This window comes from Xiphias gladius, chromosome 22, assembly GCF_016859285.1.
Source record: "Xiphias gladius isolate SHS-SW01 ecotype Sanya breed wild chromosome 22, ASM1685928v1, whole genome shotgun sequence".
Classification (NCBI taxonomy): Eukaryota; Metazoa; Chordata; class Actinopteri; order Istiophoriformes; family Xiphiidae; genus Xiphias; species Xiphias gladius.
In genome coordinates this window covers 30,316,546-30,458,066 of record NC_053421.1, presented here as the reverse complement: position 1 = coordinate 30,458,066, position 141,521 = coordinate 30,316,546, and the positions used below count along the sequence as shown (strand labels likewise).

Here is a 141,521-nt window from a genome sequence, read left to right as displayed (position 1 = left end):
GGAATGTGGACTCCTTGTGTTCACATGTGATTCAGTGATCTGGTTTCTGTATCTCAGCAGTAAACAAGTCTGAACCTGGTTCACATGACCCCCCCATAAACCTTGTCTTTGAACTCCAGTGGTATACCCTCTCACCTGGCTGGAAAGTGATGTATAAGCGTACGGCAGTACACTGTGACCTCACTGCTGGGTGTGGTCAAAGGTGTTAGTTGTCACAGTTTTTTTCATGTTCAAAGAACTTGAACAGACATCACTTAAGCGTTTGAACTGGTGGCATAAATACCCAGGATGCATTTCAGTGTTACAGTGGGTGAGCGCCGAGGCTGATCACATGGCCTGAATGAACCAATCACGTTCCTGTTTTCAGATTTTCACAGAGACTGAGCCGATGTTTAATATCAGGCGGCTACATACACTCGAACTACTGACAGGACGTTTAACTCAGTACCGATTTAAATAACTGAGTCCAGTACGAGCAACATGTTACTGACCTGCTACCTATCTCTCTCTGTCTCTACCTGTCTGTCTGCCTCCACATATCTGTCTTTCTCTTTCTGTCTCTGTCGCTGCCTGTCTGTCTCTCAGGCTGCAATGTCACCATCCATAACCGCTGCAGAGACAGCCTGGCCAGCTGTGCCAAGATGAAACAGAGGGTAAGACCTGTCTGTTTACCTGACTGTCTTTCTGTACTGTCTGTCTTCACTGATGATCTGTCTTTCCTGACTACCTATCCAACCGCCTGTCTGTCTCTTTTTAACAGCAACAGAAGCTGGCGATGGTCAGAAACAGTTCAGCTCTGCAGAACGTTGCCCTGCGGACCAAAAGTGAGTCTACCTGTCTGTCTGCCTGGATGAAACACACTGTTCAGTTGCATTATGGGAAATGTAGGACCCAGTGTTATATCTGTTAAAAGGTGATGGATATGAAATTTTCTCTTCAGTAGTTTATTAACGGTGACTGTTTTATGTCTTCTTTTCTCCTTTTTTGTCTTCAGCTCCAATGATGAAGGAGCGCCCAAGTTCGGCCATCTATCCCTCTGACAGTCTTCGTCAGTCCCTCCTCGGGTCCAGACGAGTTCGCTCCGGCCTCTCACTCGCTAAGAGTGTCTCCACCAATAACATTTCCGGGTCAGACTGAGCAAAGACTTGATTGGCTTATGAATGAAGAAGTGGTTGTTGTTGTTATGCCTCCACGCTGGTGACAGCTGTGGCCAGAGGCATTATGTTTTTGGGTTGTCCGTCTGTCCATCCATCCATTCTTGTGAACGAGACATATTAGGAATACCTTGAGGGAATTTCTTAATATTTTGGCACAAACGTTCACTTGGACTCAGGGATGAACTGATTAGTATTTAAAGGTCAATGGTCAAGGTCACTGTGACCTCACAAAACATGTTTATCATACACTAATTATGTGAAATTTTCACATAGATGTCTAATGGGATAAAATGATGAAGTGATTACATTTTATATCCAAAAGGTCAAAGATGAACTTCACTGTGACATCATAATGTTCTGTAAAAACACTTTTCTGGCGATTATTCAAAGCCATAACTTAGAAACACATTGGCACCCATGGCAGATTTCACATTTGGTCAGAGACTGAATTGGTGACACTAGTTTTGGGTGCCCACCTTGAAACTGTGGTGATTGTATAGATATTCTGTGCTGCCGGGTTGAGGATGTGTGTGAAGCAGCCATGTTTTAGAATTTGTAGCTTCTTTGCAGCAACATCAATATTTGAAGCATTGTCTGCTGTCATGGCTTCAGCTTTGTGTTCCATCAGAATCAGCCTTATTGGTCAAGCATGTGAACGTAGGAGTCCACCTGCTTCACTTCCTCTCCCTGGATGACAACCAGGACAGGGTTGTTATCCAGCTATATAACATGAACATTTCTGTCTAATTAACATCCGTAAGGTTGAAATTACAGGAGACACTGAAAATATTGTCATGTTATTATGTACGACAATGAAAAACAATTACAGTAAGTTACAGCTCAGCAGAAGGCGTTTCTATTGTTTCTATTTTGTTTCTATTGTAACCGAGCCATGTTTACTGTTTCTGACTTCATCATTTTACAGCAAACTGCTCCTTTAAATGATCAGGTCTGTTCTGCTGACGAGCATTAGAACGAGTATGTTATTTAATCTATCCACCTGTTTCTCCCTCTCTCCTGTTTGTCTCTCAGTGGGACTGAGGACTCTGCAGGTCTCAGGAGAATTCTGTCTCAGTCCACCGAGTCTTTAAACTTCAGGAGCAGAACTTTGTCCATGGAGTCTCTCACTGATGACGGTCTGTAAAACAGTTTTATTGATGACAGTATTAACTGTATCTGATGTATCCATAATCCCTCCCCTGCCCTTTAATCACATTATTGTCATTAGAGAATACATTTTAAGAATCCTGCAGCTCCTCAGTGGTTCTGGCTCATTCAGTTGTATCAGTGATCAGATGTATGATTCCCTCATATTCTGTTTGAGTTTGTACTTTGATGTTGTCACAGTTTATTAAAATAAACTCTTGTGACTAGCAGGAGAGACTGCAGGGTGATGACATCTGAAACCAGCTGACAGGATTAATTTCGAGCCAGGGTGAAGATGTTATATTAGAAACCAATGGACAGTAAAAAGGAGAAAGAGATATGTCTTTGTGTGTCTGTGTGATATATTTTGTGCATTGTGTATTTTATGTAGGTGAGTGGTGGTGGAGCCCCCTGTTGGAGGAGCTGCAGGTAGAGAGCAGCTGTGTTCAGGCTGACAGCTGGAGTCTGGCCGTGGAACCAAACTTCCTGCAGACACTTCACAAGGACCTGATCAAACAACAGGATGTCATATATGGTATGTAATATATATACACACAATAAACTTATATTCAGAAGGTATTAATATTTATACAGTATGTATATATACATACTGTATAAATATTAATACATGTTATGAATATATGTTTATTGTGTGTTTATATATATATATATATATATACACACACACACACACACACACAAACGGGTGACAAATTAAAAGAAAAACCAACATAAAGTGTCTTATTAAGGTGTTCGGCCACCACCAGCCTCCAGAACAGCTTCAGAGCTCCTTGGCATTGATTCTCCAAGTCTTTGGACTCTTGGATGGATGAACACCATTCTTCTAAAAGATACTGCCTCATTTGGTGTTTTGTTGATGGTGTTGGAGAGCGCTGTCTGACACATGGGTCCAGAGTCTCCCATACGTGTTCAGTTGGGCTTAGATCTGTGGACTGTGAAGGCCATAGCATATGATTCACATCATTTTAATACTCATCAAACCATTCAGTGACCCCTTGTGCACTATGGATGGGGGCATTGTCATCCTGTAAGAGACCCCTCCCATCAGGATAGAAATGTGTCATCATAGGATAAAGGTGATCACTCAGAAAAACTTTGTATTGACTTGCAGTGACCCTTCCCTCTAAGGGGTAAAGTCGACACAAACCATGTCAGCAAAATACCCCTTGGAGCATAACCGAGCCACCTGATCCACTGGCACCAGAACAGGAGGGACAACGAGGCTTTTTGTGCGCCCACTTTTAGGTTTTATGATAATAAAAGGGTAAAGGAATTACATCTCTGCCTCACTGTGTGGATGTAAAATGCCACAGCTGAGCATTGTTTCTCAAGTCTCCGTCATTTGAAGACCTGCATCCAATCTACAGTGACCGAAATGGCTTAACAACCTGCTTTTCCTGCACATGCACAAAGACCTGACTGATGAACTGGACATGACCAAAGTGTTAAATAGCTTTTGCTTTGGGAGTGAAAGGCGCAGTCAGTACTTTGGAAAATAAGCCTAGTGGACTAAATCGCGCTCTGCTGCAGTGCTGTGTATTTGTATGTTAGTAGAAATACTGGGTGTAAAGATTTAATTGGCCATGAATTTTGATTCTGTTTCAAACCCTATTAAAAAAACATATTTACTGGTTGGTTGTTTATAGTGTAACAGTTCTCAGAGTGAAAAAACATAAGGGTCTGTATCAAAAGGAGCCAGGACGCTCCTTCTGAGTTGGCAGCCACTTGTCTTTAATTTCTAATGTTAAAACGCACATGAAGTGTTTCTCAGACGAGCATCGCACACCGTAGAAGGCCTTGCGCGCTCACTGCTTGTTTAGGGACCACTGCAATAAAAAATAAATAAAAAACTTCCTTTTTGATCTGGAAGTGGAAATGGTGAGGAAATGCATTGCTTACCTTATTTTAGTTGTACAAAAATGGTAGGCTAGGCAAAGATTGAAGGGAAGTTGACGTGAAAAAGTTCAATGGCTTGTTACGTCATCCAAAGCCGGATGTCCCCCCAGTTCAAAACTCATTCCAGCACAACTAACTGGATCCCCTCACTTTAGGGGTCCAGCACTTAGGCCTGTACTCTTCTCTTGATGTACGCCAAATATGCACTCGCCCACTTGTGGATAAATATGGTGAAGGATGACTCATCTGACCATATCACTTTTTACCATCTTTGGTTGCCTTTGGTTTTTGCACCACTGAGCTCTCAAATGTGTATTCATCTTTGTAATGAGGGCTTTATGCACTGCAATCCTACTATAATATCCCTCTCTATGTAACTGTCATCTGACTTTTCTTCTTCCTGTCTGATCATGTCCTGCATCAACATTCTCAGTCACCTGAGGAAGAGTTGCTCTTCTATTTTTCCTTACTTATCACACTAATGCTCGAGCATCACAGTCATCAAATGTGCGCTGTCGACCACAGTTTATGACCCTATTTACTTATGTCTTTCCCATAGATCTAAATGCAGATGTCACTTTTTTCACTCGTCCTGTTGAAACAGCCAGTCTTTGTGACTGCAGCTCCTGCCATCCATGTCCCAACACTGAACCCCATTCCAAAGTCACTTAGATCTTTTCTTTTTGCCATCTTGATACAAAATCAGAATCAACTGGGTCTGCTCAGCATTTTTATAGATGCCGCAGAGCATGATTGGATGCTTATTGCTTAATCACAGAACAGAAGTTGATTGCTTGTTCATCACATTATAACAGGTGAAATCAGGTATTAACAGAAGGTTCAGGATGAAAATCTATTTAAAATAGTTTTGGCTCGAAGCAAGAAAGTCATCACACAGAAATGTCTGCAGACAAACCCTCCAACAAAGAACAACTGGACTGTGATGAATAAAGAAATAATGTAAACCTGTACATTTAACTTAAAAATATTAATAAAAATAAAGTTTATATATACATGTTCTATGTGACTTAAAGAACCAGCTAGACGCCATCTACACTCACACAGATATACACACATACATGTAAACAACATCCTAAACACTGAAACACTGAAATTGGTGTTTTATTGCCTCCATGTGGTCGGGACTTAGTCTCCTCCAAGTCTCTGACTTCTCTGACTGTTTCTGTTGCCACAGTCGCTGTGTGTCTGTTGCCGTGACAACTACATCAGGCTAAACCAGTTTCTTGTCTGTCTCTCAGAGCTGATCCAGACGGAGTTCCACCACGTTCGGACTTTGCGGATCATGGAGGGGGTGTACCGGCGGGGGATGCTGGAGGAGGTGATGCTGGAGGCGGGTGTGGTTCACACCATCTTCCCCTGTCTGGACCAGCTGCTAGAGCTCCACTCCAGCTTCCTGTCAGAGCTGCTGAACAGGAGGAAGGAGGGACTGATGGAGGGCAGCTCGAACAACTTCACCGTCCGCAGCATTGGAGACCTGCTACTCAGACAGGTACGGCAGCTCAGGTGATCTCTGTGAGGACTGACTCACTGACTGAGGGTCACAGAGGTTGTTACTGTTCAGGACCAGGTGTCCACATACGGGATCATGGTGTCATTCAAGTCAAGGAGTTATATGGCCAATAAATAAAATCTTGAATTTTCAAGATTTTTGGAATAATTTATAATTGATTTATTTTTTCTGTAAAATATTGAAAACAAAATTCATTAAAACAACATGAAACATCACAATGTTTAGACCTGTTGCAGATGAATTTGTGAGGGCATGATGTTGGTTTTGATTTGTTAAACGTTTCAAAATGGCCGAGAATAAATGATCTCATGTTGCAAATCACAGGTTGCACGTTGTAAGTTTTGTGAAACTGGTCCCAGAGCTGTAGTAGTTTAAACTGTTAGTTAATATCATGAGGTTGAGGTGATGGCGAGAAACAGGACATGAGATGTGTGGTAGGGAGGATGTAGATTTACCTTAAACAACTTAGTTCAGCACTGTTAACTGCTACAGCTGCTACTAGATGATCTCTTTTAAAATTATGATAATAATCATCTTTTTTTCTCAAAATCCAGGACAACAAATTGAAATCTACAAATGCAAAAATCAAATATAATTTCTAATGAAATGGTGATTTTTTTAAGGGAAGAAGCAACAAAATCACAGGAAAACAGGTAGAACCAATTCTAGTAATAGAAGATAAAAGAAATAAATTCAATTCAAGTATCAAAAAAACTTAGGTAAAGTTAGGAGAGGCTCTCTGATGAAAGTGACTCGGTCTGATTTCGTCTGGCAAGTCTGACTTGAAAGACAAAGTTAGACAATCAACACTACAGACTGGGGCCAGAATCTACAGATGTAATGTAGTGCCTGTACTAATAATTTATTTAATCAAAAAATGGATTTAGTCTTCAGTTACCTCTTAAGTTCCGGATATGATGAGTCTTTTTTGGTAACCTGCTCCTGGTATCATTGTTAATGTAGAATGTTTTTAAATGAGACTTCCACTGTATTTATAAACCGCTGAAAATTATTTCTATACGAGTGAAAACACTGTTCAAGTCCGAAGCATTTCAGAGAGATTTTGCCCCACAGTGAGAGAGCATGAAAACAGTTAAACTCTGTTTATCAGCTAAATTCAGAAGAAAATGAATTATAATAAATGTGCTGGAGAGAACTGAATATCTCGTCCTCCCGCTTGTTTTGAAGCATCTGGATGAATTTCACAGGATGAGTTCAGCTTTAAATGTTATGGACCGCTCCACCTGCTGTACACTTTACAACAAAACTGAGACAGTGGTCAACGATCAAGAATAAAACTCATTTTTGCTGAATCAGGTGGCTTTATTTGACTGTTTGCAATGTGTATTAAATCAGTTTGTATATTTATTGATTAGCCAAGAGGCTGGTTTTCAGCTGTAGTTCTTGAACAGATGTTATACAGTCACCCTAAAACAGAGGAATTCATGTCAGAATATGTCTGTTCCAACAAACCTTTTTAATGGCAATAAGTTGTTCATTTCAACATGAAGAATGTCACACATTTAATTCATTACTAAAATAAGATTTGAAAAATTGGTGAATATATATACTTGTATATAAGTTATGAATATGTTTTACTAAAGAACAAGTGGGTTTCATCTTTAACTTTATGCCTTTTGGAAATCAGTTCATCTTCTACTCACTTAACTATTCAAGGGTAATAGAAATTTTGACCAGGGGTGCCAGAACTATTTCATGCCTCTGTGTATATATAATGTATATTGAAGTGTGTGTGCAGTTTTCAGGTCAGTGTGCAGACGACATGAAGAAACTTTACTCTGAGTTCTGCAGTCGACTCCCGAAAGCTGTGAAACTCTACAAAGAAGTTTTAACTCGAGACCGAAGACTGCAGCAGTTCATCAGGGTGAGAAGCAAAACCAGGACCAGGGCCTGGACTTGAGCCTGGACCTGGACCTGTACTTATATTTAAAGGATCAGGATCTGACTAGACTGCTTTAGTCCGCTTTAGAAATCAATCTGTGGTTTTTAGACCAGGCTTAGCCCACCCTGGTCCTGCTGAGTTTGGTCTGGTGGTTTTGCAGGTTTTAATTGGAATTCATCTTTGCATCTGGCTTAGACTGTTTCTTTCTGCTTAGACTGAACCAGATCTTGTTGAAACTGATATAGGTTTGAAATGGTTTAGGTTTGTTATTTCTGTGTTGATATTCACTATCTGTGTCTCTGTTCGTCCCATAATACTTAGCGTGTTTGTCGTGGTCCTCTGCTGCGTCGTCATGGTGTCCAGGAGTGCATCCTGCTCGTGACACAAAGAATCACAAAGTACCCCGTCCTCATCCAACGAATCCTCGATAACACCAAAGGTAACCCCTGACCTCTGATAACCTCTGAGCTCTAATGACCGTGAATAACCTCTGACCTGGGACCTCTAATAATCTCTGACTTTGAATAACCTCTGACCTCTAAAAACCTCTGACCTTTGATGGCCTCTAACATCTAAGGACCTGTAAACTCTGATGTCTGACGTGACCATGTCCCTGTGACCTGCAGGAAGCGAGGAGGAGGCGCAGGCTCTGAGCCAGGCACTGCAGCTCCTGAAGGAGCTGATCAGTTCGGTGGACAAGGAGGTGCTGGAGCTGGACCGTACTAGGAGGCTGCAGGAGATCCAGGCCCGTCTGGACCCCCGGGCCCAGGCGGAGGTCCGGGGAGGAGGAGTGTTCAGAGGAGGAGAGCTGCTGAGGAGGAGACTTCTCCACGAGGGGATGCTCCTCTGGAAGGTCCAGGGGTCCAGGATGAAAGGTAGAGGAGGCTGATGCTGTATCACCTGTTTACCTGTTCACCTGTATCACCTGTTCACCTGGTGTGATGTCACACTTAACTATGTGGGTGGAGCTTACACCTGTTCACCAGCCTCTGTTTGTGGCCAGATGTGCAGGTCCTGCTGATGTCAGACATCCTGGTTTTCCTTCAGGAGAAAGATCAGAAGTTCACCTTCGCATCACTGGTGAGTCACACCTGGTCACACCTGCATCTCCTAATTTCCCCCCTCCTCTTCTCTCTATCCGTCAACTTTTCATCCATCTTTGACCAATTATTGGGTCTGGGTCTTGCTGGCAGCAGCCTTAGCCTGAGGTGTCCCAGGTCTGATGTACCCCAGGTCTGAGGGGACACATAATCTCTCCATCATCCAGGATCCACAAGGATCCTGATCAGACATTGAATCATCTAAGATGGCTCTTTCTAACATTAAGGAGCAGTGGTTCTCCTCTGAGCTCCTCACCCTGTCTCTAACGGTAAGTCCGGACCCCCTGCCAAGGAAAGTCCTTTCAGCTGCTTAGATCCGCCATCGCATTCTTTCAGTCACTACCCAGAGACCAGGACCACAGCTGAGGACTGGTACAGGGATCCACTGGTGAATCCAGATCTTCACCTTCAGGATCAGATCCCTCTGAACTACATTACAGTCTGGTGAGACCAGCAGAAACACATCATCTGCAAAATCAGAGATATAATCCTGAGGTCACCCTACTGAACACCCCTCTGACCCTGAGCTCTCACTCTGATTGGACAAGAACCGAGTGGCAAATTCAAATGGCTCTGGTACCCCCACAAGATACCCCAGGGAATATGATCATAAACCTTCTCCAGGTCCACAATACACACGTAGACTGGATGGACAAACTCCCATGACCCCTCCAGGGTCCCGGCAAGAGTCAAAACCTGGTCCACTGATCCAGGACAGAGTCCACATCAGTTCTCCCGAATCTGAGGTTCAGCACTCATCCAGAGTGTCTTCTCAGCAGCCTGACAGAAACTTTTCCTGAACCGAACAGTCAACCAAGATAACCAAACCATGTCCAGAGATTTCAGCATCTCAGAGTGAATCTCATCCACACCTGGTGTCACTGCAGAGCTTTTTAACCCCTCAGACATTTCTGACAAGAAATGGACAAGTCTTACCCAGTAAGAAGCTCTGCTTCCTCTACGGAGGATGAGTCAGTTGGGCTCAGGACTCTTTAAAGGTTTCCTTCCATGGTCCAACTATATCCTCGGTCTATGTCAGCAGGTCTCTTCTTGACCTTTGACCTCAGGTTGTCTGGTAACAGGTACACTCATGAACCACCTTATGATCCAACATGGTGTTTGTTTTGGACGATTCAAAGATGGAGTCAAATAACAAAACCCAGCTCAGTTTCAGATCAGGTTGTTCCTCCCGGTCACCCCCTGACATGACACAACAGAACTATGGATTCTCTGGGTGTTGTCATCTCAGGACTCAACCCAGAGACTCTAACAAGGCAGATACTCGGAACCCCCCCAAGCCTCCCCCGCAAAACCAGTTCCTCTCCATTCATCTTGTTGAAGTTCTTCCTGCCTGTCTGCCCCCCTATCTGTCTGTCTCAACTGTCTGCCCCCCTATCTGTCTGTCTCACTTGTCTGTCTGTTTCAGGACAAGTCTCCGGTGGTCTCTCTGACCAACCTGATTGTCAGAGATATAGCCAATCAGGAGCGAGGGATGTACCTGATCAGTGACTCCAGCCCTCCAGAGATGTACGAGCTGCACACTTCGTCTAAAGACGACCGCCGGACCTGGATGAATCGGATCCAGCAGGCTGCTCTCAGGTCAGTGCTGTAGTACTGCCCTCTGGTGAGTACTGTAATACTGCACAGTACTCTGTCGTACAGTATGCATTACAGTATGTAATCCAGTTTGTAGTACTGATTACTTCACAGTATCATGTGTTTTGTGTGCAGCTGTCCTTCCAGAGATGAGTTTCCTCTCATTGAGACTGAAGACAAAGCTTCACTGCGAAGACTCAGAGGTACTGCATCTCTTCCTACTGCACCTTCTCTTACTGCACCTCCTACTGCAGATCTACTGCACGTGCTACTGAGCCTCTTACTACTTCACCTCCTACTGCACCTATTACTGCACGTACTACTGCACCTCTTCCTACTGAACCTACTCTTACTGTGGCTCCTACTGAACCTCCCCCTTACCACACCTTCTACTTCACTTCTTCCTACTGCATGTCCTACTGAGCCTCCTACTGCACCTACTACTGTACCTACTGCTGTACCTCTTCCTACGGAACCATCTCGTACTGCGCCTCCTGCTGAATCTCCTCCTACTGCACTTCCTCCTACTGCAGCTCTACTGCACCTACTACTGTACCTCTTCCTACTGAACCTCTTCTTACTACCTCTACATAAATATCACATGGTTACATACTTCTGAGCTCACTTTGCCACCTTTACAGCAATTGACCTTTTAGCCTCTGTTCAAGTTCATTTCAACCAGGTAATGTTGTTAAACTTTTTTGTGAGCCAGTGAGGTGTAGTTTTTCCTATATATCTAATTTTTCAACTGTAACTGGTGTTACTAAATTAACGTAAATCATATTTTCTACATTTACAGAAAATATCGAAAATTGCACGGGAGGCTTGCTTATGCAGCTCAACTGTAATCTTACATGAGCTATTATTATTCATGACGACACCGAGGTGTTTAAAACACTGAACAATCTCTAGACCTTCACCATTGCATACAAATTTTAGTCTGCTGATATCAGCTTCCCTTCAACCAAAAACCTGTGACCTCCTACTGCACTTTCTACTGCGTCTTCTACTGCACCTCCTCCTACTGCACTATGTCCCATAAAAACTGGCAGGTGTTTCAGATCTAATTCAAAGTTTTTCTCCGCCTCTCCTCCTCTCTCCCCCTCTCCTCCTCTCTCCTCCCAGCTGATATCCAGCAGAAGGACAGGGAGGTGCTGGAGCTCCTGCAAGAGCGCGTGACCCTGTTTTCTGATCTGGTGGAGGCAACAGGAAGAGGAGGAACAGAAGAAGAAGGACGTGTGGAGATGAGCACCACCTCAACCAGGACCTCCTCCGGCTCATCCCGCAGGAACCTGTTCAGGGCTGACACTCCTCACGCTCCTCAGGCCGAGCCGCTCCTCAACAGTGCCATCACTGAAGGTGGAGTTCTTTGACTGGAGGACTTTAATTAAAATGATGATGTAATTGATTGTAACTGAACTAATCCATCTGTAATGTTTCAGTGGACAAACTGACGGAACTGCTGTTAGACTCCAACATCCAGAGATCCACTGTAACCAATGGCAACCAGGAGCTGAGCAGTGAGTCACTTGTCACCTGTCTTCTGTCCTGACACCTTTCCCCTGTCTCCTGTGACCTGTAACCTGTGTCCTTTCTCCTGTCTCCGGTGACCTGTCTCCTATCACCTGTTAACTGTCTCCTGTCACCACCTGTCACCTGTCTCCTGTGTCCTATCACCTGAAGACTGTGATCTAGGCTGGAACTAACAACAATTTTCCTTATCAATTAATCTTCCAATAATCATGTCAATTGATCAATGAATCGTTTTCTTTATAAAATATCAGTGAACAGTTAAATTATATTCAATTTACTGTGATAGAAAAGAGGGGAACAGAAAATCTGAGACATTTGAGACACTGGAAACAGGTCCTTTATTGTATTATTGTTTAAAAAATGACATTATTGATTAACTGATAAACAAAATATTTGCTGATTAATTTTCTGTAGATGAACTAATTGATTAATTAATTGCAGTTTCACTGTGTTCAGACCGAAAGTGAAGGGAATTTTTTTCATGACGTTGATCACTGGGCAGTTTGTGTTTATTCGACCCAAACAGTGAGATAAAGACAGATTTTTACCTCAGGTTTAAAAATTTTCAGCTGGGTGGACATGTCTTTGCATGAATTTGTGATGACACTGTGAATTCAGGGTTAGAGAACTCTGTCTAATGTCCTGTTCCTTGTGTGCAGCCACAAAAACAATTTTCTGTCGCCTTGCAATGGACAATAAAGTTTTTCTGAGTCTGATCCACACCACCACTAAAATTCACTTTGTGCTCTGTCTGAGAACAGCAGATGTCCTGTATTTCATATTCACGGCAGTTATAACCACTGTCTACAGTTAATCGCTATATACAAATATTCATTTGTAGGCTGAAAGTCATGCTGAAAAAAATACCACAACATTCACATACGCATCTTCTTCTCCTCTTTTTAATCAGTTTGTTCAGACTCTCTGAGTCCAGTCAGCTCTAAGTTTTTTTTTTTTCACCAAAATCAGCAGCAACACAACGTTGTGAGTAACACATAGGTGTCACAGGTTTGATTGTGGTTTTATTATGTCTGTGAAAGAACAACAGAAATTATGATACTGCCATCTAGCATTTGACTGAGGAACAGACACTGACAGCCACATATTACCTGCATTTACCTGTCTTATCTTTGTCTTTACCTCTCTCTCTCTCTCTCTCTTTCAGATGGCGAAACTGGTTCTCTGAACGGTTCTTTTGAGTTGAATGGCAGCTCCTCAAAGGTAAAAAAAACCCTCATCACCTTTAACGTCTGATCACAGGTTTTTCATGTTGGCTCAGATTAAAGCTACAAATTGCATCTCAGTGGGATGTGTAACAACCACCAATACAGGCAGTGTAAAAATTGACAGATAATGTATGAAGTCTGGTCTGATGAGCTGCTGAAAGTCTCTGTGTCCTGACTATGATTGTGATCTTTGAATCTAAAAGGAAACAGAAACATGTAAAAGTAGAAGCAACTTTACAACCACAGAGAATCAACAACACAAGAGATCAGACAGATCTGAAATAGAAACAGGGTAAAGATCTGATATGGAATAGAAAAACAGCAGAGGAAACACTGCGGAGATTTCATGTTGAAATCATCTGTGGACTGAAATATTTTAACGCTTTATTTTACTAATCCCAGGTCTCTCAATAATCCAGAAGGTACAGATATTACTTATTATTCAGAGAGCTGAATTGGGAGAAAAACGCCTTTTACCATTTTTGTGCAAAGCAGGTCAAAATTAGTATTTTTAAATAGTTGTAAATTGCAGGCAAATAGAAAATTCAGCAAATATGAATTTGTAACAAATCAATAAAACTGTACATGTTCGAAAATGAAACTGGAGATTTTTCTGGTCATTCAGATTTTATCAGTTTTTTTCAAGGAAATACTTGTCAAAAATAAACAATGCTTATAGACTCCAACTTTATATTATATTCTATATATTCTGGTATAAATTCATCTGATATAAAAGTAATGTGGTCATTTGTGTGAGCTGTAGTGACACTGTTTTGTTTATGTTGTTTCTGTGGTAACAGAGGCAAGTTTCACAGAAACAGTTCAACTGTTCAGTCAGCTCTTGAATTGTGTTTAATGTGACTGAACAGTATTTGTTATTCTCATGTCTGAATTTCATCCTGAGTCCATGTTAGGGGTAAAATATCAAAATAAGAGCCCGTTTGTAAAAACTCTGCATGTTTGAACAGTATCGACAGGAGTAGGAGACTGTCTCTGAGTTTAAAATACTTTCTGTTTTTGTCTCTCAGGACAGAAACGGTAACCAGCTGCAGGAACGAACTTTAAACAAGGTAACAAACTCTTAATAATCACTCCTGGATCATCATATGAACCTGAAATCACTTGTTGTCACGTAGAAGTCTTTATTTTAAGGGGCAACAGGAGACTATTAAACATTCATTTAGACCACCAGAAATTAATCGCAATAAATAACCAATAAAAAACAGTTAATCTCATTATCTACACAAATTATCACAAATACTAATTCAAAGGTATCAACAGATTCTACAGAGTACATAACTGACAGCTGAACAGGTTGTGATCTGGCTGTGGTGGATGTGAGAAAAGATGTGGGGGAAACAATGATGCAATTAAATGAACTGAGATGGACCCAGTTTTTGACTAATCACAGCAGTTTTTAACAGCGGATACTTGCCCTCTCCACAGGAAGTCCGCCAACGACTGGTCAATCTGAGCATCCAGCTTCACGCCCTGCAGGTCTGATAACAACATTGAATTATTTACTATGTTTGTTGTTTACTTACCACAATAATTGATCATTTAAATTTTCGTTATTCATATAATGAAGACTAAGGTAAAAGCCTTGTGACTCACTTCGTCCCCAGGCTGCTGTGATTCGTCAGGACTCGATCCTTGAGCTCTCAGTTAGTACAGGTCCTGCCCCTGGTCCCACCCCTGGCCCCCACCTCAGTCGGTCGATGTCGCGGGACACGGGGCTGGATGCTGGCGGGGAGGTGGTGCTGCTGCGGCGGCAGGTGGAGCTCCTGCAGGAGGAAATAACCCGGCTGCATCTGAGAGGCGAGGAGTCTGACAGGAAGGGGGCAGAGCCAGGTGGCAGGAGGAGGGCCAACGGAGAGATCAGCGATGTTATCAAGGAGGAACAGGTAGGTCAGGTGTTTTACTGAAACTAAAACTGAACTCATATAAACTAAGGTAAATTTAGTTAATATCAGGTGTATCTACCAGAAGATGAGCAAGAGGCGTGGCAGCAGGGAACTGGAGCCCCACCCCCTTGCCCCATTGGCTAGTCAGGATCCAGTCGACCAATTAGATGGCGTCCAGGAAGGAAACGAGGAGGAAGAGGAGGAAGTGATGAAGATCTCTCCTCGCTCTGACAGCCCCAGAGGTCAGTATCAGATCAACTAATCAATAACTATTATAGATTATTATTATTAAGCATTAAGTGTTCTGTTCATAGTACTAACAACACTAAAGCATGTTGTGTATGCTAACATATATATTAGCTATTGTTTGTTACTGATGGGTGCAGTGAATGATCGGTGATGATTACCATGGTAACCTGTGAACTCTGACCTCTCAGACCTGCAGGACATTCCCGAGGAGAGCGAATGTGGAGCTGATCCCAGTTAACGTCATCACACCTCCACCTGATGACCTCAGGGACTCTGCTGATGTCACTGTGATGTCACTGGCTGATCAGTCACTGTCAGCTGGAGATGATGTCATTCCCTGTTTTACAAATGCTTTTGATCTCAGCTGTTGTACTTTTCTGAATGTTGCTTAGGTTAGAAACAGTTAGTATCAACATGTGACCTGTTGACATCATCAGATCAGCTGGAGCCCCGCCCACATGCGCTATGATGGGTGGGGCTCATGAAATGGGGTGGGGTTACTGAGTTTCACAGGGTCTGTTGGGATGGGGGTTTCCAGCTCCTACAGTAAATCAGTCTCAGTCTGCTTCAGACAAGCAGTTCACACAGCGTGTTTCTGTTAGTCCTGAATGTCCACTCTGTGTCTGAGGGTTAAATCCTGCTGCTGACCTCTACAGCGTCCCTGACTCTCTGTGTCTCTGACTCTGAGTCTGATTCTCTGAGTCTGTGTCTTTGAGTCTCTAAGTCTGAGTCTCTCAGTCTCTGATTCTGTCTCTAAGTCGGAGTCTCTGAGTCTGAGTCTCGGAGTCACTGTGATGTGGTGTAAATATGAAGATAAGTTGGTTTTCCTGCATTCTGACATTAAAATTCATTGTTCAGTCCCGTTTAACCCAGGTTAAGTTTGAGTTAAATGTGGACAAATTCAAAAAGATCAAGTATATAGATTTTATTTAGATTTATTATTTTATTATTGATCAGAATTTGTGGTTAAAAATCACACATCAAACTTTGTGTCAAAGCCGAAGTTAAATTCAGTTTCCTCTTAAGGAAAAAAATCTGTTTCTCTTTCTTACATTTGTAATATTTTACTTTTCGTCACTTTCTCACCTCTACACATCTGACCAATCACAGAGTGTCAGGACTTTTACAGTTGCTTTGTTTGAAGCAGGCTGATTGAAACTCAAACATGAGACACACACTACATTACCTGGAATTCCTTTGGATATCTACAGCTGCAGTCGTAACATGCTGTGTTCACTTTAGTTGCTGTATGAGGGACAGTCCTGGTTCATTTAGACTCTGTATGGCAGGGGGAGGGGGGTTAATCTGATATAGCATCACTTGTCTGTTGAAACTCGGGGGGGGGTTATAATCTGTTTTAATCTGTGTAGTAAACACAGTGTTCTACCGATGATAAGGACAGACGGCCTCAGTATAAACTGTATTTATATGGTAATTTAAGACTAAAACTAGTTCAACAGTAGAAACATTAGATTGTGTTGGACTTTCTTATCAGAGTAGTGAGTAATAAACAAATCTGCGTTTGTGTTTCTGTAAAATGTGAAACCAAAAATCTTGTTTTGAAATTTGGGAACAAAGTATAACCTTACAAGTTTCCATAAATCTGATAGATGTTTTTAAATGTACGACTTCATGTTTCACAGCATCAAAACTAAATAGGATCAGTGCAAAGAGCTGTGAGGACAGAGAATTTAAAGTTCGTTCACACTGAACATGAAGTGGATTTTTACTTCACACAGTTTACTGTGTCTATATGTGTTGGTGACGCCCCAGGTAAACTCTCAGGTGAATATTCATGTGCATCTAAACTTCACCTTTAGACTCATTATTATCCTCCACCAGTCTGAACTGGAGGAGGGGAATTTACTACAGATGGGGCGGGGGGGGGTCAAGGTTTTAGGGCTTTGTTGGGGGGTGGGGTGGGGGGTTTATATAGTGTTAGTAGATAGTAGATGAGCAGTGTTTTTAAAAAGAGAAGCTGTTTATTGTCTGACTGAAGCCTGAGATCACTGCTGAAGAACTCCTGTCTGTTAGCATGGTTACATGTTAGCGTGGCTGTTTCTGTTATACTTATATAGAACCTGGACGTATTCTGTCTTGCTGATTGGCTGGTCTGACGAACCAATCAGCTTGTTTGATGCTGTTTTTATTGATCACATCTTTTTTTAGTTTTTCACGACTGCTGATTCAATGTAGAAACGTTAGAATATAAAGAGAAGAGCTCAGAGTCAGAACCAGGTGAGTGTGGACTGAATCTCAGCTCACTGAATCTGTTCCACCCCAGAAAAAAACGGAAAAAAAAGGAGAAATCACTACAAGCTTCAACATCTGCTGCAAAATGTCCAAATGTTTTATAATAAAGTCAGAAACTTTATGGCTGAAGGAGACTGAGACACAGCAGGATGCAGGCGATGTGGAGGAACCATCAGATTCTGTTGCCATGGACGCTGTCTTCATGGACACCGTCCTCTCTCTCTGTGAATTTAGTTGATGTGGGAGGATTTGATGATTCAGCTGAAGTGATCTTAAACCTAAAGCTACTGCAGCAGTGATTATGATGATGATGATGGTTTCAGTGCCTCAGTGTTGTACCAGGATTTATAGTAAAGAACATTATGAATTGGAATCAGCTTAGTTCACCTGCAGCACTGAAACAACATGCAGACGAAACAGACTGAATATTATGAGCTCTAAAATATTTAATCATTTAATCAACATCAAGCCACAAACAGCTGCAGCTAGATCATCTGTAGCTGTGATCTACCTGTGGGTGAAGCTGCTGTTTTTGATTTAACCTTTCCAACATTAATCATCCAGATTTCTTACAAATTACTCATTTGTGGGTTTAACAAAAGAGAAAAACTGAACTTTATCAGCATGAAGTTTGATGATTTTTCCAGATGTACCACAAGGAAAAGTGACTGTTTTCTTTTTTTCTTAAATCTATGAACCACCAGAGAACAAAGTTTGTCTTTATGTCATTTTATATTCTACAATAGTAACCTGAGGAGGTTTACAGGCTGATCCAGTGTCAGTGGTATTGAGACAGATGTTGGATAACAATGCTGTAATATTCTGATATGATGCTGTAATATTCAGGTATGTGATGTTGAAATGTTGGACAGCAGTTTAAATTTCAGACTGAGCTCATTGAACATAGACTGTATTGGATTCAATAACAACAGCAGCTTGATATTTTAACTCCTTAAACAGTAGAAACGTTGAAGTGAAGTTAGTGTTTGCTGTATAAAGATTTGATCAGAAAAGTGTAAATGATTTCTGCTGTAAGTTTATTGTTTTTATGCTCTGACTTTGTGTATGTGTGCTCTTTATAAATCTAATCAGCTGGACAACATGTTGGTGCTGTTTGACTTTAAAATCCTAAAAGTTTTCATCTTTAATCTGCAGCAGTTTTGGACTGAACATGGGGTTTTATAATGTTAAAGGTTTATTCTTTTAGAAAAACAATATGTAAATTCTGCTGAAACAAAATTAATTTAGCTTCTTCAGAAACATTGGATTAATCAGTTATAGAAGATATATCCTAATGATAAGTCTGTTAGTTAGATTTTGTATATAATAACATAATTTTATATTTCTATGTAGGTTTATTGACTCAATTCAAAACCAGGAATAACAACAAATATATTTATATATAAATATATATATGTATATATGTGTATGTATATATGTGTATATATATATATATATATATATATATATATATATATATATATATATATATATACGTGTGTGTGTGTGTGTGTGTGAGATAGGTACACGACTATTTGAACTGTGACAATTTTTGTAATTCCGCTTCTGTTTACCACCACAATGAATTTGAAACAAAGCCATCAAGATGTGATTGAAGTGTAGACTTTTAGCTTTAATTCAAGCGGATTAACAAAAATATCACATTAACATTAAAGAATTATAGCCATTTTTATACATTGTCCCTCATTTTCATGTCACTTTATATTTTTCACATGGAATGATTAATTATATATTTATTAACTATTCTCTTTGAGGTGGTATATTATACTTGTGCTTGTATCAAGTAATTATTCCATAAGAACCTCAACATTTTTCTACAGACCACCACGAACATTTACATAAAACTAAATTATTATAAATTCACATACATTAGTGTTTGAGCTGCAACTATCAATGCTCATTACCACAGTTCCACAGAAGAAGTGAGCAGAGGTGAACAGTAACTAATACATTTACTCAAGTACTGTATTAAAGTACTTGTACGTTACCTGAGTATTTCAGTTTTCTGCTCCACTGCATTTCAGTTTTACTGCACTGCATTTATCTGATAGTTATAGTTCGTTTACAGATTCAGATTTTACATAAAAATAAAGGGATATTGCATTTAACTATGATGTGCTTGTTACAGATTTAAGGTACCCTGCAGTATAAGAAGCAGTTGCAAAAATATTAATACATCAGTAATAATTATCTAATGATATGATGGTACTTTTTATACATTAGGTAAATATTGGTTCTGATACTAATATACTTGTAATGGTCTAAAAAAAAAATTGAAGTAGTTTTACTTGTAATAGAGTACTTGTATGTTGGAATTCTACTTTTACTGAAGTAAAACTCTTCCAACGCTTGGGATAAATGTATTAATGACTTTTCTTTATTAAGTAGTAAATATAACCGTTACATTACAAATTCTGGATTTTACTTTGAAAGTTTAACGCTTAAAACTACTATTATTTTTTGAAAGGTCCGTTTTTGCGTCACTTCCTTTGGAGGGAATTTAACCCGGAAGAAGGTGTTGCCCTGAGTTGGGAGTTGGCTGGATCAGGAAGCGGCGGGGACCAGAACACTCACTCAGAACACTCAGAACACTCAGAACACTCAGAACACTCAGAACACTCAGAACACTCAGAACACTCAGAACACTCAGAACCAGAGACAGAGACCAGAGTCTGTGAGCCGGTTCAGACAGTTTATAAAACTTTATTGAGTTTATAAAGTGAGACAGCAGCTCCGCTCCGTTAGCCGCTAACAGCTAACAGCTAGCCCGCTGCTAACCGGGAAGTGACTGGTTCAGGTGGAACTCGGGCTCGAACCACAGGTGTGTTTTCTTCAGAGGACTCGGACAGGTGAGAGGGATCACACAGGTACACCTCACGTAGTCTCCTGTACCTCTGAGCTTTGCTAACATGCTAACAGGCTAAAGGGCGGTGGTCCGCTGTTAGCACCATGAGCTAAAATGCTAACTACTGATCAACAACAGGTCAGAACTAATAACTGATCAATACTTGATAGATCCATTACTGATCAATTAGAGGAGTGGTGCTGGTGTAAATATATAAAATAAACTTTATTAAAATGATTTTACAATGCCGCTAAAGCTGAAGTTCAACGACAGTATTCCTTGTTTAATTAACTAAAAAAACATCTCAGCATACTGAGGTAATAAAATAATAATAATAATGGTGATAATTGATGATTATTATGAAAATTCCTCCAGGCCGTTAGTCAACTGCTTAATCAATGATTAATTAACCTGTACTCTCTCTCAATAAACAGAATCTGTTTACAGATCAAACACAGATGTTTCCATGACTGATGAATCTGTGATTATTCTCTCGGTTAATCAATAAAATGTTTGGTCTGTCAATCATCCTTAAACAGTGAAAATGTTGAACACGGTCTCTGAAAGACTGAGGCTTAGTTCCACTTTATTAAAGTGTAAGACAAAGAAAAGCTGCTCAGACATTTCACTTTTATTTGAAATGACTAAAACAATCCATTAATAACCAAAATAGTGCCAATTAATTTTTCTTTTTTTTTTTAGTTTCAATATCCGAACGACAGTGGTAAATTCATTTTAAATTAAAGTACATCTGAACTGGACTTAGAGTTTCAAAGAGGTAAAGAAACCCAGCAGCTCATTTTAACCGTGAGGCTTCAACAGGTTCACCAGGACCTCACTCAACAACTCTGTTTTACATTTTTTCCATCTTTCCTCTGTGCTGATATCACCTGTTATTATCATTTTTATTATTGATATTGTTATAACTCACAAATGTTTTCATTGGTTGATCTGTTGATGAGTTTTGTTTTTTTGTCTGAAAAACATCAAAAACAGTGACTGTTTCTGGTGTGACGTCTTCAAATGTCTCGTTTTGTCCAGAACTCAAAGATTCATTTTATTGAGACTATAGAAAATCTGAGGATCTGCCTTCCTGATTTAATTTAAACATTCAATTATTTAAATAGTTTCAGATTGTTTTTCTTTTGATCGACTAATTGTTTAAGGTCTAATAAACAACTGAAGTAAACCAGTTCTGAGCTAAAACATAGGAAACTCTAAACAGACATTTCACTTCACACTTTGATTGGACAGACGGTTTATTTTGACAACAGAATTATGTATTAGCCACTCTGTCTGAGACTCAGGAGGAAAGTGAATCAGCAGCTTTATTATACATCAGCTTTCAAGAACATGACAGAGTTTCACAAATTTAAACAAGGCAGGTCTGGAGAGTTGGGTCCAAGCTGCTTTTTAAAGGTGTCCACAGACCTGAAGGCCAAAGGGGGAGTTTTAGAGTTTGGGAGCTACTACCTCGAAGTCTCAGTCTCCTTTAGTCTTGATACTGGATCAGAGAACAACAAGCAGGCCTGATCAGACCTGCAGCACCTTTTTGGACCACCTGTTAAGGATCCAGGGAAGTCTTACTGAGGCAGGTCCAAAGGGAGTCATGTCTCAATATCAGTTGGGACACACTGGGTCTGAGTTTGTTAATGTTCCTCAGCTGGCAAAAACAGGAACCAACCCAGCAGTTTGCATACTGGTCCAGACTCCAGGCCTGGTCCAGAGATGACCAGATTACTAAGGGGGGGTTTAACAGCAGAGGAAACAGACCTGAGATTTACCATTACTTTAGGGATTAGGCTGGAGGGGTGGAAATAAGAACTTCTGTTTTTGTTTTTTTGTCAGCATAAAAATTGATCTTCATTCAACTGTACAGAGTTCAGGTATTTAAACCTGAGTTTTGTTACATTTTGAGGCTTAAACAAGATGTTTAATATCTGAAAAGTAGTGATAGAAACATATAGAAGGTAAACAGAACAGGATCCAGGATAGAACCCTAAAGGAACACCACAATACAGAGAGGACAAGAACCAGCCAATGCTCAGAGTTTCTGTTGTTAAACCTTCAATTTCTGTTTCTGTTTTTTTTTTTTTTTATTTAAGCATCGTGAAACTGTGGTGATTCTGCAGAGCCTCTATAATATTCTAGTATTCTGTAGTATTAGTAGTATTCTTCCATATTTTTACGCAAACCAACAGTGTGTAAGTCTGTCTCAACACTTTCTGACTTCCCTCCTCTGTCTGTCCGTTGGTTCCTCCTGAAGACAGAAATCATTAACACCTCAAAAATATAGTTTCATTTTAAAAAAGACTCAGTAATTTCCTAAAACACCTGCTCACTGTAGATTTTATCAAACAAACAGGAGGAAACAGTGCATTTGTCTGAGACCATTTTCAGTGGTGGATTAATCCACACATTAAAGTATATTATTACACCCAGTAGTTTTTAGTGGATAGTAGAGTATATTAATTGTTTGAACATATTGAACATAAAATAAAGTTAATAACCTGCTATGGTTTATTCTGCAGAAGAAGAAGAAAATGAGTGGAGGAGTGAACAGCATTGAGGCCGTGAAGAAGAAGATCAAAGTTCTGCAGGAGCAGGCGGAGGAGGCTGAGGAGAGAGCAGAGAGACTGCAGAAGGAGGTGGAGAAGGAGAAGAGGAGCAGAGAGGAGGTACACATACCTATACAGGTGGAGGAGGGTATGCTCTGTGGTTCTGTCAGGTTCTTTATGGTTCCTCTGTGGTTCTGTGTGTTTTTCCATCAGGTTGTGTAGGATGCCATGAATACCTGCATCTGTTGAACGAAGAATGTTTGGTATGTTGTAGGTGAGAGCAGAGAGTCTGACGTACAGTGTAGGAATGCAGTACTAATAAAGGTCCAGTTAATTTTATTTTTTATAACGCCCCCCCAGAAAAAAAGTAGATGATTAAATTCTGATTTTTTTTTTTTTTTAAAGTCACGGATGATGAACAGGTGAAACACTGATGTAGAGACTCATGTAGGCTGATGTATGAATGTAGAGTATGGAGGACCGGACTGTAGTCATACTGTTACTGGGAGGAGTGAATAATATATTTCTGAATATTGCAGATGAAGAGCATCTGCAGGTCTTAAGTCTTAAAGCTGTGAATTCAGTTCCCTAAAAAAAAGAAAGGGTTTTTAAAAAGTCTGGAATAAAAATCTATATTATTATATATAGATATTATTATAGATCTTATTATTGATTACTGTATGAATTAGATCTAGACCAGCGGTTCAGGCTGATATATTGATATATCAGATATATCAGTATCAGTGTATTAGCACATGTCATGTCTCCATCACAGTTTGTTTGTCAACAGCTCTGACAGGCTGATTTCCACACTGTAACATGTTAGACCCAGTTGTATCTGAGTCCATATAAAACCTCAAGGATCTGTATCCAGATTGTTAATGTTAAAAATGACCACCAGCTGATCAATTCTTATCAGAGTATCTAAACTCCCAAATATCGACACCAGTCTTGGCCCTTTAACATCCAGTATTAGTCAGGCTGTAGCAGTATTTCAGTGTAGCATCAGGAGGAGCTGGGAAACGAACCCTGTGACACAGTGGACACACAGCTGATCTGGGTCAGTTAATAACATACCTGGGCCATCGCAGACTTTCAGTTTGATACTGTACGGCAGTAAACTGTGGTGCTACAGTACTGTGCATAGTGTGGGCTGTACCACTGTTGTTTTTATGTCTATGTGGAACTTGCAATATGCTATGCGCCCCCCCCTTTCTCTCTCAGCCTAACCAGTCGAGGCAGAATGCTGGCCACCATGAGCCTGGTTCTGTTCAACGTTTCTACCTGTTAAAAGGGAGTTTTTCCTTGCCACGAAGTGCTTGCTCATCGGGGACTGTTGGGTCTCTGTAATATATAACTATAAAGAGTACAGTCTAGACCTGCTATATAGGAAAAGTGCCCTGAGATAACATCTTTTATGATTTGTTTTTTATATAAATAAAACTGACGTGACTTGACGATGTACTGCAGTAAACTGTAGTACTACTATAGTACTGTGCAGTTTGTGGGCTGTACGTCAGTGTACTGCAGTACTAAAGACGTGTGTATCAGTGTGTTGACATCATATGTGATAAGGAAACTTGCAGCCTGTGATAACGCACACACACCCACACACACATACTTCACTGAGTCTTGGTAACTCAGTGTGAGGAGTCGCTGGTTCCTCATCAATGTTTCCCCTGAATGTTACTGAGCTCAGAAGCTCTTTTCCAATTACTTTTTATCAGAGAAGCAGATGTTTCCTGACATAGCTGTTTAACTGTTGTTCTGAGGATTGAAGCAGGGGAGTTTACTGTCCATCAGCAGATTAATGGATAATGAAAATAATCGTTTTTTGCAGCCACAGTTTCGTCACAGTTTGTAACTTCACAGAGACAGCAACATGCATTCATCTGTACATGAAGAATCAGATTCATTTAATGTTTATAATAAAGGCCTGTCCACAAAATACACTGCTTCATTAAATCATTATAGTTTACTACAGACTTTGAATCTAATTTTATTTTCAGTGTATTTGGTTTGTTGTGTATAAATTGATTTTAATCATGTTTTCTCCCACAAAATGCAGAAAATTAAAAAAAAAAAATGTTTTTCTCAATGTGGAAAAACTGCAGCAGATTCACAGGTGGTGTAATTATTCACGTCAGTTTACAGGACTGTTATGATGCAGTTAACATCTATATTACTTTTTGTTCAAAAATAACAATTTTTTGCTCGTTGAAATAATTTCACCATGATTTTCACCATGTAGACACTTTACAAATCGTGCAAAAACAAAAATGAATTGTAATTGAACTGGTTCAATAAATCAACCAGCCATCGCTTTTGATCTTCTGGTTTTTAGCAAATGACTATTTACCTGATCGAGGTGAACCTGACCTGTGGGCTCTGTGTTCCCTGCTGTGTGTCTTGCAGGCAGAGGCAGAGGTGACATCTCTGGGTCGTCGTCTGCAGCTCAGTGAGGAGAATCTTGACAGAGCTCAGGAGAGGCTGGCCACTGCCCTCCATAAACTGGATGAGGTGGAGAAAGCTGCCGACGAGAGTGAGAGGTCAGGAATATTCTCCTGACACATTCCTGACACATTCCTGACACATTCCTGACACGTTCCTGACACGTTCCTGACACGTTCCTGACACATGAGTACTGAGGCCAGGTACTGATATGAGTATTACCTGTTGCACATGGTCACTGGTTTGTCTTCCCCGTGTCTTACCACCTCTCAGTGGAGCTGTGAGACAGAGGCATGATGATGAAGTGTACTATTTAAAGTTGATGTCCTCGTTCAGTTTCATTTTGAAAACATTAAAATGATACAAGACACTCAGCTCCAACACTGATTAGAGATCAGTACTAACAGTGCTGCCTGTCTCCCCCCCCCCCCCCCCCCAAAACCACCACCACCACACAAAAAAATCAGAGGTATGAAGGTGATAGAGAACAGAGCTCTGAAGGACGAGGAGAAGATGGAGCATCTGGAGGTTCAGCTGAGAGAGGCCAAACAGATTGCTGAAGAGGCTGATCGGAAATACGAGGAGGTCAGAATATACACCACATATATCCAACGAAAATATCTGTTGATTTAACAAACCTCTCCTGTGTTATTACCTTCATCATTAAGACAGCACAGACTTAATATGTTCAGCTTCATGTCAGATAATCTGATGGTTACACTAAAATCAGCTCCTGAAATCCTGCAACGTGTCTGACTCTGGGTGATTGTTACACATCTCTGAGCTCTCCTACATCTATAACATCCATCTGTTCTTACGGTATTTAATGTGTGTTTGATTGACAGGTGGCTCGTAAACTGGTGATGGTGGAAGGAGAACTGGAACGAGCTGAAGACAGAGCTGAGCAAGCTGAGAGGTTTATAACAGACACACACGCGTACATTTATAATACAACACAGAGTGCTGAGAGGTTTATAATATACATATAATACTCGAATTACACAACACACATTTATCCACTCAATGTCCACACCTGTGATACAGTGTGATACAGTTAAGTACACCAGCTCTGCATTAACATGTACTTTTTTTAAGTTCATAATATTGATTTTTTATTATTATTATTATTTATTTATTTTTCATAATATTAGGAACACATCAGAATATAATGCAATCCACTACAACACCACCACTGATTGCACTCTGTATTGTTTCCCATGTAGAATCACACACTGCATATCCTTGCATATACTGTACTTCTTGCTGTCTTATCGCTGCTTGCTACCTCACTGGTGATGGCCTTTTAGAAGATGTCAAGAGCCCTGAGGATGAGTGTGGTGAAGAGTAGGCCCTCAGACAAGGTGGTACAGTTGACCTTGTTCCAGTTATCCTCAGATTAGTTGTGGTTGTGGAGTAAGGCAGCGCTTTTTACAAAGTTTTACACAATTCTAATAAAAAGTGAAGTGACTGACTGTAAAACTCAGTGATAAAATAAAACTGAACTGTTCTGCTGGATTAGACTATACAAGTGTATCTAATGAAGTCACCACTGAGTGTATAGCGCACGCGCACGCACACACACACACACACACACACACACACACACACACACTGTGCATGTCTAACAGCTGTACACAGCATGAAGCTGCTGCTGCTCTGATACAGCTGACAGATAAGGAGGCTCTGACCAGATTTGGTTAGAAGTCAGATGATGTCGCAGTGATGATCAGGTTTCAGCAGCTCCTTATTACCCGTCTCTCAGTTTGTCAATAAATAAAAACAATCTGGTTTCAACCCAGATTCACTGGATCAGAAACATCTTCAGTTCATCATTAATAAACAACATTTTATCACAGTCTTAACAATCATTGAATTCAGTTTCCTGACAAAAAAGTTCTTACAAGGTCTTAAAATGTCTTAAATTTAATGAGCCAAAGTGTTAAATCTTGTCTAGCATCTGTTGTAGGCAAAATGTTGGTTATAAAATGATTCTGTTGTGATTTTAGGGTTGGGATTCTAATGAATTTTTCATTAGTTAATCCATCCATCCACTTGCTGCTGCTCTCCAGGTGCAGGTCACATTAATTTCTTTAATTAGACATGATTGATTAATGGTAAAGGTAAAGAACCTCTAAGTTACCAATAAATATTTCTAGTCCAGATCATCCCTACTGCAGTTAAAGCCACAAGTCACGTTTCTAAGATCGGTCCAGGGGTCAGGGAGGAACCTGATCACTGACCTGCTGCGTGTCACCTCTGGTTACCTGTGTAACCTTGTTACTACAGCACACGTGAAATGATGACCTCAGTGTAATGTCACTCTGCTTCACTAACAGCGCTCTAATCTTACTGCATCCATCTTTCTCTTCCTGTGTGTTTCCATGGAAACATGTTGGCGTCGCTGCATGTCCTGCTTCCTACATCCTGCTGCCTGTCTACCTGTCTGTCTCTCAACCCGTCTACCTATCGATCCACCTACCCATCTAACAGTAAGGTTCGGAGGTTGGAGGAGCAGTTGAGGAGTTTCGACCAATCACTGAAGAGCCTGCAGGCGTCTGAGGACAAGGTACTGAGGGTCACCTGACCTCCAACTTGCTGTAGATCAAACCAGAGGAACTCCTCCCCCTGACCTCCAGTGACCTCTGATCTTTGACCTTTAGCTGCTGCTTCAGCTCCTCCTCCTGCCGCTGCTCTCTGCATGCCCCTAATCTGCCGGGAACACATAACTACACGTGACAAACAACTACACGCTATACACGACAAACAAACTACACACACCTCGCACCAAACTCCACACACAGAAATAAAAACGACACCTGACATGTTCCCTCTGTCTGATGTGACCTTTGACCTGCAGTAAGTGTCGAGTGTTGGAGGAGGAGCTGAAAACTGTCTTCACTAGTTCAAAGTCCCTGGAGGCCCAGGCTGAGAAGGTAGGAGGGGGAGGAGGAGAGGTGGGGGTTTGGCGTACAGGTTTTAAGGTACAGGTGTGTAACAGACTCATGGGTTTAGGGGTTTGTCACACTGATTATGCTTCTAACATTTACAGGCAGGATTGAAGTTGTCATTGCAGCAACAGTTCTATTTTTAATCGTCAGGTAGACAAAAAGGCAGTGTTCATGTTACACAGTCATTACCTGGAATGTGGCCTTGAATGTATTTGACTGGCCAACGCAGCATCTTGCTGGAGGACTTCTTGTTGCTGTATAAGCTGATTCTGGTAGGAAGGACTGTGGACCTACTGGCGTGTTTCATTCACATCGTCTCTGACCCCGTCAGTCGTCTCTGTCCTCAACGCAGACAGATGAAATATGTGATGGAAGAGTGACATATTCAGAGGTGTCCTCACAACTGATTGGCTGTTGTCTGTGCACCTGGTTCACTGATTGGCTGTTGTTTCTCTCTCAGTATTCTCAGAAGGAGGACAGGTATGAAGAGGAAATCAAGAACTTGAGCAGCAAACTCAAAGAGGTGAGACAGAAATAATGTTACACAGATATTCATCAGATATTTAAACATCTCTGAAATATTTCTAACGTTCAGAAAGTTCCTGAAACACTTCCTGACTTCCTGTCTCTCACCTGTAACCTCACCTGTTCCTGTGTTCCAGGCTGAGACCAGAGCAGAGTTTGCCGAGCGTTCAGTGGGCAAACTGGAGAAAACTATCGACGACCTGGAAGGTGAGACTGTGCAAAGGTTTGGTTTCTCAGCAGAAAAATACTTATCATGAAATTAATTGTTAATTAATTGTTTGGAAGTAATAATGCACAGAATCGTATGTTTAACATGAGTAATTCAGCTTTCTGAATAGAGTGCGCAGTTCGACTCGAGGACAATTTGAGGGTGGGTATTAGCGATCGGAGAGCTGGAGGGCGGGCAGGCGGTTCGATGATAGGATATTCATATCTGATTCACATCTGACCAATTTGTTTGTCTGTTTCTGTTTTCAGATGCTCTGACTTCGGCCAGAAATGCTAACATGGAGCTTCAGGCGACTCTGAATCAGACCATGGAAGAACTCAATGCCTGCTGAACACCCCAAAAAAAAAAAAAAAAAAATCTGTGGCCAAATTATTCCTCCCACTGGTCGCTTCCCCCCGCTTCATCTCCTACTGCTGGCTGCTTGGTGGACATAAGGAAACTCAGTGGCCCAAATATTCCTCCTTCTCCTGCACCTCTTACCCTTCTTCAACTGCTCCTTCCTGCCTTTAGGATGTGAGGGAGGTGTTGGGCTGGTGTGGCGTAGCCTCCCCCATCTCCTCCTCTCTTAATGATTCCTGCTTTCACACATTCCTTCTCTGAACCTTTAAGTCACATTTGAAGTGTTGCTTTAATTTCTTCCTCCTGTCTGGCCCTTCTCCTCACCCATCTCCTCACCCACTGACGGTGCCAGCCCCTTCCTGCCTCCTCCCCGTACCTCCTCCTCCTCAGTATTATGTGAGGGAGGCCAGACGAAGAGTTGTTGGATGTTTTTTTTTTTTTTTTGTGTATAAGGGAGTTTAACAGTGACTTACAATTATTCCCTACTTAAGAACTAATTAACTAATTTACAACTAATTAAGTGTTAGTCTGAACGGTTTGTTGTTACTCTAATTAGTTTTCTTTGCCACAATAATTCATGATTTACTGATTGATTAGAGCCAATGATTTATTATTTTTGTTCCTGGAGAGTGTCATTTTAAGTAGCCAATCACAGCGAGGCATTCCACTGCCATATATGGTAAACCAGAGGCCAATCAGAGGTCAGAGACACAACAATTTTTTTTTTTTCTACAGGTGACCTTTGACCTGATGACATGAAAAAATAAAGTTTAGAAATGTTTTTACCTGGAAGCCGGTGATGATGTTATCACTGTGCTGATGTTAGAGCTCATTGTAATAAAACATGACAGGATTTTATAAAATAAAAGCACCGTCACTGGTATGTAGATCCAAACTGAGATTCACTGGTTTTTATTCATGCACAGATCATTTGAATGTTCAAAGTAAATACCGGCCACAACAGCATGACTCGTAATGACTTCACTTTGAGTCTGTGTCTGCATGTGTGTGTCATGGCAAAATGTGGTCTTGGAGACACTGTACCAGGAACTACCATTGAGGCGGTTTTTAGTACTTTGGCAGGTGTCTGCCTGTCTGTGGACAGATTTTGTCACCATCATAGCGTAACAACTGTGTAAGAAAGTGATGAAACTTTACAGGTGTGTCGAGATCAAAATGAAGGAATGTCAACATGTTGAGGGGCATCGCGGCTGCTGTGATCCCATCGCAAGATGGTATGTAGTTAAAAAATTGGGTTTGCAGTTTATTATGTTTGTGCTCAGTCTAATGTTCTGTCTTGCAGCTGTCATAAATGTAGTGCAGAAAAGTTAGTGTTATATGGAGGGTACAAGTATAAAGTAACAAAAAATTTAAAAAGTACTTCAAAATTATACTGACGTACTTGAGTAAATATGTCATTTTAAATTGAGTGGCTCACAGCTTAAAAATAAAACAAACTGCATATGTTGAAAAACCAGCTACAAGAAGATTTCAAAAAAAACTATCAAATCATTTTATCAAACATTTTATTTCCATGATTAAAAAAAAAAAATTATCTGATTTGTCTCTAATGCAGAAAACAAACCTCCACACTCTAATTTTCTGTTGTCTTTTATTTGACAGTAAAGTCACAGTATAATTGACATTTTCTGTTAGTACACAACATTAAAGAGCAGTTATTTCCTCTGTAAAACACTAACAGTCTGTAGTACTCTATAATTAATATGTAGACTGGAACTGAGACACACTTCAGTCCTGATGAACCAGCAGACGGTCTGCTGCTCAAAGGCACAAAGGCAGCAGCTCCATCAGCTTCTCATGAAGTTTAACTTCAAACAAAGGAAATCTGAAGGTTCAGACTGATGAGGAAACTAAACTCGATGATTGAACCCGCTCTGACATTACTGCTTCGTTGATTTGAACACCTGCAGGTGTTAGATCTGAATGGAAGGGTCAGATCTGAGAAACTGTTTACCTGCACTGCAGTTACCAGAGGCCTGTACTATGAAGCAAGTTCAACATACCCAGGGTATCTTTTCTTTATCTGGCTTCATTGAGCCTAGCAACTGTAATCACCGTAACCAGTTCTCAGAAATCCTCCAGAAACCAGGTTTCTTTAGTCCCCTACCCTGATCACGGAAACAAGCGTTCTGGTTTACAGGACATCAATAAACCAGCTGACAGGAGAAGGTTGTCTGTAACCTTAGTGAAGAGCAGGTACACAGATTCTAGGTTAGCTGACTGTTGTATTAATGTTTGGTTTTTTTTATTTTAAATAAGGGTTATTTTAAAAATGAATGAGGTCAAAGGTCAGCAGGACACAAACACCTGCTCAGGTGAGTTTTAACAGTGTAACAGTCCAGGTGAGCCAGCCTATGAGTGATGGAGCTTCAGACTCGTCTTCACTTCTGATCAATGAGTGTTGATTTATTGATCAAATGTACTGTTCTAATATATTTTTAACATCTGAAGTTGACAAAAAAAAAAAAAAAACTTTATTTATCGTCGAAGAGGAAACCGTGATCAGCTTCACAGACCTGCTGCTGACACTGAAGATCAACATTCATCAATTATAGATATATATTATAGATCAGTGATGATCAGCTGTGACTAATCAATGATGATGAAGCTGCGTCCTCTGCCAGCTTCAAGATCGGCTTCAGTTGTTCATCTAACGAGGGGGCGTTGGCCTCGTTTGTGATTATCCAATCAAATTCAACCCCACTGTCCAACCCGCACTCTGACTCCACATCATCCACACCTGAGAGACAGACAGTTGGAGACAGGTAAACTGACACTCTGACTCCATATCATCCACATTTGAGAGACAAACAGGTAACGGTACAGTTAGACCAAAATTCAACAGGTGAAACTGACTTGTGTTGTCATCACTGTGCAAATATTCAACAATATTAAACTTCATGGGTTAAAGTTCACTCAGACTGAACTCTCTGTGAAGGACGCGGGTCACATCGGGACCGGTCTGACTGCACCATAAGTATTACCTGCAGTGAAGCTCCACCCCCTGTGTTTCCTGGTTTCTTCTGAACTTTGCACTCTGACACTTCGAGTCTGTCGAGGAAACTCCAACCAGAACCACTGAAGGTCTGACAGCCTCCGCGCATCACTCACCACCTGACCAATCAGAGCAGAGCATCAGTCACCACCCGACCAATCAGAGCAGGGCATCACTCACCACCTGACCATCAGAGTAGGATGTGAAGACATTGCTAGCGTATCGCTAGGTGGTTGCTATGTGGGTACTAGTTAGTTGCTAGCGTGTCACTAGGTGGTTCCTATGAGGATACTAGGAACCACCCAGTTACAGATGGGTGAGAAATTAAAGGAAAAACTTTCAAAATGAGCAGAGACACAGCATGACAGTGCCTCCATCCATAGGGCACAAGGGGTCATTGAATGGTTTGATGAGTATGAAAATAATGTGGATCATGTGCTATAGCCTTCTCAGTCACCAGATCTCAACCCAGTTGAAAACCTATGGGAGATTTGGACCAACGTGTTAGACAGTGCTCTCCACCACTATCATCAAAACACCAAATGAGGGAATATCTTTTAGAAGAATGGTGTTCATCCATCCAGTAGAGTTCCAGAGACTTGGAGAATCAATGCCAAGGAGCACTGGAGCTGTTCTGGAGCCTCATGGTGGCCCAACACCTAACTAAGACAATTTATGTTGTTTTTTTTCTATAATTTGTCCCCCGGCTGTAGCTGCTAGTCCATCACTTGGTGGTTCCTTGGAGTACTTTGTGGTTTGTGTTCCCACAAAAACATTGTGAATCGAATATGAAAGTGGCAGCGGGACAAACAAAGGGTTCAGAGGAAGAAAGAGTAAAGAAAATGTGGAGAAGAAACAAGAAGAAAGAAGGTGGCGATGGGGATGAAGGGAAGAAGAAGACTCGGTGACTTCATCAGGAGATGGTGATGTACCCAGACAGGTTGCTGTGCTCCTCTAGTTGCTTGGCGACAGAAGAATCCGGGGTCCTGCCCTCGTCGCATTTCTCCCCAGCGAATCATGTCGGCCCGATACTGCTCCTTATAAAGACCAGGACCCAGCAGCTGGTCCAGATCCAAACCGTGTTCCTGCAGGACCAGCAGGACCAGTATGACTCAGCAGTAAATAGGTGTTGTAATCAGTGATGTTACATGATGGTGACGTGTTGTGTTTATGTCAGTAGGTGCAGGTCTCACCTGAGCGTACTGTTGTTTGAGAGGTCCGGACAGACGCAGGATGCAGCAAACATCAGACCCTAAACTGCAGAACAAGAAACAGGTGAAGGTTTTATCGTAATAACTCAAAAACAACATACATCTGGTCCTGCAGGTGCCAACAGCTGCACAGATTTTAGGAATGTGCACGACTGAAGTACAAGATCGACTAAAGCCAGTGCTGTGGTCCTGCTGCACACAGGGACTCTGGTTTTAGTTGATGTTGTGATCACATTGTGCTTGATACTACATAAAGAAATATGTATATCCAATGTTGATCAGTCGCATGTGTCTCATCTCTGAAGCACTTCATCAGAACTTAACCCAAGCCAGATGAGCCTGTCAAGGGGTCTCAGGACCAAATGTGCCTCTGGGCCCCTCGTAGTTTTCAATGTTTTAGAAATGAATTAATTTGTTGTGGTGTACTGAAATAAACACATGAGTAAAAACCTGTTAGTTATGAAATCATTAGACTGCGAGAAGAATTTGAAACAAAGCAGAACCAGATAAAAACATGAAGTTACGGGGCTTTCTGATAAGCTGAGCTTTAAGAAGTGGTTTAAAGCCTGGGGTGGGTGGACATGGACTAACAAACCAGGAGACTCTGCAGAGGACATCAGGCTGCACTATGGCTCACTAAGCGATCAACACCAGGTACACCCTTCAAGTTTATCAGCAACATGTTAACATCAGTCCTAAAACCAACAGTGAGCCACATGTGCAGGTCCAGCACTGATGTGCTGTGAGATCTGTTAAAACCCTGATGGCAGCTGTTTGACTCCTGAGCTGCAGCAGATTCAGGACAAAAAGGCAGAGATCACTTTCTGGGGTTGTTAGAAATGATATTGTTTTAGTTCCACAGCTGGAGGAGTCTGATGTTACCTGGTGTCAAACAGGTCGAAGACTGATACAACCTCTGATTATGACCCTGTCAAAGGTTTAACAGACAAGGCAACTGACTGATGAAGCAGGATGTTATTTCCTCTTCAGTGCTGTAGTTTAACAACATTAAACACAATATTTACCCTGAAATAGTATAATTTTTACATTTTACTGATATGGAAGATAACACTGAACCAGAATCTGTTCTGCACTTCAGTGATATTTGACATTCAGATATTCATTATTCATATTGTTTATTCCTGAGTTTAAGATGAACTGTCTGGCTCCAGGGGCAGCTGCCTTGTGATTACTGATTAATGATGAATTATTTATCTCTCTGTTTTCAGGTCTGATGCTGTTTGTTAGTTTAAACTGTCTGATCACAGATCGACTTTTAGTTCTTATTATCAGTAAAAACGACAGAGTTATTGTGGTTTTATTTCACTGGAGCTCCCTCAGTGTTAATATTTCCTCCTCAGAGACAGAAACTGTCAGATTCACAGAAATAATAAATCAGAGCCGTTTTAATTTGAAAAACTGATCAGAGATAGATGAAACCAACATTAACAAAGACTACTAGTCAGCATTAAATGTTAATAAAATTAGATCTGGTTTGCGGCTCTCTGAACTCTGCTGGATTCATTATATTTAGTCATTTTATAAAACAATAAAACATAGTTTGTGCTCTACATTACTGACGTCAGATTTTCCCTTTTTCAGCCTGTTGATCATCATCACATCATGTTCAAATCAAATTTCTTCTTTTAGTGACTTCTACTTAAAGTCAACTGATGGCACACCTGTAAACATGACAGACAGATCAGACACCTGACCAAGTGTTTTCAGGAAAGAGTCTTGGTTTCTTTCAGAGAACTGCAGGTAGCTGATCCAGGTCTGTCATTTTTACATGTGTTGGTGGACCTTTTTATTTTCTGTCTCTTCACTCGTCTTTTCAGTACATCTGATCATTTATATGCAGATGACACTCAGCTGTACATGTCGGTAAAACACGAATATCTCAGTAATTTAACCAACATAAGCCTGAAGCTGCCAGAGGTGGGAGTTCTCAGTATGTCCTCAGACTGAAAGAGGATTTGTTATCAGCCCCAACAGCACCAAAGAACTCCCGAACCACAAACATCAAACCGCAGTAAAAATCAGGTGTAACTTTGAATCGACCCTGAAGTTTTCCAGACCTGTCATATCTCTGAGATGAGGCTTATTCCGTGTTTTAATGTGCTGAAGAACTAATTCATGCTGTGTCTTCACTCCTTGATCAATGTAATCCTTCATTGTGTTTTATTTTAACTCTGTGAGGTTTATATTATAGAAATGAATCAGAGAAATGGCTCTTTACTTATATAATTAGTGGACATTAGTGCACATGTAAACACAGTCTAATGATCGATCATTCAGATCTGTGATCTATTAGCCGATCACCTCTCTCTTTAGGTCTCCAGCTGCTTGTTAAAGTTCAGTCACTTCTGCAGTAAAACTACCGCTATTTCACTGGAGCTGCCCTCAGATCAGTTCTTCTCCTCAGATTGAAACTTCAGATTTACAGATATAATTAATCAAACATTTTTTAATTTGAAAAACCGATCAGAGACAAAACATCAAAACTCAGTTATTAGACACTCATTAATCCATATTAAACTTTATTCATCAATATTGAACCTTAAATAAGACGAAGTGTGTATCTGGATAAATATTTACCGGTCCTGGATCATGTCCGCCACATAATCTTTTCCGGACTTCCGTTTCCCACTGAAGACCAAAACCAGTTCGGGTTCTACTCGGTCCCCCATCTGTCATCAATAATCACCTTTCAAAAACCTGCTGCTGCTTGAGAAGCTGCTACTTTATAAGCGGCTCCGTGTTCCGACTGTCGGACCACACTGGACCAGTACCGTAACTGTCATAAACAGGTAGCCCTTCAAAGTAAAACTCATGTCATTCTGATTGAAACACTCACTGGAGGCACAATCAGGTTAATAATCGAACAAAAACTGATCACCTATCGATCACGATACGTAGGAAGTTAGTTTGTGGGGAGAAATCAGAAAATAAAGCGGAGTGTTTTTTTCTGAAGTCACGGTATATTAGACACATTACGGTAACATGTGATCATCGTCACAATCTGGACTGAACCAGTGCGTCTCACGGGCAGGGTTGGCAGGGTCGGAGACAATAAACATTATTTATGATTGATCAGTTTATCATTTTATTTTCTAAAACATAAAAACATAAAACAATTGTCGCCTCAAAAAATAATATATATATATATATATATATATATATATATATAAAATGTGTAATAATTTTAATTTTACATCTGTTTAAATCTGTCACCACACTGTTTTTATTCTCCTGTTTAACCCATTTATTCTGTTTTATCTTATTTTTATCTTCTATTTGTTTGAGGTTGTCTTCATCTTTGTTTTCATCTGTTTCATACACACGCAATTACATACGTAGGTATACCTGTGTATGTGCGTGTGTGTGTGTGTGTGTACAGACAGCATTTAAAAACTACAGATGTGAACTACATTTACCATGAGTACTTGGATGACAAAAAATACGGGTGTTTTCTATGGGATGTCATTATAAACCGATTTTCTTTTGTTAAACATTTGTTCTAATGAAGATTAATCCACCACTTCAGCCCCACCACAACACAGACCTCCATATTGGTATGATCCGGATCAAGGGTCATCACGGCCTGAACAACATGGCGGTGTTTCGGAAAGGAGTCGTACTTTTTAGAGCCGTGAGGACTTCACTTCACAGGGTGAGACACGAAACCACAAATTAAACTCATAAATCTGTGCATTGTGACTTCACAGAGCAACACAGTCTGTCAATAATCAGTAATCAGTCGGTGTGTACGACAGTGAAGTTAAAACGTTGAGTTACTTTTCCAACGCGCTTTAAATCTCATGTAATAAAGCAGTTTGTAGTTTGACCTCTCAACCACTTTCAGCGCCTTCCGCGACATCTCTTGCACGCGCACGCGCACAGACCGCAGCTCAGAGTGCACGAGATTTAGTGATTATCAGGATCGAAGTTTCTGATCATTTATCAGATCTTTTTTTTTTTTTTTTTTACATTGTAGTATTGGTACTTTTCTTTTTTCCTGCTGTAAGAGAGACAAATAAGAGTAGTTGTAGAAGAGAGTTGTTTCAGCACAGAAATCTTACGGTTGTATTATTTCCACTGACACCTTTAAACGACAGGTGAATCCTGTTTGTCTTCAGGTGTCTATGGTTGGAGAGATTTTTCAAAACTTTTCTGTCATTTCAGACTCACAAATCGTCTTTGGATGTTTTGTGTCGTGTCGAGCACTGTTAATTTCAAATATAAATATAATCAGAGCTGAACCTATTCATCGACTAACAGAAAATGATTCAATGGCTATTTCGATAATTGATCATTCAAAGTCTTTATGTAAGTAAGTAATTCTCTTTCCAGCTTCTCAAATGTGAGAATTTGCAGCTTGTCTTTGTCTTCTGTGACGGAAAAGTGAAAATCTGAACAATAAAAAATCGTAATTTTAGTCACTGAACAATAAACTGATTAACTGTGAAAATGATGGTCAGATGAATCATCACTGATAATAACTGTTGGTTGAAGCTCTAAATCTGATCTGAAGTGTTTTGTAGATAAAGCAGATGAGCAGTGTCAGGTGTAATTTATTCCCCTGATCACCAGGTGGTGCTATAACACCAGGATCAGGTTATTATTTATTATTGTTTTTAATCAAACTTTAACTGTCGCTGTGACTCTCAAAACGTCTCTGATCCAAAAACTGAGTACTTTATTCGTTCAAAATAAAACAAATTTCAAGTTTTACAGTGAGCTGTAAAAGGTTGGGGGTACTTTAATAAACTTCCACCACTTGGGCAACAACAAACGATTGATTAGTCTGCTGATTGTTTTCACATTGAATCGGTTCATTGTTTTGTCTGTAAAATATCAGAAATCAGTAAAAACTGTCCATTCTGATTTACCACAGTTCAAAGTCACGTCTTCAGATGTTCAGCGTGTCCAAACAAATTCACTTTATTATCGTGTGGAAATTAAACTGATGTGTGTGTGACGGTCCTGATGAATCTTTCTGTCTGTTCCAGTCATGGTTCCACCGCTCGGCGGTTCTTCAGTCAAGTTCTACTCCTCAGTCAGGGTTCTTCACTCCAGTTGAAGGCGTCATGCTGCCAGCGGGAACTTTCAACAACAGAGTGGCCTTCATCACAGGAGGGGGGACAGGACTGGGCCGAGCCATGACCACCACCCTGTCACAGCTGGGAGCTCAGTGTGTCATCGCCAGCAGGTCAGAGTTCACCCACCCCCCAATCACGCAGGTGTTCAGATACAACAAAAACATTTCACTGTGTTTATTAAGGAGACCCTGAAGGGCCACTGTGGGATTTTTTCTTCTGGTACTGATCCTCAGGACCAGCTAGTGTACTGGTCCAGTTCTACCACACTGCTGGTTTATACCCTCCACAGAAACTAGAGAAAGGAGAGAGGGGACAGGAAACAGGATTCAGTTGCTGTGCTCCCTGAAGCTGTGGATGTAGCTTTGGTTAATGATCAGACTACGGCTGTGGTTCACTCTGTGGTTCAGGTTCAGTCTGTGGTTCAGTATGTGGCTCAGGTTCAGCCTGTGGTTCTGGTTCGGTCTGCGGCTCCGTCCGTGGTTCAGGTTCGGTCTGCGGATCAGGCTTCGGTTCAGGTTCGGTCTGTGGTTCAGTGGATGTGTCTGCAGATGCTGTACTTTGATGACTCTGAGAGAAAGCATCGTTAAGCCACACAGAGTTTGAACCTGCAGTGTTTTATCAGAGGACTTCAGGAAACAGCAGCTTCAATACACCATTTGAAGAGAGTCAGAAAGGTCAGAGACTGATCCAGAGACTTGGAAACTGTAAGAACATAAAGTTTCCAGTTTTGCTACAACTCTGCATCTTTGATTTTCTTTGACAAACAAACACATTTAAATTGTTTTTGTTTCGTTTATATTTGTTGTTCAGGAAGTTGGACGTCCTGCAGCAGACAGCCGAGGAGATCAGCAGCCAGACTGGAAACAAGGTGACACCTCAGTCAGAGCCGGAACCTGAACCTGAACTGGTTTGAACTGGTCTTACGTGATCTGAAGCCCCTCCCCCTTCCCTCTGTCCTCAGGTCCACGTGGTTCACTGTGATGTCAGAGATCCTCAGGCCGTCTCTCATTGTGTCGACCAGATGGAGAGTTTAACAGGACTTCCTAATGTAACAACACACACACACACACACACAAAACCCTCATCCTAGCCCTAACCTAAACCTGGTTCCAACCTGAACCTTAAAACCAAGTCTTAAAACCATCTGCATATAAACCTAAACACTGAAAGTTTCTGTGACAGAGCAAAGTGCTCTGACTTCACCTGTGTGTCCTGTTTGGTACAGGTGATCATCAACAACGCAGCAGGAAACTTTGTCTGCCCGTCAGAGAATCTGTCACCAAACGGCTGGAAGAGCATCACAGACACTGTCCTGAACGGGACAGCCTTTGTTACTCTGGAGTTGGGCAAGAGACTGATCCAGAATCAGAAAGGTCAGACTGACACAGAGTTAGAAAGGTCAGAGACTGGTCCAGAGTCAGACTGAGTCAAGGCCATAGTTTAGACTCTTCAGAAAGGCCACTGGTCAGTTAAAATTTAAAGGTGATTTAGAGGCTGATTGTTGCTTGGTGTTGTTTGTGTTGTTGGTTTATTGGTCTTATTAATGATTGTATATTGTATACATTTTCAGGGGAGGTATAGAATGGTGCACACGTCAGAAACTGGAAATGACACATGGCCACCCAAAGGTGGTGCTATAGTCAAGGCTAGGGTGTTCTGGCCAGTAACTCCCACATCGTACATTGCACATTCAAAAACGTTACATGCACACGTTCGCCGGATTTTGGCTAAATCTCTTTAATTAGGCCACGCCTAACATGCAAAATATGCCAAACCTACTTTTTCAAACTCGTCTCAGCCTGTGAGTTCAATCTACACAAAACTTTGCCGATTGAATCTATGGACTCTCATGATAAAAAGTTATTTAAAGAATTTTGATAACATAAAAATGCGCAAGTTTATAAAGGAACTACTTCCTATAGGTTGCAGTCAAAACAGTAAGTGTTGCGTATCTTGGCAACAGTTACTCCTATTAACACTTTAATTTGGTCCAGTAGTTTCTCATGTCTCACAGAGACTCTCTGCAAAATTTTTGCACCAATCGGCCACTAGGTGGTGCTTTAGTTGGGTGCAAATTGCACGGGGGTCTTGGACCCCGTTAATACCTGCCAGCAGGTCTAGTTGTTTATTGTTGTTGTTCAGGTGCTTCCTTCCTGGCCATCACCACTATCTACGCTGAGTCTGGTTCTGGTTTTGTGGTCCCAAGTGCATCAGCGAAGGCCGGAGTTGAGGCTCTCTACAAGTCAGTCTGACCTTTAACCTTTCACTTGTACAGAGTTCATAACATGAACAAAGAGGAAATACTGAACTCAGATCAGACTGACTGCTGTTATTGTGACATCAGTACAATGTAGATCATCCCTGATGGGTGGCTGCGATTGTAACACTGTTACTGCTGTGTATGTCAGGTCTCTGGCTGCAGAGTGGGGGCGCTATGGCCACAGGTTCAACATCATCCAGCCTGGACCAATCAAAACCAAGGTACTACCCACCTGACCACAGCTGAGGAGGTTTGATTGTTTACAGCTGTCTGTTGTTGTTTACTGATGCTCCTTGTTTTTGTTTTCTCTGTTGAGGGGGCGTTCAGTCGTCTGGACCCCACAGGAGCGTTTGAGAAGGCGATGATTGGTCGGATCCCGACGGGTCGACTTGGAAAACCAGCAGAAATTGCAAACCTGGCAGCGTACATGAGCAGCGACTACGCTACCTGGATGTCTGGAGCTGTGAGTTTATACTGGTCCTAGATGAGAGCTTGGACCAATCTTTGGCCGGAGATTAAACTAATTTTAGACAAGAGAATAAACTGACTTTAGGCAAGTGATTAGACTGATTTTAGCAAGAGATCAGACTGATTTTAGGTCGGAGATTAAACTAATTTTAGACGAGAGATTGAGATGATTTTAAGAAAGAGATTAGACTGATTTTAGGTCAAGGTTCAGCCTGATTGTAGGCAGGAGATTTTATTGATTGTACACAGGAGATTCGACTGTATTCAGGCATGAGATTAGACTGATATTATGTCAGGGTTTAGACTGATTTTAGCAAAAGATTAGTCTGATTGTAGGCAACAGATTAGAATGATTGTAGGCATGTGATTAGACTGATTTCCAGCAAGAAATTATAGTGATTTTAGCAAGATCAGACTGGTTTTTAGGCAAGAGATCAGACTGATTTTGACCAGAATTTTGGTTGGTCTTAAATTAAAGACCAGAGTTCAGACTGCTCCTAGACCAAAGGTTAGACTGAGTATAAAGTTTATGTAGTGTATGAACTGTGAGACCAGAGTTTATGCTGGTCCTAGAACTGTGTGTGTGTGTGTGTGTGTGTGTGTGTGTGTGTGTGTGTGTGTGTGTGTGTGTGTTCGTTCATTCAGGTGATTCGGTTTGATGGAGGAGAGTATGTGTCGATGGCAGGCGAGTTCAACGAGCTGCGCAGAGTGAGTCTCACACTGAAAAGTGTCCCTTAGAAACATGGATTAACAATCCGTTCACACTGGCTCAGATAAATAAATGTTGTTAGAGTTGATTCTCTGTTGGTTCACTCAGCTTTTCTTATGCAATGATGATGATTTTTAACATACAGTATGTTATGGCTCAGAGTGCTATAGTCGATAATAATGATGATGATGAAATGTTTATTAATAAAATAAAACTAAATGCTTGTGTTTGAATCTCAGGTGACTCCAGATCAGTGGAAGATTATGGAGGCGATGATCAGAAGCACTAAAGGATCCTAAAAACGCATCAACCGATCTGATCACTGTGATGTAACCATGGAGATGGTGGGACCCATCCATTTGCTGATGTCATTATGATGTCTTCATGATGAGACGACTGACATCTGAGTTGAGAGTTTTGTTATTTACAAAACGGCTGATCGATCAGCCTCACCAACAGAAAAAACTGTGGGTTTGTAGCTGATGGGGATGTCGTGACTGCATATGCTTTGGTAAACACAAATACATTTGTGACAGTTTGATAATAAAACAGTGAAGTTGAATCCTCAGACGTTTGGGTTTAATTCAAAATGAAAACAGATATGACAGATACAAGGTTTTCTCCTCACACTGACAGTGTATAAGGCTGTAGTTAGTTTCCCTGTGGTCACTGTACATGTTGAACATTTTACTTATGACGACATTAACAACTAAACTTTACTCTGATGGTTTCACAAAAGCACATTCCCAAAGCAGATTTTATAACATTTACACGTTCTTCACTAAAGAATAACCTTCACTTCAGTAGAGACATTAACGCAGGTTTCTTTTGAGAAAGACATGCCTCTGAAGTTAACATGTTACTGATCAAATACTTTACTAACTACACATGGAAAGTTATAACACTAAGTAACTGTAACGCCTCCTGTTGACACCCATATGTGGAAGGTGCTGTATAAACAGATGAACGACAATATAGTAAAACGCAGCTGGAATGCGCGGGGGTTAAAGCGTTACAGAAGCTCCTGCAAAGTCCAGACATCAGAGAAAAGACCTGCAGTGTGAGACCTTGTGGAGACAGAGGACATCAACAGACAGCGGAGGCACAGCTGGATCCTGTTTGGAACTAAACCCCAGTCGAGTTAAAACTGGTTTTAAAAGGGAAAAAAAACAAAAAAAAAAAAAACTCTTATGTCGGGTGGGAGGAGGAGGGGGTGTGGCCTGTGAGACATTATGACAGGTTTGTTTGCAGTGGGAGGAGCCAGGAAAAAAGCGAGTGTGTCCCTGCAGAGTGTCAGTCTTCATGGCAGAGCAGCAGACAGAGTTCACTGCGGTACAGTTTCCCTCCATCTGATAAATCCATGATGGACGAGTGATAGAGAGGGAGGTCTGCAGAGAGCGCCACCTGCAGGGGAAACACACACACACACACACCTGAGAACACCTGTACACTGAACACAATCCTCAGGATGTGTCACTGTGTGTTTGTGTGTGTGGTCAGACCTTGTTGTTTTTCTCACACAGATGAGTGAGCAGAGAGTCCAGCTGTGAGTCATCCATGAAACCGCTGCCATCCTGACACACACAGAAACAAAGGTCAAGAGTCATCTCAGTCCTCAGATCTGCAGCGTGTCTCTTCTTGCAGTCGTGGTTATTGTTGACAGACAGATATTGTGACTTTTAGTCCACAACCACGGGATCCTACATTTCCCACAGTGCATCAATCAGACAGAGAGGAACATCTTTAAAGGCCTGATGTAAGCTGATGTTAAAGACGAAACAGACGCTGACCTGATCATATAAATCAAAGATCCTGTTGAACTCAAGTTTGGACATCTTTACTCCCTGGGAGACAGAACAACAGAAGGACGGCTAGTTAGATGATAGTTTTGATCATAATATTTTTAAATTCTTTCATTTTAAATGAATGAGTGCAGTGTCTGTTCAAAATGTGCCTGCCGGTAGCCTAACGGGAGTAATGGGTTATTTACAAACTCACAAAGCAACATTGTGTGATGTCACTGATGACATCAAAGTTTACTTGACATCATTACTCTTGACATTTATTCGTCACATCACGTAACGTGTAGAAAAGCAATGTTTGAAGCTTACTCGAGAAGCGCTCATCCAAAAACCTTCACGGTAATAACATCAAACAGCTCAGATATATGACTGATATTTGTAATTGGACTGATATTTGATTGATATTAGGCAGATATTTGAGTCAATATAAAAAAAGTGATCCCTTAAGTTTGCATTTTCAGATTAAACCTTCAAACTGGGGTCACTGGGGTTTTGAAGATCTATCTTGCGTCAAACTCAGACTTTGACTCGGTGTACATTCACATACATCCGGTGGCGCTGGAATGAGTTTTGAACTGGGGGGCATCCAGCCTTGGATGACGTAATAGACCATTGAACTTTTTCACTTTTTTTAGCCTACCATTTTTGTACAACTAAAATAAGGTAAGCAACGCATTCATTCATCACGGTACTTCCAGATCAAAATGGAAGCTGCTTTGTTTTAATCGAAGTGGTCCATAAACAAGCAGTGAGCGCGCAAGGCCTTCTACGGTGTGCAATGCTCGTCTGAGAAACACTTCATGTGCGTTTTAACATTAGAAATTAAAGACAAGTGGCTGCCAACTCAGAAGGAGCGTCCTGGCTCCTTTTGATACAGACCCTTATGTTTTTTCACTCTGAGAACTGTTACACTATAAACAACCAACCAGTAAATATGTTTTTTTAATAGGGTTTGAAACAGAATCAAAATTCATGGCCTATTAAATCTTTACACCCAGTATTTCTACTAACATACAAATACACAGCACTGCAGAAGAGCGCGATTTAGTCCACTAGGCTTATTTTCCAAAGTACCTTTCACTCCCAAAGCAAAAGCTATTTAACACTTTGGTCATGTCCAGTCCATCAGTCAGGTCTTTGTGCATGTGCAGGAAAAGCAGGTTGTTAAGCCATTTCGGTCATTGTAGATGGGATGCAGGTCTTCAAATGATGGAGACCCGAGAAACTCTGTCCAGCTGTGGCACTAGACATCCACACAGTGAGGTAGAGATGTAGTAGCTTTACCCCTTTATTATCATAAAACCTGAAAACTATTCCAGTGCCAGTGAACACAGCAACACAAACATCAATGATTCTTATAAACTGACTTCAGATCAGTCAGACTCACCTCAAACATGAGCAGGACGTTGTGCTTATCAGGCAGCAACCTGAAACAACACACCACCAGTGTAGTCGAGCTGAAAGCAGTACAGAATAGTACAGAGCAGTTCAGACTTGTTCAGACCAGGTCAGACCCACCTGGACATTTCTGCTAAGCAGAGTTTTCCATCAGCGTTTGAATCAAAAATCTTTAACTGGAAAAGAGAAAAGCTTGAGTCAGAATAAAACTGCTTTAAACTAAAGATGGAGGTTTTACTACAGTATTACTACAGTGTGATGAAAGCGTTACTACGGTATGATAACAGTATTATCACGGTATCACCACAGTACTACTGCAGTAGTACTGTACTTACAGTAGTAGCTGTGTACTCATCCAGTTTCGTGTCGTCACATGTTTGCTGAGCCGTCAGCAGCAAATCCTTCAGGAAGTTCTACAGGACAGTTAGCATAGCATTATGTAAGCATAATATCATGTTAGCAGAGCATTGTTTTAGCATAGCATTGTGCTAGCATAGCATTTAAATCTGTATGTATTCTGTTTTACCACAGCTTGGCACAGATTAAACTGATCTGTGAACAGTAAATTACCTTCAGCTCATTGGCCTCGATGTATCCGCTCTTATCAACGTCATAACGTCTCCACACCTGAAGAGACAAGCGGGACGGCAGGGACAGTCAGGCAATGGGCAGAAAACAGGCAGCAAAACAGCAAACAGGTTGAAAACTGGCAGAAAACGGGATGAGAGCAGACAAAAAAAGACCAAAAAACAGGCAGAAAATAGACAAAAACGGAAAACAGGCAGAAAATGTACAGAAAATAGACAAAAACAGACTGAAAACAGATGCAAAACAGTAGGAAAACAGATGGAAAAACAGGCACAAGATAGAAAACAGACAGAAAATAGATGGAAAACAGAAAACAGGCAGAGAACAGACAGAGCAATGAGAAAACAGGCAGTAAACTGACTGAAAACAGATGCAAAACAGTCAGAAAACAGTGGGGATTAGGTGGAAAACAGGTGGAAAGCAGGCAGAAAATAGTGAGAAAACAGGCAGAAAATATTCAGTTAATTTTACTACAATCAGTATAATGAAGCACCTGGACAGGTCGGAAGGTGTTGTACCTGGATGAAGTGTGAGCAGGAACTGAGCTGCTGTCTGAAGAACAACAAGAAGTTCTCTTCTGTGGGTAGAACCTGGACCAGCTGGAGGAAACATTTCAGGTAAACTGCGTCCCACTGCAACCGTGTGTTGGTCAGTGGTGGAGGAAGTATTCAGGTTCTTTACTGCAAAAAAGTACTAATACCCCAGTATGAAAATAAGCCACTACAAGTAACATTCAAAATCTAACTTCAGTAAAAGTAGAGAAGTAATATCAGCAAAATGTACTGAAAGAAACAAAAGTAAAAGTACTTGCTCAGTAAAATGTCTCCTGTGAGTATTATAGTATTACATATTATTGTCTGAGTATTACTGATGTATAAGTACTGAAAAAACATTTTACATCACTGTTAAAACAGGAGAGGACTCACTTCAACCAGGCTGATCCTCCGATCTGAGTTCTTCTCATATTCACACACAAACTGTCTCATCTCATCAGTCAGATCCTGAAAAAACAAAACGCTGCAGGTTTCAGAACATGTGTGCACAGAACGGTATCAGTTTCATCATCCATTAATCATGTTTCAAATTAAATCAATAAAGTTTCATATTCAATATAGACCAATAAACCGTAGAAGGTTCAATCAGTTAAACACGATTCTTTGGGTGGACATGTAATTAAAACACCACAGTACTTGTAATGTCTGAATATTTCATCAGCAGGTGAAAGTTACACTTGTACATCTGAGAATTTAATAAACAGGTGAAGATCATAAAGTCTAAAGATGGAAACATCTCTAATAAAGCCATGGAAAGTGCACATTAGTCTCCGAACCTGATAAGCTTCTAGTTCAATAAAAAAAATATGTATTTTTTCTGTTTACAGATGAAAAAATACTTTTATCATGAAATAAATTCATGTCACTGAACACTTAGATTTTTTTAAGATGATAAATGAAATGAATAACCTAATGCAACTAAGGATATACGTCAGTTTCATCACTTAATCTGCCGCTGATTTTCTCGATTAATCTATTTAGGATTTGTAATAAATTTGATTAATGTTCCGATTAATCTTTTTCAAACTAATGGTAGAAAACAGAGTTTGAACAGCTTCAGATATCTGTTTTTGTCCAAAACTCAGAGATTTAGTTTATTGAGACAGAAAACAGAGAAACTGAAAATCTGATGAAATTAAAACAAGACATCAGAGTGCAAAATATGATTATCGATTATCACAATAGGTACTGATTAATTTTCTGTAGAGGTAAAAAGGTAAACAGGTCAATAGGTATACAGGTGACCGAGTAAACAGGTGACCAGGTGTGTATTAACTTACCAGTCCCGCCTGCTGTCGAGCCTCTCTCAGCTCTCTGATGAAACTCTGCAGCTCTTTGCCTTCGATGAAACCGTTTCCTGAAAGAACAGAGAGCACCAACATCAGAAGATCTACCTGAGATCAGACTACAGGTGTTAACAGGTGAGGTCATCAGATGAAAGAGCGGCAGCAGGTTTACCGTCATTGTCGTAATGATGAAAAATATCCAGAAACTGAGACGCAGAGATCTCTACCAACTGCAGAAGGGAACTGGCCATAATGGGAGCCAACTGGGAGCAGACTGGGCTGTTACTGGAAGCTGACTAAGAGCTGACTGGGGGCTGTTACTGGGAGCTGACTGGAATCTGACCAGGGGCTTTTACAGGGAGCTGTGGCTGTCTCCTTGGTGCCTGCTGTCTGACTCTCTCTTCTCAGTCAGTCTGGGAATAAGAAGCTCGTCTCTCACCAGTGTTCATCACACCAACTGCTGTTGCAGAGAAACTCAGCATGAAGACACACAGAAGGGAATGCTATCTGTCTGTTCACCTGTCTACCCGTCTGTCTCTCTACCTGTGTGTGTGTGTCTGTGTGTTACCTATAAAGTAACAAAGATGTAGTTGTAAGCATTTACTGTGTGTCAATGAAAAAGCTGAACAAATATCTGTAAATAATCCTGAGTATAAACTTTGATGAAAACACTGATTTTTTTAATAAACATTTTATTTATAAATGATGTTTATAGGGAGTCAAACCAAAGACCTGAAGCTCAGAGGTTTTAGTGTTGACCGGTCCCAGTTTATTGTGTTCGTCCTGTCTACTGTGAGATTTACTATTTGAGCCCTTGGTTTGACATCAGTCTCAGTCTCAGCCTTATTTAACCAGTGAATGTTTGTATGAAGTCAGAGTTGAATTGAAAGCTCAGGTCAACTCAATGAACTCCCAGCAGCCTCCACACAGAGTTTCATCCGAGGTTCCGTTCACAGGTGTCATGAATCAGGAAGAGGAGATTTTAGCTTTTAAACAATATATATGATTTGGCCTCTTACAGTCGGCTAGAGGAGGAGATTCTCCACCTCCTCTTCTCCTCTTCTCCTCTTCTCCTTCCGCACCACCTCCTTACCTTCTCTATCTCCTCCTTTCGATGTCCACCACCTCCTTACCCTCCCTATCTCCCCCTCTCCTTCCTGATTTTTGTCTATCACAACAAGTTTTTTCTTTGTCTCTCCATCTGGTGTCCATCACACCACAATCACATAAACAGGAAGTTGGCTCTTAGCCCTCATCACCTGGTGATGAAGTAGAGCAGGCAGCTAATCAGAGGCCCTGATGACCTGTCAATCATCATGAAACAATAAACAGGTGAAATGACATCAACCTTCAGGCACAGAGAGGAGAGAACAACATATACTTATGATAAAACAACTCACACTGACATTTTCGATATTAAACCGATATTTAATTAGATTCTTTTAAAGTTTTATTGGGAACTCAAAGTTTACAGATGGAACACATCAGCAGCAGAATCATACAACTGAGTTTCAGACTCTCATTTCACCGCAGTTTACTCTGAAAACACCAGAACCAACTGCATACTGACATCTACAGACACTGGACAGAGATGTGGACGTTGGCCGTGACGAGAGAGCTGGTGGGGTTGACTCTGGTTTTGTTTGGCTTTCAGTTGGTGTTGATGCTTTGCTGCTGGCAGCGACAGATCAGGGTGGTGACAAGTTTCTGCAGAACTTCCGCCCTCATTTTACTGATCTGAAGAACCTCCTCATGGTTCACCTTCTCCTCCCGACTGTAGTCCAGAGACACCTGAGCACGACACAGATATGTCAACGCTGTCACACAACCACGTCACTGCCGTCACACAGCCATGTCACAGCCAATGCAAAGCCACATCATAGCAGTCACTCAGTCAAGTCTCTACCATCACACAGTAACGTCACTACAGTTACACTACCATCACAAAGCTACGTCACTGCTGTCACACAGCCATGTCACAGCCATCTCACAGCCCACAGGGTCAGGGTGCCCCAGTAGCTCACTTAGTAAAGTGTACCATTAAGGCTGAGTCCTTATTGCCACAGCCTTGATTCGAATCCAGACCAGCCCCGTTGTGGTGTGTCATCCCCTATCCCTCTCCCCTAACTTTCCTATCGCTTTCCACTTTGGAAATAGAGGCAAAAAATAACTTGCAGTTCATGGCCAGGTTAACATTTGATGGTAAAATCTCTACCAGGAAATTAAATTTTATGTTTTTTCTTTAGTTGTGAGTTTTTTATTGTTGTGTTTTTTTTGTCACAGCCATCACATTGGATGGTGTTGTTATTTTGAAAACTGACCTTGTTGGTGATGAGGGACAAACCAAGAACTCTGAGTCCACAATGTTTCGCTACCGTCACTTCAGGAACTGTACTCATACCTGAATAGAAGAAAGGAAAGATAGGGTCAAAGAAGAAAATGAACGGGAATGCATTCATTCACCAAATAAGTTCTATAACTTTCACTTTAACTTAAATATTCCAAAGTTGTTCTCAGTGTAGTTTTTGTTTACATCATTTTGGATTATGGCAAACTGCACTGTGGGAACTGTAGAGGTTCTGCCATAATGCCTCCTAGATTGAAATGAACTGAATATCAATAGTAGCAGTAATACTAAAACAGAATATTCAATTACCCTCTAAATTTAACACCATCTATTGCACCTCGACAAATAAACTCATTCATTATATTTACCACCTGATCAAAGCAGTTATGTTAACTGGTTCCAGTGTCAGCAGGAGGCGAGAACTGAACACTGCTGGTATTTAAAAGTCGGGGTAAACACACCAGGAGAAGATGTGACTTCATTAACCATCGTGATTGTATTTAGCAGTTTGTTGAGCTGCAGGGTTCCATTCTGTCTCATTGTTATTTAATCAGCTGACATATATAATGAGAACCTCCTGATGTTCTGGTTCCTGCAGAAACAAATATGTCATGTCTTCATCCTGTGATGTTCGTTCTGCTGATGTTACCGAAAAATAAGACATGATTCTGAAGATGAGCAGAACAAGGTGGTTCTCAACCGAGAACTCAGCTGAACCACCTTACTTCAGTAAATTTCAAGGACTTTAGACTCTCCTCAAAGATGCTACACCCTTCTCAAAGAAAAATAGATCCTCTTAAATGACCCCCAGAACCCTGTCCAGAACCCCTTGAACCCCTTGAAGGATGTCTAAGGCCATGTAAAAGGCCCAGACCCTCCAGGACTATGGAAACCTCCTAATGACCTCTAGAACCTAATCAAGAACCCCCTAGAACCTCTTCAAAGAACCCCAGAACCCCTAAAAACTTCTAAAAAGACCCTGAACTCATCAAGGACCCATGGACCCTTCTAACAGAACCCTAGAACCCCCTAAAAGGCCAGTAGAAACTTCTCCACGTACTTTAGATCCTCTTCAACAATCCTAAAACCTCCTTAAGAACCACTGGAACCTCCTCAAGGTGCCATAAAACCTTATCAAAAACCTCTAGATACTCCGGAAAGACCCTAGACCCTTTGCAAGGAACCCTACAAACTTTTCAATGACCCCTAGATCTTCCTAAGTCAACCAAAGAACCCTGTTGAAGACCAAGACCAGAGAAATCTCTCCAGTCCCCGAACCTCTTCAAGGAACCCCAGTAACTGCTAAAGGACCAGTTGAAATCTTTTTATGGGCTCTTAGAACCTAATCAAGAACCCCTAGATCCTAGATCCCCTAGATTATGAACACCTCAAGGGCCTTAAACCTTTCTCATAGAGCTATAGAACCCACTCTAGAAACTCTTGTTCCTCCTCAAGGACCCATCCAGCTCAAGAACCCTTGAATATTGTGAGGCCTTATACATCCTCATCAAGGAAAAACCTTTTCCAGAAACTTCTAAAGGACCCTAGACACTTTTAAGGGACACATAAACCCTGTTCGAGGAACCCTAGAATCTTCTCAAAAAATGTTCAATCCTTCTTAAGGAAACCTAAACCATTGCAGGGACTTTCAGATACTCCTTGGTGAACTCCAAACACTTAGAAACTCAAAGATTCTAGACCCTTCTCAAGGATCCCTCGTGTACCCTTTGAACCCCTAGATCATGGAACCCATGAAGCTTCCCGAGGAAAACTAGAAACTTCGAAAAGACCATTAAACCTTCTCAAAAGGTCATAGAACCCACTTCAGAAACCGTAGACCTCCAAAATGGGCGGTTGTGGCTAAGGAGGTAGAATGGGTCATCTGCTAACCGGAAGGTTGGTTAGCGTGGTTCAATCCACGGCTCCTCCAGTCCGCATGTCGAAGTGTCCTCGGGCAAGATACTGAACCCTAAATTATCCTGATGGCTGTGCAGTCAGTATGTGTGAGTCTGTTTGAATACGATGTTTGAATTTGTGTGCAAATGGGTGAATGTGGCAGTAGTGTAAAGCACTTTGAGTAGTTGATAAGACTAGAAAAGCCTGTATAAGTGCAGTCCATTTACCATTTGGCTCAAGAAACCCTTGAACACTGCAAGGACTTCTAGATCCTCCTCAACTGCAGAACCTTTTCCAGGACCCCGAGGCAATCCTTAATTATCCTAAACCATTCTTAATAACTGCTCGAACTTCCCAATGGATCCACTGAAATATCTCAGACCCTGGTAAGTCTTAAAAAACAGCCGACTGAATACTGAATCACGAGACAGAATGAGACCCATCAGGTCTCCACACTGCAACTCCCAGGAAACTCCTGCTGTGCTTCTCTAACAGTTCATCAAAGAATGGATAATGATTTTAAAACTCTCTTTTTGGATCTGATCTGTGATCTGATCAACAGTCCAATGATCCTCCCACTGAGAGCCAAACACTGCTCTCCCTTCTGACTCAACGATGAGGCTCAATAAGACTTGTCAATTATTAACAAGCTCAGTGGGAGGGTTTCCCTTTAAATGAACAATTACTGAAGACAGAGTGTCTGTCTCTTTGCCTGTCTTACCCACAGAGTCACAGCCCAGGATCAGCAGCATTCTGGCCTCAGCAATGGTTTCGAAGTTTGGTCCGCTCACCATGCAGTAAACTCCCTCTCTGATGAAATCCTTGCAGCCGAGCTCAGAGACAACGTCCAATGTTAACCGCCTCAGATCCTTACTGTAGGCATCCGACATACAGGGAAACCTGATCCCAAAACTACAGACAGACAGACAGACAGTCAGACAGAGAGAAAGACAGATGGAAAGACATGAAGACAGACAGACAGACAAGATCCCAAAACACAGACAGACAGATGGTCAGACAGACAGACAGACAGACAGGGAAACCTGTAACACTAATAAAGTTGATTTAATCTTAGTGCTCATACAGAAGATATCAGTCCTCCTGTCTGTCTGTCTTCATGTCTGTCTGTCTCTATCTTGTCTGTCTGTCTGTCTCTCTTGTCTGACTATCTGTCCTCCCATCTCACCGCTCATCGTTAGGCCCACACAGTGGGTGCTGACCGGCGAATCCTGGCAGGTTGATGTGGTCCTTGATGATCATGATGTCACCGACCTTAAAGTCCGGACAGATTCCTCCTGAGGCGTTTGTCACCAGCACAGACTCCACCCCCATCAGCTTAAAGATCCTCACAGGGAACGTCACCTGGGACAGGTACAAAAACAGAAAGGTGCAGAGACAGACATGTAGACAGGTACAGACAGACAGACGAGTAAATAGATAGGTCTCACAGGATACATAATCCGTCCAGTTCTGGGTCTCATCCTACACAGGGAAGCAGGATCCTACTGGATCCTGATCAGCTGACTCCTTTATACAGGAGAAGGAGCAGTAGTTCTCCTCTATGATCCTCCTATAAGGTTGAGTCCAGGCCTCCTGCCAGGGAAACTCATTTCAGCTGCTTGGATCCACCGTCGCATTCTTTCAGTCACTACCCAGAGACCAGATTTTAGGACTACAACACTGATCCACTGCTCAATCCAGAGCTTCACCTTCAGAATCAGTTCTCGATCAACCACTACAGTCTGATACAGTCTGTATCAGATCTAATACAGAGTCCACATCACTGCTGACGCTGGACCAATCACCCTAGTGAACAGACCCTAAAATATTTGAACTCCCTAACTTGGGGCAGTGACTCCCTCCCTGCTGCTCCATACTCAGCTGTAAACTGTCCCAGTGCTCACGGAGGTCCCAGTCTGATGAAACCAACAGAACCACATCATCTGCAAAGAGCAGAAATACTGATGGTCCTGAGGCTGGAAGACAGTTCCCCTATGCGAATCACAACCTAAACACAGTGGAGGGGTTTGTATGCTAAGCCTCCATGACCATGGCAGCTGTGTGGTCAGGGGCAGCAGCTTCTGTTACCTTTACCCAAGACAAACTGGTCTCAGGTGAGGGCTGTAATGGTAACTTTGGGAGCTACCTCTCCTGAATTATGGAGACTTGGGTCCTCTCCTAGAGCCAGACCTGGGAGTGAGCTCCCCTGAGAGAACCTGGTGATTGGGTTTAATCCTCCGTGGCCAGCCAGGCTCAGCCCAAAGAAACGACACAGGACCCTTTGGACCCAAAACCTCCAAACAGACACTGCATGTCCGGGTGGGCAGACACCATGCGATCTTGTGTGCTGTATTAACTCACTACAAGTTGTAATCAGCCTCTCTGCTCAGCCAGAGTCTGAGACTTTAAACTCACAGTTTACAGGTCAACTGATCGATCATGATGTGGAGCTCACACTGGATGTAAACACTGAACCTTGGTTTGTCCAATGACAATTCCAATAAAGTTTACTCAAACAAGACAGTCGCATCCTCGGCAATGTTGACAGAAAGACATAAAGGCAGCATTATTTTGTCTGATCTTAAACCTCTCCATGTTTAAAAGTAGGCTTAAAACCTTCCTTTTTGATAAAGCTTACAGTTAGGGCCAGCACAGGCTTGTCTGAACCACCCCCTAGTTATGCTTTTATTGGCCTAGACTGCCGGGGCATTTCCCATGATGCAACGAGCTTCTCTCTCCTCCTCTCCCTCTCCATCTGTACAAATTCATATCCCATCAATGCTTGTTACCAACTAGGCAGTATATACTGTAAGAGGGAGAGAGAGATAATATACATGGCGCTGAATCTGTAACTGCAAACCACCTACTGCCCCCATGATCCTTCTCAACACCCACTGCTTCAATCATTATGAATATCTTTATTATTATATTTAGTCTAATCATGATTATTATTAGTCCTATTATTGTGTTTTTTATTTTTATTAGTAGTCTTATTATTATTATACATCTTTATGTGGAACCTGCATTGCACTACTGTTGGTCAATGTTGTTCTCTGTTACCTGTTAAAGGGAGTTTTTCCTTGCCTCTGTCACCAAGTGCTCGATCATGGAGGAATATTGGGTCTCTGTAAATACACCTATAGAGAGTCCTGGTCTAGACTTAGTCTACATGAAAAGTGCTCTGACAAAACCTCTGTGGTGCCATATAAATAAAATTTAATTGAATTAATTATGAACAGAAATTAAGAGGAAAAATAAAAATATGGAGCTACAGAGAGAAGTCACACATCTGAGGCTTTTCTGTTGACAGCTTGAACACCACAAATAAAACACTAGTGGAGTGATATTAAAACATGCCCCCTTCAGTTTGTAACAGTAATCTGATTTCAGATCTGCTCAAACTTCAGACTGACCTGCCAGGGATCCATCTAATTGTCTTAAAGTCAAATTGTTGATTGTTCACGTTATTAATCAGGCTTCCCGACCTAAAAATGACTGTTACCTTAAAAAAACCTTGTCAGTAAACCAGCCTGGTTCTAAAACCTGTCAGGGACAAAGAATTCAGGGCTAAAATGGATCTAAATTTGAACAGCGTATGGTATGGCCTCGGTTTTATGGTTACAGGTGACATTTGTCGTGCTGATGGCATGCTGTTAACTTAAATGAACTTAAACCAACCCAGGGCTCAGTGGACAGTTAGTGAATTACCAGAGGCCACTGGACCTATCCCACCACACAGCTCAAGGGGAGTGACTCTGTGGGGGACAAGTCAAGCTTCAGGCTTCAGGACAGTGTAAATGTTGTGCCCAGTTAGCGGCTGGTAAAGCCGCATGGTTTAGTGTTTAGTATTATTATTATTGCATTAATTCTCTGAGCTGTGATGATCCACAGCCAGCAAAACAGCTCAGTTCTCACCTGAACTCTCACATTTAAATATGGTGATTTGGTCGTTAATGGCGTTCTTTTCTAAATGAAGAGGACAGTGCTGTAAGGGATGAGGACTCACCTGGCAGAGGGAATAACCTTCGTACAGGTGGAAGTGACCCTGCATGAAGACACAGGGGGTGTCCTCGATTGTCCCAAACACCAAACAGCCCTCATGACCTGGGACTGAGACACAGAGCAGTATATCAGAGAGAGAGAGATAATAATATATGAGCTGAAGCAGTATCATTAAGAACAGTGTAGTAGATTATTTACATTTGAACATTTCATAGGATGTTAAAGCACTTTTCCTTTATTCTCTTTTTGTCATTTAACAGCTGCAAACAAACAAGCAGAACAAATCTAACCCCCACGATTTACAATTACTGAACTTCTTCTCTGTCTGCTCTCGTCAGTTTGGAACTAAATTCTCCTCGTTATCCGATTTCTCTGACGAACCTCATCCACCAGCAGCAGAGCGTCTTGCAGCAGAGAAAAATAAATGAAAATAATCAATAATAATAAATCAGATTGTTCATTATTCCTGCAGATTTAGAGATTTCACACAAATAACATGAACCTTTTAAAAGCGATAATTCTACATGTTCTTGCAGAATAACAGACCACTGACCGCCTGCATTAGTGCCCCCGTCCCCTCAAAATGCAGTGGGCGGGGCTATTTGGGTGGAGCGTTGTGGGTGTGTCAGACTCACCTGTGCTAACAGGGAAGTTGGGGATGTCCTGGTACCTGAAGGTCTCTTTGTTGGCGGCTCCATCAGCAAGCAGACCAAGTCCTGAACCACAAATCACTGCCACCTTCGGACGGTGACTGGTCTGGTTCAGGAGCCACTCAGTGGTCAGTTTATAGTCCTCGAAGGAGCAGCAGCTGATGAGATGGGGTGGAGTGCAGGTACACATTTAAAATACACACCCAACACTGTGAAACATCAACAGCTTAATAATTCATTTTTGTTTTTTTGAGTCATGAAAAATTTAAACGTGTCAGTGCAGTGATGTTATTTCAGCCTGTTTCCAGAAATGAGATGTAAAATTCAAACTGATCATGGTCTCTGCACTTTATGTGATACTCGGTCATGGTATATACACTGGGACTCCTTCAGCTGGGCTCATTAAAAATGTGTTGGGAAAACCTGCTCTACATAATGACATCACTTAGTAGAGATGTAAAGCCATCAATAAAGCAACACACATCCTCTGATCACTGATGATATTATAGGGGATTAGATAATTATATGATATAAAACGGAGTAATAATAATAATTATAACTTTACTTATATAGCACTTTTCAAAACAACTGTCACAAAGTGCTGGACAATGATGGACAAATATAAGAAAAAAGAAGAGAGCAGTAAAACAATGAAAAACAAAATCATAGTCAACAAATAAAATAATGCATAAAACAGTTAAATTAATGGCAAAACAGTGAGTAAAAGTAACATAAAAGTAACGGATAAAATAAGTTACAGATAAAATAATTAAACAGTCCATATGGTAAAAATGGGTTGTGAGACACAATTTAAAAGCAGACAGTGAGTTTTCTGGTCCTCTGGTAAACTGTTCCAGGGGATTGGAGCCCCAACACCAAAGACCCTGCTACCACTGGTCTTCAGCCTGAACTGGGGAATCACTAACAGGGCCTTATTCCGAAAATCTCAAGCTACAGGCTGACGAGTACACTGAACCATTTGTGCTTTGTTCCACCTGAAACGGTTTAAAGGATTTTCTGTTGTATTGGACCAAATAACCAAACAGTAATCTAATTGTGATCAGACTAACGTTTTCTTTATGTTGTCCAACAAAATCCTGCTGGACAAAGGGATCTTTGGACAAAAATACAGACATTTATCACTGACTCAATAAAGAGCTGTGGACATAAAGGGTACATGATCTGATTTAGAGGGAGATATTTGTGTCACTGTAGATGTAGTGCGTGTGTTCAATGTTATGTCAGGGTTTGTCATCTTTTGTCTGTGAAAGTCTGAAAAGTGTTTCTAGAAATGAACTGTCATCAATTTTCTGGGGCTGAGGATGTAAAATCTGAAACCAGAAAGAATAAAGCCGAGATCTCGCTGTCAAACATGTACGTTTGTGTTAAAAGAATATTTCACTAAAATCTAAATGTCCAGACAGACAGGTGCTGATGTTCAGGTCTGTACTGTGTAAATGAAGAGATGATTAACAGACAGAAAGCTGCTGCTGCTGCAGGTTTTTATCTTCACAGGAAACAGAGACACATTCAGAGATGTACACGAACTGACTCAAGAGCAGAGTTTTCCTGGAGAAACTGTAAAATGTAAAGTTCAACTGCAGCTCAGGTTCAAAGATCTAAACTTTACTGCTCAGCAGATTAAAACGGCACTGATCCATATTCTGATCATCCATTGTGTATTTTTTTCATTTGTGTCTCTGTGTGTGCAGCTTTCATGTCGGATGAATCTGTGGTTTCTCTGCTTCTTCTTTTGCTTTAGTTTTTATTTTTATTTTCCGTTCAGTCTGTGGATATTTGGACAGGAATACAGGATGAAACCAAACCAAACCAGTAAATAAAGGCTGTGGTTTTCCATCTGTTCCCTGAGGTCTGGACTTAATGATCAACAGATGACACAGTAAAGTGATGATCAGGAGTCAGACATGTCTTTATGGATTTCACTTGAAAAATGAAATTATGAAAGGTTGAAGTGAGGAACCGAACAAAGCAACACATTCATTATTGATTAACCTGCTGAGGTGAGAGTTTCAATTTACTGTAAAAATCAGAGAAATAGAAAACAGCTGTTTGCTTGTTTATGCTTGAAAATGACTTTCAGCTCTAATCTCAAAAATGTTGAGAAATTATTTAACAAGCAGCTATAAAACCTGTCTGATAGGAGCAGTGTGTTGAGTCAGTTTGAGCTGATTGATTCACTGATGCTGCAAATGTTGAGGTTTTGGCCTGATTGTTTCTGTTATTTCTTACTGTGTCTCTTCGTGATCAAACTGAGTCATCAGACAGAAACAGAATCTGACCCGAGGTCAGTCCCAGAGACCAGAAGGAAGAAAAATAAAACAAGGGGGCCCTTACCAGGAATTTCCTTTGGTGTGCATCGTCCAGCCGCAGAGACACAAGAAGAAGGAGAAGACCAAGACAATGAGCAGAGAGTCAGGCAGTGAGAGTGTGCTCTCCACTGATTGGCTGATTCAGAGTCTGTAAATACAGTGGAGGTCATTGACTCTATGTGTCTGTGACCTTTGACCTCTGCAGTTTGTGCGGTCAAGTTTTAAAGTTCAGAATCACATTAGATCACAAGTGTCAGGGAATATAAGATATAAGATCAATAAATATCAGAATCGGATTTCTTTGTATGTTTGCTTTTATGATGTTGATTTTTTGATATATATTTGATCTATTTCAGATTTTCATTTGAGGAGAATATTCTTCAGCTGCATCATCTAGTTTCCAAAGTCCTCTGACTCAATATTTAAGTTAAAATATAGATAAAAAGAGCGATCATAAAACAATAATAAATATAATATGATTAATGAGAACACACAGACCACACACGCTACGTCTGTGATACAGCAGTCACCAGCACAAAAGTGCAGAGAAATAAAAACAGGTTTAAACCTGTGGATTACAACTATTCTTACTTCAGACAAACCACAAAAAAGACCAAAAAAAATCTCTGTGTTGAAAGGGCCCCCCCTCACCCCCAGTGGTTGGGAACCAGTGGACTAAACTCTCTCCCTGTCTCTGACGTAGCTGAAAGCAGCTCCACCTGGAGCAGCTCCTCCAGTAAAACGCTGCCGAAGCCTCCGTGACTCAGGATCAATGATCTGGTCACGTCAGAGAGAATCAGAGACACAGGAGACCGGTCCCTGCACAATGAAGTACTTTTGCTGTGATACTGGAACGACAGGAAGTACTTTTACTGTGATACTGGAACGACAGGAAGTACTTTAATGTGATACTGGAACTACAGGAAGTACTTTAATGTGATACTGGAACTACAGGAAGTACTTTTACTGTGATACTGGAACTGCATGAAGTACTTTACTGTGATACTGGAACTACATGAGGCTGAGGATACTTGTGTACTTTTACTTAAGTAGGATTCTGAACTCTAGACATAGTATTTTGATATGTGTACTTTTCTATCTGAGTACTTTTTCATAACAAACATGTTGAACCTGATGACGTTACTTGTCTCATTATTGACAACAACATTTGTTTCCTCTTTGTTTTCATTTCTGTATATTTTTACTTTTATTATACTATAGATCTTAAAGATCTACTACTACTACTGATGATAATAATAATAATAATTATAATAATGATAATGATGATGATGATGACGATGATGATGATGATGATGATGACTATGTGTCTGTGGTGACATCTGGTGGCAGCTGGGCAGAACTACAACAATCACTACTGAGACTCTACTCACCTTGACAAGACTCTGCTGTAAAAAGAATGGTGTACATGATTGAATTCTTGATTGAATCATGAAGAGAAATCTTGGTTCAATAAAATAAATAATAAAAATATTATGAAAGTTTAAAGGATACAGAGGAAGCGTCCTGACGTCAGGCTGCAGGTCACATCACTGCTGTTTCTTCAACATTTCACTCAGACCTGTGTCATAAAGAGAGTTCACTTCAGTCTGACACCTGCTTCACTGATCTAAGATCAGAGATCCGGAATAACCAGTATCACCACACTGGTTATCAACTGGTTCTGTTAGGAGCACCTTCATGTGAGAGAAGACAGGATTACAAACATCATCAAATCTCACTGTAAAAAAGAAACAAACAATCTGACTTAATTTCTTAATTTCTGGCTTTGAGTTGATCTGACTCAGAATTTTTACTTGTGTGTGGTTATTGAAATATGCAGATCAAAAGGCAGTATTAAGATGGTTAACTTTTATAATCCATGCCAGTCACTAACTATGGAAATGTTCCATGAATTAGCATGTGAGAATAGTAACAGAAATATGGTGCGGAGACTTAAATGCTCACAACAATTTATGGTGAAGCGGTTATACAGACAAAAATGGACAAGGGATTGAAGACCTGCTAGACGACAGTGTTATGGGTAGACTGGTTTTCCCTGTGTTCTGCTCTGTTTTCCCTTCCTCGTGTGTCTGTCTGTCCTCCAGTTGTTTGGTCTCCCTCTGTGTGTGTGTGTTTGTCTTTGTGTTGTCTCCCTTTCAGGAGCTGGGCACGGCCACTGGGATCCCTCTCCCGCCAACTCACCTTCACGGCTGCTTCCAGTCCATTAATCAACTCCCTCATCTACAGCTGTATATAAACCCAGCTCCCCAATCTTCTGACTCTTAGTTCATCTCTTTGCTGTGTCTGCTGGACTCTTGGTTCACCAGAGAGCACAGATCCTCATTGTTTCTGTGGTTTAATCTTTTACTGTGTCAAACCATTTCCCTGGTGACAGTTTTTGCTGCACAGCTCACAGTGTGTCTTATGTTATATATATGCAACTGCAACCATGGAACCCCAGTTAAATGACCAACTTTCAGCAATCTGTAAAACACGCTGAAGATTTTAAATCCCATGGTTAACATTTCTTTCTCTTTTCCAGATTGCACCATCATCTGCATATTGTGAGGAATTTACAGTAGTATATCTCTATTTACATCCCTAAATATATCCTTAATCATTATATTGAAAGGATAGGGTAATTACACTCCTTGAGGAATTTCATTTTCTTTTTTTTAACTCACTAGACATATCTGAACGCTCTTTAACCCTGAAAGTACGATGTGATAAAAAAAATCTAATATCCAGTTATACATCTTTCCTCCATTATCTAAGTTTACAACTGCCGCTACTTCGTTCATATGAAGGTATTTTTCTACATCATTGTGCATCTTGACTAAAGCATCTACAGTGGATCTACCTCTACAGAATCAACTTTGATATGGGCTTAGAGATCCTTTATGCTCTATGAGGTAATATAGCCTTTTCACAATCATCTTTTCCTTTAATTTACATAAATGTGATGTTAAAGCTACAGGTCTTTATTTACCTGCTTTAGCTGGATCCTTGCCTGGTTTAACAAAAGGAATTACCTAAGCATTTGTCCACCCACTAGGGAGTTTTTCTTCATTATAGATCTTGTTGAAATCAAATCTAAAATAACATTCAAAATATTGTCATGTAAGTGTTTATGCATCGTATAACATATTTTATCTTGTCCATGAGTAGCATAACCACTTCCAGCCAGGGCCCTTCTCAGCTCAAAGTTACAAATTCTAAATCCAGACAAGAGTCCATTCTATCTCTGATCCAGTTCACTTCTGAGTTTTCTCTTCCCATCTCTCTTTTCCTCTGTCTATGCCTGTCCACAAGATGGGTTCCGCTCTGAAGACTTGCCAACATTTTCTCAAGCAAATGAGCCTTTTCCTCATTAGTTATCGCTGTTTACCACCAATTTGAACTAGAGTTTGTACAGATGTACTTTTCCCACTCATTTTATTTAACATTGTACATACTTCTTTTAATTGGATTTCCCTTCCTATTCTTGAGCAAAATTGCCTCCATGCATTTCTCTTTGTAGATTTAATAAGTTTCCTAACCTTAGGACCTTCCTTAAATTCGTCCCATTTAGCTTTAGGAAAGCACCATCTACTCTGAGAATGACCTTTTTCTGAAGTTGCCTTTATATTTAAAGCGCTTAAAATGGGGAAGTAATCACTACCAATCATGGAGATGTTCGAGACTTTCCATTCACTAGATCTTGATAAATGAGCACTCACTTATGTAAGATCTAAGCTTCTGATCCCATTTCTTAATATATTCATCCTTGTACGACTTCAGTTATTCAAACAAACCAACAATCATACTGTTAGGTTTAAATAGTCTTGGACCAAAAATGCATAACACACTCTCAGAAACAGCAGTAGCGGGTTGTGAAAGTTTTCATCAAAGATCCAGGATTTGGGAGGTTATTGTTTGGGGAGCAGATGAGCGGGGAATAGGAGTGGGGATTCGCAGAGACTGGCGAGCAGAGCAGGGTGAGCTGATCAGGTGAGGGAGTCTTGGCTGTAGACCACATGGAGGACAAGTATCGACGATGAACCTTATGGAGGAACTGGGCAGGAGCAGGTGCGATGGTTCTGAAGATGACTAGCAACAAGGAAGGAGGTGAGCGTGACTGGAAACGGGAGTGGGCTGGAGCTTTGTACCAAAGAGGTGACTGAACGATCTGGCGAAGATTGGGGAGCTGGGTTTATATACAGCTGTAGATGAGGGAGTTGATTAATGGACTGGAAGCAGCCGTGAAGGTGAGTTGGCGGGAGAGGGATCCCAGTGGCCGTGCCCAGCTCCTGAAAGGGAGACAACACAAAGACAAACACACACACACAGAGGGAGACCAAACAACTGGAGGACAGACAGACACACGAGGAAGGGAAAACAGAGCAGAACACAGGGAAAACCAGTCTACCCATAACACTGTCGTCTAGCAGGTCTTCAATCCCTTGTCCATTTTTGTCTGTATAACCGCTTCACCATAAATTGTTGTGAGCATTTAAGTCTCCGCACCATATTTCTGTTACTATTCTCACATGCTAATTCATGGAACATTTCCATAGTTAGTGACTGGCATGGATTATAAAAGTTAACCATCTTAATACTGCCTTTTGATCTGCATATTTCAATAACCACACATTTGTATTTATTTGGACAAGATTATGGGTCGTGACTAAATTCAACACTAACCTTCACAGTTTGGACTCTACACCACGTCTGCTAATGAGTTTATAGAGAAACTTCTTTTAATAAGCTGAGTGAACTATCAGGTGTTCATTCATTCAACTCATCGTTTCAAGTCAAAAGACCTCATTTATAACAACTCATGTTTATAAATTTAATAGTCTGAAAATTAAAACTAGATATTAAGTTGAATTAACTTGAAATTAACAAAAAAATTCAGTCTTAAGTTTTTCAGTCCCTGGTCCCAGACTGAGTCAGTGTTTAATCTGAATCCTTCCCTGTTTCCTGTTGTACATGTGAGCTACACCTGTTCTACACCTGCTATACACGTGTTTTACACCAGTCGCTGTACACCTGCTGTACACCTGTTGTTACTGCACAGTGCATCATTTACTGGAACACCTGGATATGAAGACCGCCATGTCAGAACATCACATGAAAAATGAAATTCAAAGAAATAAGAAGGTCATGTGATATCTTTTTATCTTCAGCTCAGCGCCTGTTCACTGCTTCACTCAGTCACAGATAATTGTTATCAATTACGACCAATAAACATAAAATTGATAAAGGTATTTGCTCTTTTAATTCAGCTTCATTCAAACCTTCCAAAAACAACAGTGTATTTTTATAATGATATTAGACTCATTATTGATAATAATCAATAACTGATGCATAAAAGGCAACACAGAGTGTTCCCAGTTTAAAAGGAGGCTAGGGTAAGCATGACTTGATCCACCAACCACAAGTGAAGTGGCCAAAGTCCTGCAACAAAGAAGAGTGGGAAAAGCATTGTGAGAACCAAAAGTGTGACAGCGCGTACGTTTGTCCTTTCTTTGGTTAACATGTCGTTCAGGGTGAAGCTGTTAGGCAAGTTACTTTAAGTTAACAGCTATGTTATCAAAACTAGTAGCAACACATTTACGTTAGCATCGCATAAATGCAACGTTTGCAAATGTTATAACTTCAGATTAAGGTGCCTCCTTAATGAAACATAAAATATATTACTGGATTACTTACAGGCTGCGGATTTGTAGCCGAGCCCAATGTCCCCAATGTGGGGACGGCAGTATCCTTGATCAGTGGCTTCTTTGAGAAACCAGAATTGTATTGTAACTGACTGAGGAAGCAGTTGGTGCTGAATTGAGCCGAACAGACGGTCAAATAAAATGCTCTGGTATTTTAGAAAAAATAAACTTTAGCAACTGGTCTCTAATATTACTTTTCTCAGGAAGGCTCTGCAATGATATATTGGCTTCCTGACATCCAGCAATTGTGTAGTGTTTCCTCAACATTTATCTGTCTTGTATCTTGCGAGCTCAGTGACGGAATAACCGCTTGGGATTGTGATGTTAATAAAGTTAAAACAACGAGAAAAGAAGTTTGGGCAGTGGGTCCGAGTGGGCCATCCTGACAGCTCGTTTTAAGGCACAGTTTCTCAATATGGACTGTGTGCATTTCTGCATGTATTCAGCGTGTTGATACTTTCACAGTAGTTATATAGCACCCAGACCTGCTTTATGATCAAAAAAGACATGGAAATCTCACTTTCTACAATTTGGGACCTTTAAAACAACTGGCTACTATCTGACATACAGTGACACTGATGTTCGCCTTTGTGCAGAAACCTCTCAGTTTTCTGAAGCTCAGGTTTTAGTGTCTGTCTCTGGTCAAATCTACAATGAAGTGTGAACAGCTCATGCTTCCTCTAACAGACTGATCAGAAACAGTCATCACAATAAAACCATCACAACAACAAAGATACATTTTTATTTTATGCCTGCGCAGCTGTTTTCAGGACCTGTGATGTTCAGTCTATCTGAGTGGGGCTTTAGTGAATAAATAAAATCATGTGGCTGTTACAAGAACAATAGAAATATTCAATGGAAATAATTCCCTCAACACATTTTAATTTTTTAAATTTTTTTTATAGAAATCTTAAAGCTACTCACTGGGAAGCTGCAGCTGCATAACCAGTCGTCAGACTCCATCGGTCCAGACAAATCAAGCCTTAAATAAAACTCTGAAATAACGCACAGGGGTCACTTCTGGGGGGGGGATAACATTTAAATCAACAAGCTAACCAGTAAGCTTTCCCTCTGTTTCAAGTCTTTACGCTAAGATATGCTAACTGTTTCTATCTGTTTACATTCTTAATGCTAAGCTAAGATAGCTTCATATTAGATTGTAATGAAATGTGCTACATGAAGAAAATGACCTTGACTTATTGTTACTGTACTGATATTAGTATTACTACAGCACTACTGTACTATTGTAGTATAAATAGCAGTACTATACTAGTACCATGGTAGTACTGTAGTACTAACGGAAGTAGTAATAGTAGTACTAGAACTAGTACTACTACAGTACTGTGTGCTGCTGCAGGCTGAAGTTTAACAATTTCTGCTACGTCAGCAAAACAACCTCCATCATTCCGTTAGAGAATGTGTGTGTGCTTCTGTGTGTCGCTGTGGGAACGCTTCTGTAGGAATCCAGCACATCAGTTGCCATAGAAACTGTGTTTCCATAGTAGTAACAGTCTGTGTTTGTACTTGTATTTCTATCTCTGTGAGGACCAGTTTGAGTTTTAAACCGTTGGAGTGAGGACAGTTTGGGAAAGTGAGGACGCTTTGTCCAGTCCTCACACCATAAAAGGGCTGTTTGATGGTTAAGACCTGGTTCTAGGGTTTACCTTAGAATCAGGTTTATGCTAGGGTTAGGATGAGGGTTGGGGTTAGGGATTTCATTGTGATGGTTGAGGTTAGGATGAGGGGCTAGGGAATGCATTATGTCAATGGGTGTCCTCACAAAGATAGAAGTACAATTTTTAGTGGGTGTGTGTGTGTGTGTTCTGCAGTGTTTTATTTTTTGTCATTGACAGTTGAACTCATAATAATAATAATAATTTTGTACATTTGACATGTAACAAATTGATATTATAAAGCCACATGTAACATGTACTACCGATAACATTCACATACTGACACGTCCATATGTGAAGGTTAACATGTGAAATTCATGTCTTCGCCTGTGAAGTAACACGCTGGGTCCGAAGGGTCTGACGTTACATTTAAAAATCATCTCATATAATAATTTTATATGAACCTGTTAGACACTCAGGACCAAACTACATCCTGTATTATTCACTCTATAATTTACTTCTTAAAAACGTCCTGCTGTCAAAGTCCTGGTTTCCTGATGTGGTTTCTTATAAAGTCTACAGGCTCCTGAGATGGTCCCATGGTCTCTAGATTCCGCATGTAGCAGGTGATGTTGTGCGTTGATGTTTAGCCTGCCGTTTTTTCTGACATTGACACTTAAATGTAAAAATTTGTTTCAGTTCACTCTCACAGTAACGTGATGTGTGTCAGTTTCACTATAGATATACTATATATTTTATACATTAGTGATCAGTGATCGCTCAGAGGACATAAAGTGAACCACAGACATGTTAAAATCAACACAACAGTTTGATTAGTGATTATTAGTCTTTGGTTACAGTTGCCTCTGTAACACAGCACAACTTGTATATAAACATTAAATAGAACAGACTGAGGACAAGTAAATGTCGGCTGTGTTTACATGATGCTCAGTTTGGAGCAGGAGCCACTTGTCTGAAAAATGTTTGAGTGAATAAAACATGTGATTGAAATAAAGTGTCAAATGAGAGATCACCAGCAGAGGACGCTCTCTCCGTCACAAGCAAATCTCATCAAATTCAGGGGTGGAGCTGTTAACAAACCTGTATCCGCAGAGGTAGAAAAAGTATCCAATTCATTTACCTCTGTGAGTGTAGCAACAACACGCTGTGAAAGTCCCGCATTCAAATTTTTACTGAAGTACAAGTACAGAAGAAACAAATGTGCTCAACATAGTGGTAGTAGTAGATATGCAGGAAGGGTTATATTATTAAATTATCCATCCAGCCATCCATTTTCTACCACTTTTCCGGAGTTGGGTCGAGATAGCAGCAGGTTAGCAAGGTAGCCCAGACGTCACTTTCCAGTTCCTCCTGGAGGACCCCCAGGGTGTTCCCAGGCCAGATGAGATCTGTACTCCATCCAGTCTACCCTAAGATCTACCAGTTGGACGTACCTGGAAAACCTCCAACGGATGGCGCCCAGGAAGTATCCTAGTCAGATGCCCAAACCACCTCAACTGTCTCCTTTCGACATGAAGGAGCAGTGGCTCTACTCCAAGCTCCCTCCGGATGTCTGAGCTCCTTACCCTATCTGTAAGGATCAATCCAGCCGCGTTACAGAGGAAACACATTTTGGCTACTTGTGTTCGTGATCTCATTCTTTCGGACATTACCCAAAAGTCATGACCATAGGTGACGGTCGGAACATAGATTGAAAGGTAAATTGAAAACTTTGCCTTCTGTCTCAGCTCCCTCTTCACCACAATAGTCCAGGAAGCGCCCACATTACCGGGAAGCTGAGCAATGTGATACCGCAATAATTGGAGCATGCCCTCTGATCCCCTTTTTAAAAATGGGAACCACCACCAGTCCACAGGCACTGTCCCCAACCTCCATGCGACAGTGAAGAGGCGCGTCAGCCAAGACAGCCCAACAATGTCCAGAGCCTTCAGCATCTCTGGGCGAAATTCATCCACACGTAGCGTCTTGCCACTGAGGAGCTTCTTAACTACCTCAGAGACCTCTGCCAGAGATATGAAAGAGGCTTCCCCCGAGTCTCCAAAGTCTGCCTCTTCCTCAGAGGACATGTTGGGTGGGTTCAGGAGTTCCTCAAAGTGTTCCTTCTACTGCCCCACGATATCCCCAGTCAGAGTCAGCAGTTCTCCTTCCTGACTGAATGCACCCGCCTTCCCTTCCTGAGTCGTCTGATGGTTTGCCAGAACTTCATTGAGGCCAACTGAAAGTGCTTCTACATAGTCTCCCCAAACTCCTCCCACACCTGGGTTTTTGCATCTGCAACCACTGCAGCTGTGTCACCTCGTCTGGACCACGGAAACCAGGGGTTATCATATATGTTGTAATTTGATATACATTTATGGTATTTTAAACTTTAATAAGGCATCATATTTAATGACCTAAGTTTTTATCTCTGGGGGTTTTGGTGTTGAACGTAATTCCTCCATCAGTTCTCACAGTTTTTACCATCACAAATCTGTGGTTCAAACTTGAAACCTAGAAGAAGGTGGTGTCTTTGTATGTCTTGAATTAGCAAGATGTCTCCAATGTACTGTCTGAACACTTTTCTTCTGGAAAAGCTGCAGGACCAGATCCACATATAAACTGATTATTGCAGGGAGAGAAAGGATTAGTTTGGTGGATGTGGTTGTACAGTAAAATGATTCACGTGTTCCCTTTTTTACCTTTGTCTCTTCCAGTTGCTGCTTTTTTAAAATAACTTCGTATGGGAATAATAATGATAACAAATAAAATAAATAATAACGGGGTGGGAGGGGGCGGGGTCGGTCCGTGAATCTGCTCGGAGCGGCTCTGACCACTCAGACTCTGAGGAGGAAGAGGAAGGAGAGGAGGAGGTGGAGAAACAGGAGGAGGAGGAGGAGGAGGAGTGTCGGTGCAGCGGCTCCGTCAGTCGGTCAGTAAATAGCCGGTAACCGCCAGTAACGGTCTGTAAACAGTCAGTAACGGACAGTGACCGTAGGTCAGATGATGAAGATGATGCTGCTTCTTCAGCTCGGCGGTAAGAAAAGAAAAAAAATCTCCGCATGTCTTCCTGTTTCCTCCTTCATCATCATCTTCACCTCCATCAGCGCTCTGCTGTCTGCAGAGACTCACTCACTCCTCCATCATCCCTTCATCTTCATCATCAGCTGCTAACGGAACGGGTTTTAACGGATCCTCCCGGTGTGTGTGTGTGCGTGTGTGTGTGCGAGTGTGTGTGTGTGGAGGATCAGATAAACGGTGGTAAAGTCACCAGATGTGACGGATTGACGATGATGATGTAGCAAAAACACACAGTTTATCTGATCCTCAACAAACACACACGATCACACACACACACACTCACACGCTGCTGCCGCCGTTAACTTCGCAACCGGTGTGTAAATATAGAAATCACTGCGTCAGAGCGGCAGGCTGACGTAGAAAGCCGGTAAAAAGCCGGCAAACGTCCGGGTGTGTGCTGTGAGCTGCATTCCTCCACAGTCCAACACCATCATCATCATCATGTTACTGAGCAGAGTCTCCACCTGTGTGACAGGTGACAGCACTGACACGTGACCTGCAGGTGACCAACAAAATCACAGGGTATCGTCTACTGAAGTAAACTACTAATACTACATTGTAAAAATACTGTGTTACAAGTAAAAGTGCTACATTCAAAATCTTAATTATTAACAGCAAAAAGTAGAAGTACTCATCATGTGGAATGGTCCTGTTCAGAGTGTATGCATTATCAGAATATTATTACCACTGCATTAAAATGCAAGTAGTATTTGACTCTTGTCAATGAGGAGTTAATTTACCACCAGACTGTAATCTTTGTGTACAGTCTCGTAATTTAATATGTAATGAAGCATCATATTTTATAAACTGATCACATGTTTTGGATGTTAAATATCCTTCTGTGAAGTAACTGCAGCTGTCAGATTAATGTAGTGGTGTAGTACAAGTACAAGTGGCATCAAATGGAAATACTGAGGTAAAGGTGCCTCAGAATTTTACTCAACTACTTTCCACCACCAACCAGCTGCTGTAACTGATGGTTCAACATAATTCAAAACCAGGTTTGAATTATGAAGGATTTTTACACTGTAACTAATGGTTTTATTTATAGTAACTAAATCGCTTACTGATGTTTTATAGATCAGTTATGATCTGATGTGGCTGTTGGATAAGAGCATTCACGTGCCGCCTCCTCCCTTTTACTTCATGAACTTTTTACTGCATTTATCTGATAGCTTTAGTTACTAGTTACTTTTCAGATCAAGATTTTACTTAAAGACAACATAAAATAGGATGGTGTTATACAATATGCTGTGTACAATATAAGTACAGAGCAGTAAAACATCACTCTGCTACTAGAGTAAAACGCTGTTTATACATTAATTATTAATGAGTCAGTACTAATCAAATAATGTTGGGTCAAATAATACAATATTCACAGGAGACATTTTACTACTACTACTCATCAGGAGGTTTCTTCTAACAGACACTTTGACCTCCAACCTCCTGAAAAAGACCTACAGAGAATCTGGACCAAAATATTACAGCTGAAATCAGAAATGATCCCCCTCCTCATCTGCAGTAGAAATTAAGGGAGGCTCCTTTAGAACCCGTACTGAGTCCGTAACCGTAACTGAGTCAGATCTGAACACAAACATGACACACATGTTGACATGGTTCAGTATGACGTCCACTTCCTGAGGATATCATGCACTCTGATGTCCCTCTGTGTAATAAAGCTCCAGAAATCCTCTTAGAAACCAGAGGAAAAAGAGGCTGCAGAACTTCATTCAGAATCTTCATGTTTTTAAGTTTTCTTCATTATCACAGTGGTCAAGTGATAGTCGTCTGTACATCCATGGCTACATTGCAAACAGGAGCTGATAAAGGCTGATTCAGAAACTTTTAATGGGGATAGTTTGGCTAAATGGAAGGGTAGATGAATGGGTGTCTGTGTCAGACTTTGAGAAACCTCCGATATAGGGAGTTCCTTGACATAAGAATCTCTGAAATAACATGAAACGTCAGCACAAACTTGGTGCCACACACAGTGTGTCTTAGGAATTTTTAGTGTCTTCATTAGATTCTGTTACAGGTGTTTAAAGTGACAGTGATGTCATCAGGCTGTGGAGGCTCTAATTCATTTCAATTCAGTTCAGTTCAATTCAATTTCATTTATATAGCGCCAAATCATGAGACACATCCTCTCAAGGCATTTTACAGTCAGGTCAGGACCTTACATAGTATAGAGTGAAACCCAACAGTTCCACCATGAACCAGAGAAACTTGCTTTAACAGGATGAAACCTCCGATAGAACCGGACTCAGGGTCAGCAGATGTTTGCCTCGACCGGTCTGGTTGAGAGGACAGAAATGGGGGAGAGAGGAGAAAGAGGGAGACCAGGAACAGCTCTATAGCTTCAAGTAGTTATTTTGATTAGCAGTTAGTTGTTTTGATAGTTTGACTGTAACTTTAGTTTGTTCTGTGTGATCAGTGTCTAACAGGTTGATTCTGTTACTGACATCCATTAAAACAGCCGATAGGTCCAGAGTCCAGCTCTTACTGTGTGTGTTACTGTGTGTGTGTGTGTGTGTGTGTGTGTGTGTGTGTGTGTGTGTGTGTGTTACTGTGTGTGCGTGTGTGCGTGTCCATCTGTTCGCTCTCGCACTGAAATATAAACACTCTCTGAATCTGTCTGCCTTCATTCAGCAGGATAATGACAGTAGATGATAATAACACCTGTGTGTGTGTGGTTGTACACTACATATACTAATACTCCACTGAATTAGTCTGTAGCTGGTTGTTTCAGCTCTTCTGTAGAAACACTGGCACATAAAAGCTCCATCAGCTGGTAATACATAGTCATAAAATCAAACTACCAACTATATGAATCTGAATTTTCATATAATGTAATGATAGTGAGGATTAAACTATAATAATAACAATAGTTTCTGAAAATATCTCAGTTCATTTTATTTATTTATTTCCTCTTATTTTTTGTGACTTGTTTCTGTTATTATTATTATTATTATTATTATTATTATTATCATTATTATTATCATCATCATCATCATCATCATCACCATCAACATTATTATTATTATTATTATTATCATTATTATTATTATCATCATCATCATCATCACCATCACCATCAACATTATTATTATTATTATTATTATTATTATTATTATTATTATTATTATTTTATCATATGTATATATTTTTCATTATGTTTATTTTGCTTTTGTGGAAACAATAAAGAATAATTTGGCAAAAAAAAAAAAAACAGGTCATGTACCTAACTCATATTAAATAAATCTTGTTCTCAAAAAAAGTATAATTCAAATTAAGTCTACCAGCCAGTAAAATGATACACATAAATGCATCATTTATAATCATCCAATAATATAGAACAGTAGATCACTCACAGGGACATTTTCTGCAGAGCAAACACTTTTATTTTGATGCTTTAAGTCCATTTACCTTTCAGAACTTTAGTACTTTTACATATGTAGGATTTTGAATACAGGACATTTATGTGTAATGGAGTATTTTTACTTTATGTACTGCTACTTTTACTCAAGTGAAGGATCTGAGTACCTCTTCCTCCAATGGCATGAATACCGAACATGAAGTGAGATGAGACCAGGAGAAGAGAACATGGACCTGTACAGAGAGCTGAGGTGAACACTCGCTCAGTTCTGTGGCTGGTCTGGACTCTGAAATTTATATTACAAAAAAGAATGTTAACGTCCTCTAATCAGAGAGGGGCGGCCCAGCTCCCCCAGCACCCTTCCTTGAGTGTGAGTCTGTGAAACTGCGCTCATTTTCAAATATATACTGACTATTTTTTTGCTAACCTTTTACTTAGTATTTTTCATTTTTTTCTTATTATACAAAACTGGTTTATTTGCATTTATTTCTGAAGATATTCTAAATACTGTACTTTAAGTTCAGGGGTGCCAATAATTTCAATCAGGACCGTAACTGTTGTTTACTGATGTTTCTGTTAAGCCGCTCTGACGTCTCATTAACCTTTATCATCATCATCGTCACCATAACTTCATTCAGTCTGAATGTAAACACTGGGTGTGTTCATTGTGTCAGGGACATACTGCACCTGTTTGTCCTGTGAGTCATCAGAGATGTCACTGTGATGTCACTTTACACCTGCAGGTTCAGGCTTTATTTTTTAGACATATTCAGTATTTGTTAATTAACACTTGATTATCAAGTTGGATTAGAGACAAAAGGGATGCAGAGATTAAATTCTGACTTCAGTCTTTATGTTACACTGAAAATGTGGTCACAGTCCATTTTTTTCTGGATTTACTGACTTTATTTCACACAGCTTGTAAACTCTGCATTTTCATCAGTGAATCACACTGACTCAACTTGATATATCTTCATGTCCGAAGGTCTAAATGTTTTAATGTCTGTGGAGGGAGGGAGGGATCATTGTTCCATATCCAAGACCAGATGAAAGAACAGAAATGCAGCAGTAAAGAACCATCAAAGGTGCTGTAACCTGTTATTTATTCAGCTTGCTGGCTCTATAAGGATCAGACCGCTTCAGTCAGTCCACCAGTTGTTTCTCACAGTTGGTCTTTTCTTACCTGTGAACCCGGTTTTCAGGTGAAGCATAGACCACACACTCTTAAAATGTAACCCACTGCAGGTCATAGCAGGACCCTAAGATTCTCCCATTGTTTCTTTATCAGCATCTCAGCCAATTACATATCAGAATTTCTACCTGTTACATCACGATTGGCTGTTATCATGTGAACTGACCTCATTGTGTTTCTCCTGCAGGACATGTGACTTCTTGTGGAGGATGTCTGGTCAGCTTTAAGCTAGGTTTTAGTGGTCAGGAGGTGTGAGGTGAGCTGAGGGATCATGGGAGATGGAGGACCCCTGCAGACCGAGGGGAATGCCCTCCTCAAAGCCGTCTTCCAGGGGAAGCTGAGGCTGACCCGCCTGCTGCTGGAGGGCGGCGCCTACATCAATGAGGGCAACGAGCGCGGAGAGACCCCCATCTCCGCTGCCTGCTTGGCGAGCTACGACGACCCACAGACCCGGCAGAGGATGATCCGGTACCTTCTGGAGAAAGGTGCTGACCCAAACATCCCTGATAAGAGTGGGAGGACAGCGCTCATGCACGCCTGCGCCGAGCAGGCAGGGAAGGAAGTGGTGTCAGTGCTGCTGGAGAACGGAGCTGATCCCAGCCTCAAAGACTACTCTGGCTCCTCTGCCCTTGTCCACGCTATTAACAAGGGGGACCGCGACACGCTGCAGGTCCTGCTGGATGCCTGCAAGGCAAAAGGCAAGGAGGTGATCATCATCACCACTGATACGTCTCCGTCAGGCACCAAGAAGACCAAACAGTACCTCAACTCTCCCCCCTCCCCGGGCATCGTGGACAAGCTGTCTCCGGCCTGCATGTCTCCCTCTGATGTAGAGATCGGCACCTCCTCGCCGGCAGGAGACAAAAGCGATGAGGGGATCTTCAGCTTCGCCCTCACCTCGGCTTTACCTTTACCTTCAACTCGACCCCCAGGTGAGAAGAGACCGCCGCATCGCAAACTGCTGAAGAGGTTGAACTCGGAGCCCTGGGGCCTGGTGGCGCCTTCAGTACTGAGTGGGGTTCCTCAGGACCGGGTGGACAAAGGTCTGGAGGAGGAGGGCAACTGTGATGTCAACAGGACAATCACTGGGATTAATGGCCTGTCCATCACAGAACCTGTCAGACCTCTGCTGTCACGGCGACACAGCATCGAGACCCACGACCCCTGTTCCCCCAAACTCATCGACCGGTCCTGCTCTGAGGACTGCGCAGCCCTCTCTGGCTCCTGGGCTGACAAAGTTCAACAGCACCAGATCCTGTACCGCAGAAACACAGCTCCAGAATCCCAGGAGAATGCTGGTGGACCTGGGACAGTTGCAGCTCGGGCCCTGACTCACCCCAAACTGACCCGGATGGAGCACTATGAGTCGGACACCCACCTCTGCCCAGAGTCCATCCCTGGATCTCCGGACTCTGGTCGGGTGTCTGTGGAACGTAGGAGGTACAACGCCTCCCCCCTGTCCCTGGTCACCAGCTCCTCCAGGGAGTCACTGGAGAACATCCCCAACTCGGTGTCCCCTATCACCATGCGCCGGCGTCCCCCAGGTCTCTTGGAGCGCCGGGGCTCTGGGACTCTCCTGCTGGACCACATCTCCCACACCAGGCCTGGCTTCCTGCCTCCACTCAACATCAATCCCCAGAAACCCATCCCCGACATCCGGGCAAATGGCAAGCCAACCTCCCCAGTCCACTCCGGACACAAGATCCTGGTCCCGGTGGCCCCGGCCTCGCCCAAACGGGGCCCGGATTTCAAGATGAAGAAGAAGCTGATGAGGAGACATTCGATGCAGACGGAGCAGATGAAGCAGCTTTCCACCTTCCAGGAGATCCTAGCTGAGAAAGTCATCGAGTCCAATGGAGATTGATGACAGGAGGGGTTGGAGCAAGTCATGATGGGTAGCTGCAGGGACTTGTTACTGTGAATCTTCCTGCATCCAATCAGCACGTCACTGACGAACTCTTTGATACATTTAAAACCACGTCCTGGTCTTTATTGGAGGGCTGCACCTACAAGGAGTTTATTAAACTGAGAGAAGGGTTCAGTTTAGTTAGTTTAGTTAAACCAGATTTGAAACTATAATCTGGGGCTCTGAGATTAAGATTAGTTTCTTTTAATGGTTTAAACCAAGAATGAATGTCACTGTAACAGACAGAAAAGAAATCTAGAGGTGCTACGTCAAAAGTAACAGGACATCCTGAAGATCGGGTAGATGTTTCACTATCAAAACGTACTGTATTTAACTAGATCTAAGAGGTTGGGTCACGTTACACCTGTTTTAGCCAATTTAGACTGGCTACCTGTTAATTTAAAAATTTGAGGATTTTATAGTGGACTTTTCTGGCATTGTCAGGCTCCTTGCTACATCACCAAACTCAAGCAATGTCCTCTAGGGTAAACCAGAGTACAGACTAAAGACCACCAAGTCTTTTCTGCTCAGGTCCTGAGACTATGAAAGAATCTGCCCAAGAAAATCCAGTCAGCTGAGTCAGTGTCCTCTTTTAAATCACTTCGTAAATCACACTTTGACTTTGAAGTTCACCCTGAGCTGAGTTAATTTGCCCAGTTGCCTCTGACTCAGCACTTCTAATGTCCTCTGAGGTGTAGAAATCACATAGTAAACTAGAGACCATCTTGTGATGGGATCACACCAGGTACAATGCTTGTCAATACATTGACATTCCAACCCATGAGTACTCAGTATTCATTACTACATTATTACATAAATACTCAGTAGTCATTACTACATCATTACATGAGTACTCACTAGTCATTACTACGTTATTGTAGTCATTACTACATTATTATTTGAGTACCCGGTAGTTATTACTACATTATTACATGAGTACTCAGTAGTCATTACTACATTATTATTTGAGCACTCGGTAGTCATTACTACATTATTACATGAGTATGCAATAGTCATGGGTAAGACCATGCCCATCTTTGAACTCAGCAAACAAATAGTAAATCTATGACTAAAGAAGATAATCAGCGGATTAACTGATTTTTTTGGATGCAACATTATATACACAGCGCAATATATTTACTGCATCAGCTGCAAACATTTTATCGTACCCGTTGTCAACACTTGTTGCTAAAAGTTTTTCAGAACAATAAGAGACATTTGTATTTAAACAGACTTATTAAGACAGGTTAAAGTTGAATGGTTGTCGGTGCAGCTCTCCTCTCCATTTCCTTTGCTGAACCACAGGAAGCTTTCTGGGTTAAAAATCAGTTTACATTCCTGATGCTTCCTCTGAACTCCTCATTTATCCACTTCAGTCAAAAACTGATAAAACTACAAAAATAATCTGACTTGTTCGATGTTTACAGATGCACTATTTGCACCGAGGTCGTGTCCATTTTTCTTGCTGGTGAAAGATGAAAACATGAACCTTCTGCTGGAGCTGAAGAGTCTTACATGGTCTGAAGGTTGGCGCTGAAAACTAACTCTCATGTTTTCATTAACAAAGCTAATGTATTTATTCTCATTCATTTATAAGCTCCTGTTCTGATTGAAGAAGTGTGATACTACCTACTGCGCTGTATGTACTGTAATTATCTACACACTAGTCAATATAATAGTTGGTATTTCTGTGTAAATGAATCATCTTTATTTTACAGTTCTGAGGGACATTTGAGCCACGTCTCTCTGCTTCAACCGCCACAGTGCTGAGAACACTGAGGTGATATTTTGATCTAATTTGTGTTAAGATGAAGTGAAATGAAGCCTGGCTTTATTGTTTAAGAAATTCCAAAGAAGTCATGTGGACGATCGGAATCAAAACCTGCTGAGACTGTAAATACTATGAAGATCAGTCTGTACAACAGCCTGTACTGTAAAGTCAATCCTGAAGCTCTTCATCTTGTTCAACATGAGGGGGGTGCTGGAGGGAGGGTAAAGGAACACATTTTCTCTGTCCTCTCCAGGGTCCAAGGAGAAGCATTCACCTTCCAGTACAGAGACAGATCTAGGACAGAAACTGTTCACTCCAGTCGTCTAGTTAGAGTTCAGAATCTGAAAACACTACAATGTTTCACAAATGGTGAAAACAGAAATGATCTAAAACACTACACCATTAATAGATGAGTAGCAAAATTGCTGAAATCTTCCATAACTAAAGGGGCTTTCAGACAGTGAGTGGCTGCTGCCATCCTGCAGCTGATCCACCACAGGCTGCTGCTATCACCCACTGTAATCTAATCATGCAGCTAACACAGCAGGCTGTAGCTTAAAAGAGCGACAGGTTAACAATCTGACTCGATTAATTGACTCAGTTTCTAAATAATATCAGAAACACATTTATTGTTTCAGAGCAGATAATCAGACTGTGGAGCTGATCTGTCTGCTCGCTGCTGCTGAATCGTTCAGCGAACTCAGATACATCAGCTCCTGGATCATTTCCCTTGCTCTCATTTCTATGGTTCCCACGGTTACGCAGGAAGCAGGGCCACCAGATTGGGTGGTTTTCTACTTTTTCTTTAATTTGACGGTAAAAATTGATTTGGATGGGTCATTATAATTTGAGCTACTTTTTGTATATTAGTGTAAACTGCACTAATGATTTAAACTGTGGGAGAGGAGTAGATTAGGCAAACACACTGTGTGAGGTGAACGAGAGCGGTGTATACAGGTGATCTAAAAACTGCAGGTGGTTAGTTATTGTAGTTTGGCTGCCGATCAATATCTGCAGTAGAAATTAAGGGAGGCTACTTTAGAACCCGTAGTGTCAGAGTCTTAACTGAGTCAGATCTAACCACAGACATGAAACACATGTTGATATGATTCAGTGTGACTTCCACTTCCTGAGGACATTATTATCTCTGAAGTCCCTCCAGAATAAATCTCCAGAAATCCACTTATAAACCAGCGGAAAAAGAGGCTGCAGAGCTTAATTCAGAATCTTCCTGTTTTTAAGTTTCCTACAGTATCACAGTGATCCAGTGATAGTTGTCTGTACATCCATGGATACACTGCAGACAGGAGCCGATCACAGCTGAATCAGCAGCTTTTAATGGACACAGTTTGAATGCATAGAAACAAATATAGGGTAAATTAAAATGAGGCTCAAGCTGTGGCTCACGGTGACACTCACTAACGCCATGGCACCATTATAATTCCCGTTTGTTGTAAAAGTTGACAGCTGTTCATATATTGTAAATTAATACTTTTTAATATTTAATGAAACATTATCCAAAAGACTGTAGAAAAAACGAATTTAATCATGATGATATTTAAGCTCATATTTTCTGACTGTGTGACTTTCTGTCAGTCAAAGACTAACAGCGAGCCGCATTGATGAGTTGAAAAAGTTTTTACCATAAACTGTGAATGCAGCAGCAAAGAGCTGAGTGTCCAGGAGACTGGCAAAGTAGAAGCACTACCTCTGCTACTTGTAAGCTCATACTTTACAGTGTTGATCAGTGTTAAAGTATTTGGGGCAAATTTACACCCTCCCTACCACTGCTGAAGCCTTGCTAAGATAAGCTAATGTTATGCTAACAGTTCAAACAGCTCTGAACCTCCTTCAGTGAACTTGTACGCTCAGAGGACTTAGGTCGCTGATTTATATTTAAGAAAAACACTGCAGGTCACACTGAAATATGAGCCGATACTGGCCGGAAAAGATGTTAAAATGAAGTTAAAATGAAAGATACATCTGTAACTAAGGTTCTATGAATTGTGGGTGACAGTCACATGTTATATTTAGGCATTAAAACATCAGAAAATAGCTGAAATAAGTTGGTTTAAACAGGACAAAATGTTCCTTTAAAACTGTTAGCCTCTGGTGAATACTGGTCTGTTGGACAGTTGAAAATAAAATATGATAGCAAATGCTTTGGAGTTGTTTGACGGTGAGTTCTTCCTCTTCTGATGGAGTTAGGCTTACAGTTTCCGCTTGCTTTCAGCTCTTGTGCTAAGCTAGGCTAATGCTACATCCACGCAATATCGGCGGGGAAGGAACAGGAAAACCTCCTGGGAGTGTACACACATTATTGTAAGATGGCCAACCCCCCTGCTAGCTTTGTCGTCACACGGTTTAATAACCTAAATTATTTTTTTTATGTTCCATATTTGTAGTGGTTCCTTACAAACAGTGTATAAGTCATTTTAAATGAGTTTAAACCATTATTCATACTGGATTTTATTTAGATGTATCTGTCATTGATGGGGGATTTACAGCCATCTCATCACTGCAGTTGTTTCTTCCAGCTGGAAGATATCACAGCTGCCAGAAATATGATACGATACTGTATCTCTAACTCAGACAACACATTAAACATTTGTTTCTTTCTTGGATGCTCTAATCACAGACTACTAGATGTACAGACATGAAACTCATCCTCATCTGAAACCTCTGACTCTGGAGAGGACAGATATTTACAGAAATGTTAATGTTAATGTTTAAATTTCTATGAAGTTTAATAGAAGGAATCCACATGGTACTGAAAGATCAGAGGCTCCAGGGCGCCTCCCTGAGGATCTTCACATGGCACTGAAGACTGAAAGGTTTGACTGTTTCTATAAAGATCATTGAAATGAAAGTCTCTGAATCTATCCAAGAACTGTGGATAAAGTTTGACTGAAACTTAAATGCTTTTAACGAAGCCTCCTGTAGACGGTCTGAGCATAAGCTCTCTTGTCAGAATATAAGGTTAATTAACTTACAGGTTTCACCCTCTCTGATACTTTTAAACTCCTAAATTCAGCACTGAACATTCATCAGTCACAAATTTGGGAATAAATTCATCCTGATAAAGCAAAGCTCTGTCGAATCTGTTCTCCAGGGGAACTTTGTTCAGTCTGTTCTCTAGTCTCATCTCAATTGTATCAAACTGGTTGAAACTGGATCAGAGACTGATTTTAAACTGGATCAGATTCTGGATCAGACAGATTTAAATGGCACAGACTGGTTTAAAGTGGCCCAAGATGGTTTAAACAGGATCTGATTCTGGGTAAGACTGGTTTAAAGTGGATCAAATTGGTCCAGAATGGTTTAACCTGGATAAGAAAATAGTTTAATCTGGCACAGACCCTGGGACAGAGTGTTGTAAAATGGTTTAAACTGAATAGGTGACTGGTTCAAACTGGATCACACTCTGGATCAGATTGATTTAACCTGGTTCAGACTAGCTTAATCAGGTTTAAACTGTATCAGACAAGGGGTACAGATTGGTTTAAACTGAATCAAGATGGTTTAATCAGAGTCAAACTGTTTGAAACTGGATCAGACTGGTTAAATCAGGTTTAAGATGAATCAGACTCAGACTCAGGCTAGTTTAAACTGATCAGACTCGGGTTGAGATTGGTCTAAAGTGGTTCAGACTGGTTGAAACTGGACCATGTTGTCGTCGTTGGTAGATACTTGAAGTTCAAACTCAAACAAAGTATTTTTGTAAGCTTGTCAGCTGATAGAAACGTCTCTAATGAATCTGTTGTCTATTTTTCTTCTTTCACTTTTATTGTAACTCAAACTGTGGAATAAAAACATGTTTCATGTTCAACACCTGTACCAACTTTGTAAATTCCACCAGGGATTTGGGGTTATGTCCCCGTCACTATTCCAGGTTGATCTCCTTCCTGAGGTCTGTCCGAACTTCGGTCTCTGACTTTTCAACTCCACAGTCCAGAGGACAGAAAATCCGAGTCTCATTCAGTTTGTAACTGTCAAACACATTCACCTGCAGAAGTGAGTGCTTTATTGACTCAGGCAACATACAGGCTGCTGTAATTTGTTGTCGACGGTGGGCTGTATGCAACCTGAAAGGAAAACCTGCAGACACTACTCTTTTTTTTTATTATTGTTCTGAAAAGGCAAAAAAAAAAACAAGAGTTTACTCTTGTTTTTTTTTTTGCACAGCACTCTGCAGTACGCAGGCAAATACAACATTATATAATCAAAGTTGAACTGACATAGAGCTGCAGTTTGTCTCAGTCCACTTAGATCTGGTCCCTTCCTCGTCCAGATTTAATAGCCAGAGCCAGGTCAGACCAGGACCTCAGTTAAGACAGGGATGAGCAGAGACCTGAACTGATCAACAGATGGTTAATAGGTGGTTCACAGTTTGTTTGATCAGAGCTGAATGTCCGTAAGATGTTAATGTCTTTGAACCAGATAAGAAGCAGTTTATTATGTCCCATGTCAGACCTCATCAGTGTCATCTGATAAGAGACCGTGGGTCATCACTCAGCTATAAAAACTGTAAAGGTTTGGTACTAACCCTGATGAAGCTGTGGCAGAGGCTGTTAGGAGCAGGTGATTTCAAAGGAATCACTTTACTTACATCAAACCCATTTTATATATTATATTATATTTTATATTATATATATTTATATTCAAGCAAAACAGTTAATCGATTCATCATTTAAGTCATTTTTACCAAAACCTCCAAACGTTCCTTGGTTCTGTCTTTTCAGTTTCTGGGACTTTCTGCTTTTCCGTGCTTAAATAATTGCAAACTAAATGTCTTTGGGTTTTTAACAAAATGAAAACAAGACATTAACTGCAGAGATACTTGGCAGAGATTTCTGTCAAAGGTCGGGGAAATGATGTATTTGTAATATTATTAAAATCCCACACAAGGCTGTTGATTGTTAGAAAGAAGATCATAAGATGATAAGTTTATTGGCAGAGATCTAAGACCTCCACATTATTTTACAATTGGATTTAACTCTGAAAAATATTTCCTATCAGATCACAGACATACGCAGATGATTATTGCCTGTGATCCGCTGACATTGTTCTCAGTGAGTTCAGGAAAGGTCAGGTGTGTCTGTTGAGGAATCAGCTGATATCACTCTGATTCTCTGATCAATATTTAACTCCAAGCCTAGTTTTCAAACAGCAGGTTCACTTGTCTCACCTCAGACACGGGCAGCGTGGTGGCGGTTACACAGGTTTGTCGAACTGTCGACAATGTCACACCTCCACTTCCAGGGACAGGACCCATAAACCCTGCAGACAACTACACCTTCAACAGAGGACGACCAGTGGCATTCAGGTTGAGACTCAAGACAAGTTTCATCCAAATGTAGCTCAGATTTTTTTGTGTGACTGAAGTCTCATTTCCCTCCACTGCTGCTGTGTGAATATGAACTGATCAAAAGCTGGTGGAGCTGATTCTCCAGCTGCTGCCATTAAACCACCACAGAAGAAGATGACGCAGTGAGATGAGGACATTGAAAGAGCTCCAGTCAAAGCTCAGATGATGGAAAACCATGTGGAGAACATGATGGAAATCTGACGTTTCTGCTGGTTTCATGTGTTAATGTGAGGAAGGTTCCAGTCTCCTCACAGGTCTGATGGTTTCCTCTCTTCACGCTTCACATATGTTAGCATTTATCCTCTAAAGCCCCATTCAGACAGGATGAATATCACCTGGGGGGTAGGAATGAAATCTTCACTGTGCTGCCCAGTAATTTAAAACATGGTAAACACGACATTAAAACCCTGGTGAAATGACAGAATCTCGTCCGACATTCAGCAGGACAAAGACAAAAGACAAAGACAAAAACCTCCCCAAGTGGGTGCCACAGAGCTGAAGAGGTGGGCAAAGATACTGTCTGAAGTGAATTAGAGTCAAAAATGGTCCAAACTGAGTCAGATCTGAACACAGATGTAAAACACATGTTGATATGATTCAGTGTGACTTCCACTTACCAAGGATATCATGATCTCTGATGTCCCTCCAGAATAAAGCTCCAGAAATCCACTTAGGAACCAGAGGAAAAAAGAGGCTGCAGAGCTTCATTCAGAATCTTCCTATTTTTAAGTTTCCTTCAGTATCAAATGATCCAGTGACAGTTGTCTGGACATCCACGCCTACAATTTTTACCAATGGAAAGAAATATGGGCTTAAAAAAAAAAAAAAAAAAAAAGGGATTCAAAGAGACTAGCATTACCCACTTGCAAAGGATTGTGGACCAAATGGTCGGTTGGTTCGTTTTTTTCCAGCTGGACGAAACTGGCTGAAAACCAGTGGATTGTTCCCTTCAAGTTTGGAGGAAGTCACTGACCCAAGTGAAGGAGTTCAAGTATGATGGTCAGATGGAGGTCAATGTACTGTCAATGTGTTTTTATCCATCGTCCCTGCAGACGGTGCAGATCATTATTGGCCTGATGGTCTTCCTGTTTGGGATTGTCAAGATTCCATGTGCAGATACACTGGTGTCTTCACTTGGCGAGCTGTTTGTGAGCCTGGTTTACTGCTGAATGAAGGATCGAGAAAATTCTTTATCCTGCCAATCGGAAATGAGACAATTTGTTCTCCTGCTGCTGCTACGTTATGCTTTAGTTGGTCAGAGATAAACGTTTCAGTGGTTTTGTGAAGTTTACATGTGGTAAGATAAATACAGGTCCTGCCCACCATTCATCAGCTGACGGTCTGTCTGGATCTGTTCCCTGGTCTCTTGCAGTTCATCACAGCTGGATCTCTGATGGTGGCTGTTGGGATGTCATTGAACTGCTCGCTAGTCAGTAAGTCATCATCACTTTACTAAACAGGTACAGGGTCCACCAGTCCAGAACTTGAGTCAAAGATCTATTTTGGAACTAATATCTTTTCTCTCCTCTGTATCTGGAGAAGACAGAGGACTTCCTTAAAGGTGAAGATGATCTTCCGGTGACAGGAGGTGGATCTAGGTCTGCTAACATGTCCCTGCTCTGCAGGTGAACAGAGCTCTGACTTCTCTCTCAGTTCGATGTGTCTGTGTGTAAATGCACACTGTATCTACTTGTCTAATGTTGGTGCCGACCGTGGTGTTTTACACTAAGAGCAATTTGAAAGAAGATTTTCATTGGACAGATTTCTGTTGGTTCCTCTACAGAAGAAAAGAATTTTTTTTAACATAAATCATTTTCTATATTTATTTAACACCAGTCCCAAACTACAGCTGCTCCACACTGACAAAAATCTGATGTGACAGCTCTGTTGGATATTTTCATTATACCAGAATAAATTGGTTGTATTATCTACATCTGACTGTATGAGCTACTACTGTGTTTGTGATGTGTCCAATATCCTTTTAAGCTTTAACATCAGAAAACAACATTAATACTTTACATTATTATAATTTCACCATTATCGCTTTAAGGCTGAATCGATGAGTCAATTAAGAGAAAATTTGTGGGCAACTATTGTTTGATAATTGAGTAATGATTTAAATCTTTTTAGTCAAAACCTTCTCCTTTACCAGTCAGAAACGACGACTGAAGACTTTCAGATATTTATTGGAGTAAAAACAGACTAAAAAGCTTGTCAGGAACAAAAAGAAAAGAAAGAAAACAGAAAGAATAAACAAACTGACAGAAAATATTTACACTTCTTGATTAGTCTTAGTCTTAGTCTTAGTATCAGAACAGCTCAGTGACCTCTGCTGCAACTCACTTCACAGGTTGGATTCCAATTTATTTTTCTGACATGAATTTAAACTTGAAGTTTGAACGGCAACTAAAGACAACAGACTTCAGTGACCAATGAAATCTGTCCAGCCTGACAAGAGTCATAATTCATCTGATCAATACTCGGACTCTGTTCCAACTGTTCAGTTCAGTGACCTAAAAGGACCTTCAAAGTAAAACTCAAGTTTTATTGTAATATTCTGTTGTTATTTTTAGTTCATTGGTGTTCATGTCTCTGATGAATTTTGCTTGTTGTGTCCATGTTTATGTGGTAATCATTCAGACAGAAAAACAGATATGAGTAGCAATGACGTCCCACTCTCTTTACATTTTTTGTGAGATTTAAAAACAGAAGTGAAGGACAGGAGCCCCGGAGGTAGGACTTACAAAGATGCCTCACTCTGTTTGAATTCTAGGACTATACTTTTAGAGTAGGATATGGATATGGTAGGATACAAAAACAGATACTGCAGTGAGATATTAAAACAGATTAGGGTGTAAAGGATGTCCCACTCCATTTAAATTTGAGTGAGATATAAAAACAGTTATGACGGACTCATCTACATTTTTTGAGTTGGTTGCAGAGACAGAACTGAAGGAAGATGCGTCACTTTATTTAAATAGTGTGATATAGAAATTAAGTAGTGAGATGTGAAAACAGACAGGAGTGTGGAAGAGACATCCCACTCTGTTAAAATTCTAGTAATATATAAAGTAGGTCAAGACTGTGCTAAAAGTGAGATTCAAAGATAGGAGTGTGGGGAAGATGCTTCACTCTGTGTAGTGAGATATACTGCTCTGTATATTCTGCTTTTTAAAGTTTATGTTTTCTCATGATTATTTATCCATATTGGACTCTTGTTAAAAATTAAAATTCATTGAAAAATTTTACAGCTTATTTGATTGATTATAAACAGAGATGAGTGTAAAGAGAGATGCCTCACTCTAATATATAATGGCGTATAAAAATTGATAGTATAATGAGATATATAAACAGAGATAGGAGTGTAAGGTAAGAGCATCACTCGGTTCATTTCTTGAAGAACTTCTTGTTAAGCAGGAAGATCAGCAGGTTGACGTTGATCTTTGCTTTATCGAACATCTTCATCACGGCCACACCCTCATACTGCAGCTGCAGCAGGTCCTGCAACACACACACAATACAGGTAAGACACACGACACATGTTAAAACACACATGGTACATACATGCACACGTAAAACAACGCATAAAAACACACCTAGTACACACGAGACACATGTAAAACACACACATACCCAAACACATACACAACACAGACACACACATAGAAACACAACACATAAAACACATAGTACATACATGAGACATACGTAAAAACAAGTAAAACCCAAACATACATGCACATATACACAACACACACATGCACACACACCCTGCAAAACACAGACAACACACATAGGACACGTAAAACACACGACATATGTAAAACACACATGGTACACACATGTAAAACATACATAATACATTCATAAGACTGGGACACAAACACAATAAACTCCACCAAAACTCGAGAATTAAACGCAGAAGATCCCAGGACCTTTGACCATGAGCGGAGGTTCAACAAAAAGGTAAAGAAATGAACCCCTCAGTTAATGAGAAGAACATGCTAACACCTGGAGGTAATTTCAGACCAGTTTGGATGGCATTAGCAAACAAATTCAAGTCTTGCTGAATGACCTGAGAACAGACCTGAAAGCGTTTAAGTACAAAATCACAATCCATATTAGAAACGAACTGACAGAACTCAAGGAAGACATTGACCAGAAATATGCAAAATTACAACAGAGACAGGGAGAGCAAAATGAGAAGAGAGACGCCGCTTTGACATGCACTGAAGAAATTGATTTGTGGAGCCCCGAAGAAAATTGTGCACTGCAGGAAATAATGAAAGAGCAGAAAATTATGATGGACAATGACTAGATGACTTGGAATTGAGGTCCAGATGATCATTTACGAATATATGGCATACAGGAAGATGCAGAGTCGAAGAGCAACTCGGCTGGGCTGTTAATGGCCTAATGGCAAGAAGAGTTTTCAGTAGACACAGATCCAGCGTGCCCACAGAGCACAAAGCAGGTCAACCTCCAAGGTCAGTTGTCCACAACCTTCAGCAGTTTACCGATGGAGATGATATTGAAAAAAGTGTGGGAGAAGAAAACAGTCAAAGTCATTGCAAACAGGATCTATTTGGACCTTGACTACTCTGAGGATGCTGCAACAATGGAAACCATATACAAACATCACGAAGACTCTAAAGGGGGAAGACATTCGTTTCAAGACTCCTCTCAACAAGATGCGCATCCGCTGAGCTAGCAGAGTGAAAACTTATAACAGTGCAGAGGCCACCAGTGACCTGCGGAGAAGAGGATACGAAGTGGAAGATGTGGGGGAAAATCTTAAGACTCTACCCTCCTTGAAAGGCTCAAGTCAAATCGAGAGAGCAATATGGAAACACAAGAAATTCAGAAGTGACTGGACCTTGGAGACGAGCAGACGTGTGAAAACAGGGTCGCTTATCAGAAATAGAACACAAGAAATATTTCCCATTCTAATACCTTCAAAAGAGGAGTAACAGTTCTAATATCTAATAAACTCAAATTCAAGTGCCAAAAATCAATAAAAGATAAAGAGAGACCATATATTATTGTAAAAGGGAGAACTGACCAATCAGTTATTACTCTGGTGAACTCTGGTAAAAATACATTGGAGGAAATTGGCTTTTTAAATGTGCAGAGGGACTTCAGTCATTACTCAACAACAGATTCTGTTTACTCAAGAGAATAGGGATAGAATACAAAGATGTCAAATTTGAGTGGCTGGCGTGTCTGATCATAGCCCAATTGAACTTAAGATTTATTTGAGTTGTGGACAGAAAGATACAATATGGACATTGAACATGGGATTTTTAAACAACAAGTTGGTAGTTGAGCAAATCAGAGCAGATATTCAGAGTTATCTGGAGGAGAATAATAACGGCGAGACAGACCCAGTTATACTATGGGATGCATTAAAAGCAGTCATATGAGGTCAATTGATTGTAATTATAAATAACCTCAAAAAACAAAAGTAAAACAATATAAGATACTTTTAACGGACCTATGACAATTGGAACAAAAACAAAGGAAAAACCTGCCCAAAAGACACAACAAATGAAAGAGGTGAGAAAGAAAACGAATGATTTACTCTAACAGGAAATAGAGACAAAAGCAAGATATTTAAAACAAAACTACTATGGATCAGACCCCAAAGCTGCTAAGTTTCTGGCGAGACGATTACGGAAACAACAGGCAGAAATTACAGTCAATTAACTGCATAATCCAAAAACGAAATCAACTTAAATGGGAACCAAAAGAAATTGAAAACATTTTTAGAGAGAATGCTACAAAGAACTTTACAAATCAATCATCGGCCTCAAATCAAAATTACATTAAAACACTGACTCCTAAGACCGACCCGCTATAGGTAGCATAACAACAAAGATAACCATAGATGAAATAGTGAAAGCAACAGGAAAACTAAAATCAAACAAAGCAACTGCTAAGTATGGTTTTCCATCTGAGTGGGAAAAGAAGCTTGAAAAAGAACTGTCCCCTCTACTCCGACCGACCTTTAATTGGATCATGGTTAAAGGATAATGACTACTGATAAAATTATAGACCAATATCAATTTTAAATGTTGATTGAAGGTCTACACCTCTATTGTATCAAACAGACTCCAAACATTTTTTTTAATTCACTCTAGGTACATGGTATTCCATTGTTAAACAACTAAACTAAATGCGTACTAGATGTACACATTTAGTCTGAGAGAGAAGTGAAAGAAGCCATCTATGTCAAACTGCAATGACCATCACTGAACACGGGAGCTGGTCTACGACACCACTTATCAGCCACTTACAATGCAGTCCCTGAGATCCCTCCCCAGGCAGCTGAAAACCTATTCAAAGTATGGCCAGGTGGCTCAGCGACTCACATGTGAACTCAAAGAATCTCAGGCTGTTAATGACCCCACAAGAGGAAAAACGTAAGACACATGTAAAAAAAACACAACACACGTAAAAAAACACATGTAAAACACACACACACACACACTAATTCTAACGATTATTTTTATTTTTGTATCAGCTGAAAGTTAAAATCTTCTGTGTTTAACCACAGTTTTAAATCTGAGCTGCAGGTGTATTGACCTGCAGGTAACCATAGCAACAGGTCTGATGCATCAGTTACGTGAGATATGAAACCAACTTTAACCCTGGGTTAAACTGACTACAGATACTGTTTGGGAATCTGACTCAGAATTTGACGTGGTTTGTACCCGATATTTACCCTGGTTCGTACCTGGTATTTGAGCAGGAACTCTTCCATCTCGACACCGAGAAATCGAGTTTTAACGTTGAAGCTTCCTCTCTCAGGTCCAGGAACGATGTCAAACACCACGTTCTTAAACCTGGAACAGTAAAATATGCGAGGTTAACACATTACAACGTTAAAATATGAAGGTAACAGTTTACAAAGTTGAACTGTGTGATGTTAAAAAGTTTATAACTTTACTTGAGACATTGTCCAGAGTTCATTTGTGAAAACGGCTTGGGTGTTTTGTATATACGCGTGTGTGTCTCACTCTCTCTCTCTCTATATCTATCTATCTAATACGCATATATACACAGATATACACAGATATACAGCTCTGGAAAAAATTAAGAGACCACTGCAATTTTTTCTGAAATCAGCACATCTTAATGTATGACAGCCATTCCATTCCAGTGTCTGTTGAATTCCAACACAAGCACACTTCATTCTACTTAATGAGGTACCGATTAGGTGATCACCTGAACCAAATCTTATTTAACGAGGAAAAAGTATAAAAACCACTGCTGTGTTAATCACTATCTTATTGTAACAGGACCAGCTGGATGGCAAAAAAAAACAGTGCTAGTAGTACGTGAAAAGTAATCGGAATAGAAAATAACTATTGACCGTGCCAAAAGAAAAGTTTCGAGTGAGGAAAAGAAGGGTTCAATTCTGGCTTTACTGGCAGAGGGATACAGTGAGCGTCAGGTTGCTTCCATCCTTAAAATTTCTAAGACGGCGGTTCTTAAGAACAAGGTCAAGCAGCAGACATTGAGGACAACAGAGCTAGAGACCGGCAGAGGGTGAAAACGACTCTCCACTGACCGGGATGACCGTCATCTCATTCGAATGTCACTCAGCAACCGTAGGATGACATCAAGTGACCTAAAAAAAAGAATGGCAAATGGCAGCTGGGGTGAAGTCCACGGTGAGAACGGATCGAAACAGGCTCCTAGGGGCAGGGAGTTGTGTAAAGCTAGAAAAAAGCTCTTCATCAATGAGAGGCAAAGAAGAGTCAGGCTGAGGTTTGCAAAAGACCATGAGGATTGGACCATAAAGGACTGGAGTATGGTCATCTTCTCTGATGAGTCCAATTTTCAGCTCTGCCCAACACCTCGTCGTCTAATGGTTAAACGTAGACGTGAAGAGGCCTAGAAGCCACAGTGTCTCGCACCCACTGTGAAATTGGGTGGAGGATCGGTGATGATCTGGGGCTGCTTCAGCAAGGCTGGAATCCATTCATGCGTCCTTCGCAAAGACGCATCTGCCTAAGACACGTAGGCAGAAGGTTATCCTGGAAGAAAACTTGCCTTCTTGCTTACCTTCTGGTCTGACAATGTTCCCCAACTCTGAGGATTGGTTTTTCCAGCAGGACAATGCTCCATGCCACACAGCTAGGTCAATCAAGGTGTGGATGAAGGACCACCAGATTGAGACCCTGTCATGGCGAGCCCAATCTCCAGACCTGAACCCCATTGAAATCCTCTGGAACCAAGAGGACGATGGATGGTCGCAAGCTATCAAACAAAGCTGAGCTGCTTGAATTTTTACACCAGGAGTGGCATCAAGTCACCCAACAGCAATGTGAAAGACTGGTGGAGAGCATGCCAAGACGCATGAAAGCTGTGATTGAAAATCAGGGTTATTCCACCAAATATTGATTTCTGAACTCTTCCTTAGTTAAAACATTAGTATTGTGTTGTTTAAAAATGAATATGAACTTGTTTTTTAGAGCATTATTTGAGGTCTGAAAACACTGCATGTTTTTTGTTATTTTGACCATTTGTCATTTTCTGCAAATAAATGCTTTAAAGGACAATATTTTTATTTGGGAGAAATGTTGTCAGTAGTTTATAGAATAAAACAAAAATGTTCATCTTACTCAAACACATAAGTATAAATAGTAAAATCAGAAGAACTGATAATATTGCAGTGGACTCTTAATTTTTTCCAGAGCACGCACGCACGCACGCACACACACACACACGTGTTCATGTTCTCACTGTGACAGGGGCAGGTCTTCAATCGCTAACAGAACTCCTTTCTCCTGCAGACGGGTGGCACTGTAACTCAGAGCAGGAAGCTTCTTCTTCCCTTTGCTCTCTGCTGCTTTCTTAGTGGTTGATTTACTGCAACACATGACCAATCACAATGAGTCAGTGTTTTAATCATCTTCTGTGAGGCTGAACTCAAACAGCCAATGAGTGTGGGGTGTTTACCTGTTGGCAGTCAGGTTGTCCAGACAGGAAGTGATGTAATGTCTGTAGTAGTCCACCTGTTCACTGTGGAAGCTGCTCTTTACCTGCAGACTGCTGAGAGTCTGACGGAGCTTCAAGAGCTCCGCCCCCCGACGCTGACGGTGCAGACGCTGCTGACGGATATCCTGATTGGGGGGAGGGGGGGTTGTTAATAAACTGGTTACACAGAACATTAACAACATCAAAACTATGAAGTGGTATACTGCTAAATATCACCACACCTGAATAATACTAGATTTCCAAGACCAGTACTGATCTGAATAGTTCAGAGCTTAAAAACTCATATCTTGCATCACCAAGATTTATTTTTTACATAAACCGATAACGTGCGCTGATAACATGTCGTTCACACTGGTTTTAGAATGTCATGACAAAGGACTACAGTTATAAATAACCTGAAATCAAATGAAACTACTTTATTGCTAGCACCAGTGCTACCAGTGGAAAAGTTAGTCTGGAGCCCTGCAAGAGCAGTTTGATTTTGTCTGCAGTTACTGGCAGGCTGAGGGGAAAGGACAGGAAGTCAAGTGTGTGTGTTTGTGGGCTTTACTCATGTTGTGGGGACATCGTCCCAGCCGTAAATCAGAAATTAGAAAAGCTAGTTCAAATTTAGACTGAACTCTTGGTTTAATGTCAGTCAGCTTGCAGGGAAATGAATGAGCAGTAATGTAAAGTCTCTTCAATTAATAAGTCCGTCCCTGTGTGTGTGTTCGCGTATACATGTCTTTCTACGTTCGTGTGGATGAATTTCAATTCAAAACTTTCACTGTGAGGACATTTTTTTCTGGTCTTTACACCTTCAAAGGGCTGTTTGAGTGTTAAGACTTGGTTTTAGGGGTCAGATTAGAACCAAGTGTAGGTTCGGTTTAAGGTAAGGGACTAGGGAAGGCATTACGTCAATTAGTGTCCTCACAACTACAGAACGACGAACGTGTGTGTGTGTGTGTGTTTTGTGTTTTGTGTTTTGTGTGTTGTGTGTTGTGTGTTGTGTGTCACCTTGGCGATCATCTGTAGGATCTGGTTTTCGGTCTGAGGTGATCTCAGGACTCCGAGTCCCTCCAGACGACGAAGACTCCTCAGAATCTTCCTCTTCTTCTCCTCCAGACTCAGGTTGCTGTTGGCAACCAACGACTGGTTCCTCTTCATCTTTTCAGGTGTTCGAGCATCCTGCCGAGCCCGCTGCTGCATCAGCCAATCATGGCACACTTCCTGTTTGGACAGAGAAGAAGAAGAAGGCAAGATGACAGAGGAGCTGAGGTTAAAGTCAAGTGTACCTATGTTACCTGCGTGTGCCCTCCTGTGCTTTTTTTCTGTCTCTGTGAGGACCAGTTTGACATTTAGACTTTGGCTCTGTCTGAGGGATCAGATCAGTTCTTCTGCCTTTAGAGACAAAGGGAGACTTTACTCAGCTGTAATTTAGTAGAATTAAGTCTCAAAGTGAGACATTCAGCCAAAGTTGCTTTCCTCCATAAAGAAGCATCACTCTATACAGGTCTGGAGTTCAAGTTACCAGGGTTTCTTCAGTGTTCGCTAAATTAAATTTAAGACTTTTTAGGACCTTTTTAATTCCACAGAGAATAACATTTAATACCTTTTCCATGATCCTACTGGTCAAAAAATGATGGATAACCAGTAGGGACAATAAGGCTGACTCTTATTTATTAAGTTAATGAATTTACCGACATTTATGTCCCATTTCTGTGAGGAATTCCCAGATGTATATAACAATAATGCTTGGTAATTAATCCATTAACATCACCTGGCAGAAAACTGATGCATAGATCATCCAGTTAGGAAATAATACATTAATTTAAGTTGTTGCTAAAATTAGCTCCTGTCTACTGTGGTTAGCAGTAAGAATTATTATTATAAATAGTAATGATACATAATAACTCCACAATAAGCCTCCTGTAGCACTGTCCACTGCCACACCCATCTCACTTCTCCTGACGTTATAACTAACGTTAGTGTCTAAAGCAGAATAGGAAAAATATTCATGACCTTTGTAAAAGTAACTTTAAACTCTTTAAAACCTTCTAAGGCATTTCATGGAAGGGAATCCAATGCTTTTTAAGACTTTTCATGACCTGCAGATGCTCTGTTAACGGAAAATGATCACGTTTAAACCTGCTCCGACTGATGTTTCTGTTTCAGTAGAAACAAGCAAACACTAGAAAACAGAGCACTGAGGCATTCACATCTTTTAAGTTGACATGTTGAACTTCTGATCATCCTGCTGCTTATTTCCACATCAAGCAGTTACAGAGCAACATGATCCTTCGTCTGGATCTGGTGTCTGTGTCAGCCGATGAGTCTAGGTCCAGTACTCCTTCTCTTTTAGCTCTGTTTTTGGTCTGCACCAGCTCCTCAGGTAAACGTCTGGCTCTTTAGCTGCTAAATGCTCCACCATGTTCACAAGCTGGTCTCTGACTGTGTCTATCTGCTGTTTGCTGCTGAGCAGGTGGTGGACAGTGGCTTTTTACAGCTGCTTCTCTGAAAACATCTGCCTGTTGCAGGCCGAAAATGACAGTATGAGAGCGGTGACACTGAACCAGAGCATTAAAGCTGTGGTGCGGACAGATAAACAATGAGCTGAAACTCACTGTAAAGCTCTGTGAAGCTGAGGGGAGCTGAGGGTTCAGCTGATAATTCTCTATAGGTTCATCACTACCTGAGACTCTTGAACATTAAACACTGTTTTCATACATTGGGAATATAAACACAGAGATGCTGTAAATCAAAAATATTGGTCAGAAAAAAAAAAAAAAATCCCATTTAATATTTTCTTGAAATCAAGAGGGTCCTCATAAGTACAGTTATAAATGTGTGTGTGTGTGTGTGTTTTACCTGGTCATGTGAGGTGGATGTTCTTAAAATGTCACTCAGAGAGTCACCTGGTTGAGTCCTGATGACGTCGATGATCAGCTGCTTTGTGCTGAAAATAATTTTTTTCTTTTAAAAATGAAAGTTCTAAAAACTAAAACCTGTTTAGTTTGAATAAAAAGGCAAAATAACAGACTCCGCTCAGTTACCTGAGCAGGTGAAGCTACCAGGCTAATACGCTAACATGCTAAGTTACCTGAGCAGCAGTCCTCTGGCATCTGGTTTGTCGTCTGAATCGTTGAAGATGTCGAACTTGTTTGTGAGAGTCAGAGAAACCTCCATCTTACAGCTCTGAGACAGACCAGACTCTGATCCTGGATCTGCTGATGATGATGATGATGAAGACTCTCCTGGAGAACAGAAAACACACACAGACCCAGAATGATCGACACCCTGATGACTCTGATGGCTCAGATCCACCAACTGTCTGGTCAACAGTAAATGGAAACACAAAGCAGTGGTGTGTTTATCATCTGCATGTTAAACATTATAAATCCAGTGTTCACTGTCCATCACTGACTGGACTGGGAGGCTTAAACACTCATGTTACTCAGCTCTTAGTCTAACAAAGTCCTGGTGTTGGTGTTCGTGGAGCACTCTGGCTGATGTCTGTCTGACACCACTTGTGCACTGTGAGTCTTGTAATTTTATTTTTGAATAACAGGTGATTTAATGACCTTATTTTGTTGCTTTATGAAGTGCACTGAGAAAACATTTAATTTTTCTCTGGACTAAGCTGCACACATTTCTTTGTTGTCTTTTCTAATCTGCTGAGATATCAGGGTGTAAAAACCTTTTGTGCTGGTTCACTGTTGTAACACTTAAATAACTTAGTAAGTTTTGTCCTGACAATGCCAGGCAGTAGAGGTCTTCACAGGTCCACTCGGTTCTGAGGAACTGAGACCCAACCTAGGACTTGAGTCACACTGGATCCCAATTCTACCCAGTCTATTCAGGTCGGGTCTCAGGTCTGTTTGTCAATATGTCCAATACCGGAGTGGATCCCAATGGACCTGAGTGGACATGGTTTCAGGTCTGTTGAGGTGAGAGGGAGAATGAGGACTGCGAACTTCACATCTCACCGTAGCTTTGTTCTGACAAGGAAACCCAGCCCGAGCTTTTCTCAGGAAAATTGGTCACTTAACAGGTTTCTGCTGTTAAATGACTGTTTTCTTATAATTTGGCTGACAGATATCAACCAGATTAGAACATCGTCTTCTGTTGATCTGTCACCTGAATGTTTTATTATGGGTGCAGGAGGTGGAAACAGGAATTTATATTATTAATATTACTTTATCTTTGAAGCATTTAAACAAATAATTTTAAACAAATAAGTTTCTATGATTACACATTCGTTCTTAAGACATCATCATCATCATCATCATCATCATTATTAATACAATTAATATCGCTGCTCTTTTCCACCACGGCTGCTTATTAATCAATAAAATTAATTGATCGATTATCATGATGCTGCCACTGTTGCTGTTCTCTCTCTCTCCGTTTGGGTCTGTTAAGTTATACCTTGGGTTTATTCGGGTCAGTTCTGGATGATCTGAGGTCCCCCTCTTTTGAAAAGTAACTTATGCACGTTAGGTTCGGGCAGGTTTTCCATGGGTCTGTTTGGGTTCAAGTCACTTCCTCAACTCTCCAGAAAAGCAGCAGTTTTATCAGACTCAGATCCCTGGTCAATACATCCTGACTGTTTCCTCTGCCTGAGTGTGTGAGATGAGGTAGCCATTGTGTGTTGCACTATGAGCAGTAGTTCCAATTCAGCTAGTGCATATGTTTTATTTTCTGATTTGCTTAAACATAGAAATGTATGAACAGAATAACTTGGCATCCCTTGTGCAGGTTGGCAATCAGTGTGTGCTACTAGTGTTGAATGACACGGTGTGATGCAGCCGGTATTTGTTGAACTAAACACGAGCCGTTCATACAAGCGCATTCAAAAAGCTGGGACAGCGTAGGCTACTATTCAGTGAGAGGACAGACTGACTCAAAAACCATCCAGCTACACAAAGGGGGGGGGGACTGAAATAGGTTCAAATTTAAGCAAATATCCCGTGACAGCCAGGCGAGAGCCAATCTGGCCTCCCAGTTCTCTATGACATTTCTTTAACAAGTTACCAGAATGTCAATGTGTGGAAACAAATCACCAATGTTGTTTGTGCACCAGTGGTGGATACGCCAGAAAACAACTGTCCAACGCATCCCCAGGACCACAAAATCATGAGGCCAGATACAGCTATTTAGCATCTGTGAATGCACCCTGAGAGGAGCAGCAGTATCAGTAATAAAACAGCAGTAATATTATCAGTATCAGTAATAAAGGAGTAGCAGTAGTAGCAGTAGCAGCAGCAGCAGCAGTAGTATTAGCAACAGTAGCAGTAGTAGCAACAATAGTAGCAGCAGTAGTAGCAACAATATAGCAGCAGTATCAGTAATAAAGCAGTAGTGTTAGTACTAGTTGTGGTACCAATGAGTTCCTGCAGGGTGGGAACTGATCCCAGGTCCTTCAGCAGCAGTCTGAGGGGGTCAGTAGAGTCCGCACACAAAACCTCCTGATGCTCCAACAGCAGCTGAACATACACACAGAGGACACAGAGGAACACAGTGAGACTGCAGCTGTAGATGTGATGTTTCCTGTCTTATCCAGATCAAGGTTTAGACTGAGGTCCGAGTTCAGGGGTAGGTTTTTCTGACCTTGTGCGTGTTGAGCAGCTCGCTGACAGAGATGTAGATGACAGGTTTGTTGACGATGAGCAGCTCTGAGTATTTGTCCATACTGAACCTGTCCTCTGGTTCAGGAACGTCACACACACACAACAGGAACTTCCTGTTAGACATAAAGAACCGTGAGGAGACTGAGAGGACGTTCTCTTCTAATCAAAAGACTGTACCACAGACAAAAAACCCAAAGTCTGCTTCTAAACAACACGTAGTCAAACGTAGAAACTATTCTTCTAACTGTGGCGTCACAGCAAACACTGTTAGGACTCTGCCGTCCATCCTCCAGCTTTAACATGTTTACATTAATAATAATCTACAGGAGCGGAGACCTGACTCTCACTTAAACCTGCTGGACAGAGTTAACTATTAAAATGTTTAACTCATCTGATGAAAAACGAGGGTCTACAACAAGTTATGGTTACATTTATCTTTATCTTTAAATCTCTAATACTGGCCAATAGATACATTTTTTAGTGATTTAATAATATACAGACACTAATCATTGATTTGACATCAGGTCAGTGTGCAGAGTCTGTTTCTCTTGTAGATCTGACTGATGTAACATCACAGTTTACAGTCGTGACTCAACACAGCCGATGTAGCAGCTAGAGCTGTAACAAACAATTATTTTCTCAATAAATCGATCAGTTGTTTGTCCAGAAAATGTCAGAAAATAGTGAAAAATGTTAAAATTTCCAACAAACTGATGGAATGTCTTCAGGAATCATCAAATGTTTGGTATTTATGATTTAAAAAAAAATGACTAAATCGATTAATGATTAACATTCTGTCAATCACCCAATCGATTAATCCTCTCATCCTTACAGCTCTACTAGTAGCTATTTACTACTAGTAGAGCGGCAGAGAAAATCTGAAGGTTATTGTCAGTAACCTTCGTGTGCACATCATTATAAACTGATTTGCTTGCTGTAAACATTTTACACATTGTGGAAAAACAAAAGTTTGGCTTTATTGAACAAATTCCATCTATCACCCAGGTATAATTCCAGACCCCAAAGGTCAGAGGTCAAACTCTGACCTGAACCTGGTGTGAGTCTGGCTGATGTACTGGTTCAGAGTTCTGAGGTGGTATCCGTCTCCGTGGAAGTGTTTGTTGGCGGCGGCGTGCTGCAGCATGCGGGCGATGGAGCCCAGGATGTGGCGCTGCTCCGGCTGCAGGGTGGAGCCGGCTGACCGGTCCACCACATCAAAACCATCCGGAGCCACGATGGCTGGGTTCATGTAGCGATAGTAGACCAGGTTACCTACAATCTGCAGGGAAAGAGGAGCAGGGGCGAGAAACAGGGAGCACGACGGTGACAAGGTTAGAGGTTGAGTTCCTCTGCTGTCAGTGTATTAATGAGAAGAGCTGAAGATGTGTTCACTGAACCATCTCCAAGTCAGATCTCTGATGTGGTTTCATGTGAGACACTTTACTGTGAGCACAAATGGGGTTAAAGAAGTTATTATATGTCACGAAATGCTGCAGCTTCTTTTAGTTTCTAATTTAATGACCATTTCTCCTAGTATCACTCATCAGTCGGTCACGGATTCTCCTGTTTTCTGTTGTATCTGATCTCATTTCAGTCTGAAGCTGTGTCAGAGTTAATAAAGGTTCAATGCAGCCAATTGTTGTAAGAATAACTGATGTAGGCATTTCAGCAAACAGTGCTAATAATTACAAAAGTACAATCATTTTATAGGTAATAATATCAGTACTCATCATCACACCGACTGTAGAAAATCTTGTGTCTCTGCACCTCTAAAAAAGTCTGGTTACAGTAAAAAGATTATGATAAATCTTACCCAGACTGGTTAACCCTAAAGAGAGTGAGATGTCAAAATTTAGAAAAGGTAACCCTTTGTAACAAAACTCAAACCGCTAAAAACATGTTAAGAGCTTCTGTGGAAGTGCTGAGGCTTTTTTTTGTGTGTGTTTGAGCAACTTATAAGCAAATTCACTTTCAACTTAGTAAATGACACATAGTCACTTTATTACACTCTCTATTGATCCTGGTCCCAGTCTGTTCATTAAAGCAGAAGTTGTTTTTTTTTCTTCCAGAGAAAATCTGAAATAAAAATACACAGCAAAAACATCGCTTTATAGTATCTGGCATGCTACACTGCTCGTCAACTATACACTATTTTACCATAAACTCTGAACGTTTACTCAGTTGTGAAAAATCCAAATCTAATCATTTGACCATTTATTAATGCAACAATAACAACTTTCAAGCTTTTATTGTGAAGGAGAAGTGCACTTCAAATATTATTCTACATAGTGGTGTTACTGGGAGCAAACCATTAACCACTGGGTTCTGTCTAAATCCTGGCGTTTACCTTGTAGAGCTCTTCCTCACCGGCTTCAGGAAACTTCGCCTTCAGGGCGTCTCTTAGGACCTTCGCTGTGTAACGTAAACCGTATCTGTAAAATACATGCAGACAAAAATAAAATAAGATTTATATAATGGACCTCTGAGCTCGGGTGGAGGGGAACAGGTGGAGACCTACGGCAGTTTATGGAGGTTGGAGGTGATGGCTTTGAGGACTCGGTCTGTCAGGTTTTTCAGGTTGATGATGGCGATGTCAATGCGTCTCTGAACTTCAGGGTGACACAGAGCGTCTTCAGCAGAAACCTCGTAGGGCAGAGAGCTGCAGGGACAGACAGTTGAGGCAAACAGGTGGGACAGACAGGTGAGACACTCAGAAATCCACAGGTGGTCAGGTGAATCTGCTTAGGTGGTAGGTCTCTGTTCCGGACCTCTTGTGTCCCGTCTGGGTCTCGGTCTGGTTGATCCAGGTCTTGTAGACGTCCACCGGGTCGGTCCTGATGCTGAGGGTTCGGTCCAGCAGGACTTCCTGTAGAGCCGGACCCAGGGCCTCCCGCAGGGCATTGTGACCGCGAGCGTGACGGTAAAAGTTCACTAACATCTTGATGACGGTGGGGTTACCTGTGACCACATCCTGGGGCTGCTCCACCTTCAGTCTGACACCATCACACAGAGACAGGCACATGTTACTCATCATTACAGTGATTCACACTCTGATCTGAGCTGTTCTGGTTCTGACGTCTGATGTATCTCATATCAGGATTGTTAATTAATTTGATCATTACTAATCAGGATTTCTTGAGGAGGTGGACCAACTCAGCTAAGATATAGCATGACCACCACAAATTAACACGTGGATTAATAAAACATCAACCTTCAGGGTAAAAGTAATGTTTCACACAGAAAATACTGTATATCTGAGGATTATTTAGACAGTCATCTACTGACTAAGCTGATCGGGAGAAGACATGTGTCACCACCACTGCTCCAGTGATTCCTGGGGACACTCTGCACATCAGGTACAGAAGCGTAAATATCACCTGATCATATACCCATGAAGAGCTGTGTATTACTGTATATAAATTATCTTTCCTCTTGTCTGAGCGCCTCAGTAAACAGCTGTGTATTTCTGTGTACTACTGTCTATTTCTGTGTAGTACCATGTATTACCATGTAGTTCTGTGTATTAGTGTGTATAGATTACCTGATCTCGTATTTTAGCGCCTCAGTGAAAAGCTGCAGCAGCAGGAAGGCCTCCCTGCGGTCGGAGCCGTAGTTAAACAAACTAAACACCAACATCTCCATGAAGGAGGTGGAGCGACTCTGAGGCATCAAGAAGATCAGCTGAGCCAGGTACAGAGGCTGGGTCTGTGATACACACAGAAACAACACAGTTTTACTTTAATGTGTGAAGGAAACAGAGCTCTGTTAAACTGGTGACATACAGCTAACTTTTTCCACTAAAAACACCACCGGGGGGCTGCTGCTGACCAGGATTTGGTTATCAGAAGTCAGATTCACCTGCAGTAGGTAGAACAGGTGTTGGTAGGCCTCGAGTCTCTCTCTCCTCTCTCGGCTCAGAGCCTTCAGTCCTTTACTTCTCTCCACGTCCATCATGTCTGATAGCTGCTCCTTGTTCTTCTTTGTCAGTTTCTTACAATGAGACACTACTTCCTGTTCAGAGAGAGACAGATTTGTTGATAATGACAAGGACACAAAGCAAAGGAAACAATTACTACATAGACCATAAACTCTGACGAGGCAGGTCGGGGTGTGTGACTGGGTTTCTTTAAATTGGGGTAGGCATTTGTAATTGGGTTAGGGGATCAGGTTTTTAAAATCAGGGTCACTGAAAACACCTTCTGATTACCCGAATAACCTGATTTCTCTGAGTGCGTATAAATGTAGGAGGTTACTCGCCCGTACACATAAAAACTTTACCTGCAGCGTGGCTCTGTTTCGGACCAGCAGGCCGATCTTCAGGTCCATCAGGTCCAGGTCGGCCTCTAGCTGGCGGTTAAAGCGTATGCTCCTCACCACCTCCTCCCTCAGACGCAGAAGCTCCGCCTCCTCTCTGATGTCGCCATCGCCCAGGTCAAGCAGGTGAACGAACTTCCTGACCACAGATAGTGGGGGCGCGTCTGAGTGCACTGAGACAGGTGAGGGGGGAGGGGCTTATTAATGACTCATAGACAGGTAGAGTAAATACACAAAGAAGCGACGACAGAATTAAATGACCAATCACAGGCAGCGTCTCGTTAATGTTCGCTCGTTAGTGAACTCACCCAGCATTCTGTACTGGTCTCGGGCTCTGTTTGCTCTGAAGAAGGCCTGGATCTTTATGATAGAGCCCACCTGTGGACACACACACACAGTTAGTACACACTGTTACCATGAAGACAGAGGAGCCTGGTTTCTGATTGGTTGACAGAATCATACAGAGAGAGACCTCACACTGTAGTTCTAATAGTTAAAGGAGCAGTTCAACATTTAAGTAAATCCTCCTCTTGTCTTTCCCTCAGGTTGATACCACTCTCAGTAAGAATTATTCTGAGAAGAAAAAATTCTAGAAAGTATACAGTGGATTGTATTCAGGGCTCACAATAAAGGTTGGGAACTAAGAAATAATCTCCCGAATTAGATTTGTCTTCGGTTCATGATGTGAAAAAAAGATTCAGATCAGAACATTTGTTGTCCTGACAGAACACAGCTGAAATCTCACAATCTGAATTTAGATGCTGGGGTGTCTACAATAGTTTATTTACAGGACATCCTGAACTGAGGACAGAGACGTCAGCGGGACTCACGTTACGTCTGAAGAACCTCAGTCGATCTCGATATTTTCTCCTCGCCAACCACATTTTCACAAATGACTGGATCTGTTGATACAAACACACATTAATAATGGTAAAACTCTGATTAACAAGAAGATAACCTGCTAAAAATACATTTAATCAACTAAGGCCTGATGGACAGTAAGACTTTACACACTTGCACACACACACACACACATACCCACGCACGCACACACACACACACATACGCACGCACGCACACACACGCACGCACACACACACACACACACACACACACACACACACACACACACACACACCCACGCACGCACACACGCACGCACACCCACAACCGCACACACACACCCACACCCGCACACATATACCCACACACGCCCGCACACACACACATACCCACACACGCGCAAAAGAAAAGATCAAGTCAGGTCCATAAGTATTTGGACAGGACACGAGTTTCCTAATTCTGCCTCTCTTAACCACCACAATTGATTTGAAACGAAGACATCAAGATGTGATTGAAGTGTAGACTTTCAGCTTTAATTTGTGTGTGGGGGGGTTAATAGTTGGATGAAAGTCCTTTGTGGTCAATGACTTCCTGACATCTGGAACCCCTGGAGGTCACCAAATGCTGAGTTTCCTCCCTTGAGATGCTCTGCCAGGCCTTTACTGCAGCTGCCTTCAGTTGCTGCTTGTCTGTGGGTCTTTCGGCCCTGAGGTTTGTCTTCAGTGAGGGAAAAACATGCTCAGTTGGGTTGAGGTCAGGTGACTGACTTGGTCGTTGAAGAATGTTCAATTTCTTTTCCTTGAGAAGCTCTTGTGTTGCTTTCTCAGCATGTTTTGGTTTCTTTCATTTGCATCAACATCTCGTTGGACTGCATAATGAGAGTTCCCATGAACAGCTACCAAATGCAAATTCAACACTTGGAATCAACTACAGACCTTTTATCTTCTTCATTTGTCATGAAATAACAAGGGAACAGGCCTGACCTGAACATGAAACTGATGAGCAGTCAATTCACCTTTACGTCTGAGCCTCTGCAAAGGAGAGACTATGTATAAAAATAGCTGTAATTAATGTGATATTTTTGTTAAACCCCTTGAATTAAAGCTGAAAGTCTACACTCCAATCACATCTTGATGGCTTCGTTTCAAATCAATTGTGGTGGTGCACAGAGGCAGAATTAGGAAACTTGTGTCACTGTCCAAATACTTACGCACATAATTGTAGATATACAGATATAGATATTTGGTATCATTTTGGACCTATTATAAACGTTATAAAGGAACCAACTGATGAAAAGATACTGAAAATAGATAAGGACATTACAGAAGCAAAAACGCATTGAAAGCCTTGATTTAGTTTGTTCGTTACCTTAACCGCAGCTCTCCAGTTGATGTAGAGAAACTGCAGCCGCTCTCTATATGTTCTCTGTTGGACAAACCTCCTCCAATGAGACTGAACGCACACAGAAACAAAGACATGTGACATGTATACTCTATCTATGTATCTGTCAGCCTGTTCTCCTGCTGTGTTTTCAGACATTGCTGATATGAACAAACCAGTATCAGTAAACATTAATAACTGAATTATCTGTTAGCCTGTGTTCACAGACCTGTCTATCAAATCGGTAAAGATATCAGGCCCCATCCCTGCGGTATTTTGTATAACTATTGATAACTATTGATAACTATTGATAGCCCTTGTCTAAAATTCTGTCCTGTGGTTATTTTCAGGGGTCTGTCCTCAGTCCTGTTGTGTTCGTCTTGTACATGCTTCTTCTAAGACATTTTAAATGGATATTTTATCACTGCTGTACACACGATATTCAATTTTACATCTTGTTTAAACCTGCAAACGTCACATAGTTGTCTATTTGTCTATTTGACACACCAGCCTAAAATCTACTAAATCTGGATAGCAAATATCATCCTCCAAATAAATGAGCAAAGCATTAATTATTTCTTCCCCAGTCAGCCTTTTCTCTGAAGAAAAGTCTTGGTTTTTTTCTCCTTATCTGTTAAATCTGTCCTCAGAAATGCAGATGTCACTATGGACCTGCAGCAGCTGTGTGTCACATCATGTGTAGTTTAACTACAGTCTAGTAAAATCGTTCTACAAACAGTACAACAAGAGGAAAAGTTTATTCGGGTCACACCAGGACTCTTTAAAAGAGTTCACTTGTTCATTGATACAGACATCTTGGTAAAAATCCATCGTTCATCAAACCTATGTTTCGAATTAGGCTTGTTCTGAATGACATATTGACCCTGGACGACTCTGACGCTGTGGTACTCTACTAGTAACTTCCTAAATATGTCTTAAATGTTCAGAACGAGGATCTAATCTATCTAGCAGCAGTTAGTGTTGACTTTCCACTCAGACTGATGATGGTGCTCAGCAGCGGACTGCTGACTAACTCTTGAGGTTGTTCCTGTTTTTTCCAGCTGAGCAAAGTTACTAAACTCAGGCCCATTGTGTCTCAAGCTGAGAATATTATTCATACTTTTATGAACTATTGTAAAACCCTCTTCCTCCGTCTGTCTCTATCTGTCTATGGTCCAGGAAAGCACAAAGGTCCCAGCTCCCCATCAAATCCAGAATCTAGGTCCAGATCTCTGCTGGCCAGCCGGCTGCCTACATTACATATACACAGATTTAAAACTGCACCAACCGTCGGCTGTGTTCTCACCTGGATGATGACGACGGCGGGAGTCTGACTGATCAGGTAACGTCGTCGAGCCTCCAGCTGCTGTCTGATCAGGAACCCTCGACTCACAGCCTGCAGACGAACGATGAGGGCGTCGCTGCTCCTCCAGAGGATGCTGCGACTGTACGAACCTGACACACTGCAGATGACTTCCTGCAGGTGGAGACATGACATCACACATCACATGACATCTGTGACGAGTCACACACACACAAATGTCTTCTTCCTAAACTATAATTTTTCATAAGTAGAATCTCGGCTCTGTCATGGTGAAGAAACTTGATTTTAGAGTTTACATTTTCTCCTCAGGTGTGACCGTAGCTGTAGTAGAGACCCTGACAATGATCTCTGACCCTCAGGTGTATCTCACCTGTATCTCCTGTCTGTCGATGAACACACTGTTTTGTATGAAGCCGTTCGGTCTCTCCCAGCTTCCCTCTAGCTTGTTCAGGTGGAAGTAATAAAAAGAGCCATCCTCCAGCCGGACTTGAACCCATGGACTCCTGTTGTCTCCTGGACACAAACACAGATTTCATGATCCTGGCTGTCTGTGTGAACATGTGCCTGTTGGTACATGTTTATACAGTGATAGGTTTTGGGCTTTATTGAAACAGTTAGTGTGGACCATTGCAGCTACAAAGACAGTATCAAATATCATTAGTTTCAGCTAAGTTAGGTACTGACAGTGTGAGTATCAGCAAACATTTGATTTACCCAACCTTAGCCTGTCAAAATAAAACAGGTTTTTACAGAACACAATATTGGCTGTAATGCTGTGTATCAGAGCCCAAGTTATACTGGATTTTAGAGGCTGATACTGATCAATATTTGAGAGTTTAAGAAATCTGATAATCGTAAATAAATCAATATCAGTTTTTTTGACACAAACATGTTTGACAAGGATCCTTAAATGTGTTTCTCAAACAAAAGTGACTCAAATCTTTAGTGTTTGAGTCATTTTACAGTGACCAAGTGAACCTGTCAGTCCTCTCTGGTGGACAAACAATCTCTGTAGTGGAGACAGTTTCTAAATGACGTCAAGTTTATCTTATATATGTGTATCTGCTGACAGACATGCTGCAATCAGCTTACACATCAGCCCAGGTGACTTATCGGACTCTCTGTTGTAGTTCAGCTTGTATTTATGGTAATCTATATGTCCCAGGGCTGTCTGTAAAGAAAGCAGAAGCAGTCTGATGATGTATGGAGTATCTGATTCGGTCAGTCTTACCTCTGTGTATCTTGTGTGCGATCAGAGCGCTGAGTTCTCTCTGATAATCTGCTGCACAGTTAGAAATGAGTCCCTGCAGCTCCACCTCAGGTAGAGTCAGAACACGAAGAGTCTGATTCACTCGTTTCTCCTTCACAGCCTGGTTCACTGCTGCTACTGACAGACACACTGAACAGGTATACAGAGAGACAGAGAGATTTTACACTTAAACACTACTGCTACTGCTACTGAAACTCTTCAGGAATACAGGTATATACACAGAGAGAGTTAATCAACACACACATTAGCAGTTCAGTGCATGAAATCATGCAGATACAGGTCAGGAGCTTCAGTTAATGTTCACATCAAACATCAGAATGAGGACAAAAATTGATCTCAGTGACTTTGACCTTGCCATGATTGTTGGTGCCAGACGGGCTGATCTGAGTGTTTGTGAAACTGCTGATCTCCAACAGTCACTAGAGTTTTTACTCAGGATGGAGCCAGAAGCAAAAAACATCCAGTGAGCATCAGTTCATGTGGATGAGAGAGGTCAGAGGAGAACGGTCAGACTGGTTGGAGCTGACTGAAAGGTAACCACTCTTTACAAATGTGGTTGGCAGAAAAGCTTCTAAAAATGGACACCATGTCCAACCGTGAGGCGGATGGTCTACAACAGCAGACCACATCAGGTTCCAGTCCTGTCAGTCAAGAACAGATACCTGAAGCTGCAGTGGTCACAGGCGCAACAGAACCTGACAATTTAGGTTTGGAAAAACGTAGCCTGGTCTGATGAATCTGGATTTCTGCTGAGGCAGCAGATGGTTTATTTTTATTTTCATTCTTAAACATTTTTTTTGGTTTTAATTAATCAATTAATTCATTTAATTATTTAATATATTTAGGTCCATAAGTATTTGGACAATGACACAACAGTCGTAATTGTGCCTCTGTGCATCACCATGATGGATTTGAAATATAGCCATCAAGATGTGATTGAAGTGTAGACATTTAGCTTTAATTTAAGGGGTTTAACAAAAATATCACATCAACAATTTAGGAGTTACACCAATTCTTATACATGGTCCCTTAAGTCCAGATCTTGATTTCCAAAATTCCCCATCAATCATTTCTTAAAGACATTTCAGACAGTGGAAATTTCAAGCTGGAAGCACCCCCTGCTTTGTAGCATCAGTTAGGTTTGTTTTCAGATCAGTTGCTTACAGTAGACCATGGTTGTTGAGTGTTACCACAAGACTGGAAGGGTCAGTGAATTTATCATCAGCTGATAATTCCTGATGACAACTCTTCACTTGCCTTGGGTCAATTAAGGCCTGACAAGTTCAAGGAGGTCTGAGTGTGTAGTAGGATGCCAAAACCTTTGCACATGCCACATTTACTGGTTGTGTTTTTTCTCTTTTTAAGTTGATGAAATAAAAAGTGAAGTGCATTAACATTTGTAGAAAGGCATTTTTTAATGTCCGCCTGCTTTTTCTGTCTCTACATGTCAAGAATCCACTAAATATCTATATGTCTAATCTATAAGCACTGTCCAAAACCTACACTTATAAACAGCAACAGCATCACACAAAGCAAACTATTAAAAATAAACGATAAAAAAAGTTTTTAAAAAAAGGACTTTAAAAACTAAGTAAAAAACTCTCTATTAACAGTAAAACTGTTTTATCTGATGGGTTTTTTTGTCTCAACTGTGTGACCTCTTCAGACCTCTGACAGTTTTTCAGATGAAACATCAGTATTTTGTTGAATTGTAAACAGAGTCAATGCCATATTGAACTTGATGAGTCTCCAACAGACCCGGCTTCACTGTAAAGGGTTGGAGCCAGAAACAGTGGAGACCACGGATTTTTATTCAACACTATGACATTGATGCTGACTGAATGAAAATCTGACTCACATTTCAAAGCTTTCTGACTCTGCTGATTGGCGGTCCTCACTCCCTCCTGGATATCAGCCAACCGCAGCTCAGCGCCCGGGTCTCTGCTCACCTGATTGGACAGGAGGGTCACATGACTTCAGGTTCAAACCGCAACATATCTGGATTCATTCTATAGACCGTATAGACTAAAGACCACAGTTCGCTTCTGGTTTCAGTCTGAATTCCCGGTTACCTGTGAAGGTCCGGCTGTGTGGATTTACCTGAGCTTTGTGCTGCCTGGCTCTGGTCAGCAGGGTCAGGTATCTGCAGATGTTGGCAGGTAGAACCTCCTCCACTCCACAGGAGGGCAGCAGCAGAGCAGACAGCAGCTGCTGAGAGTCTTCTCTTATCACAGCCTTGTTAATCAGACCCACACCCAGGAGCTCTGAAGGTCAGAGGTCACAGAGGTCAAAAAGAGGTAACAGGGTATCTTTACTACACTGTTATACAACTGTGGATACAGATCAGCCGTGTCAGGGATGTTTAGTTTTTATTGTGACCTGTATTTAACCAGTAAGTCTCCTGACATACAGGGCTTTTCCACTGAGGGGGTGAGTGACACCAAACCACATAGTGAACAGTCGAGTCGTGATGGTAAGGTGCCCCCCCATTAGGGGCAGTAGGTATGTGCTTGATATCTACATGTTCGTGGTAGGTGTCATCACAGGGTCTATCAAACTTTCCTCTAATACTATATTTGAATTTTATTCAATCCAACAAGGTAATCAGTTACAAGTTTAATATTATACACACTTAAAAACAAAAGGTGGTTGGTTGTTTGGGACAGGGGACTGGAAATGACTTTAAATGCAGCTCATTGTCTCTGAGATTCTCTGCAGCCAAACAAAGTATTGATGTCCAGACAGAAACAGAAATCATCAGCAGTGTTATGTTTTATCAGCAGTGCTGAAGTCTGACCCATCTCTGCTGTCGCAGGAACCAGCTGATGACTGGATGGACTGATAACTAGCTAGTTAGACAACATGTACACACTGTGTGTAATGATGTGTGTGTTGATGTGTGCGTTTCCCATACGCTGGTGTTCGTCCTGAACTGAGTTGTTGACAGAGTTTATTCCTTCCTGCAGCTGATTCCAGGTCAGTAGATCTCTGCCCACCTGCTGCTTCACACCAACCAGACACTCAAAGTACCTGAATACAACAACAATGACAACATTATCATCATCAGAACATCAGTCAAAAGGTGAAACTGACTACATTAACGATCATTAATGACAGCTCTGTTCTGTCCCAGTGAGCACCAGGACCCTGAATGGAATTTTTTCCTGCTCTTTTCTACTGAGGTGTGTCAACACGTCTATGAAAAATGTCTGTTGAGGTTTAAAGTTCCTGTAAGTAATGAACTCAGTTACTTTTACCTGAAATGACTTTTCGTTCCACTGTTAGTTTTTGATTCTGTTTTTGAAACATGCTCCGTCTTAGAAGATTCAAATTATTAAGAGTGATGATGGTGAAATTTGATAGGATTGAAACAACATAATTTTCATATTTTTTAATGTTTATTATTTTACTTTCCTCCCATATTTTAATATTTTAACTGCTGTTTAAATTGGGTTTTTTTCTTGTCACTTTTATGAAGCACTTCGTGTATAAAATGCTGTGCAACATAAACAAATTATAGTAATAATAAATTTATTAAAGTTATCCACATTTTACCAAAAATCTTCCAGCAGCTACTGTGACGCTATGGAGAAAAAGCTTTACTCAGGCAATAAACTACATGATTTAAAATATATAAATAAAGTAACAATAGAGTAAAATTATATAAAATGGTACACAGGTATGAACAGACAGGTAAGCAGACAGGTAGACCGGTGTAAACAGGTATAAAGAGTAGTACCTGTCCATCAGGGTGTGGTCTACGTCAGAGAGTCCTGCAGTCGGACTGACCAACGAGGAGCTGAACTGCTGCAGGTTTCCCACCTCCATGGCCTGATTGATGAGAGCGACAGCTGACAGCATCTCCACGGCAACAAACAGCTCCTCTTGCTGCAGCTCCCCCTGGTGGAGACAACAGGAAACACTTGTTAAAACTACATCAGACTGACATCAAACACCTTTTTAATTATTTAAGTGAGGCTTTCACACACTGTATTTTTTCTCCGGCTACCAGCAGGTGTCATTAGATATGTGCGATCAGTCTGATAAATGAGGTGAGTAAGTCTAAGAGGCTCATTCAGATCAGACTGTCAGTGCTCTGGAAACTGTTGGGTGTTCATGTCAGCGTTCTATGAAACAGACATGGACTGTAACAAATGTGACAACCAACAACTTTAATATGAAGGAATTAATTTAGTATTTGTAGGCAGCTGTTAGCCTGCTGCTAACTATCTGCCTGCTTCTCCATAGCTGACCAGAGCAGAAACAGAAACCTCCCGTCTGTCCGTCTCTCAGGTGTATACCCTCAGTCGTACCTGTGCAGTCTGTCTCTGCAGCAGCTTCAGCTCTCTGTGATACAGAGCAGCAGCAAAAGGAAACACTTCAGGCAACTGGAGGTCAGAGGTCATCAGACAGCTGACCGTCCGTCTGGGGTCACTGCCATGCAATGATGCATTAACACTCTGCACCGCTGCATGCACTGAAACACACACACACACACACACACACACACACACACACACACACACACACACACAATACAGACATACAGTTATAGATTTAAAAAAAAAAAAAAAAAAAAAAAAAAAAAAAAATCATGGCAATTTGTCTAGAAGCAGGTGGTCCTCCTGGACATGACAGAGATTCTGTCTGATAAAATGTTTTAGGAAAACAACCATTAATTTCACTAAATCTTTATAAAAGCACATGATATTTAATACTGAAGTTATCCGTCTGATTGAGAAGCATCTGTGGAGGTTCAGTCATAACTCTGTATGGACATGAATAGGAATTAGTCCTATAAAACGACAGGAAATAGTGAAAAAATATCCAAGGTGACGTCTTGATCCAGGTAGTGATAGGAAAACAGAGAACTTGGAGAAACTGACACCAGCAAATTTTTAGCATTTTAGTTTGAAAAATAACAAACGATTTTTTCATTATCAGAAAAGTTGCTGGTTAATATTCTCTCAGTTAACTAATCAGTGACCTCATCAGCTTTACACACGAGTGATAATATTCAGGCTGAATCCAACAAGTGAAAAACTTAAGGTCTGCTGAATATTATAACTCAGCACCACCAGCAGCTGGACTGGTTGGAGCAGCAGACGGTGGTGAACTCTAGTGGCGCTGGGATCGGCTTATGTGTTTTCAGCGGTGGGACGTGTCAGTATTTAATGGTACAGACCCAGTAAGACTTACTGTTCCTGGCTCTCTGAGCCTCCTGATTGGCGATGGTCACACCTTCCTGCAGCTCGTCAGGATCCAGAGGATCAACACAGCCCTCATCCTGAGGTCAAAGGTCACAGAGGGAGGACTCAGGTCTAACAGGCAGTAAAAGTAACTGTGTATATATGTATTTGTGTGCGTGTTTATGTACCAGCGCCTTCTGCTGGCGGTCTGCTGACAGCTGGTCCAAGTACCAGGGGCCATTGTCAGTACGGAGGCCCCTGAGGACCAAACATGACAGCTGCAGAGCAGAGAGCAGAGAGAGCTCATCTGCAGAGTCCAGAGCTTCATCCACTTGCTCCACCGCTGATCGAACTGATAGAGAGATCATCAATATTATCAATATTAGATCATATTACAGATCATGTTTGAATTAGCCTGAGATGATGAGAAAAGTTTTTATTGAATATAATAGGAAATTATTCTAGAAAAAAGTTTGAAAAAAAAACAAAAAAAACATTCATTCATATAATGAATAAAACCTCCGTAAAACCTTAAACCATTAAAATAATGATAATAAAATCATTCAGAAATGCCATATATTGTTACTTTCTAAATAAGTCAGGCTACTCAAATGGCATCATGTACATGATTTGGACCTGTTTTTTTTCTATGAAAATACCTTTTAACACAGGGTAATGACGTGTGTATGAGTGGACCGAGGAGAGCGTTATTCTTTTAAGTACACGCACTGATCGTGTAACATCAAAACACAGTCGATCAGATGTGTAAAGCTGTACAGTTTATGTATATCTACATGTTATGAGGAGTGTCTGTAGGTGGTTATGACACTGGAGGCAGTGATAGTCAAACTCAGATCTGATGCACATCAGATGTGACTGCATTATGACTCTGAAATACCCCCTTTCTTCTCAAAGGATTAAAGAGCTTTACTTCTACGCCCGCAGCTGCAGGTAATTGCTGTTTAAACCTTCAAACTGCAGCTAAACAGTGGGAAAAATTTACATCAAAAAAAGTAAGTAAAGATCACGGACCATTAACATGAAAATAAAATAAGACATCAGATAATGATATTTGTCCCGAGCTGCACAGCGCTGAGGAACATTTACATTAACTTCTATATAACAACAACACGAGTGATGGTGAATGTGAACTGAAAACTTTTTTTGTTCTCACCATTGACAATGTTGATGTTGTCCTGGATCTCTCTCTGAGTCAGATACTCTTCATAGATGTCTTTCTCCTCTAAACCTCCCTGCTACACACAGACACAGACACACACACACAGACACACACACACACACACACACACACACACACACACACACACACACACACACACACACACACACACACACACACACACACACACACACACACACACACCAACAACAGGGACAGACACACAATCAGAGGGCAGTAGTACACCTACAGTATCTAAAACTAGTGTTGGGTGATGAGACAGTCCACATCGCAACAGGAGGATCTCAATGTCTCAGCTTATCTTAAAGGTAAATGTTGGATTTGTACATTTAATTAAAGAAAAATGGATTTGACTTGCTCATTAGCTGATATTAATCAGAGGAAAGTGGTCTTTTAAGGAGGCCTGAGCTAATACTGCCTGTTTCAGTCAGAGGCTCAACTGAGGGGCTGCATAACAGGCAGTTGGAGATCGATGAGGACTTTTTTTTAAAAAAACTTTGAACCATGCAAAATGTCTCCAGCGGAGTCCCAGAATAAAAGTACAGAGCTGGAAATGAGCAAGATAGGTCTCCTTTAAATATCTCTGGGTGTATTAGTCCATGCTGCATAATGCTGGAAATCCCTGAGCAGGATGATTTACGGTCATATCTGATTTTTATGATTTCTGCTGCAATATGATGAAATATTTTCCTATATCAGGTATTTATTCATTGCACTTACCAATGACAGACATTCCTGTTGTTTTATCTGTTTCCATTTTCTCAACTGATTTTCCTGAAAATTTACAACATCTTGCCACATATTGTATCACAATACAAAATTCCTTTTTATATCATGATAAAGGATTTTATGCATATGGTCTTCTCCAAGCACACAGTAACAGATACCACGGTTTTCTGCAGAGGAGCGACAACTCCGCTTACATCAAAAGCTATTTTTAGAGAGAAACTTTTATAGAGGGTGGAAGTAAGCTCACTGTGTACAAAACTAATGTAAGGAAAGATTTCACTTTTTAAGCATACTTGCAGAAACAATCTGCACATGATCCACAGAAGCTTTTACATGCTGAAAATACAATCATCAAAATAAAGTTATAATCCACTAAACTTAAGCTTTTCAACTAAATTCAGTCCAGGACATAAAGTGACCTGATTGGACAGACAGACTGACTAATCAGAGATCAGACTCTCACCCTGCCAGCTGCCCGTTCAGCTTTCTTCCTTTTAGCCTGATGCAGCATCTCCTGATAGACGCGCATCAGCGCCTCCTGCAGGTCACTCAGCATGGCGTTAGGATTCCTCAGAGCACCTGCTGTCACAACAACATCCCCTCTGTCCACTGCCTCATTAATGGCTATCACCGCTGCATGGACTGATGGGAACAGAGATAGACGGGAGGTTATAGTTTGACACCGAGATGAGATGAGATGAGAGGACTTATCCTTCTCCTTTCTCATCCTGTAGGAACTGACTAGAAGAGGCTCACAGCCAATCAGAAGTTTGTTCGCTCTACCTGCAGCCTCGTCCACTGACAACTCATTGGCCAGGATTCCTCCGATCTTGCTGAACGCCGGCATCTGGATCCCGTATTTATCCAACTCCAGCTTCATGTTGTTGATCTCCTCCTCTGGACACACATACAGTGACAAACAAGATCATAACATTTTTAATACAAAAGCTCACACTGTGAATATGATCCTCACTTCTGCCCAGAGGAAAGTCCAAAGTTACATTTGTGTTACAAACCTCACTGACCCGAGTCACCTTTCAGAATAAAAGTCACATTAAAGTTAAATGTCTGTTGAAGATGTTTAAGCTTGAGTGTAAAATGTGTGTTTATCAAAGTTTATTTATTGGCAATCAACCTGATTTCTCATAAAAGCACAGAGAGGAGAGGGGAAAGGACGAGATTCACAGAATGGAGGGAAAGACGAGAAGGAACGGAGTTTCTGCTGAGTCCAGAGATCAGTCAAACTCTGAACGCAACACAAACAAACAAACACAATCAGTGTGTACTCTGCTAGCTCAGTCCACTGGCTGGGGTGAATAAACTGAGACTATAGAAACGGAACGAAGGAAGGAATGACAGAAAGGAGAAAGGTAGGAGGTCTGTAATTTTACCAGTAAACTTGACTTTCCCATAGAGGTTGTGGATCTGTGGAGCCAAACCCATTCTGTAGAGATACAGGCTGCAGAGAGACAGGTAATCAGACAGGTAAGCAGGTCAACAGACAGGTAAACAGATGCCTGTACTACAAAGCAGGATATGTGGTCAGCAGGTAACCTCAGGTTAAATTTTGGGTTTTCAGGGCTACGACGGTGGTTCACTTCCTACCGGGGTACATCACCACGGTAATTTAATGCCACACACATAACCTGCTCCAGAGCAGGTTATGTTTAAGATAACAGATCAATGTGTATAAAAGAAAATGGCGTCAACCTTCGTAGAAGATCCCGTGGAGCTCGGTGAGGGTCTCTGAGGAGGACTAGAGTGTTCAGAGACCAGAAAACCCCTTTGTCTTTTCCTGATGATTTTATTAAAAGTGACCCTCATTACTGCAGAGGACCAGCTCCTCAGCAGGACTGGACCCCTGTGTAAGAGCTGGTCCGCTCCTGTCTTCTTCATCTCATCTTTTTCCTGTCATTGGGTTTTTGTCTACCGAGATCATCCTACGACGGAGACTGACCGAAGCTCCGAAGCCTTGTACCTGTTGTACCTATAAGACACGACAGTCAGTCTGCTCACTGCTGTGTCCTAATGACGGGCAGGGATATTATGAGCCTGTTAACTCACACATTCACATAGTGGGTGATTTTATTCCATCTGTTTTTCCTGCATTTGGCAGCTGCAGCTGTTGCTCTCTGCCTGGATCATGTGTTTAACTTCTTTGTATTTGTCTAATATTATATCGATATAACTTGATGTTGCGTTAGATAACCCATTTCTTCCCACAGTGAGGCCACTCACCTGTATGAGTTGTGTGCGCTGCAGTAACTGAGTGGGGACTAGAGGCTTCTCTATGCGCAGCTACCAAGCTAGCGTCTACGGATAGCCTGTATCTGAGCTGTCTAGGGACCATCAGTAATTTGTAGCGTCTGATAGTCTGCATATGAGGTGTTTAGGGGACATCTGTAAATTATAGCTATAGAAAATAACCTGGGTTACACTCGCCCCTCTAAACTGCACGAGTCTCTGCTTGTACATCACACGCTGTGCCGCCCACCACCACAAGTTAATTCTCAACCTGTGGGAGAATCTGAAGACCTGGTTTGTAAAAAAAAAAAAAAAAAAAAAAATTGTTTAATTATTTGGTGATGTTTCCGATTGAAATGATCAGTTCTGTTTACATTTTTATTGCTATTTGCACAGTTGTGTCTTTTGATAAGCAGGTGAGGAAATCCTGTAATTGTACTGTAATTTAAATCAGTTATTGTTGTTGAAAAGAACTGAAGGAACATTCTTAGAGATAGGCCTATTTTGTTTACATATAGGCTTTTTATTTTATCTAATTTTTTCATTGACATGTTTCGCAGCTGTATATTTTCAAACAGGGAAGGAAACCCTGTCTTTGCATTTTATGATCACAGATTGTTTCAATAAAACTGATTGTGACCTCTCACACGTGGCTTTGACTTTCAACTGAACATTTAGCCCACTTAGTAGAAAATACAGAGAAATATATAGTAGATCATGTATCGCCATTCCGCCTAAAAATACCGAGACATGATTTTTGGTCCATATCGCCCAGCCCTAGGCCCAAGTTAAACAGACAGGTGTACAGGTAGACATGTGAACAGGTGACCACACCTGAGTGCGTGGATGCAGTAAACAGCTCGGGGCATGTTCTTCTTGTCATACACGTCGGTAGTTTCTGGATGGAAGATCTGAAAACAACAACAGGTTATCACTCTAAACTCAAACCGATCATCTGATCAATACTCTGATCAATTGGTCTGTTCACTGACCGCTGGCAGTCCTAACGTCATCATGGCGTTCCTCCAGTGGTTGATGTTGTCGGTGTGACGGAATTGAAGACCCACAGCCTGAACAGATCAATACATAATATATAATATAATATGTAAACTGATTATTGACTTTCGACACATCAGTAGACAGCTCATTACCAATTACGGACACATCAATACATAGATGATTATTGAGTATTGACACATTGATATACAGATGATAGAGTCATGTGTCGTGTCATGTTGTGTGGTGTTGTGTGTCTGTGTCATGTTGCGTGTCTGTGTGTCTTGTGGTGATGTGAGTCTGTGTTGTGTGACCTGGTATCGGCGCTGCTCAGGGTCATAGATCTTCTTCAGAGGTACGGCATTAGGAGCGAATCGATGACCCAGTTTGGCGAGAATGACTCCGTTCCTCAGCGCCTCCTCCAGCTCAGTGGGTGCCTGAAGCTCCTCCCCCAGACACGCCTCCATCCACCTGAGTAGGAAACCAAAAAAAGATGAGTGAGGTTACACAGCTGCAGGAGCCTCCATCACTGCCTGTCTGTCATCACAAAGACACATCCATGACAACAGCCGGATCACATCATAGTCAGGAGGCAGACAGGTGAGTTAATAGCAAATCTGACAATATTCTAATCCAAAGACTCAACTGAATATGGACTCAGACACAGGGCTCCAGAGTAACTTATTACACTAGTTGCACTGGTGCACTAGCACATAATTTAGGTTTTTCACCGCCCCTTTTGGCACCACAGTAATACATTTTAGAGAGCTACTGCACTCTTAACCATGTTTTTTGAGCTGTAAACTAAATGATGTGACTGTACTGTGATGAAACTCATCGCTGCTGGTGTTGATGCTGACATTTCTTTTTGAAGTTATAAAAAAATCAGCATTTCATTGAAAATGAAAATGGCTCAACACGCCATCTACTGTTTTAAATCATCCTGAACATGGCGAGGCCAATGCTGACATAGAGTCCAGCGTTTGGGACTCCTTCGCATCATGACATTTATATTAAAAAAAAAAAGAAAAAGACTGTTAACACCCTCTAATCAGAGGGGGGCGGTCCACCTCCCCCAGCACCTGTCCTTGGGGGGGGGAATCTGTGAAACCGCGCTCATTTTCAAATATACACTGATCCAGACTCATCATTCACAGGAGTTTGTGCTATTTTTTTTCTAACCCTCTACTTAGTATTTTTCAGTTTTGGTGCAGTGGTTCAGACTTGTGCTTGTGACGGTAGCAGCACCACCGGACTGCAGTCTGTCCCTTCAGTCCCTCGTGTGGCTCAGCAGTGGCTGCAGACGGCAGCAGGTCCCTCGATACCGACACGCTCAGCTCCAAGAGCTCCGACTTCGGGCTTTACCGGGGCTGGAGCCAACGGGTCGGGACCGCCACGGTCCTCCACCGCACTAATGCTCGCTTCAGGGGATTCTGGAGGGGAAAAGACCTCCACCTCCAAAGAGCCCTCTAGAATAGGTGCCTTGTGGTCACTGAGCAACTTCTCACACATCCACACCCCCGGCCCCCCTCTCAGCCCCCTTCCCACTTTTTTTTTTTAAGCATTTCTCAAAATGAGGTTGTAGGCTCTGGCTCTGTGTCACATGAGGCCATCTCAACCGAAGAAGTGGGGTCAGGATTAGGCATCTTACCCAGTAACTAAGTGCGTTTACTCAAGTACTGTACTTAAGTACAATTTTAAAGTACTTGTACATTACTTGAGTGTTTTCATTTTCTGTTAAAATATACCTGTACTCCGCTACATTTATTTGACAGCTTTAGTTACTAATTACTTTTAAGATGAATATTTTACACAATGAATCATATAACAAGCTTTTGAAGTACAACACATTGTTAAAGATTAAACCAGTGGTTTCAGACCTGTTTGGCTTCTGACATTTTACAAACAGCAGTGTTTCATCGGTGTCACATTTCAGATGTCTATGAGTTGTTAACAAATCCAACAAATGGTGATTTTTCCCTCTAAACTTCTCAAATGGTTTAATTTCGATAAATGATCAGATCTAATCTGTCGAATCTAATGATGTCATATATAACAATATATCCATCAGTACTTTTACTTTAATACTTCAACTACATTTGCAGACTTTGAGGGCCACTGTTGAACCTTCATCTTGCGCCTCTTGAGGTAGTCAATTGTGGATTTTGAGGTGTGTTTAGGATCATTATCCTGAAATAGAAGCCATCCCCTTTTCATCTTCAACTTTTTTACAGATGGTGTGAGGTTATCTCCCAGTATTTGCTGGTATTTAATTGAATCCATTCTTCCCTCAACCAGTGAAATGTTCCCTGTGCCATTGGCTGCAACACAAACCCAAAGCTTGATTGATCCAGCCCCATGCTTAACAGTTGGAAAGGTGGTGTTCTCATGAAACTCTGCTCCTTTTTTCTCCAAACATACCTTTGCTCATTGCGGCCAAAAAGTTCTATTTTAACTTCATCAGTCCACAGGACCTGTTTCCACAATGCATCAGGCTTGTTTAGATGTTCCTTTGAAAACTTCTGACACAGATTTTTGTAGTGAGGACGCATGAAAAGTTTTCCTCTGATGACTTTTCCATGGAGGTCATATTTGTGCACCACCACTCAAGAGTCTGCTAAATCTTCCCGAAGGTCTTTTGCAGTCAAACGGGGGTTTGATTGGCCTTACTAGCAATCCCACCAGTTTTCTCACATTTAAGTTTCAAGGTCTTCCAGACCTCAACTTGCCCTCCAATGTTCCTGTCAACCTCTATTACTTAATTACATTACAAACTCAGGAAACAGCCACCTAAAAACACTTTACTATCTTCTTATCGCCTTCTCCTTCTTTGTGGTCATCAGTCAGAGTAATTTTCAGAGTGGCAGGCAGCTGCTTAGAGGAGCCCACGGCTGCTGATTGTTGGGACAAGATTTGAGGAGTCAGAGTATTTATGAAGCTTTGAAATTTGCATCACCTGGCCTTTCCGAACAATGACTGTGACCGAGCCACAGCCGTGACAAGCTAAGTAAGGTCTGAGATTTTGGTAAAAGTTCTCCGAGAGCTTAAATCTCTTGGGGTGCCCAAACTTTTTTATGAGGCCCCTTTCCTTTTCTAAACTTCTACAAAACAAAAATATTACACTAATCTGGTAGCGTTTTTTCACGCAGGATTCTTACTTGTAATGGAGTATTTTTACATTGCTGTATTGGTACTTTTACTTAAGTAAAGGATCTGAATACTTCTTCCACCACTGATATTACCAGGGACAGAGGGGACAGGTGGTGGAGCAGTTACCTACTCCGATGATGTCGGGTCTGAGCTGGGCCTTTCAGGGCCGGGGACAGGTGCAATGGACACTGCAGCATTTTTCTTGACGAAAAAACAATCAATAGTTCTCTTCATTTTGAATTACCAGTAGGATTTAAGGTTGTGATGTTGCTCGGAGGAGACAAGGGTGTGGTTTCATACATACACAAATGTCTTGTTTTTTCCCCCACCTTCATTCAGCAAAGTCAATCAGAGGCAGAGTGGGGGCGGGTCTTTACAGAATGTGGGTGGGAAGAAAAAAATAACACTACACACATACACAGAGACAGACGTCATAAATGTCAGTCGAATGTGTGACCGAAATGGCCGCGCTCTGGAGCCCTGAGACACAGACTGAACGTGGACTACAATAATGTGCAGAGCCATGAGACTGACAGTTCGCCAGTACTTAAGGCCTGCCAGGAGGAACTCTGAAGGAAACTCCGTGTTTCAGTCTGAAAACGAACCTTCGCAGGATCAGGTGAGTGTGGAGGATCAGTTTCCATGGTAACTGAGGTCAGGCAGTTTCAAAACTCCTTTGTAAAAGAGAATGTCCTGAAACTACACCTGGTTTAACCTGCAGTCTGCTTCGTGAACAGGTAACATGCTGACAATCACACTGTCTCAGTGTGTGACAGGACAGAGACCACCTCTCTGATCCGAGTCCTACTCACCTTTTAGCCTCCTCCAACCTGCACAGGTACTGATAGGCCACATTCTGGATCCTCTGTTCATCCATCTGCTCTGCTGTCAGACGCTCATCTACACAACACACACAGTAATACACACTTAACACAAACACACACTACAGACTGTTTTTCTTCATCATATATCAGCGAACTGAATGACCTTTGAGTGTTGGTCCAATAAGACAAGTAATATGAAAATATCTTCTTTGTCTGTGGGAAATTACAAAGGACATAATTTTGGACATTTTATAGACGAAATAATTAGTCTAGAAAATAATCACCAGACGGGTCAGTAATGAAAATAAAGGATAGTGCAACCGTATTAGTATTAATCCGATGTAATATGACCAGCCCTAAAATGTGTATAAGTTTATAAAAGAAAGGAAAACAAACCATCAAAAGTGAATCATTTCAAACTTTTTCCATAATAATCATAAGACGTTTTAAGAACATGAAAACAAACAATAAGTGTTAAAGAATCAGACGTTTGTTTGTACATTAAACATAACTGTTATTGATGCTGGATATATTTCTCCTCGCTGTGATCTGACAGAAATATAACCAGTTAGACTTCATGTGAATTATGTAATTATCAGTTCTCTTGAGAGTTAACAGATTGAATCAGCAGGTAGCAGATAAAAACAGACATGTTCCAGGTCTATGACATGAGTAAAACATGTTTCTTCACGAAACGCGAATAGACATGTTTCTGTAAACGAACAGAGGAGGGACGGACAGGGATAGAAGAAACTCACAGCGGCTATCTGCAGCGGAATCCGCCATGTTGGCTGTTAGCTCTGCGTCTTCGTGTCCAGCTGGTTATTTATCGTCCCTTCTGTAAAACCCGCACAGTTTAAATCCAGGACGAACAGTCTAAAGAATAAAAACGAGTCTCAGTGTCAAACCGTCCGATGTGGTCCGCGACTTCTTTCCCGTCTGCGGTTTGAAAGCTCCCGCCGCTCTGTGATTGGTCGGTCGGTCAATCGCTTCTCGGATTGGCTGGAACCTTTGTTGCATTGGATTGTGGTCTGTGTAGTTTATTGTCCAAAGTAAAATAAACGCATACAATAACTTTAGTTTAACATTGACCATTGTCAAAAATACATTGGACAAAACACTTCCGTACCTTCAATAACTTTATAATGCAGACTCCCTTTTAAACTCTGTAGTTTTAATTACTCCCCACGAGCTATTCTGTGTTACCATAGAAACCGAGTCAAACTACATTAGCAGGTGTGAGGTGTCTGTCGGCTGCTTCTCTAAAAATCCCCAGAGTATATGAATGTTAGATCAGCAGAAAAACCAAAGAGTTAGTGACGCCTGAACTTTGACTAGTGAACGTTTCACAGCTCAGGTTGGAGGAGCTTCATCTTCACCTGGAAACGGTGAGTGTTCGTGTTACCTGTCGGCACCAGGTGAGCCAGGTACCAGGCAAATAACAAACAATGCAATTAAATGCTAAATTATATACAGCAACTAAACAGACGAAATAAAGTGTAAAAATAAAAAGGAAGTATAAATAGTAGAAAGGGAATAGAGACCGAGGACAGACCCATATCTATACTGTGTGCTGCATATGTACTGTACATTAGTGCAAGTCGGTGGATATATAGAGCCACACAAACTGCAAAGACTAAAAGATCAGAATATTCAGATCTATAACAATGTGTAGAGATGTCCCGAGCCGATCCTAACGATCGGCGTCGGTTCCGATCCAGCCACGTATCAATGGATCGGTATCGGTTAAAACAATGCAGGTTAAAATCGTTTCGCTACTCCGCTGTGTTTGGTCCACCTCAGGCTGATCGTGTTCCAGCTCCCCTCCTGTAAGACAGTCGGCCTCTACAGTGCAGCATCCAGTGAAACTTAGCGTGTGAGAGTGAAAAATATGAATTGGGCGCAGCGGTGAGTGAGTCTGAGTTCAGACGCTGAGGTTGGACAGATGCACAGATACCCCGCCCTGAAGGCTGTCTTCTTCCTGTTCAGCAGCCCCTTCAGGTCGCAGGTGAGCCAGGGTTGCTGTTGGTGGTGGGGAGGGTGTTGTTCCCACAGTCTGTCACGGAGCTGATGTGGCCTCAGAACAGTCTCTGTCTCTGTCTCTGTCTCTGCAGAGTCTCATCAGCTTCCTGTGACCACCTCCTCACACAATATATACACAACAAATAAATATTAATGTCTATATAGAACATTGTTATACAGTATATAACATTAGGAATAATAAACAATATAATATGTATATAATATGCCTCATCCCTACTGATTCTCACTGATATCTTTCATATTTTGGTCAGTGTGAATTGGAACAGGTAAATAAATCACATTCTATGTGGTACTAGAAAGTTTACCTTGGTGAACCTGCAGACACAAAGGATGATTTATTCCTGTTAGTCAGCTGGAAGAGTGAACTGATGACCACACAGCAGTAACTTAAGCTGATCAGGAACAGCCTTCGTAATGACCCGAAATGTCTCTTACTCTAATTTACTCTAACTTTATCAAAACCAAATAAAAATAACTGTGATAAAATAGAGGCATCGTGGATCCACAAACATTTAAAGGGTTTATTTTTCTAAGAAAATAAAGGCGTTGCCACATTGGATTCAATACACAGTTTGCTCTCGATAACTTCTCCAAGATACTGTATATTACTATAACGTAGGAAAAAAAATCACAATAAATCACATTTTAGTAAAAGAAGTAAGTTCTGCTGTGTCAACAACATTTTACTCAATAACATCTTTTTCTTCTCTGGAAACTTTTCTGAACCGTTCAGTTTGTTCAGCCGTGAGTTCACATAGCTGTTTTTTTTTAACTTATGTTATGGTTCAGAATTATTTAGGATCAGGTTCACCCAATCATCTTCCCTCCTGCGTGTGAAAAAGAGAGGTAATTTAGTTTTATCTCAGAGATGTTAATGTGTCAATGTTCGCAGCAGAGGCCAGTGTTAGTTTTAGCTTTAGCTTCAACCAACAGACACAAAAGCACAGACAGGTTTTTTCAAAATAAATCCGTTTGAAATAAAGCGACTGTGTCTCTTCCACCACAACAATATAACATTTAACTAAAATTATATTTCACTGATTTTTGGTTAATTAATCATTTTTGTTATTTATCAGGTAACAGGAACACTTTAACAATGCAAACAGCCGCTTGATTTTCTGCGTTTCATATTTGAAATTTTAATGAAATAAAATAAAATGTAAATAATTTCAACTGAATTACATAGTATTAAATTTAGACTCAGGTAAAATTATAAAATTGAATCCATTTGGTTTTTTTTCCTGTTGGTCAGATTTAACGAGCAGTTTGAGGAAACCAAACATTTGACATTAGTCTTAAGATTTTAATAAATAATTTGATGGAACAATAAATAAGCCAATCAGCTCATTGTCTGACAATGGTTGTTAGGTTCATGTTTAAACGCGCCTTGATTTGATGTTTTAATGTCCATGTGTTTCTGTCTCTTCAGACCCTTTCCAGGTAAGTCCTCTTACAGTTCTGTCATGGCATCTGATGCGTCCACTCCAGGTGAGAAGGAAGTGAAAGTGAGGAGGAAGAGGAGGGAGCGGGAGATGAGGACGAAGGCCTCAGTGGTGTCTAAGGTTCAGACGGTGGACATCGAGGAGTTAACATCTGCTGGTCATCAAGCTCTGCAGGAGGGACGGACTGAAAATGCTCTGAGCAGCTTTAAAAACGCTCTGAAGGCTGCAGAAGAGGTGAGACGGCTGAGGCCAAAGGTCACAAACGGGTGAGGCTGCTGAGGGGTCAAAGGTCACAAACCAGTTAGACTGCTGAGGGTCAACTGGTGAGAAAGACGTTAAGAAACCCTGGTACAGCCAGCTTAGCCTACAGCAGGTGAGAAATTAGGAATTAAATGAGCGCCCCACCTGAACGTCTTGTCATTCCCTTTTGTTTTTCTGTGGGACGTTACAAAACAGCAGGATTCTCTGATACACGAGGAAACTGATGATAACATTAAAGGAATCTCTGGTATTGATGCTCTTCGTCTGCCAGACACATACGAGTCCAGAGACCTACAGTAGTAACAACAGTTGTGGCTGTAATACTTGTAGAGTAGTAGTATTAGTTGTAGTGGCTGGAGGAGGAATAAAACTGTAGTTGCTGCAGGTAATACATTTCCCATCATGCTCTGCTCCCCCTCAGCTGCAGGACTCCCGGGTCCTCAGAGCCTGTTCCTTTAACCTGGGAGCAGCCTACGTGGAGGTGGGAAGACCGCAGAAAGGTCTGGACTTCCTGCGGCGGGTTTGCCCCGGTCCAAGGGGTGACCGGCTCCCAGACCTCCAGTTCAACCTCGCACTGGCCCAAAATGCACTGGGGCAGAGCCGAGAAGCCGCCGCCTACTTTCTGCGGGCCGCACAGCTGTACAGATCACAGGGAGACAGAGGCAACGAGGGAGACGCCTGCATGGAGATGAGCAGCTGCTACAGCAGAATGCAGGTCAGAACAAGGACCTGGACCAGGACCTGAATCTGAAGCAGAATTAGAAGAAGTGGTGTCAGGTGTCAGGACACAAGTGATACCTGACACTTGACAAGATGTAGTATATTGTGACAAGTGACACATTTAAGATGTCAGGTGATAGTTACCACATGACAGGTGAAAGACATCAGGTGACAGGTAGGTGTGTGTGCGTGTGCGTGTGCGTTATAGGACTGGTCTCTGGCAGTTCACGGTCTCCTGCGGGCAGCCGAGAGTTACAAAGTGGCAGCCATGTTGGATTTTGCAGCCACTGCCCTGAAAGAGGCGGGAAATTTCATGATCCAGTCGGATCAGTTTAGCCATGATGACATCATCAGCGTGCTGACAGAGTGTCTGAGTTTGAAGGACAGCATCACCGACCCGAGGACTCTGGGTAATCACCTTTATTAAACAGATTACTTGACTGATTCATGGATTAATGGTTGATTAATCTGTCTACCTGCTGCTGTGGTCCAGGTGAGCTGTACCTGTCGGTAGGCGTGTCTTACTGCTGGCTCAGGTGTTTCAATGAGGCAGTGCAGTGTTTCCAGCAGGCTATGGGCCCTGCAGCTCAGTGGCCCCCCCTGCGGGCCAAAGTGTTGCACAACTTGGGAGCTGCTCTGAACTCTGTGGGCCAGTTCCCTTCTGCTGTGGGATACCACAGGCTGGCTGCTGGACTCTACGGTCAGTCACACACAGACTGTACACCTGTCAAACCTGTCAATCGCCTGTCACACCCATCACATCGATCGGCAACCTACCACACTGATGAATCCTCCGTCACACTGATCAATCATCTATCATGCTAATCAATCACCTATCAAACTGATCAATCTGAGCTTCTTGATTCAGCTGCACATTCGCAAAAAAGTCGATATAAAGTAATATTCACAATGCATTTCATATATTCAGGATAATGTGAAGTGATAATATACAGGTGTATGGGTGTGCATGTGTGTGTGCAGGCTCTCTAGGTTGCCGTGCCGACCAGGCTCGTTGTTTCAGTAACCTGGCGTTTGCCTGTAGTCAGCTGGGTGATGAAGAGGAGGCAGCAGAGAGCTTCATCCATGCTCTGCAGGGATTCAGAGACACCGGTAACATTAGCAACTTCTTTACTACTCTTTAGTAATGTTTATTAGTTTGTACCTCCTCTCTACCTGTCTGTCTTACTGTCTGCAGAGGACCACCTGGCTCAGGTCCAGGTGTGTGAGTCTTTAGCAGAGTGTTACCTGAAGCAGAGGAAGCAGCAGAAAGCTGTTGAACTCTACAAGCAGGCTCTGAGCACTCTGTCTCACTGCAAGGTAACAGCAGCACACCTGCATGTTCTCCCACACCTTTTCACAGTGTTGCCCATCATTTCTATCAGTATAACTTTACTTACCAAGCTAATGTCTGACATCTGTGAACACTGTGACTAAAACCAGAACAAGGAGCAGTTAGACCATCAGACAGGCTGTAAAAAATCCAACAGACAAACTTATTTAAAGAGGAGCAGACCCACCTACTCCTGTAAGTACTGTAGCTGTGAACATGCAGTTTTCCTGTTCAGTAAGCGATTATTATGACATTTCAGGTTAGCTCACCCACAGTTTGAACTCCAAAAACTGAAGAGCAGACCTGGACTCTGGAGACTGAAACGTAACTGAGAACTGAAATCAAAATCAGCAATCAAAGTTTCAGTTTGACAAAATCTTCTTTATTTAAGGTCCACTTACTAGCTTTTTTATAAGTTTCAGGTTGTGTCCAGGTAAAATCCCTAAACAATAAAGAAGAAGTCAGACCCTGCCCTGGTAGCTTAATGGTTAACTAGCACACCACATCACCACAATGGCCACGGTTTGATTCCCGGCCTGGGACCTTTGTTGCATGTCATACCCCACTCTGTATTTCCTGTCTGGTTCCTTATGTCTGCTATAAAATAAAGGCACAAGTAATCTTTAAAAAAGGAATAAATCAGACTGACCTCACAGAGAACCTGAACTCAGCTCTGTAATACACGTCATTAACACAACTTTGAAAGGAAAATGTTCAAAGGTGTTGTCAGTGTTCATACTAAAGTCTTTCTGTTTTCTTTTCCTTAAAAATACCCAACAACTCTGATTTAGATCATCAGAGATGTCAGATATTAACTCAGTGAATCCAGTGTTGTTATTAATGGACACAGCTGAAAAGGCCAGTGTGGTAAAAGAACTTTAAAACAAGATGAGGGAATGAGATTAACACAATCGCACAACATTAAGTTTTTAAATGCATTATACATCCGTACATTATCACTTTTTAAAAGTTATTTTTTTCTGGCATTTTTGCATCTGTTGTGATAGCGACAATGGAGAGAGACAGGAAGGTTAGATGACAGAGAGATAGGGGATGACATGCAGCAAAGAGCCCAGACTGGATCTGAACCTGGGCTGACGTGTTAAGGACTCAGCCTTTGTGGTATGCGCTTCACCGTGTGAGCTGATGAATTTATCCACTTGGGATTTTTTTATCCAACAACTTCAGACAATCAATTGTTAAACCAACGCTTACATCAACAACATCACAAACCAATCGCAGAGCACTTCCTGTTATTTCGGTTGTCAGATATAAAACTCTTGATGTTTTTAAATGTGGCATTGTTCATGTTGTGTTTTCAGGACAGTTCTCGTAGTGTTCGGGATCGTCTGGTGGAGGGACTGACTGCAGCACTGCAGCAGAGTCTGGCCATCGGCCTGCAGGTCTGATCGCATGAACACAACACCACATCATGCCTCAGACAAACATTTGATGTTGTCTTTGATTTCTGACTGTTTTAATAATGCAGAGGCCATGCCCACTAGGACCACGACCACCCAGACCACACCCACAAGGCTCACCTGTCAAACAGCGTGTCAGGTAGCACCCAGTCATCTCTCACTGTGTCTCCAGTCACCAACATTCAACTCTAATGTTAACAAGATGTGACTCACCTGAGCCAAAACATCGTTTCTTAGTGACATGACACATCTCTGTGTCATCCCGTTATCATCCTCCGCACAGGAAGTCTGACATCACACAGAGTCCGGGCAGAGCGTCCAACCAGCAGCAAGATGAGCAGAGGGGGGAGGGGCCAGGTGAGTTTCAAAAAAAGTCCTGCTGGCACTGTAAAGTGATTCCCAGTGACTGTAGAAATAATAAAAGTGAGAAAGTGAATATTTTTCTAATATCTGTAGACCCTCATATGCAATAAGAACAACAAACGCTAGCTGTGTTGCCATGGTAACAACATGTCTCCGATCAAACACTAACCATCAGTGTGTGAACAGGAGTAGATGCCACAGGTAGACAGGAAGCAGCGGAGCACTGTGGGTCAGCAGGGGGTGGAGCCACTGAGGGACCTGAATACATGAGCATGGCACCTGGACTGCACAGGTAACACAGTAAATTGTGAAGTTACATAAGTTTGACATAGTGATGGAAGTTTTTTGTCAAGAACATATTGATCGGTCATCAATAAATCTGATCTGCACGTCCAGTGACCGCAGCTGGGCTCTGAGCCACAAGTTGAGAACAAACAGCTGTGAACATGAACGTTTGTATCTCTATTTCCAGTTCGTACCAGTCAGACCAGTCAGACCAACAGCAGCACAGTGAGTCACCGCGACCTCATACACCTGGTGAACATCCAGTGAACACCTGGTTCTCCTGGACTGATGAGCTGAATGATTCATGTTTGATTCACATGAATCTTGGAGTCAAAAGTGATGGATCTCTGTGATCAGTAATTTGACAGGTCTGTTAAAACATGAGGAGAACTGAGGAGAAGTCAGGAGAACTCGGGGGAACATGTGAGAACTATAAAAAGAGCTCAGGACTTAGGAGAACTCAGGAGAATTCAGAAATCAGAGGAACAAAGGAGAAGTTAGAAGAAGCTAGGAGAAGTCAGGAGAACTGCTCTAATAATATAATTTCAGGTTAATCTAAAGATTTGCGGCATGATGTACCTTTGTGTGTTTTCAGCTGAGCTGTGGTCCGACAGAGAGAACACTCGCACTGACAGGTAACTGACACCTGTTAATCAAAACGCAACAAACTTTATAAAACATTTTATATAAAAAAGATTCAAATAAAAGACATTACAAAATAACTCAATAATCGTGAGCTGAGTCCTGATTGGCGGATGTCTCCATGCAGTGAGACCTCACTGGTCCGGGAGACCGAGGCGCCGCTCACCAGCCCAGGCGACATCAGAGAGGTGACGCCCCCTGTGGGCAGCTGGAGGTCTCGGTTCTGTTCACTGATGTAGTCTCGGAGAGGAAATCCACATCAGTCTGGATCCTGACTCCCCCACAGCTGATGATGTCATTGATCGTGTATTGATTAAATAGTTATCATATGTGGGATTGGACTGTGGTTTCCATGGAAACACGGTCATCAGAAGGAAACAGTGTGGCTTTAATTCGCTTCAGTAAAGGTCAGGTGACGTCCAGGTGATAATTAGAGTCAGAACAGGTCGGAGCCACATGTCTGCAAAGACACAGAGTCCGATCCACGTCACAGAGACCTGCAGAGACACAGAGTCCGTTGAACATCACAAAGACCTGCAGGAACATTATTGTTTGTTTATTCTGTTGATAAAAGGTACTGATACCGTGCACATCTGTATGCGCAGGCGTGATCACGTTTGCGTTTGTGATATGTGAATGCATTTATTTATAATCCCGTCTTTCTAATAAGTTACTGATTTCAGTTAATGTCAGTGATTTTATGGCTATGTGAACACTTGTGTTTCAGTTTCTGTTGTTATTTTGTTTAAATGAACCTAAACCTGAAGGATCAGTCAATCAATCAATCAGTCAATAGGTCAATCAGTATCTGTGTACAGCTGAATAAAATGTGGAGATGAAGTTCAGTGAGAACGATGACTGCAGAGCAGAGTCTGCGCTGCGATGACAGAGACAGAGGTGCAGAGCCTCCAGGTGCATCTTACTTCATGTGATGTGGTGTAAAGAACTGGCAGCTCCAGTTTTCTGTCGTTCAGGTAAACCCACCTGTGAGGAGCAGATTTAAACTTCCTGCTGTGGATCCAGGTGGTTTCCATAGAAACAGACTGATGTTTAATTCATTACAGGCTGATACTGCTGATAAAGCAGCTCCACACACACACACACACACACACACACACACACACACACACACAGAGCTCCTCCTCCTCTGTGCTGCAGTCCGTCTTCAGTCTCTTCAGTGTTGCAGAGCAGAGCTGCTGCTGCTGCAGACAGGATCCTGAACGGATCCGGATCAGAGCGCATTCTGTTTATTAGATTGTGTCCCGCAGGTTCTGCTTGGTTCTCTGTGGGTTCTGTGTGCTGCTTTTGTGTTGGACTGAAGACAGAACATGAGGAGGAGAGGAGAACAGAAGAGTTCGACCTAAAGAGGAGAAAAGATTCAGGTAAAAACACTTATCCTTTCACAATAAAAGCCTCTCTGACAGACCGGCAGAGTCAGTAACTCAGACCTAGAACCTGATCAGTGCGTCAGGGCTGTATTCATCTTAAAAAAACAAGAAATTTACTGAAATTTTATTAAATGTAAAAATCATTCTGGCAGGTTTAAGTGGAGGAAAGTAACTAAGTAGATTGACTCCAGTCCTGTACTTGTTTGAGGTACCAGTTCCTTCTATTTTCTGCTACTTTATACTTGGCCTTTGTTCCATTTATCTGACAGCTGCAATTACTGGTTAGGCCCCTTTGTAAATGTTAGACACCGCAAAACTCTGCAAAAGTCATTTTTTCTGTTTTTTTTGCCCAAAAAGTCTTAAATTTAAAAACAAGTGGCCATTGCAGTTAGATCCTTTTAGCCAGTTTTAATACAAGTCAAATAGTTTGATGAATTCTCCAAAATAAGATGCCTTTTTTTTTCTTGGTCCTTTGCTCCCTTATTCAATTTTCTTTTAAGATACACACTTCTTGAAAATTATTGCACCAAGTCGATCTCTACAGGAAAGAGGTTGAAATCATACGTGAAGAGTGGCAGATTATTAAATATATTATAAAATTTATAATTTTATGAAATATAAAAAAGTAAATATAATAGTTAAGTAAGATTAAAAAAAACAACCATCCTTTCTATTTATTGCAGCACAGAACATGAAATGATCATCATATAAAGATGTTAAGTTTAGCTCCACTCTGAGCAGCCAGCATTAAAACACAGGAACCGTTCTGCACAATGAGAACTTCTCTCTAATCCCTGAACAAGATCTCTTTCACTGCACAAGTCTGAAAATGATGGAAACTCAATAAAATGGTCTTGAACCGGAATCACTTTCCATTCCTGACCCTGGTCTCTGCTCAGAGGGGGCGCTTTAGAGTTTATTATCAAGAAGTGGAGAGGCAAAAATACCTGACAGTTTCAATCCAGTTTTTCTTGATGTTGGTGTGATATGAGGAAGTTCAAATTCTTTTCACAGATGGAGTCAGGAGTGTTTGTACTTTTGAAAGATGTGAACGATGAAGGTTTAGGTGAAGACTCGACATGATGTGCTACATCCAGCAGCTGGTTATCTTAGCTGAGCATAAAGACTGGAAACGGGGGGAAACAGCTAGCTTAGCCTAGCATAAAGATTGTCCAAAGATAAGGTTCCTTTTGAACCACAGTTTTTTCCATCCAGCATTGTCGGCTATGTTTTCCATACAGGGTGAGCACAGGGTTTGGTTTTGTGACATAATCCAGGATGTAGATTAAAGGAACAGTCCTAATTGTTGTTTCATATCTTCCTCTGAGACTCAGACTGATGTTAGTTCTGTCTTTGTCAGCGCAGGTTCAGGATTTACGTGTTTGTCTGTACAAAGACAAGATGAACTGAATTCAGCCTCTCAGTCAATGAACCATTGAGTTTAAATTGGTTGATCTCAGGTTGAAACTATGACATTTACTTGAATTCATTTGGAAGAGGATTTTGTCCAAAGAGACGTACAGATGAAGTCCAGTCCAGCCACAATGGATCAGGGGGAGGATGGAGAGAGGAAGAGTCTCGGTACTGCAGAGATCTGAATGTGGTCTGCGAGGAAGCTGAGCCTGAGGAGATGACTGCAGGGGAAACAAAGTCCCTGAACTGTTAGTGTACCTGCTAGGGTCCAGGTTAGTACAGGGGAACGTTTAGGTCTAGGTTAGGTGAAGGTTAGGTTGAGATTAGGGTTCGACAGATGTCAGCAGAGACCAGTTTAATTAGTTTACTTTGATACAGAGGACATTCCAGCCAATCGGATACAGGAGGAGGGGCCTGCGGCTCTGCAGGTTTCTGATCTGCAGAGGAAAGTGGAGGTTACCAAGGTGACATTAACATCATTAACACACACACACAGACAGAAACACACACAAACACACTTATCCTGCTGCCAAAAATAACTGCAGATGCTCTGTGTGGTAACCTGACTTGTGTGTGCACGCGTATGTGTGTGTGTGTGTGTGTGTGTGTGTGTGAATGTGTATGTATTAATTTCAGAATAATCAATATGACATTAATATTAATGTGGATAATGTTTTCCTGTATACTAAAACATCCAGTCTGACTGCAGCAGAACCTCAGTACACTGTGATATATGAACCATACAATATATATATACACCACATAGACCCGATAAATGTAGTGAAGCAGAAACATCATGTAGCAGGAAAATGGAAACTGTATTTAAGCACAGAGCAATAAGATGTGATACAACACAGGCTGAAACTACTATTGATCAGCTGACAATGACGATGATGATGATGGTGATGGTGACACACTGACAACACTACAGTGAGGAGAAGTGTGTGTGCTGTGCTCACAGTGCAGCTTCAAACAGTTTGTGTGTATTCAGATTGAGTTTCAGCAGTAGTGAAAATAGATGCTTAAAGAAACTCTGCAGCAACAACACACACTCACACACACACACACACACACACACACACACACAACAGGATGAAAACGGTTCATCTTTTTGTCTTGTGATACATTTTCATTGAGATTTAAACACAGTCGCAAAAGGAGGCGGTTGTTACCCCAGAGAGGAAACTATTTGGTCTCTGCCTTAACCAAAATAAAAGTCACAAGCGGACAGAAATATAGAAATGAAAGCACACGCTCCAGTGATGTGGGTCTCAGTCCTGGTGACTCCTGCACTGTATGTGTTCATCGCTCCATTCTCTGATAGGTCAGTTAGGTGTTTATCAGGTTGTGATTGGCTGATCTCTCCTGCTGGCGGTAATCAGACTGAACACTGACAGACACTCAACATTAGACTGATTAAAGCTTTGTACTTTAATGAACCAATAAGGTCTGATTTAAAACCTAAACGGGTGAAACAATCCAGGTCCTGGTCTGAGTCACTGTCAGCTGACTCCTCATTGGGCCATGTGAATCAGTTACCATGGTAACCCCTCAGGTTCTCCACAGAGTCTTCGGGCTTTAATGAGAGTTATCTCTGATCTTCAATCAGCAGATCACAGGAAGACAGAAGGTAAGGCTCCATCACAATAAGAGCTGATGGTCTGTTAGCAGATAGATAGATAGACGGACAGGTGGTCTGCAGGCATCCTATCAGGGCGCAGCAGGTGATTCTGCTTCAGTCACACAGAAACCTGCAGATCGTATCACATAGCCTGTAAACTGCCTCCCTGTGTCTGCTGCTATGGTTCTCAACATGAGGGTCAGGACTACCCAGGGGGGTCACAAGACGATTATTAGATAAAAAAGGAAGAAAAAGTACACAAATCTGCTACAAACCTCTGACTGTTCTTTGTGTTTTCATTGTGAAATACTGGAGAATATGACATTTTCAGAGATTTATGGAAGTTGTGCGTCTCCATTTAAAGGCTCACAGGACAGAACAGCAGTGTTCTGAATGAGCTTCAGTTTTTTGTGGGGAGACCTGAGAATCTCAGCTCTGTTATGTTATACATAATACTTATGTTAATGTATTCTATTATAGCTAAACAACGCAGTCATCGGCAAAAAGGCTGAACCAGGCTCAGCAGCAGCATAGTGTCATGAAATAAAGTGCTGTTTCGACCAGTCGCATGCATGCGAGGTCACATTCCTGGTAGACGACTTTGTACCATGAACACTGTGTGTTTGTTTTTTACCTCATGATCATCATGATTAAAGATAAAACTGTTGTCTCTGTGAGTATTACAACCCTATTATAAACCTTTAAAGACATTAATCTGTACCACAAACTGGACCTTCTTAATCATATTTTACTGGTACATTTTGTTATTGATTGGATGTGACTGTTTTACTCAGACTACTTTACTCTCTGTCTCGGAGAAAGAGAGTTGAAATGAGCCCAACTCCTGAGCCGTTTTTCTTTGGAAACAAATAACTTTTTCAGTTTTGGCTGTTTTAACTGAAGGATGTTCAGTCATTGATTTGTTGCATGTAGTTGCATGAACAGTCAGTGGGACTGAGGTATATCGGGGTGTCATCTGCATACCCAGTTGGCATCGGACATCAATGTAACGTCAGAAAGATGTTGGTCTTTAGTTGGAAATGAAAATCGGGTTGACACCAAAACCCAACATTGGCTAACTGACATTGTGACGTTTAGCAGACACTGGGTTTTGGTTACCATACCTCATGACTAGAATGTCAGTTTTCTATGTCAAGATGGAATTGGAATGAGACGTTTGGAAGATGTTTGACTTTGGTTACTTAACACCACAACTTAAACCAACAAAATATAAACGTCAGGTTTCATTATACGTCAAATTGACGTTGGCGTTAGATGTTGTCCTGACATTGAATTTTGGTCACCCGACGTCACAACCTACATTCAACCAAATATCAACATCTAACGATGTTGGTGGCTGCATGCCTGCTGGGTAATTATAAAACACAGCCAAACCTGAAATTACAGTTTAACTGACAGGAAATGCAGGGAGAGGAAGTAGGGGAGTGGCATGCAGCAAATGGTCCAGCCAGCTGGGCGTCGAACCGGGGTCTAGCTGCTCAGGCAGCTTTTGTGCCCATGTGGTATGCACCTTAACCAATCGGCAATCAAGTAGCCCCAAAATTTAGGTAATTTTAAAAGACACAAATTCAAGGATTCATTTCCATGAATGAGTCACCGCAGAATGCTCAGTGAAAACTATGAATATATCATAATCTTTTAACTGTCCAATAATTAAACTCCAGTCTGGAATCTAGCCTGATCTCCTCCTTCTCCTTCTCTGCAGGATGTCAGGTAACTGGTCAGTCCTTAGACTGTCATCACTTGCTCCACCCACCAGCTCTGTTGCCCTGCCCCTTCCCAACAACTCTCAGTACCCCCCCCTCTCAGACTGGGAGGCTCCCAGTTTCACTCGAGCAGCTCAGTTCCGTGTTGGAGCCACCTTGGTCCTCTTCCTGTTCGCGGCCTGCAGTAACCTGGCCCTGTTGGCTAGTGTGTGGCGTGGCCGACGGCTGGCGTCTCACCTGCGGCCACTGATGCTGAGCCTAGCATTGGCCGACCTGATGATGACATTCGTGGTGATGCCTCTGGACGCGGTGTGGAACATCACGGTGCAGTGGTATGGAGGAGACGTGCTCTGTAAGCTGCTCTGCTTCCTAAAGCTGTTTGCCATGCACGCCTCCGCATTCATTCTCGTCGTCATCAGCCTCGACCGTCAGCACGCCATCCTGCACCCGCTGGATGCTCTGAGTGCGCATCGCAGGAACCGACGTATGCTGCTGCTGGCATGGAGCCTCAGCCTGCTGCTCGCATCACCTCAGGTAACGCGTCATCACAGGTGCCACGTCAGCAAAGTTAACATATTAGTGCGGGTAACACATCAGCACAGGTAACACGTTAGCACAGGTAACACGTTAGCACAGGTAACACATCAGCACAGGTAACAAATTAGCACAGGTAACACGTCAGCACAGGTAACACGTCAGCACAGGTAACACGTCAGCACAGGTAGAACGTCAGCACAGGTAACATATAACGTTATGTACGACATATAACGTAAATTTCACCGGTTGAATTTTGGTCCGACTGCAGTGTAACTCAAAGAGGAGCTCAGGTTGCCTCAGACCAACAGGTGACACTAGTTACTGCCTCAGTCAGTTACTAACACCATCATTAACTTCTGTCTCTTCACTCTCAGAAACATTGTTGTTTCCAGTTGATCTGTCAGAAAACAAAAAGAACCCGCATGTCGTTAAACCTGAGTCTCCTCTCTGACCAGTCAAAGCTCCAGTGTTCTGGATCTGAACTTTGATTGGCTGCGGGTCAGTGATTAGACTCTTCGTTCTGATTGGTTGTGTATCCGCATGTTTAGTACAGCCTCTCTTGTCTGTTTGAGAAGAATCTCAATTTTCATGTTTGAAACCGAAATCTGCCGCATCTGTTTAACAGGCGCAGAGAGCTCTACATTCACTCTGCCTTTATTATACGTCAACATTTATTAGATGCTAATCTGCTGAGCTGAGCTGTTCGGCTGCAGATAAACCACTTTAATTTCAGCTCTTCTACACATGATCACGATTACTGTTTAACATCTTGCTGCTGTTTCTATCTGGTCCAGGTGAAAGTTCTCAGTTCACACCAGCAGCTCCTGCAGTAAAAGCTCCTGTCAGGTAAAATCCTGAATCTTAAATCCCTGCAGGAATGTTCTGGTTTCTGATGGAGAGATTAAATGTGTGAAGCCTCCTGCTGTTAGCTCGGGCTAACTGCTCCCCTTGGTTTGTATAAGGAATGCTTGCAATGCTGAGAAGCTACGGACTGGAAAACAGCTGAAACAAACAGATGCTAGTTTGACCGAGGTGAGCAGCACAAACACAGTCGGACTTCAGCGACTAAAACAAAGCGACGAGGCGAAGCTGTGAAGTGAAGCCAGATTTTTAAATAATCTTTCTCACACATTTAATTTCACCTCATAACGGCGTCCACTTTGTCATAAACTTTCATGCCCGAGGCGTTCTGTTGCATCTCAGTCTGCTCTGCAGCTGATTGCGGCGCTTCCATCAGGTGACTCATCACCAGACTCTCAGACCGTTAGAGGTCAGCGCGGAGGAAACATGAGCATCATCGTGAGCATTTTCAGCATCGCCGCGCTGCTGAAATGCCAAGGATGATGCTGGGATGTGTGGTGTGTCATGTTGTGGAAGGTCTGGCTCCTGATATTCACCCTGAATAGTTGGAGAGATCTGAGAGTGCAGCTGAAGAACAGATGCACCACACGCCCTGCACCTCCCCACCTCATCAAACAACTGTCTGCTGCAGTCGGGAGTCGATACAGTGATCGTTGTTTCTTAAATGTCGATATGCGATCTCATTCTGTATCGCATGCGTCTCCACCACTGGTCCTCACCTTCATGTCCGATCACTGTGTAATCTAAGGACTTGTCCTGTTAGTTGAAGTGAACCATCAGCCTCTCAGACTGTGTCTGTATTGGTGGGGGTTTGGCCTCAAACATTCACATTTAATTGTGAGCTGACGATCAGGCTACGATGCTCATTCACATTTTCAAGTTGAGTTGTGAGTTTTGGCTTTTGTGCACATGAAAATGTTTGGTCTGGATCCTACAGAGTTTTATAAACCTCACCCGTACTCAGGTAGCGGTGAGCGAGATCCCTGACCCCCTGTCTCTCTCTTGCCCGTCTGTCTCTGTCTGTCTCCAGCTGTTTATCTTCAGGGCAATCAGGGTGGAGGGTGTAGACTTCACTCAGTGTGCGACTCATGGCAGTTTCAGCCGCCGCTGGCAGGAAACAGTTTACAACATGTTTCACTTCACCACGCTGTACGTTGTCCCCCTGCTGGTGATGAGCTGCTGCTACAGCCGGATTCTGCTGCACATCCACCTGCAACACCTGAGGGATAAAGGTAACATTCACCTGTAACACACCTGCACAAAACCTGTACACCTGTATATGTCAGCAACACCTCTCCAGCACTGGTATGACATCACAGACAGTGTGACATCACTGATGTGTCCCCTCCCTCCCTCAGCAGGTGAGTCTTACCTGCGTCGCAGTGGCACTGACATCATCCCGAAGGCTCGGATGAAGACTCTGAAGATGACGGTGGTCATCGTGCTGTCCTTTGTGGTGTGCTGGACTCCATACTACCTACTGGGGATCTGGTACTGGTTCCAGCCCGACATGCTGCACGTCACACCTGAGTACGTCCACCACGCCCTCTTCGTGTTCGGGAACCTGAACACCTGCTGCGACCCGGTCATCTACGGGTTCTACACGCCGTCCTTTAGGGCCGACCTTGCCGCCTGCTGCCGCCGAACGACGGGTGGCGCTGAAGCCTCGCCACAATCTCCGGAACGACTGTCCGCCAGGCAGGGCCCTCACAGCGGGGCGCACGAGTCAGACCCCGCCACCAACAACCAGGCAGGAGACTGACACCGACCAATCGCAGGACATGAATACACCAGCACCTACCAGTCAGACGACAGGACTACACAGACACCGACCAATCAGAGGACAGGACTACACCAGCACCTACCAGTCAGAGGACAGGACTACACAGACACCGACCAATCAGAGGAGAGGACTACGATGACATCGAACAGTCAGAGGGCAGGACTACACAGACACTGACCAATCAGAGGAGAGGACTACGATGACATCGACCAATCAGAGGACAGGACTACACCGACACTGACCAATCAGCACAAATAAAGACGTGTAGCTGTGGGAGGTGAAAATGTTGTGATTTACTGGGGAGTTCTGTTTAATATTTAAAATACTGGTTTTACTTTTGTGGTGATTTTTTTGGTGTCAAATGATTTTTATTGTGTCTGTTGTTTAAAACTAATAACTAATAATAATAATAATAATAATAAAAAATAATAATTGTCAGTAGTTTTTAAACAGAATCAGAAAAAATCACCTCTGAAAAATCTTAGACTGCTGTGAGTGATGAGGGGATTCAGTCAAACATTATTTATGGACGTCTTCAGCCGGTTGTTCAGATGATGAATGTAAACCTGAATCTCACCAGCTATTAGAATCTGAACTACAGGAGCTTTTTCTTCTTGAATTAAAAGTCAGATATAAAACTGAAATCTGAAATAATCTGAAATATCAAAGGTCAATGTGAATATGTTCTCACAGCCTCTTACATCGGACAGAAATCAGCAATGCTAACGAGACCTTTCTGCTACTGATCACTGTTGTTAACACTCTGGGAAAATAAACTCACATCAGAGCTGATGTAGATTAATGGTGGAGGACAACTTTTCTGTCATAAAAACTTCAAACATTATCATAAATATTATCTGGTTTCAGTTTCTTTACTGAGACCATTTTCTGCTTCTCCCTGTTTCATCTCATTATAAACTGAATTATTTCTTGGTGTTCTCGGACTCTTGTCGCGATTTAAGAATCAGTTTAAATTCGGACAAAATAAAGACGAACATTTAGAGGCTTTGGAGTCATTAGAGAAAACAGGTGAACTTCCTCTATACTGGACCTCAGCTGCCTAAAATTAAATTGAGGATCAAAGACAGCAGTCCAAAGGTAATGAAGAAAATTGACCTCAAGTTTTGATCATTTTAGTGGTTTTATTCACAATGAGAGGGCCGACGAGCTGATGCAGTTCTACTGCACACAACTGTGAGAAGATACACCAGACTAACAACTGAAGAAATAAAAACTGCTAAATGCTCAAATACATCAGATGATCAATCAGTCAATTATGATTAATCATTTTAATGCACATGAAACAATCAAATATGATCAAGACCTCAGGCAACGTTTTAACTTTTTTATTCCCAGTGTTGCCTTTTTTCTGGGCAGGAAATCATCTGGAAATTTGTTGTTTCTTTCGACAGTTAATGAGCGTAAAAATAATCAGTTTCACAAGAGAAACTTGTGATTTTGGCCTGTAGAAATAAAATTCCCATAAATTAAATGACGCCAACTTTAATTAAAAGAGTCATTCTTGTCTTATTCCATCAGGAAGAGTCAGTTCAGTTTTAATAGAATAAACAATGAGCGGAGACTGTTTTCTACTACAGTTTTATTTGGTTTTCATGTGTCAAATCATCAGAAGAACAGATTCAGATGGTGAAACATCTTAAAAACACCACAAGAGAAACAAAAAGTTGATCCCGTAAACAATGAAAATCCACTCCTAAAAACATTAAACTGGACAGCATGAAGCTTGCCACATTAAGGACAGTAACAACCAAACTTAATGCAAAGTTTTCCTAAATTTAACTATTTGGTGTCAGCAGAAGGAATTGAGGTACAAATCTGTTTTTGGATCAAACTCCTGATGTTTCTCTGTTGTCCTCCATCTATACTGCTCTGTTAAAAAAGCAGGTTAAAACTTTGGGATACTTTTTATGACACATTATTGAAAATAAAATGTTTTTAGAGAAAAGAAACCAGTAACATTAAAGCATCACTTTTCTCATTGGTTCTAGCCTTCATTCACTATGATCTCTACATCTTAGTTTTAGTTTCTACAGCGTGATAACAGCAGGAGGCAGGCGGAGGTAGTCTCAGTTTAAACTAGTGATGAGATAAAATAATCAGGTTTTTATATAAAATAACACTGAAAATATGTGTGTAAAATATGGCTCGAGACATCACATGTATGGCTTATTATCAAACGTGGCTAATGTCCATTGTAAAGAGTCCAAATTAAAGCTGAGAGAGGAGTTTAATCAGTCGCTCTACTGTCAGCTGAAAACACAACTTTTCTCATTCTCTAGAAACGTTTTCACATCATTCAACTACCAACAAAAATAATCAGAAAAATTCAAACAATATAAAACAGGGTGGAAGGGGGTGTGTGCTTGCGTGTGGGGGGGTAAATGGTAATAATTATAATATTTTTAGCAATAATAATAAAAAAATTTTTTAATGGTCTACTTAAACAGGTTTTCATTTTGGCAGAATTTCCTCTTCACCACCGAACGGAAGCGACGGAAAAATAAGAAGGAATTGAGAGAAAAAAGGTC

General features: G+C 41.5%; 10 protein-coding genes across 14 annotated transcripts in view; 6 read left to right on the top strand and 4 right to left on the bottom strand.

Moving 5' to 3' along the window:
• arhgef2 (rho/rac guanine nucleotide exchange factor (GEF) 2) overlaps positions 1-17,133 on the top strand; it is a 29,799-nt gene extending 12,666 nt beyond the window's left edge. The window contains exons 3-22 of one of the 2 annotated variants that reach the window (XM_040118363.1): positions 586-653; positions 761-824; positions 995-1,127; positions 2,190-2,293; positions 2,695-2,838; positions 5,480-5,730; positions 7,511-7,636; positions 7,976-8,093; positions 8,281-8,529; positions 8,658-8,734; positions 10,181-10,353; positions 10,486-10,553; positions 11,476-11,709; positions 11,793-11,870; positions 13,049-13,104; positions 14,138-14,179; positions 14,556-14,606; positions 14,735-15,013; positions 15,099-15,255; positions 15,451-17,133. In XM_040118363.1, the coding sequence (XP_039974297.1) occupies positions 586-653; positions 761-824; positions 995-1,127; positions 2,190-2,293; positions 2,695-2,838; positions 5,480-5,730; positions 7,511-7,636; positions 7,976-8,093; positions 8,281-8,529; positions 8,658-8,734; positions 10,181-10,353; positions 10,486-10,553; positions 11,476-11,709; positions 11,793-11,870; positions 13,049-13,104; positions 14,138-14,179; positions 14,556-14,606; positions 14,735-15,013; positions 15,099-15,255; positions 15,451-15,500 (2,522 nt within the window). In that variant the 3' untranslated portion in view covers positions 15,501-17,133. Of the gene's footprint in view, positions 1-585; positions 654-760; positions 825-994; positions 1,128-2,189; positions 2,294-2,694; positions 2,839-5,479; positions 5,731-7,510; positions 7,637-7,975; positions 8,094-8,280; positions 8,530-8,657; positions 8,735-10,180; positions 10,354-10,485; positions 10,554-11,475; positions 11,710-11,792; positions 11,871-13,048; positions 13,105-14,137; positions 14,180-14,555; positions 14,607-14,734; positions 15,014-15,095; positions 15,256-15,450 lie in introns of both variants that reach the window. The other variant, XM_040118361.1, reaches the window with a different exon arrangement.
• A 2,908-nt stretch (positions 17,134-20,041) lies between these two features.
• LOC120784348 (tropomyosin alpha-3 chain-like) lies at positions 20,042-29,425 on the top strand. 2 transcript variants are annotated; one of them, XM_040118094.1, is made up of 9 exons: positions 20,042-20,385; positions 22,913-23,059; positions 25,355-25,488; positions 25,858-25,975; positions 26,236-26,306; positions 28,248-28,323; positions 28,799-28,861; positions 29,001-29,070; positions 29,341-29,425. In XM_040118094.1, the coding sequence occupies exons 2-9, from the start codon at positions 22,925-22,927 to the stop codon at positions 29,421-29,423; spliced, it is 750 nt and encodes a 249-aa protein (XP_039974028.1). In that variant the 5' UTR covers positions 20,042-20,385; positions 22,913-22,924; the 3' UTR covers positions 29,424-29,425. The 2 variants fall into 2 exon arrangements, with proteins under 2 accessions (XP_039974028.1, XP_039974027.1); XM_040118093.1 differs by lacking the exon at positions 28,248-28,323 and adding an exon at positions 27,881-27,956 and having other exon boundaries at positions 20,043-20,385.
• Positions 29,426-31,035: 1,610 nt separating this feature from the next.
• On the bottom strand, positions 31,036-36,425 carry pmvk (phosphomevalonate kinase). Its single transcript, XM_040118208.1, has 5 exons — positions 36,257-36,425; positions 33,641-33,704; positions 33,380-33,532; positions 32,437-32,566; positions 31,036-32,192 (listed from the first exon to the last, which is right to left on the bottom strand). The coding sequence occupies exons 1-5, from the start codon at positions 36,346-36,348 to the stop codon at positions 32,032-32,034; spliced, it is 600 nt and encodes a 199-aa protein (XP_039974142.1). The 5' UTR covers positions 36,349-36,425; the 3' UTR covers positions 31,036-32,031.
• On the top strand, positions 32,151-42,765 carry decr1 (2,4-dienoyl CoA reductase 1, mitochondrial). 2 transcript variants are annotated; one of them, XM_040118207.1, is made up of 12 exons: positions 32,151-32,217; positions 33,625-33,722; positions 37,206-37,331; positions 38,671-38,870; positions 39,571-39,628; positions 39,722-39,808; positions 39,986-40,133; positions 40,903-41,002; positions 41,169-41,241; positions 41,337-41,483; positions 42,134-42,196; positions 42,437-42,765. In XM_040118207.1, the coding sequence occupies exons 2-12, from the start codon at positions 33,681-33,683 to the stop codon at positions 42,494-42,496; spliced, it is 1,104 nt and encodes a 367-aa protein (XP_039974141.1). In that variant the 5' UTR covers positions 32,151-32,217; positions 33,625-33,680; the 3' UTR covers positions 42,497-42,765. The 2 variants fall into 2 exon arrangements, with proteins under 2 accessions (XP_039974141.1, XP_039974140.1); XM_040118206.1 differs by having other exon boundaries at positions 37,188-37,331.
• Positions 42,766-43,400: 635 nt separating this feature from the next.
• On the bottom strand, positions 43,401-48,076 carry calb1 (calbindin 1). The gene is made up of 11 exons (XM_040118632.1): positions 47,998-48,076; positions 47,820-47,896; positions 46,912-46,986; positions 46,504-46,584; positions 45,968-46,024; positions 45,733-45,810; positions 45,518-45,573; positions 45,387-45,426; positions 43,988-44,041; positions 43,700-43,771; positions 43,401-43,601 (listed from the first exon to the last, which is right to left on the bottom strand). Exons 1-11 carry the CDS (start codon positions 48,074-48,076, stop codon positions 43,491-43,493), a joined length of 780 nt encoding a protein of 259 aa, XP_039974566.1. The 3' UTR covers positions 43,401-43,490.
• Positions 48,077-49,286: 1,210 nt separating this feature from the next.
• On the bottom strand, positions 49,287-59,717 carry pnp4b (purine nucleoside phosphorylase 4b). The gene is made up of 8 exons (XM_040116821.1): positions 59,702-59,717; positions 59,076-59,198; positions 56,706-56,878; positions 56,075-56,178; positions 53,255-53,430; positions 52,790-52,980; positions 50,147-50,226; positions 49,287-49,616 (listed from the first exon to the last, which is right to left on the bottom strand). The coding sequence occupies exons 2-8, from the start codon at positions 59,096-59,098 to the stop codon at positions 49,476-49,478; spliced, it is 888 nt and encodes a 295-aa protein (XP_039972755.1). The 5' UTR covers positions 59,099-59,198; positions 59,702-59,717; the 3' UTR covers positions 49,287-49,475.
• Positions 59,718-74,282: 14,565 nt separating this feature from the next.
• LOC120784612 (ankyrin repeat domain-containing protein 34A) lies at positions 74,283-75,875 on the top strand. Its single transcript, XM_040118552.1, has one exon. It carries the CDS (start codon positions 74,283-74,285, stop codon positions 75,873-75,875), a length of 1,593 nt encoding a protein of 530 aa, XP_039974486.1.
• A 9,351-nt stretch (positions 75,876-85,226) lies between these two features.
• iqgap3 (IQ motif containing GTPase activating protein 3) lies at positions 85,227-122,088 on the bottom strand. Of its 2 annotated transcripts, none has more exons than XM_040117701.1 (38): positions 121,894-122,088; positions 121,124-121,211; positions 117,476-117,632; positions 117,158-117,235; positions 117,000-117,076; positions 115,313-115,380; positions 114,705-114,818; positions 114,385-114,563; positions 113,166-113,247; positions 112,180-112,343; positions 112,002-112,089; positions 111,116-111,279; positions 110,542-110,702; positions 109,717-109,832; positions 108,903-109,066; positions 108,661-108,751; positions 106,764-106,931; positions 105,903-106,045; positions 105,515-105,685; positions 104,197-104,280; positions 102,816-102,887; positions 102,294-102,363; positions 101,950-102,158; positions 101,530-101,682; positions 101,213-101,376; positions 100,440-100,664; positions 100,190-100,330; positions 100,019-100,103; positions 98,718-98,950; positions 97,652-97,784; positions 97,425-97,527; positions 95,142-95,295; positions 94,910-94,997; positions 93,059-93,271; positions 92,024-92,187; positions 91,808-91,933; positions 89,793-89,901; positions 85,227-86,557 (listed from the first exon to the last, which is right to left on the bottom strand). In XM_040117701.1, the coding sequence occupies exons 1-38, from the start codon at positions 121,919-121,921 to the stop codon at positions 86,444-86,446; spliced, it is 4,941 nt and encodes a 1,646-aa protein (XP_039973635.1). In that variant the 5' UTR covers positions 121,922-122,088; the 3' UTR covers positions 85,227-86,443. The 2 variants fall into 2 exon arrangements, with proteins under 2 accessions (XP_039973635.1, XP_039973636.1); XM_040117702.1 differs by having other exon boundaries at positions 113,166-113,244.
• A 950-nt stretch (positions 122,089-123,038) lies between these two features.
• LOC120784145 (tetratricopeptide repeat protein 24) lies at positions 123,039-129,881 on the top strand. The gene is made up of 14 exons (XM_040117655.1): positions 123,039-123,143; positions 124,608-124,854; positions 125,303-125,596; positions 125,810-126,011; positions 126,095-126,301; positions 126,583-126,711; positions 126,797-126,918; positions 128,254-128,334; positions 128,421-128,491; positions 128,636-128,709; positions 128,902-129,007; positions 129,188-129,225; positions 129,596-129,635; positions 129,770-129,881. Exons 2-14 carry the CDS (start codon positions 124,642-124,644, stop codon positions 129,879-129,881), a joined length of 1,689 nt encoding a protein of 562 aa, XP_039973589.1. The 5' UTR covers positions 123,039-123,143; positions 124,608-124,641.
• Positions 129,882-135,791: 5,910 nt separating this feature from the next.
• LOC120784748 (gonadotropin-releasing hormone II receptor-like) lies at positions 135,792-139,329 on the top strand. The gene is made up of 3 exons (XM_040118800.1): positions 135,792-136,325; positions 138,220-138,421; positions 138,548-139,329. Exons 1-3 carry the CDS (start codon positions 135,792-135,794, stop codon positions 138,949-138,951), a joined length of 1,140 nt encoding a protein of 379 aa, XP_039974734.1. The 3' UTR covers positions 138,952-139,329.
• The last annotated feature ends 2,192 nt before the right edge of the window (positions 139,330-141,521 follow it).

Coding starts and splice junctions, on each gene's coding strand:
- LOC120784348 (XM_040118094.1), top strand. CDS start 22,925: ATGAGTGGAGGAGTGAACAGCATTGAGGCCGTGAAGAAGAAGATCAAA. Junction 25,489..25,857: donor GCTGCCGACGAGAGTGAGAG/GTCAGGAATATT, acceptor CAAAAAAATCAG/AGGTATGAAGGTGATAGAGA. Junction 28,324..28,798: donor TGGAGGCCCAGGCTGAGAAG/GTAGGAGGGGGA, acceptor TTTCTCTCTCAG/TATTCTCAGAAGGAGGACAG.
- decr1 (XM_040118206.1), top strand. CDS start 33,681: ATGCAGCAAACATCAGACCCTAAACTGCAGAACAAGAAACAG. Junction 33,723..37,187: donor AACTGCAGAACAAGAAACAG/GTGAAGGTTTTA, acceptor GTTCTAATGAAG/ATTAATCCACCACTTCAGCC. Junction 41,484..42,133: donor CTACCTGGATGTCTGGAGCT/GTGAGTTTATAC, acceptor TCGTTCATTCAG/GTGATTCGGTTTGATGGAGG.
- pmvk (XM_040118208.1), bottom strand. CDS start 36,348: ATGGGGGACCGAGTAGAACCCGAACTGGTTTTGGTCTTCAGTGGGAAA. Junction 33,705..36,256: donor GCGGACATGATCCAGGACCG/GTAAATATTTAT, acceptor CTTGTTCTGCAG/TTTAGGGTCTGATGTTTGCT. Junction 33,533..33,640: donor TCAAACAACAGTACGCTCAG/GTGAGACCTGCA, acceptor CTGGTCCTGCAG/GAACACGGTTTGGATCTGGA.
- calb1 (XM_040118632.1), bottom strand. CDS start 48,076: ATGGCCAGTTCCCTTCTGCAGTTGGTAGAGATCTCTGCGTCTCAGTTT. Junction 46,987..47,819: donor CTCGACAGCAGGCGGGACTG/GTAAGTTAATAC, acceptor TTGTTTTTTCAG/GATCTGACTGATGAGATGAG. Junction 46,585..46,911: donor GGAGGATCAGCCTGGTTGAA/GTGAGTCCTCTC, acceptor TGTTTCCTCCAG/CTGGTCCAGGTTCTACCCAC.
- pnp4b (XM_040116821.1), bottom strand. CDS start 59,098: ATGCACACCAAAGGAAATTCCTG. Junction 56,879..59,075: donor CACACCAAAGGAAATTCCTG/GTAAGGGCCCCC, acceptor CCATCTCATCAG/CTGCTGCTCCTTCGAGGACT. Junction 52,981..53,254: donor TGTGGGCCTAACGATGAGCG/GTGAGATGGGAG, acceptor GTCTGTCTGTAG/TTTTGGGATCAGGTTTCCCT.
- LOC120784612 (XM_040118552.1), top strand. CDS start 74,283: ATGGGAGATGGAGGACCCCTGCAGACCGAGGGGAATGCCCTCCTCAAA.
- iqgap3 (XM_040117701.1), bottom strand. CDS start 121,921: ATGGCGGATTCCGCTGCAGATAGCCGCT. Junction 101,377..101,529: donor ACCTGTTCTACCTACTGCAG/GTGAATCTGACT, acceptor TGTGTATCACAG/ACCCAGCCTCTGTACCTGGC. Junction 100,104..100,189: donor TCCAACCTCCATAAACTGCC/GTAGGTCTCCAC, acceptor TGTATTTTACAG/ATACGGTTTACGTTACACAG.
- LOC120784145 (XM_040117655.1), top strand. CDS start 124,642: ATGGCATCTGATGCGTCCACTCCAGGTGAGAAGGAAGTGAAAGTGAGG. Junction 126,712..126,796: donor GCAGGGATTCAGAGACACCG/GTAACATTAGCA, acceptor TACTGTCTGCAG/AGGACCACCTGGCTCAGGTC. Junction 128,492..128,635: donor CCTGTCAAACAGCGTGTCAG/GTAGCACCCAGT, acceptor TCCTCCGCACAG/GAAGTCTGACATCACACAGA.
- LOC120784748 (XM_040118800.1), top strand. CDS start 135,792: ATGTCAGGTAACTGGTCAGTCCTTAGACTGTCATCACTTGCTCCACCC. Junction 136,326..138,219: donor TGCTGCTCGCATCACCTCAG/GTAACGCGTCAT, acceptor GTCTGTCTCCAG/CTGTTTATCTTCAGGGCAAT. Junction 138,422..138,547: donor GCAACACCTGAGGGATAAAG/GTAACATTCACC, acceptor TCCCTCCCTCAG/CAGGTGAGTCTTACCTGCGT.